Source organism: Anoplopoma fimbria, chromosome 24 (genome assembly GCF_027596085.1).
Source record: "Anoplopoma fimbria isolate UVic2021 breed Golden Eagle Sablefish chromosome 24, Afim_UVic_2022, whole genome shotgun sequence".
NCBI lineage: Eukaryota > Metazoa > Chordata > Actinopteri > Perciformes > Anoplopomatidae > Anoplopoma > Anoplopoma fimbria.
Genome location: NC_072472.1, coordinates 499,917 through 612,416, shown reverse-complemented (window position 1 = coordinate 612,416; position 112,500 = coordinate 499,917). Strand labels below are relative to the sequence as shown.

General features: G+C 38.3%; 17 protein-coding genes across 17 annotated transcripts in view; 10 read left to right on the top strand and 7 right to left on the bottom strand.

The window, feature by feature from the left end:
- The window catches only part of LOC129113274 (homeobox protein CDX-1-like), a 10,218-nt gene extending 5,471 nt beyond the window's left edge, over positions 1-4,747 (top strand). The window contains 2 exon segments of the mRNA XM_054625488.1: positions 3,236-3,384; positions 4,502-4,747. Of these exon segments, the coding sequence (XP_054481463.1) occupies positions 3,236-3,384; positions 4,502-4,747 (395 nt within the window).
- An 18,292-nt stretch (positions 4,748-23,039) lies between these two features.
- Positions 23,040-24,279, bottom strand: LOC129113241 (piggyBac transposable element-derived protein 2-like). Its single transcript, XM_054625457.1, has 2 exons — positions 24,164-24,279; positions 23,040-24,070 (listed from the first exon to the last, which is right to left on the bottom strand). Exons 1-2 carry the CDS (start codon positions 24,234-24,236, stop codon positions 23,256-23,258), a joined length of 888 nt encoding a protein of 295 aa, XP_054481432.1. The 5' UTR covers positions 24,237-24,279; the 3' UTR covers positions 23,040-23,255.
- Positions 24,280-26,202: 1,923 nt separating this feature from the next.
- Positions 26,203-26,591, top strand: LOC129113263 (histone H4). The gene has a single exon (XM_054625479.1). The coding sequence runs from the start codon at positions 26,219-26,221 to the stop codon at positions 26,528-26,530; it is 312 nt and encodes a 103-aa protein (XP_054481454.1). The 5' UTR covers positions 26,203-26,218; the 3' UTR covers positions 26,531-26,591.
- Positions 26,592-28,216: 1,625 nt separating this feature from the next.
- On the top strand, positions 28,217-28,692 carry LOC129113258 (histone H2B 5-like). The gene has a single exon (XM_054625473.1). It carries the CDS (start codon positions 28,234-28,236, stop codon positions 28,603-28,605), a length of 372 nt encoding a protein of 123 aa, XP_054481448.1. The 5' UTR covers positions 28,217-28,233; the 3' UTR covers positions 28,606-28,692.
- Positions 28,693-30,155: 1,463 nt separating this feature from the next.
- On the top strand, positions 30,156-30,684 carry LOC129113250 (histone H3). The gene has a single exon (XM_054625466.1). The coding sequence runs from the start codon at positions 30,205-30,207 to the stop codon at positions 30,613-30,615; it is 411 nt and encodes a 136-aa protein (XP_054481441.1). The 5' UTR covers positions 30,156-30,204; the 3' UTR covers positions 30,616-30,684.
- Positions 30,685-33,556: 2,872 nt separating this feature from the next.
- LOC129113271 (uncharacterized) lies at positions 33,557-36,923 on the top strand. Its single transcript, XM_054625486.1, has 2 exons — positions 33,557-33,940; positions 36,443-36,923. The coding sequence occupies exons 1-2, from the start codon at positions 33,561-33,563 to the stop codon at positions 36,870-36,872; spliced, it is 810 nt and encodes a 269-aa protein (XP_054481461.1). The 5' UTR covers positions 33,557-33,560; the 3' UTR covers positions 36,873-36,923.
- Positions 36,924-38,741: 1,818 nt separating this feature from the next.
- Positions 38,742-47,365, bottom strand: LOC129113272 (histone H3). Its single transcript, XM_054625487.1, is given in 3 exon segments — positions 38,742-39,176; positions 40,249-40,270; positions 47,058-47,365. Coding segments are annotated over 3 exon segments (750 nt in total). The 5' UTR covers positions 47,351-47,365.
- Positions 40,264-40,898, bottom strand: LOC129113246 (histone H1-like). Its single transcript, XM_054625461.1, has one exon. It carries the CDS (start codon positions 40,886-40,888, stop codon positions 40,268-40,270), a length of 621 nt encoding a protein of 206 aa, XP_054481436.1. The 5' UTR covers positions 40,889-40,898; the 3' UTR covers positions 40,264-40,267.
- Positions 42,820-43,234, bottom strand: LOC129113261 (histone H2B 5-like). The gene has a single exon (XM_054625477.1). The coding sequence runs from the start codon at positions 43,215-43,217 to the stop codon at positions 42,846-42,848; it is 372 nt and encodes a 123-aa protein (XP_054481452.1). The 5' UTR covers positions 43,218-43,234; the 3' UTR covers positions 42,820-42,845.
- A 5,293-nt stretch (positions 47,366-52,658) lies between the features above and the next one.
- LOC129113260 (histone H2B 5-like) lies at positions 52,659-53,104 on the bottom strand. Its single transcript, XM_054625476.1, has one exon. It carries the CDS (start codon positions 53,085-53,087, stop codon positions 52,716-52,718), a length of 372 nt encoding a protein of 123 aa, XP_054481451.1. The 5' UTR covers positions 53,088-53,104; the 3' UTR covers positions 52,659-52,715.
- Positions 53,105-56,090: 2,986 nt separating this feature from the next.
- Positions 56,091-56,532, top strand: LOC129113254 (late histone H2A.L3). Its single transcript, XM_054625470.1, has one exon. The coding sequence runs from the start codon at positions 56,091-56,093 to the stop codon at positions 56,472-56,474; it is 384 nt and encodes a 127-aa protein (XP_054481445.1). The 3' UTR covers positions 56,475-56,532.
- Positions 56,533-58,363: 1,831 nt separating this feature from the next.
- LOC129113268 (histone H4) lies at positions 58,364-58,808 on the bottom strand. The gene has a single exon (XM_054625483.1). It carries the CDS (start codon positions 58,803-58,805, stop codon positions 58,494-58,496), a length of 312 nt encoding a protein of 103 aa, XP_054481458.1. The 5' UTR covers positions 58,806-58,808; the 3' UTR covers positions 58,364-58,493.
- A 9,872-nt stretch (positions 58,809-68,680) lies between these two features.
- LOC129113234 (alpha-1A adrenergic receptor-like) lies at positions 68,681-74,529 on the bottom strand. The gene is made up of 5 exons (XM_054625449.1): positions 74,017-74,529; positions 71,853-72,104; positions 71,293-71,674; positions 69,892-70,013; positions 68,681-69,213 (listed from the first exon to the last, which is right to left on the bottom strand). Exons 1-5 carry the CDS (start codon positions 74,335-74,337, stop codon positions 68,917-68,919), a joined length of 1,374 nt encoding a protein of 457 aa, XP_054481424.1. The 5' UTR covers positions 74,338-74,529; the 3' UTR covers positions 68,681-68,916.
- Positions 74,530-87,528: 12,999 nt separating this feature from the next.
- On the top strand, positions 87,529-90,269 carry LOC129113797 (uncharacterized). Its single transcript, XM_054626275.1, has 7 exons — positions 87,529-87,644; positions 87,968-88,162; positions 88,618-88,754; positions 88,839-88,907; positions 89,007-89,074; positions 89,742-89,850; positions 90,133-90,269. The coding sequence occupies exons 1-7, from the start codon at positions 87,529-87,531 to the stop codon at positions 90,195-90,197; spliced, it is 759 nt and encodes a 252-aa protein (XP_054482250.1). The 3' UTR covers positions 90,198-90,269.
- Positions 90,270-92,794: 2,525 nt separating this feature from the next.
- LOC129113244 (hepatitis A virus cellular receptor 1 homolog) lies at positions 92,795-99,787 on the top strand. The gene is made up of 7 exons (XM_054625460.1): positions 92,795-92,886; positions 93,347-93,694; positions 94,818-94,892; positions 95,854-95,912; positions 96,169-96,250; positions 97,476-97,503; positions 99,120-99,787. The coding sequence occupies exons 1-7, from the start codon at positions 92,850-92,852 to the stop codon at positions 99,163-99,165; spliced, it is 675 nt and encodes a 224-aa protein (XP_054481435.1). The 5' UTR covers positions 92,795-92,849; the 3' UTR covers positions 99,166-99,787.
- Positions 99,788-103,791: 4,004 nt separating this feature from the next.
- Positions 103,792-110,835, top strand: LOC129113242 (hepatitis A virus cellular receptor 1 homolog). Its single transcript, XM_054625458.1, has 7 exons — positions 103,792-103,880; positions 104,327-104,674; positions 105,809-105,883; positions 106,845-106,903; positions 107,164-107,245; positions 108,460-108,487; positions 110,158-110,835. The coding sequence occupies exons 1-7, from the start codon at positions 103,844-103,846 to the stop codon at positions 110,306-110,308; spliced, it is 780 nt and encodes a 259-aa protein (XP_054481433.1). The 5' UTR covers positions 103,792-103,843; the 3' UTR covers positions 110,309-110,835.
- A 208-nt stretch (positions 110,836-111,043) lies between these two features.
- Positions 111,044-112,500, top strand: part of LOC129113252 (cornifelin homolog B-like) — a 1,687-nt gene continuing 230 nt past the window's right edge. The window contains exons 1-3 of the mRNA XM_054625468.1: positions 111,044-111,243; positions 111,598-111,752; positions 111,844-112,500. The exon at positions 111,844-112,500 is cut by the window's right edge and continues 230 nt beyond it. Coding sequence (XP_054481443.1) covers positions 111,120-111,243; positions 111,598-111,752; positions 111,844-111,966 — 402 coding nt within the window. The 5' untranslated portion in view covers positions 111,044-111,119 and the 3' untranslated portion in view covers positions 111,967-112,500. The remainder of the gene's footprint in view (positions 111,244-111,597; positions 111,753-111,843) is intronic.

Below are 112,500 nucleotides of genomic sequence, written 5' to 3'. Positions count from 1 at the left end.
AAGATTTTAAACGAGACATGTTTTGATGAAAGATCACAATTTTAAGCTTAGTTTCGGCGGCTTCAGTTCAAAATCTAATGATTATGACAGTTTTCGCAGCTTCTGGCTGTGATAAATGTTGTATTTTTATTGACTGTTTAAATAAATCATACTTGCCCATCCTGCTGGTGGGTTTTGGGGTTCAGAGGGTTAACATGCAAGTTACTTTAACATTTTTAATTCTGAATAATTTCTGTAAAACATTAAACACGACTTGAGTCTGAACTAGATGCTGTCAGGTTAAAGTAAAGACAGCAGGTCTGTTCAATTTTAATTAAACAAATATTAAACACTGCGAGGGATCATATTTTATGTTGTCATAAATTAAAATCAAACAAAACACTTTACATTAGAGAGCAAACATTAAGTCTCATTAATGTTTGTGCACAGATGGATTCTCTATAAAATGACATAACATGGTGTGAAAATGTTTTATTCACAATGTGCATTAATAAAAGCTTCAACAGCAAAATAAGTTAATAAGAAAATACTTCAATAATAAATAAACAAGTTAACTTTAGATAAGAAACGTGTTGAGCTTAGCTTAGCTTAGCATAAAGATTGGAAGCAGGGGGAAACTGCTAGCCTGGCTCCGTCCAACAGTTTGAGGTATTTGTTTAAAAAAAGGCCTCTGAATGATCGACCGTCGCTCCGACAGAGTGAAGAGCTTTTTGATTTACGCTCCTTCATTAGCGGCTCGTCTCTTTCGGCTCTTTATCAAACTGTTGGTTTTTACTTTCCCACCAATGAAGCAGAAAGTGAACGCATCGGACAGATGTTCCCCTAAACTAAAATGTTTGAGTTTTAAATTAGAGGACAGAAGGTGTGTGTGTGTTTAAAGACGCATCACTTATTGAAACTGTTGTGTGTTCAGTGTTAATGTTGAATCAGAGCGTGTTAAAGAGAGCTGACGGCCGTTTAATTCACTTTAACACAACGGTTCTGCTGGTTTAGGGTTCAGCAGCTTCTCTTCATCCACAGTGAACAAATCTGCAGCAGATATTGTAGAAGGTCATTAGCTAAATATGTTAGCAGCTTTTTAACACATTGATTCTGATGCTCTTGTTTCTTCCATTTCATTAAGTTTTTTAGAAATGCATTGTCTCTTTATTCAACGTTTTTTATGATATATTACAAAAAAATACTGCAATAAAGTCCAGCAACACGTGTAGATTTCAGCTCGTTACATGAATACGTAGTTGGAGCATTTTCAGATGAAGGCATGTGTCATATATTAGTTATTCAGGTTTGAGGAGCGTTCTTTGGACATACAGCTCATTAAATATGAGGCGTTGAGTTTTTTTGGCTTGTTTACGGCGTCGGAGTCTGTTCTTGTTTGTATCGACCCTTTAAGAAGATCACTGGACTTTGAGTACAATCTTCATAGTGACCAAATAGTGGAATTACAACTTTCTTTATTTCTTTATTACTCAGCGATTCTGCAGAGTGAAGTCAGAGCTTCCTGTGTTAAAGCTGCATTCTCTCTCCTGTCCATCAGGGGGCGACTCCTCTGGTTGTATAGAAGTCTATGAGAAAATGACTCTACTTCTCTCTTGATTTATTCCCTCAGTAAACATTGTAAACATGAGTTTATGGTCTCAATCTCTAGTTTCAAGTCTTCTTCAATACAGCATGATGTTCATTTAGTAAATGATGCTCCATTTAGAGCCAGAGGCTTCATAACGTCCACAAACCAATGGGTGACGTCACCATGACTACGTCCACTTCTTATATACAGTCTATGATTACTTTATGAAGACTTTCCCATAGAAACACATTAGAAAAGTGACGTTTTCTTTCTTCTTTTAAATAAATGAGGAACAAGGCCTCTACATTAATCAAAAGTAGGAATAGCTGTATGTAAACAAGGAATATAAGTGGAACATTCATCTTAATTTGCCTTGAAAACATGTAACCCCTAATAAAATGATACAAACTGGACATTCAGTTTAATTATCAGGGTGCATTTATTATCCTCACAAAGCACAAACTTTTCCTAAAATAACGTGTTTTCTGGAGCTTTCTTTATTCAAGTGAAGGGTTTTAGGTTTTAAAGCCCTTTGAGACATCTGGAAATATGCTCTGACAGAGTTAACACATGAACACTGAGTCCATAAATGAATAAAAGCAGATATGGGTCAGTTTATGTAAATCCATCTGAGGCAGGTTGTGTATTTGAATAAAGGACTCACGGTGAGAACACAGATCCATCAGTCTGTCTGACTCTGTGAGTGGTTTTATAACTCATAATATAAAATACTACGCTTTAACACTTACAGTTGGTGTGATTTTGTTTTTGTGTCTTTATTCGTTCTTCAGATTTCATGTGTTCATAAGCTTTAAGTCGTAATGTGGAAACAACACCAACATTTCAAAGAACATCAGTTGTATTTTGTTGCTCAGAACAAAAGAACACGTTGATAGTTGTTCATAATGGGTCTGTATATTTGTTATTTAGTCCCAGACTGAGGAGGAGTCGCCAGTGTGTAGCCCCGCCCTAAAGCATCCCCTGCTTTATGGTCTGTTTGACTCTAAATGGAGCATCATTTACTAAATGAACATCATGCTGTATTGAAGAAGACTTGAAACTAGAGATTGAGACCATAAACTCATGTTTACAATGTTTACTGAGGGAATAAATCAAGAGAGAAGTAGAGTCATTTTCTCATAGACTTCTATACAACCAGAGGAGTCGCCCCCTGGTGGACAGCAGAGAGAATGCAGCTTTAACACAGGAAGCTTTGACTTCAAGAACCAGAGTTTGCGGCCTGCTCTTGTTTAACGTTTCTCCACCAAATTCATGTTTATATCTAGAAAGTCTCTTTGTTTCGTCTGCATTCTCCATCTTTGGTTGTTAATGTTCTTACAAAGCTTGACGAGCTGCGTGTTCGGACTCACGTACGTCCTCGTTGTTGAAAAACTATATATCATTGGTTAATGTAAAGCAAAGTTTACCAAAGATCACTTGGTTCGTCCTCAAACTTGAACAATATATAACATGTTAAACAAATTGTACAACATTTTGGGAGATACTCTTTTTTCCTTTCTTGATGTCTTCGATGAGAAGATCGATCTGCTCTCATGTTTATGTTTAAAATCAGCGGTTTTCCTCTTTAATTTAACAGTGAACATGCAGCAACCTGGGAACAAATTCAGATTTAAGTGTTAACAGTTATTTTGTTTCTGTGTTTTGCAGACGGAAAGACTCGGACTAAAGACAAGTACCGGGTGGTTTACACCGACCACCAGCGTCTGGAGCTGGAGAAAGAGTTCCACTACAGCAAATACATCACCATCAGGAGGAAGGCGGAGCTCGCCACGACGCTCGGCTTGTCGGAGAGACAGGTACGCCAACACGCCGACAGAAAATCATGTTATTGATCAGGAGGCTGAGATGATTAAACTGCAGTTTTAAAGGGTTTGAGTTTCAAGGTGGTGACGTGAAACTAGATGTGATTAATAATAGAATTCAACCTTTGACAGTGATAATAGAAAATGAAACCATTAAGGACTTTACAGACTGGGGACGTGACAAATACTCACCCTTGAATATTATGTGTCCAGGGCTTTTATTTTGAAAGGTAGCACGGATGTTTATAGAGATGTTCATTCCAATGAAAGTTGCTCGATGGCGCCTGAAGTAAAAAAAAGTTCCTAGTATACAATCCTGATAGAAATACTTCCTCATCACTGGTTCCATAGAGCATGCCCACTAGCGTCTCCTTTAGCTCCGCCTCCCAGCCCCTCGGTCCGACCTCGTTCTGGTTTCCATGAACGGAGGAACGAATATAACTCTGGATTTCGCTGTTGGTGCTTTTTACAACTTTTAGGACCTAAAGATATAAATAAAGGGGTATATGAGTGTTTTCTACTGGGAGGTTGATTCACATTAAAATAAAAAATAAAACGTCTAGTTCCCGATGTGAGTCTATGGGAACAAATATTGTTCATTGAATCACGTGACAGAGCAGGAAGTTGTAATTCCACCGTTTGGCCACTAGGTCAGATTTGTGCTGCCTTTGTCAAAGTTGAAAGGAGTAATAAAGTTTGTCGTTAAGGTTTGGAATACGGAGCCTATATTTTTATTATAGTCAACAAATCTCAGGAAAAATTCCCTAACCAACATGTTGATTCATCTTTCAATACTGTCTGGCTTCCTGTCTGTGGCCCGTTGGTTCCTACTGAGAAGGTAAATCTTTAAAACAATTTTTCGTCAGCAATCTCATAAAACAGCCTCTGTAGTAAGAGGAGGAGATGGTGACTTTGTTAGGGACTAGTTTCAGCGGAGGATTAATCCACATTTGGTGCTCTGGTGAGTATTTGTGGCAGCAGGATGGTTTTCAGCCACGCTAGCAGTCTGTCAGTCCACCTCTGTCACATATTCCCTGTATCATCTTTAACTCGACGTCGGTATCCACATTACTTCGTATAAATAAAAGCAGCTTTTTCTTTTTGGCTCCAGGTGAAGATCTGGTTCCAGAACCGTCGAGCCAAGGAGCGCAAGATCAACAAGAAGAAGCTCCAGCAGCCGGCCTCCTCCACCACCACGCCCACGCCTCCCAACGGCAGTAATGGCGGTGGCAACGGCGGCGGCGTCCTCCTCCACGGAAACGGCGGGAGCAGCGTCGCCATGGTGACGAGCAGCAGCGGCAGCAACGGGCTGGTGTCGCCGTCCTCCCTGCCTCTGAACATCAAGGAGGAGTACTGAGAGACGTTTTATTTGGACGCTGATCTCGGGGATCTGGACTTAAAAGTTCCGGCAAAAAAAAAAAAATGAACTGGAAACTTTCTGCATCACATCCCGCCAACGTTTCTGTTCTCTGAAAGCCAAACGCTGGTTTAAAATTTGAGAGATGGGCGACGCAAAAGTACTTCTTCTCCCATCAGACTGATAATCCATCACTGTGATCAGATGTGTGCTTGCTGCTCACTCATGTTGTTTGTCCACTCGTTTTTTAGATCCCAAAGATACCAAAGTGACATGTTTGAATGTTTCCATAAGATGGAATAATGCAGCCATAAATAAAAAAAACATAATTTAGCTTCAATGAAGAGCTGCAGCAAGCAGATACAGAATATATAAGATACTGTCAGACAGTGTGGAAAATATGTTTGTTCTTTTAACCCTAAAGCTACTTAAAAAAAGAGGATTTTCAGGGTGAATCAGGTTTCCAGATGTTTGTGTTTTGCTTGATGATGATGTGTTTTTAAAAACAAAACCTATTGTGCTTCTTTAAGAAATATTTTCAACCATAAATGATCAGAAAATCCAGACGCTAGCAGAATCACTGTTTGGATGCAGGTCATGTGATCAGGAACAAACTGGTTCTGGAAATGGTCCAACAGTCCCTCCGCCTCAGCTAGCTAACTAGCCAGCCGTACACTAGTTAGCTAGCTTACTTACCCCCCCATGCTTTTATGCTACACTTACTGTAAAACATCAGCTGGTCACTCACTTCCTGTCGCTTCAGACAACTAACAACAATCTCCATTTTCTTTTGTAACAAACAAAAGACAGCGGAAAAGTGTTGAATGTCCGTTCTACTCTTATTCTATTTCTACGGTCAGAGCGGTTTGTGGTGGATCTCATGAACACGTTGCCGTAGTAACTGAATTCATCCAAAATCAACCCACAACCTGAAAGTGAAGGTGCAGATTGATCATAAAATCAGTTTGTGCCATCTGTAGGTTTTTCACTCTGTGATTGGTTGTTTCCTGCTGAAATGCATCTTGGGAGTTGGAGTTAATTTCTTCAGGAGAGTTTTATGTCCACTGGCTTCTTGCATCTTTTACTTTTTTTCATCGAAACAGCAAATATTTTCAAAGTGTTTCACATCCATCCAAGTCGTAGGAGAACCCCAATTATGAGTCAGGTGATGTTGTCTTTAATAAATTATACTTCCAGAACCAGTGGTGCCCAAAATAACAACAATTAAAAGAGGACTTCTGGAGTCTTTCTTTTTTTTTATCTGACTGGAAACTCGTCTAACTGATCTGGTTTTGACCCAGTTCACACCTGTGATCTAACTTCTATATGCAAATAAACAAGAACATCATTTCTGTTTGAAAAGACCAAATGTTGTTTTTATGCACTTCCTGTCTCTATTCTGCCAGAAATTAACAGAAGAGGAAGAAGTGTGAACAATGCTAATGTGCTGTTTAATGCTCTTAAACCGTAGGTGAGATGTGTTTGTGTGTCCACGACTTAGTATGAAACCAATGTGACTTTTATACTATTTCTTGTTGGTAGAACAAATACTCGCACCCTTTACTGAAGTGAAATGATCACTTCCACCCTGAAAAAAAGAAGCACAAAGGAATGAACAGGACAGCGACGCTACAAACATGAGGGTCTTTTAGAATATGATGCATTGCCGTAGATTAAAACAGGATTTGGGAGTTTTGAATGAAGACTTTTACTTGTAGTGGAGTATTTTCATTGTTATACTTTTACTGCAGTAAAGTATCTGAATACTTCTTCCATCACAGCAAATCACCCTGAGTGACCTTTTTGTTTCTGCTTCACAAACACTAAATGTCTTGTAAATGATAATGATTTCAGCCATCTGATTTGATCATGTTTGTATTAATAAATGTAATTTGTAAAAAAAAAAAAAAAAAAAACTTTAACTGACCACGACTTAATTTAAATTTAACATGTATTAAAGAAAAACAACAAGTTTAAATCATCTGTGTTTTCTTTGAAATACAAGACAGAAAAGTCTCTGGAGAGGTTGAACTCTAAAACAATGCATGCTGGGAAGTCATGTTTTTCTTTTTAAAACAACTTAAATGTTGAAAATGAGATTTAGAAATGTAATAAGTTTAGTGAACTCACCTCAAATCAGCTCAACTCATTTTTATACATTCTGGAAATGAAATTTAAACATTTTAATTTTAATTAACTTTATAGTCAAAAATGAAACTTATATTTGCATTTATTTAATTATAAAAGATGATTTAATTCCACTAAATCCCTGCATGATTTCCAGTGTATTAAAACCAAATGGGCTTTATTTTAAAGATGTCTGCTAATCTTTTTTACACCCATCTCACATTACAGTTAAATCACAATATGTTTGTAAAAGCTTTATTTGTCAACACAAACAGGAAGTAACAGAGAAACAAAAGCCCTTTTTAGACATTAAATATATTACATTGCTGACTTCATTCCTCTGATGAAGTGAAAGAGGAGAAGACATGATGATTGTTATTATATTTATTCAATATAATCAGATTATTACTGTGGTTTCAGAAGGAAAAGCATCATTTTAATTGACAGATCTGGTTACGATGTTTAACCGGCTCATTCAAAGCTTTCAAGGTTCATTAAACAGTATTTATTTTCTTTGTGCACAAGAGATGATAGTTTATACTCTAATAAAGAGGCTTTCATCAGAGTGTTAGTTTCTCTCTGTGCATGTTTAACCTTTTGTTACAGACATTTTATGTATAAAGAGACTTTGACTCTTATTCAGAGACAAGAACAACACAAACGTAACACACGTTGAAAAATAAAGGAAGAAGAAGTTACCTAAAGACAAACAGGAAGATGGAATAAAAGAAATAAAGGACAAAAGACAAGACACACACACACACACACACACACACACACACACACACACACACACACACACACACACACACACACACACACACACACACACACACACACACACTCGTCTGCTGGTTGATGCAGCAGTTGAGGTGTGGTGTCCAAAGGGCGAAGAGGAACACTGGGCAAACAGAGCTCAGGATCCTGCTATCTGCTGTGTGTGTGTGTGTGTGTGTGTGTGTGTGTGTGTGTGTGTGTGTGTGTGTGTGTGTGTGTGTGTGTGTGTGTGTGTGTGTGTGTGTGTGTCCTCACTCAGACCTTTGTCCTTCTGGGATCATTTTGCCTCGAACAACAGTCGTATCTCCACGCTGATAGAGGCTATCAGCGGTGTGCCGGTTTATCACGGAGACGTTCCACACTGACGTCTTGAACTTGAGGCCTTAAGTCGTTTTTAAACTTTAAACTTAAAGCCAAAAAAAAACACTGTTAAAAATAAAGAGTAACGCGATGTTTGTTTCAGTTGGTACATTTGGGCATTGATGTTAAGGTTTAGCATAAGTTTCTGGGGAAGGCAAAACTCTGTAACGGGTACGAGACAGAAACACCCTGGAGGGATTATATATGTAGTCTGGCCTTGGAAAGCCATGGTTTCTTCCAGGAAAAGTTGGAAAACATTGCGGAGTTGTGGAGGGACATCATCCGAGACCTGGTCCGGCATGAACAGATGAAAAAGGATGTCTGGATGGCCTAATTGAAGCATATTCTGTAAAAGTTGAACGAAAGAGGACCAAGGATTGAGCCTCCACACGCCATGTTGCTTTGGATGCATCGTCCAGGACCAAATCAAAAATGTTTGTAGTTTTAGATTGATTTCCTCAGTAAAATCTCTTGGAACATCATCGTTTTTACTGTCTAGTCCCCTTAATCCAGTTATAAACTCAATAAAAATGTCATCAGTAGAGCAGAGGATGTCAACAAAGAGTCACCCGCCAAGAAAGTTGAACCAAGGTCAGCTTTTATGGCAACACAACTTGCTGCGTTGACCAATTAAGTATTAAAGTGTGAAGTGTTTTATTGCCTTAATGGCACCTAAAACAATGCACTGAATTTATAATTTATTTATTGATAACTATTTATCATAAAGGAGAGTGAACCTGATTTTAAGAAATTCGTTTGTTTTTTTAAGAAAGAACAGACGTATGCGCTCTCACAATTTAGCCAAATGTAAACTACTTTGTGGTTTCAGGAATTTTAAACCTCTGAGTTCAGCTGAGTATAAAGACAGATAAAGTTAAGTACCAGTTATAGAGGAGAAGTCAACTGCACGGCCTCACTTCTATAGTTCAATAGAGATAGTAGACACTCCCAACTCCACTGGATTCACTGGTGATAAGCTTCATTATGTTGGATAAAGTGGAATAATGGCAGTGTGCCCGAACCATAAAAAAATCAAACACATTAGAAAACTAGGACACAAACTGAAACCAACTCAGGTTCATATAAATGTTTTATGTCAAGTCAGGTTAATCATATAATATCACACACCGATAAAATACCGTCTGTCCAAAGACCCTCGTCTTTCTCAATGCTGACGTTACTTCTCGTTATGCTAATATGTCTTTCTTAATGCTAACAATACTCTTATTCAATGCCTACGTTGCTGTCTCTTTTATCACTGAGTCTTTGCTCTGAGATAAATGTACATTACTGACAGAAATCTTAACATCTGCTTTAAAATTCATCCTTTTATATCCGTTTATTGCTATTAAATCAGAGCAAAATCTCTTTATTTTGGCTTTGTGTTTGGTGTGAACACAACATTGCTCTCAGTCACTGCATCTTCTGACTGAACATGGTTGAATTTCAGCCTTTCCAACAAGCGAGCGGGCTGCTGAAGTGTAACTTATGAAAGCTTGATCCTCTTTGAAACACAGAGATCAGGGGAGATAATCAAACGTGACAGTAAAGGACAGAAAAACACAGTAAAGTCTCAAACTGAGCTTAAAAGAAACCAAACTTCTGATTATGATCCGTCTCTGCATCAGTGCATCAATGCGACTTCTAATCTGAATAAATGATTATAATAAATGCACAATAAGTTTGCTAAGCAATGCAAAACAATCTGAATGTAAGATTCCTTTTAGCTGCATGTTTAGCTGCAACTTCAAATAAATTAAATGATCTTCTGTAGCCAAACTTGAAAGTCGTTCCTCGTGCAGCCTGCTTCAGTTAAATCTATAAAAATGTAGAGCTAAGATTAAAAACGTGTTCTTTTAAAGAGGAGATCATTAATTCACACATCTTTATAAATGTGAACAAAGAGAGTGGATATACGTTGTGAGTAGCAACGGCTGTGTTCGTGTCTCATTTTTGGGTAAACAGAGAGTAATGAGAGCGGAGCTGCTCGGCCTCTTCGCCACCATAAAGTTTATTATGGGGGGGGGGGCAGTAAAAGAGGTTTCACCACAGAGACGAAGAAATGTTTGTTGAGGAGGCGTGATGATCTCTGATAGCAGCGATGGATGACAGCCAGAGGATCCACCAGCAGAGAGTCATGAGAGGAGATGTTTATGAGGTTTGGAAGGAGGAGAAACTGATCTGAAATCTGTAAATTTAGTTTAAAGGTTAAAAACTAAAAGTTTTAAATCATGTGAAGCAAAATGAAGTGGATGAATGATCTGTGTGTGTTTACTTTGATTATTTTCTCTTATAAAGTCACTATAATTACTTAAATCTAGTTTCCCTCTTCGTCAGATAAATCCTCAAATTGAGGTTGTAGTTTTACTATTAAACTAAAATGTAAATCTGAATTTTGTTTTGTTAAACTGATGACACATATTGTAGAGTGAGTCCATACAGCCCAGGATCAGTTGTTAAGTCAGTTCAGACATTTATAATCCGTCTCATCTGGCTATTTCATATACTAGCCAGATTTACTTCTTGTTGCAAGAAATAAAGCTGACCAAGTCAACAAATTAAGGGGCGTATATATATTTTATTGTGTGCGTTTGATTCCCACCTTAATAACATTTTACAAACTGTTGTTTTTGTCATGAAAACTTCCAAATGTGTATAAGAAGTGGACTTAGTCATTGCGACGTCATCTATTTGTTTGTGGACTTTTTGAAGCCTCGAGTTCATCATTTTGGCAGTCGCCATCTTGTTTTTTTGCAACCAGTGAACAGGAAGTGACCATATATGGACTGAGGAGGAGTGACGTAGAGACGCCGTATACGTCTCTGGTGTCGACCTGTCAATCAGTGTGTAGCCCCGCCCTAAAGAGTTGGCAACACATTTTTAGCTCATACCTTACTGTTGTTTACTATTTGTTAAAACCGCGACATAAGAATGAGCTCACTGAGCATGCTCAGAATCTTCTTCTATGGTATTTGACGTATCGTTGACGCATTCTTTTATCTCCAATTACTGTTTTGTTTTATGTGTTCTAGTGTGGACGGAGATATTTTTGTAAAACGAAGGTGGTGTGGAAATAATTTTATATTAAAAAGTAGAGAAAGATATCTGTTTTAAACTATACATGTATAGTTTGAAACAGAAACTATACTTCAGACCGCCTGAAGTATAGTTTCACTTTCACAGACTTCTGCTGTAACATGAAGCTTCATTTTCGTGATATTTAATTTAATTACATTAAAGCTCATGCATAATATTAAACCTGATATTTACAATAATTCCTCAGTAAATGAGTCAGTGTTTCTGACGCTGTGAAGTAAAAAGAGTGTTTTTATGGCCGAGGTCTGGAGGCTCCATGTTAATGAGGAACAACATCCTCTGTTATCAACGAGGTCAAATGTTCAGCCGGCCGTAAAGCTCAGCACGGAGAGAAAAGATCAACTTCTGTTACCTATAAAGTCATAACGTCTGATGTGAGGAGAGGGTCAGTGTTTCACATCTCATTATTATGAGAATAATCTGAAATAATCCTTTATTTTAACGCTTCAAGCAGTTATCAATATGAACATTATCAATATCTGTATATCGGTCTGTTCCTTCCTGGAAACTACACACACACACACACACACACACACACACACACACACACACACACACACACACACACACGCACAGTCGAACAACAGCGTGACGGGCGGCGGCCATTTCAGGGCTCATTTTCATGTCTCCTAAACAAAATGGTGGACACCCCGACGCCACAGCGTGCGACCTTGACCTACGACCTCAAACCAAACGCAGAGTTACATTAAAACAAAATACAAATATTCATATTGATGATATTGATTTTCTAGGCTGATCAGTAACAGCTTTAGTTGCCTCCTCCTCCGTTGTGTTGGAATCTGTTTGTGTCCGATTTGAGGTTGTTTACTTCGTCGTCTCTGTCAACAACAATTAGAGCAAATAAAAAAGCAAAAGACAACAAAGCGAGCAAACAGACGTCGCCTCTCGCCGGCGTCCATAAACCTTCGGGGGAATCATCCAGACTTATACAGCCAAGCGTTTATGGGCCATTTTACCATAAACTTTCATTTACAATATACTTACGGCCCTAATACCCCCTGTATTGGCCACATTGATTGTGGATAAACAGTGGAGTTGTAAAGGAGCAGTGCTGGAACGGTAGGACGCTGTAAAGGGAAGATAGTAGTGAAGACACGACGGGAGACTACTGGTATTCCCCCCCGACACCTCGAGAAACCATGAAGATAGAGACGAGGTTTGGTCTGTTCACACTGGGACGGATCATCAGAGGAGGTCAGTGAATGAGGACACAAGACATGAAGTAGGAATATATTTATATTTATATTTAAATAAAAGACAAAAATACAGGAAATCTGTTATAAAAAAGAATGAATAAATACAAAAATTCAGCAGTTTTTAAAGATATATTTATATTTAAATAAAAGATTAAAAAAAATACATCAAATGTGATATAAAAATAATTAAGAATAAATAAAACTGCAGATTTTAAGAATATATTTATATTTATATATATATAGAATAATAATATATGAATAAATAAATACGATTCTGCAGATTCTTAATGAGGTTTGGTCTGTGTCACTGTGCTGCACTCTTTTTGTCAATTTAGACGATAAAATAATGATTACACACAGTTGTGAAAAAAAAATTCTATACTAATCTATACTAGAGGAAATTTTTAAAAAACAAATACACAACAAGATATATTAGATTTTTTAAATTTGAATGTAATATTTTTTATACAATTAACACATGTTTTTCTATCTATTTTAAATTGTAACTCTTTACGTTTCCTGTTGTGTTTCTCAGTAAAATAAAAGCCTCTAGTTTCACAGCAGCGGTGAAACAAGGAGTTTTATGAACGCAGTGATTACAGTCTATCAGTCAGACAGATCGTTGTCTCCAATTACAGCTCATCGTACAGTAAACTACAGCAGCCCCATTAACCTACATCACACACACACACACACACACACACACACACACACACACACACACACACACACACACACACACACACACACACACACACACACACACACACACACACACACACACACACACACATTAAGTGTCTCCCCTTATCAGCTGAACAATTTCTAATTAAGTGAAGTTCATATTATTGTTATTGTAGTGACGTTATGTATTGTGAATGTATTAACTGCCTTTAATGGGACAGTAGTTCAACTTCAAGGTATACATATATATATATATATATATATATATATATATATATATATATATATATATATATATATATACCGTATATATATATGTGTGTGTGTGTGTTGTAAGTATTGTTTCCCAAAGATTACAATCTAATATATCACATGGATATTAAATATAAAACATCACTACTCATAAAACACAATAAAAAAGATTTTCTTCTCAAAGAAATGATGATTCCCACAATGCATTGCTTCTTTATTTACTCAGTATTCAGCGGCTGTTGGAACAAGGAAGTAGAAGTTTCTGTCAGATTTACCAGAAACATCCATGACCATGAATACGTCATAAATGCTGTTTGCATGTAAAGTGGCGAATTCATAACAATCATAAAAGGTTTTAGTTAGTTTGGGAGACAACAAAAACACTACAACACCCATGAGCCTCGGCTGTCGTTGATGTGGAGAAGCAGCAGAATGCTTCATTGATAAATCAACGTTGTTACTGAATTTTAAAAAAATACCCAAATTGCCTCAGAAACAAATCATTAAAAATATATAAACGGTTTTAAACAGGCGAGATAAATAAAGTTTTGATCTGGTTTGAATTGTGCAAGAAATTACCTGTGTGATGTTTGTTTATTTAAAAGATAACTTTGAAGTTTAAAGATCTTTTTTCACCGGCGGTGTGACGAATAAACGACACAACTGCAAATATTTTTCATATGAACTATTGATGCCGGAAGAGAAGATTTAAACATTTAAGAAATAAAGTTCCCATTGATTCAGTTCTAACTTTCAGTAGCTTTGACCTGCAGTTTATAAAAGCTGGTTTAACTGCAGGTGTGTGTGTGTGTGTGTGTGTGTGTGTGTGTGTGTGTGTGTGTGTGTGTGTGTGTGTGTGTGTGTGTGTGTGTGTGTGTGTGTGTGTGTGTGTGTCTCTCCCGCCTTACCTTTCCCCCTCATTAACCTTCGTCCTGGTGATAATGCGAGAGGTTTCGACACGACATTGCAGAACTCTGATTCCTTTTTCAAGTTCATGTTTGGCAACAGCAGAAGAAACACTGATATGACTCTTCTTCTTCTTCTTCTTCTTCTTCTTCTTCTTCTTCTTCTTCTTCTTCTTCTTCTTCTTCTTCTTCTTCTTCTTCTTTATAATTTGGCTTTATGGAAGCATAAACTGTGAATGTAAAATAGAAGAGGCCCTAGGATTGAACCTTGGGGAACTCCACGTCATGTTGCTTTCTTTGAATGCATTCAGTTAAGGCTGCACTTTTAAAAAATCATATTTTTATCCCCTCACTTTGATTGTTTAGTTTGATTTTTTTACTAAACCATCTCAGATTATCGTCCTCTGACTGTCCAGCCTCCCCAGTTCAGATGACAGAAGCGAAGAGTTAATAAAGACGTTGTTAAGCTGACTAATCTTTATTTTTAGTTGCGGATGAAAAAAGAAATTACATTTAAAGAATAATGAATAAAGACAGTTTAGCACGGAGCAACTATCATAAATCTATCATATATGAAGAGTTAATGCATTAAAAAGACAGCAGAAATTCATATTTTTGTCACTTCCATCATCATGGAAAACACAGTTTCGCCATGTTTCTATTTGTTAGATTCATCCAAATGTCACAGTGAGTAGTTTAGTTATATATTTGTATTTTTATGATGAGGTTTCTGTGATTTAAACGTATTTAAATGCAGAATTTATGTTTTTTTATTTCCCATTTATTTTACTTTATTATTATTTAAAGCAGAAGCTCTTCTAGGTGTCTCAGCTCTGTGTGACTTCAGGCCTGTTGGGCTGTTAAACGCCGTCAATAGTTAACCAATGAAAAAGTAAAAGGAAGTCTCGGAGAGCTGTCACCTCAGTTATAGTTTTATGTCGCTCGTGTCCTCGTTATGACCCCAATGAACTCACAGATTTATAGCTGAGAGCCACAAACACAGAAACCAGAGAATAAAAATCTGTTTGAAATGCAGAAATGAAGAGATTTAGTTTTTGTGGAAGCTTCAGTTCCCTCTGAAGCGTTTATGTTGGTTTTGTGTGAACTTTGATTCATAGTTTAAAGGATTGAGGGTTTGTGGCGGAACATAAAGCTTCTTTAGGTTAAAGTTCAGTTTAATGTTCTTTAAATAAAATGTATTATTATTATTTATTAATAATGTGACGTTAAAGAAGAGAGTCAAAGGAGACAAAGTGGCTTTACTACACTAAAAGTACTCATACCTCAGTGTAAAAATACTCTGTTACAATAAAAGTATTTATACCACACTGTACACATACTAGGATACAGGAAAATACTTATAACTCAGTATAAAAGTATTCTGTTACAGTAAAAGTACTAAGACCACACTTTAAACATATTCTGTTACGGTTAAAGTGCTAATAACTCAGTATATGTTATTAAAGGATAAGCCCCCACTGTCACTAACTGCATTTCTTGAAAAAACAATATCTAATTCTTAGAAAAACTAGAAAGCGATTTGAGAGATAAGATGAAAGAAGATTCTACATTATGTGTTTGAAGGATGTTTCAAGACGAAAACAGGTTAGTAAATATAAAGACAAAAGCTAAATTGTTAAGTTAGCTAGCAAGCTAATCTAATGACCACATTGGTGTTGGAGACGTAGTTCACTGAGCGTTTTCACGCAAAACCAAATTTCACAACGACAAACTGAGACTTTCTTGACGTGCACATCTTCTCTTGACAAACATCATATCTATAATTCAAAAAATATGTTAACTCTCATACGCTTGTTTTCTATGTAGGAAAATATCATTATGTAAGTAACAAATGAGAATCTAAGGTTTATAATTTGTGCAGAAATTCTGTTAAGAAAATGTACATGTTTAAAATTTAATAATATGAAATTATGTCATTTATATTTGTGATATACTTCAAATGTACACGCTGCAAGTTTTCTTCATAAAACAGGCAAAAGATACGACAAATGAAAAATGACAAAAAAATGTTAACTCAAGATGACAAACAAGAATTATTCCAATATCATCGGATCTCCGTTATCTATCAAAAGAATGTGTGATTAATTTAATGTTGCTGCATGTTTATCTAATCACACACACACACACACACACACACACACACACACACACACACACACACACACACACACACACATTACAAGCACATTAGCTCCATTGAAGCGGCCCATCCCTTTGTGAGATGTCGCCAATTTGTCTGATTTGTGTATGTTTTCTATATATGATGCCCATCCCTTTGTGAGATCAATTTGTCTGATTTGTGTATGTTTTCTATATATGATTAGCTCACACACACACACACACACACACACACACACACACACACACACACACACACACACACACACACACACACACACACACACACACACACACACACACACACATACACACAAACTCATATGAAAGCAGCCGCTAAATTGTAGTCATCCTGCTGTAATCTGACCTTGCGTGTGTGTGTGTGTGTGTGTGTGTGTGTGTGTGTGTGTGTGTGTGTGTGTATATGTGTGTGTGTGTGTGTGTGTGTGTGTGTGTGTCTCTGTTTGCCTTGTAATAATCTCATCATTTGACCTCTCTCATGAGTGCCGGTGACATTTTAACGGCCCTATTAACCTCTGTCTTACTTCACTCCTGTCAAAGGTCACGACCCGGAGCCGCCGCATGCTAACAATGCTAAGTCTCCTAAAGCATGCTAACAATGCTAAGTCTCCTAAAGCATGCTAACAATGCTAAGTCTCCTAAAGCATGCTAACAGATGCAGTCTGTTTACCCAGACTGCATCTGTGAAGTGTGACCGTGCGCCTCAGAGATGCAGCGTGAGTTTTAACACCAGATCAGAAACTTTTACACTCGGCTGCTACTTTATTAAAGTACAAACATAGAAGTATGCCTCATATTTTATTATTATTAGGAACACTTATTTTATATGGCAGTTAAGCTGAGAGTTACATTTATCTTTTGTTCACAAATGTAAAAAATAAAAAACAACTAAAGAGGCAATTATTGAAACCAAAACTGTTCAGTGTAAAACAATATGCCATAAATATATAAACTGAAATGTTTCAATTGAAGCTACAGATTATTGTGATAATCTAACAAACCGGAAGAGGAAATCAGGATCGACAATCTGACATTACAAAGAATAATCTATTTAATTATTCGAACATAACCTTCTTAATACAAACCTAAAAGCACCATTTTCCAAGTTATAATAATACAACTAAAATAATAATAATAAATAAAATAATATTAATAAAATAATAATAAATAATAATAATAATAAAATAATAAAATAATAAAATAATAAAATGGTAAAATGGTAAAATAATAAAATAATAAAATAATAAAATAATAATACTAATACAATAATAAAAAAATGAACACTATATTTTAAGTATAAACATATAAGTATGTCAAATTTAATTATCGTGTTTGATTAAATATACTTTTAACAAACACAATGAGCTATCAAAAATATAAATGAATTCTTCACTTTGCGTCCAGAATAACTGTTTTATTTGATATATTTATTTGACATCTGGGTCGCTTCCTGAGCCGTCAGTGTTTTTATTTTATTGTTTACGACCCCGAGAGACGAGCAGAGCTGGAGGAGGTTAATGATTTTAAGAAGCGTTGTACAGTACAGCGTTCAGAGGTGTCTCGTTCTCAGATTTATGGCGTCGATGTGAGTGAACGCGTCCATAAACTCTGGAAGTAAACACGAAACACGAAACATGAGACGAGTTCAGGATTCATGTTCAAAACAGCGGTGGGAAAAACATCACATGTCTCTCTACTGACCCGAAACACACGGGTACTGTCGGCTAACAGGCCAGAGGTCAGAGGTCATGTGACCCAGACGTCAACATGGAGACCACATACACGAAACACAACAAAAATACTACCTACGAGAGGTGGAGGAAGTATTCAAATCCTTAAAAGTACCAATACTTTATTACAATAAGTACTGAAGTTTTGTCAGCTTCATGTACTAAAAGTACGAAAGTATTATTAGCTTTGTGTACTTAAAGTAAAAGTATGCGTTCTGCAGTAAAATTGCCACTCTGACTGATGTATTACTATGAATAATATTATTATTATCACAGCAGATACTTTGACTACTTCATATGAAAACATAAGTATTGTATAAGTACCTATAATTGTACTTAAGCACTTCAGTAACAACACTGGAATTCACAAAATATTATTGTCTGTAAATCAAAATTAACCCCAAAACAAAAGCAAATCAAAAATGTTTTGTTTTTGATTTCTATCAATGTTATTATTCAGATATTCTTTAAAGTGATTTCATCTTTGTTTCATTTCTTAAATAATAAAAATCAAACACAAACTTCAGACTTGAGTGAAATGCTTCTACAGGCAAAAACTCTAGAAAAACATAGTAAAAGTTCAGTACTTGTATGTATTAAATGTACTTTACAGAATATTACTGCGCTCCGTTCAAAAAGTACAATAAAGTACAATATTACCATAAATACAGAGTTTAAAATGACAATCAACCTTTCATCATATTCAATAACATATACACTTTAAAAAAATAAAAATAAAAATGTATTTGCAAATATACATAAATATCAAGAGACAATAAATGCAAATAAAAAAAAGACAACAAATATATAGAAGTAAAAATGCCATACAATAAGTTAAATACAAAATAAAAACTTATTTCATGTTTTAATGAAACTAAATAAATCCTGTTAATGGAGAACAAAACAAACGAAGAAGATTAATACTATTTGTTGTGATAAATGAGGTTTTAATAAATATAACATGAATATAAATAAACAGCCGGGATTCAAACCAACGACGTTTCCAGAGGAGCCGTCCTCCGCTGCCCTCCTGAAGAGGAATTATCTGCTTCTTTATGGATTTATGGGAGATTTATTGTTTTACACTGATGAGTATTTAGTTTAGTCTGCTGCAGTAAAAATCACATAAAAGCCACAATAATTCTCGTCACACACGAGTTTTTTTGTTTTCAAGTGTTTGATGATCAATAAATTGATGCTGAGCGGCTTCTGGTTCAACACCTTTAATGAACACCAGAAGATTTATATTCTTATATTTACATTTCATTATTTTTCGCCATTTATATTACATTTATTGACCCCAAAACCAGGAAGGTGAAAATAAAGATATTTAACTTTAAATAAAAGGTATTTTTTCAAATCTATAAAGTGAAATAACAAAACCAACTTTAAATAAAAACAAATAGCTTTTATATAATACATCAGCCCGACACAAATCCAGAAACATTAAACATTTTTTACGTTTTAATTCACAAATATATATGTTTTGGTGAACATTTAATTACTAAACTCAGATTTATTTCACATTTATTTTTCCGAAAGCTCAGAAATGAAATAAACATTCAACATGAAGTGAAACATATTTAAACAACTGGATAATCTAAAGTCATAAAAATGTAATTTAACATTTATTAATAAATCTAATGACCTTTGACCTTCTTATTGCTGAAATAAAAATATCTTCATTAACTCTGAAAAACAGCGAGTTTAAAACTGAAAGGACGTCAAAAAAAAAAATACTGAAAACTATTCTGAAGACAAGTATTTGTTAGTTTTTAGTTCTGCAGGAATTTTATTAAAAGTGACTTAAAAGGACGGTGGAATAAATGAAAATAGCAAATGACAAATTAGGAAACTTAAGAACAGAAAGATGTGTTAATGAATTAAAACTTTTGTAAATAATAATTCACTGATGTCGAGTCTAAATAATTCAGCAGAAAACACAATTTCCAAATATATATATATTTTAAAATAAAAGTGCATATTTATTAATTTAAATTTGATTTTGATTTAAATTTATTGCAAAATTAGATTTTAATATTTTAATTTCCTTTATATAAATATTTTATAGAATACATACCAACTTAAAAATTGACCAAAGTGATTTTAAAATACATGTTTTGAAACCAATAATAATAATAATAATAATAATAATAATAATAATAATAATAATACAATTTATAATAAAACAACCAGAGAAAATAAAACAATTTGAATTAAAAAAATGATTTTAATGTAGATAAAGTAAATTTTTATCTTAATATGGATTTTATTTTTCTAATAACTCTTAAATATTCATTATTAGTTTCTAGTGAAGTAATTCACTGCTGTCTGAAGCTCAGTGACGTAAAAGAGATAAATGCAAAAGACTATTTGAATTCCTGTCGAAACAACATCACAGGCTCCATAAAAAACAGTTCATGTCCCAACATGAAAATATCCAGTTAAAGGGCACACACTGTTAATAAAAACACATGAAGGAAAAACACCACAACATTAACTAGAACAATTTAAAGATTTTCAACACTTAAACACAAAATTAATTTATAATCTCAAATGCATTTCACTAAGAATCTAAAATGTCTAAATGAGATTTATTGTGCCGGAGCTTTGTTTTTTTTCATTTTGTTTAGTTCTAAAGAAGAAGAAGAAGAAGAAGAAGAAGAAGAAGAAGAAGAAGAAGAAGAAGAAGAAGAAGAAGAAGAATGGAACAGAGCATTAGAAACAAAGAGATAAGGAGGATGGTGTGTGTGTGTGTGTGTGTGTGAACTGGGCGTCCATCTTGTTTCTGTTCCCCCTGTCACCTGTCCTCAGGTAAACCATTAACCAGCTAACGACCATAAAACTCCACTTTATGGAAAGTTTGATGATGGCGGCGGCTTGTAAACGCTGGAGCCTTTTATGGCCTCGCTGGCTGTTGCTGCTCAAAGAGACTCTGATGCAAGAAAAATAAAAAAACACTCAAAACCTTCAAGCTGCTCTTCTGTTCACTGAACATCCGACTAAACCATGTGACTGGATTATCTACAGCTGAATGACACATGGAACACTGACCAAGCTTCCACCCTCATTCTGAAAAGGACAATATTCCTAATGCAATCTGTAAAAACCATCATTAACTTCAGATCTTTCATTTTACACTCCCTGAACTCATCATGTGCTACTGCTTCAGTTAGAATAAGCAGCAAAATCAAAGGTTCAAATTGTGATATTTCTTAAAAAACATTTTATTCTACAAAAGTCTCATTTAAAATCTCACCCCATGTTTGTTTTAACCAGATTCTGTAAAAAAAAACATTAAATTCTGAGCTCCTCAGTGAAACTATGAAGACATGATTGATTCATCAGAGAGGAGAGGCTGTAAAAATGTTAATAATTTAATATAAACAGCACATAGACTATTTTTTTCCAACCTGGTAACACTGCTGGACACTTAGAAACAAGTTGTATATATATATTCAATTTTTTTCCAATTTTTGAAAATTAATTATCAAAGAAATTCAACTTGTTTTTTGTCTTTTTAACGATTTATGTCATTAAAACTGTGTTATTCTGCACTAAAGACATGTTTGAGTTCTCTCTACTTATATGTCATGATTGTTCTGTTTCCAGAGAGGAGCAGGACTTTTATTGTGAAATGAAAATAAAAGCCACAGAGAGAAAAATGTGACAAGGGACTAAATAAATGTCCCAAAATTGACATCTGACGTCTACGTGCTTTAAATCACGTAAAAATACAATAAAATCAAAGTTTTACCCTGCAAAGCAAATGTAAGAATCATCTAAACATAAATTGTACTTTTTGCTCGACCTAAAACTATCCCTCATGTTTTTTGGAATTTGCCTGAACTCTCAACACATTATGGGAAGGTGTTTAAAACGTATTATTGATGTTTTGTACAAGAATTTTGAATTATTTTGTCATATGTCATATTTAGTTTTTTAACCTATGACATAACGTTTTAGAAAAGGGCTTACATCATAAATATATTCATTATTCTTGCCAAATTCTATAAACACAAATGTAAGTTTACAAGCCAGATAACTTTTTTTGTCGTTTTTCCGAAGAGTTTGAACTCTATATAAAAACTATTAAGTGATATACCAACAAAAAAGTTAGTATTTATGCCACATTAAACATCAGTTACAACCGTTTTATCTGTCACTTTACGATAGCAAAGATACATAAAGGCCTATGAATCAGTGTTATTACTACACTTACTGCTAATAAAGTTCCTTGTGGGTCATTATGGTCTCAATGGTAGCAAAATAAAACTATAAAACTAAATCAGTGTCTCCGTCTGATCAGAAAAAGGGAAAATATACATTTATAGTCAAACATTTGTTTTTGTAAAATGTATTTCTATCTTTAACTTGAATAAGTTAAGTCCTCTCAAAGTTTGATTTCAATCATTGATTCATTAAATGAAATGTCCCTTAAACTTTACGCTAATATGTTTGTTACATTTTTACTATTTAAAGTACTAAATTAAGAAGTTTAGTATCAAACATCATTCTTATTTTACAATTAAATAAGCATAATAATAATTCACAAGTATCTTTCTTCACAGTAATTAAACCCCTCTGCTTTGTCCTCACAGGTCACCATGATGTTATCTACTGCTGCCATCTTGTGTTCCACAATATCACTGAAGTCACTGAATAAAAAAACAAATATGAACCTCTGTATGAATAAAATATCAATAAATGACACATTTTAAAAAAGTATTTGTTAATGATAAGTAATTTACTAACGTGTTAGTTACTAAATATTAATATAATACATGTTAACCCTGTAAGACCCAAATATAGAAAAACCTAAAAAAAAAAATATTTGACCATTCAGATCATGTTGTATGAGGCCTTTGATGCAGAAATGAAAGATTTTTAAAAAAAAAAACGTTTATGTACGTTTTTAGAGAAATGTTGTAATATTGCAACATTGGGCTTAGTTGGGAGCAGGATTTCTGTATTTGTACTCACGTTGTGTGAACAATTCAGAACAACTAAGGGTTCATTTGCAGGGTTGATTGCTTACTTAGCCCCATAACGGTATATAACATTAATAATAATCACACATTAGTCATATTTTTATGAAGTCATTTATTAAAATTATTAAAAATATTAAACAAGATAAAACTCTTAAAAAGCGCGCTTTTTCCCTCTTTTTTTCTTTTTATGACATTGGTCATGAAGACTTTCATTGGTGGTGAAAGTCCCAAAAACAGTCCCTGTTGTCTAAAAAGCAAAGGCGAACATCACACTTTCTGCATTGCGTGTTGGTGTATCCTTTATTGCACTGTCTGCAGCGTCCTCTCCCTGTCTTCCTTGGGAAATGACCAACTAGGTCCTTGCGTACATCCAATGGGAGGTTTGCACATCTCTTGGATGGCCTCTTCTGAGCATTCAGAGGGCTTCCTGATGTCACTGACTGTGTTGCTGGGCTCCCTTTGCCTGAAGATGGCCGTTCTCTCTTTGGAGTTTGAAGTGTTGCGTTTACCAGGATAAGAGAGGATGCTAGCTGTGCCTGAAACTGTCTCCTGTTCATTGTCTCTTTGCTAGACACCTTGAGCGCTTTACAGTCCCGCTTGTAGAGCAGCCAGGCATTGATCACAGCGAGGATGATGGTGTGCCAGAAGATGTACATGTACCAGCGACGGGATTTGATGGGGAACTTATATTTGGCTGTAAATGAGTCCAACAAATCCACACCTCCCATGTACTTGTTGTAGGCACCAACAATGTAAGGCCTCTCAACTTCAATGAAGGTTTTGTTGGCTTTGTCCCAGCGTTGAATCTTCTGCACAGGTTCAGGTCCAGCAAAGGATGACACAAGTGTGACGGCCCTGCTGTCATACCATTTGACAGCACAGATGTTGTGATTCCCCTCCACTCTGACGTCATAGCTTCCTCTCCCCTTTTTCTTCAAGCTCTTCTCGTCTTCAAGGTTACAGTTGGGTAGGCGCACCTGCCTGGCTGTTCCCACGTAATGAATTCCCCGATCAAGGAGCTTCACTAATAATGGAACACAGGTGAAGTAGTTGTCTGCATACAGTTTGTAGTTCTGACCTTCTGGAAGTGTGGAAGCAAGTTTCATCACAACCTCACCTGACAATCCAAGTTCAGATTTGGCTCGTATTCCGTTGACACTGCCTTGGTAGACATCGAAGTCACACATCATGCCAGAGATTCCAGTTCTCACCCACACTTTGAATCCCCATGGGTTTGGCTTGATGCTGCTGAATTTCCCCTTGAAAGGAATCATCATCTCATCCACAGAGTTGTGCTCTTCTGGTACCACCTGAAGGCATTTCTCTCTGAATGAATCAAGCCACAGTCTGAGTTTCCATAGTTTGTCTTTCTTTTCCGTCTCAGATACTGTCATGTTGTTTACAAAATGTAATGACGTCAACAGGGATTGGAATCTGTTGCGTGGCATCACATCAGCAACAGGGGAGTACCGCGTCTCTGTCTCCCAATACATACGGGTTCCAGCCATTTGTACCAGGCCCATCTTCAGGTACATGCCAAGCATTTTTTCAATTTCCTTTGCAGTGGTGTTTACAGATGTTCCATGCACCTGAAAGCTGTACTCATTCGTGTTTTGTGTCAGAGCCTCAATCATGTCTTCGGACACAAACTTCTGGAAGTATTCCAATGGTGTGTGGAGGGAAATGTCATCTGCTGTGATATCCAGACCAGAAAAATCAGTGTTGGGACTGATGAAATCTTTTTTCAGCCAGCGATACCTGTCACGGGGCATGGTGTGTTTCCTTGTTTTTGGCTCGATGTCCACGTAATTATCAGCTGGACAGACCATGGGTGGTTGGTTTTCTTTGTCCACTTCTTTACAGACATCTTCATCGGAGTCTTCATCACTCTCATCTGTGTCACTGATTTCAACCTCACTCTCTCCATTTTGGACCAGGTCAATAACATCCTGCACCGTGTATCGCGGCTCTCTCTTGCTGGTGGCATTCTGAAAATAAAATATCAATTAATTAACATGAATATATGTTTTATATATTGTAGTAAATAACCTGAAGGAATAGATAGGGTGGTGGACCAAGTGCTCAGGGTAGAAATGTTTTCCATGCAGACAATACTGTCTGCCTGGTAAGTCGCTTTGGACAAAAGCGTCTGCTAAATTCCCTAAATGTAAATGTAAATGTAAATGGTTTAATGGCTCTAATTATCATACTAAAAGGAAAACATGCATCCCCCCACTTACATCCACACCCCACATTCAGGAACATTCCTGTCCCCAGAACTGAATTGTTCCATGGACAAAGTCATGGAATTTTAGGTCAGGCTGATCAAATTAACTAAATTTTTTAAATCAGTCAAATTTGACCAGAACACAACACAAGGGTAGAATGTATACTATCCATGTATAAAGAAAGTACTCTGTTTCAGGCAGTGGTGTAGTGGAGGGAACACAACCTGTTGGAGCCCACTGCAACAAGCCAGCTGTTTTGACTACCACATTCACCCAGTGTTGTATAATTGCAACAATTATATAATAAGCTCTAAAATAAATTTGATGCATCTATTCCACAATAACTACATATGTACATGCTCTAGACATTATAATAACAACCAAAAAAAATATAAAAGACATTTTACTTACATGCATCTGATGAATCCAGTCCAATGAAACCAATAGATGTTGTTCGAAGGAAACCTTGAGAGGTTGTGTGAGTTCATGGCCAGAAGGCGTGACTTATAAACAAATGTACGATCCAATAACATTGTGAGACTGAACAATAGGACCCAATGACTATGTAAATGTGGTAAAAAAACAAGGAAAAAAAAGCCTGATTGTTTTTTAGGATGGTTAAAGGTAACGTTGTAATTTTACAACAAGGGGTGCTAGAGGTTGGTTAATGAGACTCTGAAGGTTAATTATGAACCTCAGAAGTACAAAAATAAACCATAAATGCATGTAGACTAATTATCATTAAGATATATGAATAATAAGAGTGAAAAATAAAAGAAAATACGTCGATTTTGAATAATTTGGGCGGGACAGATGAGTGAGACGCTTCTCACTGGAGCAGCGCCGTCAGTCCTCTATTACGTCCGCAGAGGAGCTTTAAATACAGAGGCTCGTTCTTCTCTCCCCTCATTCGTTCTTAACGATCCAAACCTAACAGTCTGATAATGAGCGGCAGAGGAAAGGGCGGGAAAGGACTCGGTAAAGGAGGCGCTAAGCGTCACCGTAAAGTTCTCCGTGATAACATCCAGGGAATCACCAAACCCGCCATCCGTCGTCTGGCTCGCCGCGGCGGAGTGAAGCGTATCTCCGGTCTGATCTACGAGGAGACCCGCGGTGTGCTGAAGGTGTTCCTGGAGAACGTGATCCGTGACGCCGTCACCTACACCGAGCACGCCAAGAGGAAGACGGTGACCGCCATGGATGTGGTGTACGCCCTGAAGAGACAGGGCCGCACCCTGTACGGGTTCGGAGGCTGAACACCGGGACTCCACCTCACAAACAACGGCTCTTTTAAGAGCCACTCACTCCGTCTAAGAACCAGAGATCCTGATATTGTAGTTTTAATGAATGAAATCTTGGGTTGTTTATAGAAGATAAAGTAAACACGATCACCAATGCTTGTATTATGACAATGTTTGCTATATTTTTTATAATAAAACTTCAATCCACATTAATCCTCCATAGTATTAATGTTACTTATTAATTAAAACTCTATAGATTAGTGATAACTGGACAAATGCCTTATTAAAGCCCACTGTGTATTGATAATTACTGTAGTCCTCCATTAAGAGTACATATATAAAATGTTACTGTACCTTAATTTCCTTATTTTGCCTTTTTGTCAACCTGTTTGATTTAACATTAGTTAGTTTTCAGACGTTCATCTCACTTCTATTGTTTACATTGCAACAAATTGGGTTCTTAATTAAGAAGAAAGACTTCTCAAATGTCAAGAGTCCAAAAAACCCTTCAGTATACTATGCTTTACTGTATTTTTTTCCTCTACCCCCACGAATTTAGTCACTATTATGTGTTAGTAGTTGATATCTTTGCAACATTTCCTGTGTCATAATGCAATATATATATATATATATATATAATAATAAATACTTATGATCATGTCTTTCTCTGTGTACATCAGTTTATTCGATTGATTCTTATTAGTTATTTCCAACCTATAATAACACCAATAATATTTGAGTGCATTGTACGGATACATTATATAAACACATGTATATAGAGGATGAACTAATAAACTGATTCCTGTTTTGTTTACACAACTGAAATAATAATAATAATAAACCATTTACAGGACAAGACCAGTCATAACAAACTGATAATTCTATGATTCATGTGTGATTAAGGAAAAATCATTTAGCTGATGAGAGAAAAGACAACAATGGAACTAGTGAGAGATGTGTGTTTAACACATTTATTGACCCATAATCTAGTGAGTGAGTTTGAAAAATGTGTCTGTTTTTGTTCATAGAGGAAGATCTTAACTGTCAAGCTCGACCTTTTATTATTAAAGATTACTTTAATACTCTGTCGTATTTTCTGTAAGTAAGCAAGTCGAAACAAACACATTAGTTTCCTCAGAGACATATTGTGGTTTGTAAAAACTTACAGCAACTGAATCAGTGCAACACTGATTACAATATAGTCTGGTGTGTTTAAACAAAAACAAAGTTGTTTTTCAATTATGTAATAGTTTTGTTAAGGAGACCAAAATATATCACAATGAAACACCCTCTGTTTATTACTTATATAAAGACAATAACGTTTGTATTAAGAGTTATTAAATTCTGTGTTTGTTTTATAACTTTGTATTAGTTAGTTATTCTCACACAATAAAAATCTATACAGGATCGCATGCTCAGTCTTGCTCAGAAGATATATATCATGTTTATCTCTATAAAAAAGTAACTCTCTGATCAACAATCAATTCTATTAACCTACCAAAACATGATTACTGCATGATCAATACTTATCATCCAGTTCACCTCTGTGACATAAATAATCAACTGTACAACGATTACTTTGTCTAGTCGCGAAAACAAAGCTCAGCCAATCGTGTGCGAGCAACAGCACAGCCTCATTTGCATAAGGCGCGTTTAAATAGAGCGGCCAGCACGGAGGTAAGTTATCAGTTTTGATTGAAACCTAAACAGAGAGAATCATGCCTGCTGAAGTCGTGAAAGCGCCCAAGAAGGGCTCAAAGAAAGCCGCGTCTAAGGCCACCAAGACCGGCAAGAAGAGGAGAAAGTCCAGGAAAGAGAGCTACGCCATCTACGTGTACAAGGTGCTGAAGCAGGTCCACCCCGACACCGGCATCTCCTCCAAGGCCATGGGCATCATGAACTGCTTCGTGAGCGACATCTTTGAGCGCATCGCCGGTGAGGCCTCCCGTCTGGCTCACTACAACAAGCGCTCCACCATCACCTCCAGGGAGATCCAGACCGCCGTCCGTCTCCTCCTGCCCGGCGAGCTGGCCAAGCACGCCGTGTCTGAGGGCACCAAGGCCGTGACCAAGTACACCAGCTCCAAGTGAAGCTGCTGCTGGAAGACCTCCACCTCAAAGGCTCTTTTCAGAGCCGCCCACCTCCTCTAAGACACGAGTTCCTCATTGTTACTATTAACAGACCCAATTTACTCATGATTAACTTATACATAACATTATGGGAAACATTTAACCAGTAACTGCTTATTGACTGAGCTTGTGCTCTGCTGTAAAGCATTTCAATTTGGACTAAATTCAAACTCTTCACCTATTGCTAGACTGCTTGTTAAATATACCCCTATATGTGATGTCATGTAAACCTATCAAACTATCTTTATGCTTTACATTGTTAACTTATTTTTTTGTATGTACATTTTTAGAATTCATGATTTGGAAAGGTTGTATTGACACAAGTTATTTGATTAAACCATTTACTGAAACAAAAAACACATTAACTGGTGAATGTGTCAATGACGAAAACCTCATATCAACAAATGTCAATTCTGCAACATTGTTTTATGTTGACTGCGGCTTATAGAAAATCATGATATCCTGCATTCCAATGAATATAATATATATAAATGAATGTTAGCGTAATGTTGCTGTATTCGTAAGAACCACTGATGAAAACTAATTACACATGTTATTATGTATAACAGACTTAAGATTTACAGATGTTGATTTCTTTTTTATCTGAGTCAATACTGACCGTCGTATTAGTCTGTTGCAATTATTGTATATGTAGTAATTTGCCTCTGCACTATACTTTTGCTCTGGTTTATGCTTTAAGATGCTTGTTTAAGAAAGGAGATGCACTGATGACTTCTGGTGACTAGTAGTTCTCTTGAATACCTATGTTGAATACACTTCCTGTAAGTCGCTTTGGATAAAAGCGTCTGCTAAATGACTGTAATGTGATGTAATGTAATGTACTGTAATGTGTTGTGATGTAATGTAATGGTATAAATGTACTACTATATGGCAGATATCGTCTTTTTAAGCTTTGATTTAAATTATGCTCATTTCAAAATGTATTCTTGTATTTTGAGTTTCTACTAGAACATGTTTACATGCTTTAATGTTCTGAACCCTATTTTTCTCATACTTTCTCTGAATAAACATCTATTCACCGTCTTAAATGCATTGTTTTAATTCTAATGGAATTGAAGTCAATTGAAAATTTAAATATTTAGATTGAGTGTAATGAAAATAAGTGCTTTTTATTACCTAAAGATATAATAACTAAAGCTCTGCAGCAATTTGAAACAAATGACCATCACATAAATGAAAATCCTAAAATGATGTAGGAATCAATACATAATTATATGAAAGATTGATGAATAAAGCATAAAAAACAGCTGATTAAATTAGTAAAGAAATATTAACATGATCTAAACTTCAGTATTTCACACAATTTATTAACTTCATGTGCTGTTGATCAGATTAGTCAGAGGCGGTTACCAGCCGCTGTGTGAGTGGTTCACTTTGAATTCCTTTTGTCCAATAGTAGCTCACCCACAGAGCACGTGTCTCTCCGTGTGGACCAATCAGCGCTGCCCTGACTCCGGCAGCTCCTTCATAAAGCCGCTGTTCCCGCTCTCACAGCATTCGTTCTTGATCTGTGAGCACAGAGCAGACTGATAAATCACGATGGCCAGAACCAAGCAGACCGCCCGTAAGTCCACCGGAGGAAAAGCTCCCAGGAAGCAGCTGGCGACCAAAGCCGCCCGTAAGAGCGCCCCGGCCACCGGCGGAGTGAAGAAGCCCCATCGCTACAGGCCCGGTACCGTGGCTCTGAGGGAGATCCGTCGCTACCAGAAGTCCACCGAGCTGCTGATCCGCAAGCTGCCCTTCCAGCGCCTCGTCAGGGAGATCGCTCAGGACTTCAAGACCGACCTGCGCTTCCAGAGCTCCGCCGTCATGGCTCTGCAGGAGTCCAGCGAGGCTTACCTGGTCGGTCTGTTCGAGGACACCAACCTGTGCGCCATCCACGCCAAGAGGGTCACCATCATGCCCAAAGACATCCAGCTGGCCCGCCGCATCCGCGGAGAGAGGGCTTAACCTGACCGAGACCCGCACACACACACAACGGCTCTTTTAAGAGCCACACACACGCACCTGAGAGAGCGGCAGGGCCTGATTATGTACAATAACATCAATAAGTCTACAATTAGTATGGATACATTATTTATTTATTTTATATTATATATATCTACCATAAGCAGGTCTCTGAAAGCAGTTTCCTTCTTGAAATAGTGTTGAGTTATTCTTTAAGTGTTCTGTTAATAATGGAATGAGCTGCTATCAGATAAATGTATATAACTCATATTTATCATTTAATATAAGTTTTTTTTCAATATACATATACACAAGTTGTCTCCACTGGTTAGTGGATGGGAATCCCTTTTTTGGCTTTTAGTCTCATGTTGTGTAACAAAGGTTTAATCCTAAAACATCGTGTAGTTAATAATAATAGTTTATTTATACATCAAATTGAGCATCTTATTAAAGGACAAAAGACAGGAATACATTACATTACAGTCATTTAGCAGAGGCTTTTCTCCAAAGCGACTTACAGTCAGTAGTATGTTACATATCATTCACCCATTCACACACTGATGACAGGCTACCATCAAGGTGCCACCATCAGACTCTAACTAACATTCATCATCAGTCCACACCGATGGCCTTCAGGAGCAACTTGGGGTTAAGTGTCTTGCCCAAGGACACATCGACTGCCGAAGCCGGGTATTGAACCACCGACCCTCTGATTGGAGAACTACCTTACTCTCCACTACGCCACAGCCGCATACAATGCAGTTAACACATAAATATGTATTTACAAACAATATCTGCCTGAATGCCCCGGTGAGGTGCATTTAGTCTGAAAAGACACCATAAACCCCCTGACATTGATATTCCCACTATTGTTTTAAATATAAATATATGTATTTTGCACCACGGATCAGTGTGACATTAAATCACATTACTGTACTGACAGTGGTGAAAAGTGACTAAGTTACTATGATAGTGATATTATTGTACAGGAACTATGATGCCTGTAAACATCCACAATGTACGATTATTCCAATCCACATAACAGTTCTAATACAAAGCTGTTCTTTAATTAACCTTAAAGAGGGAAGACGGTTGTTGTGCTGATAGAAAAGTGGCAATCTTTATTTACTGGATAAACAAGGATTGTGGGTGTTGAAATAAAAAAATATAAAATGCAGGAAATCTTTATTGTTGAATGTTAAATACATATATCCCTCCTTAATGTTATGATTAAATCTAAGTTTTTTTATTGTGAAATAAAGGATCACTCTCGTCTATCTTCATTAATACAAGACGGGCTTTACAGGATGAACTTATAACTCATTTAATACGATCTAGGGACATCTCACTGTTTTGGACATAAGGAACCTCGTAAACACATGTTTAAAACACAGAAATATAAATATATGACTAATAAATGAACCCTCAAAGAGTAGATTAACTTTCATTGAATGTGTTGAATGTATACCATTATAGTATTGAGTTGAGAAGTTCTTTTTTAATAATCCTTTCATCTCAAATTATATGAATAAGTGAGAATAAATAATGAATTTAAGTCCACTTTTGAAACCACAATAGTATAACAGTCATGTTGAAGTTAGCAGTTGTGGAAATGACTTTAATCAATTTAATAATTCAGTTAATCAAAAAGAATCCTGGTTATCAGACTGTTTCTCAGAAAAATATAAAGTTACTGCTTTTATTTGTTTTTGAATATTTAGTAACACTTCTTACATATTATATAATATATATATATATATATATATATATATATATAAATATATATATATATATATATATATATATATATATATATATATATATATATATATATATATACATCCTCTACATGTCCTCTAATGTATAAATACATTACTCTGACTCACAGATGTAATTAATTCCTTTAATAATGAGATTGTTTTATTAATATTTCTGAGTGAGAAGGATGAAGTTGCAGAACGTAGTGGAATGTGTTTTTTATAAACCTCTGCGTTTAGTCTGATTGTGTTTTAACATAATTTCAGTGACTCCTCTGTTTAACTTTAGTACGTTTGTTAAAGTAGCCGAAATAAAGCCAAAGAAAGCTGCAGAGCAAAGATCCTAATAGATGAATAACATTTAAAATCCCCCTATTTAAACCCGTCTGATTAAAGCTGAAAACATTTGAAATATAAACAACAGACTAAGACACAGTTTCCAAACTATCAATGTCTTGTAAATAATCAATCAAAGGAGAATATTGAATAAAACTTAATAGTTGTAACTTATTGATACTTTTCTTCTCTAAGACTGTTTTTAAAATAAATGTTCACAGTCCATAAATAGTTTATATGCATAAATATATTTATGTCCACTAGATTAAAATGAAGGATCTGCCTTTGATTGACCTTTTGTTTACCTGATGTGTATCTGTTGTTTATCTGTTGTTTATTGTTGCCATGGTGAATCATGGAATCAGAGCTCAATTGATGATGACTTTATTTTAAAAACTCTTTTTTAAAAAAAAAAAAATGATGATAACATTTATTAATTCATTATAAACTAGTTTAACTCAGTGAATCAGATTTATCTGATATGTTATAGTTGATTTATGGTTTTATATATTATATATAATAGGATGCTACGTTTCCCTTCCTCTCCTGTTTTATTTATTAGTTTATTGTTTCTGTTGTATAAACTCTCAGAATGGATCAATAACACGACGAGCAATCTGTAATCGATTTCACTGCCTTCCGGTTTAATTCGTCAGGTTTTATTTTGAAGGAACAGTATAAAGCGGAAGCCTTGTTTTAAAAAGAGGAATTTGACCTACTCTGCTCTGATTGGACGATCATAGATACGCTCTCTTTGGCCAATCAGAGAGCAGCTCAGTTCTTATAAATAGCCGGTCTTGTCGTCAGGACGATACATTTTTCTCGTAACTACCGAAGAAATAAACTGACTAGAAAATGTCTGGACGTGGAAAGGGAGCAGGAAAGGTCAGAGCGAAGGCGAAGACCCGCTCTTCTCGGGCCGGCCTGCAGTTCCCCGTCGGCCGTGTCCACAGACACTTGAGGAAGGGTAACTACGCCCAGCGTGTCGGTGCCGGAGCTCCGGTGTACCTGGCGGCGGTGCTGGAGTACCTGACCGCTGAGATCCTGGAGCTGGCTGGAAACGCTGCCCGCGACAACAAGAAGACCAGGATCATCCCCCGTCACCTGCAGCTGGCCGTCCGCAACGACGAGGAGCTCAACAAGCTGCTGGGCGGAGTGACCATCGCTCAGGGCGGCGTGCTGCCCAACATCCAGGCGGTGCTGCTGCCCAAGAAGACCGAGAAGGCCGCCAAGAAGTAGAGACGACCCGGCTACACACACCCACACAACGGCTCTTTTAAGAGCCCCCACATCCACTAAAGAGATAAATCCTTATTTAATAATGTATTAAGGAAAAAAACATATATTACACTAACAGTTGTTTACAGGAAGGAGTCATAAGTTGATGTATTTTTATGTAATAAGAACAGAACAAGTTAAGATGAAAAACATGGGCCTCAAAATAAGCAACAATCACAGTAATAAAGATGTGAGGGTCTATTTACTAGGTTTTATTTGACAAACAGAATATGTAATTACATACTATATTATGACTTTTTTATGACTTATTTTGACATTTGGTGAAGTTACAAATAAGGTAATCATTTGAAATACTGAGAAGGTACCACATTAAACACAAAACCTAAAATAAATAATTATAATTCTAGTTAATTGAGTAGAATAAATCATTAAAAACAGCATGGATAAAACAAAAGTAAAAATAAAATAAGAGATTGTTGCTCTGTTAGTTATAGGTTCAGATCATTTATATATATATCATAAATATATATTAACATATTATATATTGGTTATATTTGTGTATTTGGCTAAATTAGATTTCAATAATTTCATGGACAAATTTATTATATATAAATATATTTATATTATTTATAGAAGCAGAAGAGTGGATTCTTAAGAGAATGTTAACATATAGAAATTTGGTTTTCCACCTTTAAATAAAAAATACAGCAAAATGCAATATTCCTGCCACATCATGAGTTACCTCTTCACACATTAGAAGGACTTATTTAACAAATGCCTTTGAAAATAATAAGCATTAATGACCAGTATGAGCCCTCAAATTTAGCTTTATCCTAAAAATGACCATCATTTTGAATTAGTAGTATTTGGTTATTTAGAGACACGCACACACAATTTAAACAGAATTATTAAATAAAGTAACTAAAGTTTCTTGCTTCTTTCTTCTTGCAAAAAGCAATTTGCAGCAACGCATTACTTCTACCTGGAATAATAATTTATCATTATCATTATTATATTCCTTTATTGATCCCCATGGGGGAAATTTGAGTGTATCATGTGTATTATTACTTTTACAACAAGTGATATAACATGTCAGGGGCAATATGTTTCTCCTTTTCTTTTATTAGGGCACTCATGGCATTCTTATACACACGTATATATACATACATACATACATACATACATATACATATATATATATAATCAAATTGAGCATCTTATAAAAGGACAAATGACAATGGCATTATTCCTACGCAGTGGCATAAGTCTGTTATTAAACCTATTCTTAAATCTTCAAAAAATGACCCAAAGCTTCCTCTCAGCTATAGGGGTATAAGCCATATTAGCTGTGTATGTAAATTATATTCCTCACTTGACAGGACAGGTTTTCTTGAAGACGAGCAAAATGGATTTAGAAAAGCCAGAGCATGTGTTGATCATATGTATGTAGTCACTTCCATTATACATGCAAGGATTAAGGAGAATAGGTCTACATTTGTTTGCTTTATTGATTTCCAGAAGGCATTTGACTGGATTAATAGGGAACTTCTTGATTATAAATTATTAGATTCTGGTGTAAACGTGAAGTTTCATTTTGCCTTAAAGTCCCTTTATCAAGCACCTGTTGACCATGTTCAAGTGAAGGAATACACAACTGGATGGTTTTCCCAACAATTTGGTGTGAAGCAAGGAGATGTTTGGTCTCCAACATTGTTTTCCATTACAAATTAAAGATTCTAATTTGGGGGTCAAAGCAGATGATCAGACAGTGGGGATATTATTATATTATATGCTGATGATGTAGTTTTACTTGAATAGGAAAAAGATCTGCAGATTATGCTGAACACTGTCGCGGAAATGGAGGCTAGTGATAAACCAAGACAAAACACGAACAGTACATTTTAGACACAAATCATTACAGAGAAGTTCAGTTCATTTTAACTTTGGTTCAACAGTACTGTCTTACTCTGAACCTTGGCATTACTCTCAACGAGCACATGACAGAGAGAGAGAATGTATTATTATATATAATAATCATTATATCTAGAGTTATATTTAGATTTTCAATGAATTAAGTATTAGTGGTACTGTTGTGGATGACGCTCATTCTCAGATATATTCCTAATATCCTTGGCCTCCTGTTGGAATACAGAAATACTGCTCTTTTCTGAATTTAGAAAGAAAATATGTGTTAAAGGGTCTACATATAGACATAGTTCACATAAAGTCAACACTGTAACCGCTTCAGATCTGTTGACAATGTCAGTTCATTTGTTTAATGTTTTGAATGGCTGATAATTGAACTTTTTTACATACAAGTGGTAAACTAGCGGCGAATTAAGTTTTATTCTGAAACTCCCGTACGGTGCAAAGCGGAAGCGTCAGAGACATAACATGAAGCCGAAACGAGCTGTTCTGTGATTGGTCGATGACAGTTACGCTCAACAAGACCAATGAGCGACCAGCTGTGTTCTAATATAAACCCCGTGTGGACGCAGTCAAGTACAGTTTTCGTGTAAACCTCGAAAATACTCAATCAATAACATGTCTGGACGTGGAAAGGGAGCAGGAAAGGCCAGAGCGAAGGCGAAGAGCAGGTCCTCCAGGGCCGGCCTGCAGTTCCCCGTCGGCCGTGTCCACAGACACTTGAGGAAGGGTAACTACGCCCAGCGTGTCGGTGCCGGAGCTCCGGTGTACCTGGCGGCGGTGCTGGAGTACCTGACCGCTGAGATCCTGGAGCTGGCTGGAAACGCTGCCCGCGACAACAAGAAGACCAGGATCATCCCCCGTCACCTGCAGCTGGCCGTCCGCAACGACGAGGAGCTCAACAAGCTGCTGGGCGGAGTGACCATCGCTCAGGGCGGCGTGCTGCCCAACATCCAGGCGGTGCTGCTGCCCAAGAAGACCGAGAAGGCCGCCAAGAAGTAGAGACGACCCGGCTACACACACCCACACAACGGCTCTTTTAAGAGCCACCCACATCCAACTAAAGAGATCAATCCTTATTTAATAATGTATTAAGGAAAAAAACATACATTACATTAACAGTTACTTGTTCACAAAATATAGATGTAAATGTCTAACTATAATTAACTAGCATTAACATTTACACACTTGACAAACATACATTATAAGTAAAATGGTTAATATGTACTTCATGTTTAAAATAAATATGTAACTATAGACGTTTTGCTGCCAACAGGACATCTTAACAGTTTACAGCCATAAGTTGATGTATTTATGTTTTAAGAACAGAACGAGTTAAGATGGAAAACATGGGCCTCCAATAAGCAACAATCACAGTAATAAAGATGCCCCCACATCCACTAAAGAGATGAATCCTTTATTATTAATGCTGCTGCTAAATGGGAACTTTCACTCAAATTAACTGGTTCTGATTAATTTAGCAACCACAGCAGATAGTTAACTAGATTCTAGTTGATTTGTAAGTTTTTAAAGTTATTTATAAATAACTTGCTTACTTTGCTGTTGGTTTAATTGTTACTAAAAGGTTGCAAACAAATGGAACAAGTTTGTTTTGAGTCAAAATAGAGTAAAAGATTAACAAATGTAAAGCTGATTTATACAGTTTAAACCACAAAAACAAGAAATTCAACATTAAGGTAATATGAAATATATATGAGTTGGCACATGAGGTAGAGCGCTTGTCCCGTAACTACAAGGTTGGTGGTTTTTGAGCGAGACACCTAACCCCAAGTTGCTCCCCGGGCGCTTCATTAGCCCACTGCTCCTCCGGGATGGGTTAAATGCAGAGAAATATTTCCCCATGGGACTAATGGTGATTATTATTATTATTATTGTTATTTATTTTAGTAAGTAATGGTTTTATCTACTAGTTGTTTATTCAGATATACATGGTGGTGAACAGCAACATTATCTTTATTTATTGGTTTGGTGCAGTGACGTCACACAAACAGCAAACACATGATTCATATTACTGCAGAGAACCACAATAAACATAAGTGCATCTCCTTTCATTTATATTCATGTTTTAAATATTACGATAGTAGGTTCCTTATGTCTAAAACAGTGAGATGTTCCACTTTTCTAACAGTGTTTTTTAATAATCGTACTTTGTGGACGTTTGCAGACTAGTTCCTGTACAATAATATCACTAACTTAGTCACTTTTCACCACTGTCAGTACAGTAATGTGATTTAATGTCACACTGATCCGTGGTGCAAAATACATATATTTATATTTAAAACAATAGTGGGAATATCAATGTCAGGGTGTTTATGGTGTCTTTCAGACTAAATGCACCTCACCGGGGCTTTCAGGCAGATATATTGTTTGTAAATACATATTTATGTGTTAACTGCATGTATTCCTGTCTTTTGTCCTTTTATAAGATGCTCAATTTGATGTATAAATAAACTATTATTACAAAGTACACAAGATGTTTTAGGATTAAACCTTTGTTACACAACATGAGACTAAAAGCCCAAAAAGGGATTCCCATCAAATGCTTGACTCGCTTAAACTAGAGTCACTAACCAGTGGAGACAACTTATATTAAGTGATAAATATGATTTGTGTACATTTATCTGAAAGCTCATTCCATTATTAACAGGACGCTTAAAGAATAACTCAACACTATTTCTGATATTAACAAGGAAACTGCTTTCAGAGACCTGCTTATGATAGAGAATGATATATAATATATCATACTAATTGTAGACCTAGTTATGTTATTGTACATAAATCAGGCTCTCTTAGGTGCGTGTGTGTGGCTCTTAAAAGAGCCGTTGGGGGGTGACTATATCAGGGTTTAGTTTAAGCCCTCTCTCCGCGGATGCGGCGGGCCAGCTGGATGTCTTTGGGCATGATGGTGACCCTCTTGGCGTGGATGGCGCACAGGTTGGTGTCCTCGAACAGACCGACCAGGTAAGCCTCGCTGGACTCCTGCAGAGCCATGACGGCGGAGCTCTGGAAGCGCAGGTCGGTCTTGAAGTCCTGAGCGATCTCCCTGACGAGGCGCTGGAAGGGCAGCTTGCGGATCAGCAGCTCGGTGGACTTCTGGTAGCGACGGATCTCCCTCAGAGCCACGGTACCGGGCCTGTAGCGATGGGGCTTCTTCACTCCGCCGGTGGCCGGGGCGCTCTTACGGGCGGCTTTGGTCGCCAGCTGCTTCCTGGGAGCTTTTCCTCCGGTGGACTTACGGGCGGTCTGCTTGGTTCTGGCCATCGTGATTTATCAGTCTGCTCTGTGCTCACAGATCAAGAACGAATGCTGTGAGAGCGGGAACAGCGGCTTTATGAAGGAGCTGCCGGAGTCAGGGCAGCGCTGATTGGTCCACACGGAGAGACACGTGCTCTGTGGGTGAGCTACTATTGGACACAAAATTCAAAATAAACCACTCACACAGCAGCTGGATAACCGCCTTTAACAGAAAGAATGAATGAAACGTTTTTGATAATTCAAACGATTTATATTCTTAATGTTTTACAAAAGCAAACATTACTTAACTTTGAGCACTCTACCAACACACACATTACTATAATTATTATATAATTATATTATGATGATAGGAGCCAACAACCAACACAATAACTGAAATACACTTTTCCAAATTATATCTAGAAAATAATCTGTATACACAGAAATAATATATAATTAATACTTAATAACTTGATTTCATTTTAATTTTGAAACAAAATCCTGCACTAAACTTGTGTTTTTACTTCATCTTTACTCCCTTCACTCATTTAAAGTGTTTGGTTATGAAACGTATAAACATATAAACGTTTATTCTAACTAATAGTTAAGTAAACTTACTTATTTATAAAGCAACAATAGGGACACAATTACATTAAATCAGTTTCTATGTTATGAGTTTACTGTGTAAATTATTATATATATATATATATATATATATATCTATAATTATTAAATTATAATCATATATATATATATATATATATCTATAATTATTAAATTATAATCATAATGAATAAACAGTGCAAGAGTTAAGTAGATAAAGTGTTGAGTTTATTATATATATATATTATAATACTGGACATAAAATTGTTTTCATTATTGAGTAAACTCATAATATAGAACTAGATTCCTTTAATCTAATAATGTAATAAAGTATTTAATTTATTAATTATTTATCCAGATAGATGTAGTTTGAAGATAAATATATATTTTCAAATAAAACTGTGTTTATGTTATATATAATATTATATATAAATATGAATATAAATGTATATATGTAATTAAATCAGGATGCGGCTCTCCAGAGGGACGTGGTGGCTCTTAAAAGAGCCGTTTGGTGCACTAGTGCTGTCGGAGCCGCTTCACTTCTTCTTCGGTGCAGCTTTCTTTGCGGGAGTCTTCTTCTTCGTGGGTGTCTTCTTGGCGACGGGCTTGGCGACCTTTTTGGGGGCAGCCTTCTTAGGAGTCGCCTTCTTAGGAGTCGCTTTCTTGGCGGCGGGCTTCTTGGCGGCTTTCTTCGGGGACTTCTTCACCACTTTCTTGGGGGACTTCTTCACGGGGGTCCTGGCGGCGGGCTTGGCTGCTTTCACCGCCTTCTTCACCACTTTCTTGGCGGGTTTGGCAACTTTGGGCGCGGCCTTGGTGAGCTTGAAGGACCCGGAGGCTCCAGAGCCTGAAGCCTGGGTCAGAGTCCCGCTGGTCACCAGCTTGTTCACCGCGATGATGATGCGGCCTCTGGAGCGAACCACATCGATGCCCTTAGTGGCCAGAACCTTCTTAATGGCCGGCAGAGAGATGCCCTTCCGCCCCTGGGACTCTGTCACGGCGGCGATGATGAGCGTCTGGAGGGAAGGTCCCACTTTAGCGGGATGGGCCGCCTTCTTCTTCGGGGATTTCGGGGCTTTGGGTGGCTTCACGGCTTTGGCCTTCGGGGCTTTGGTCTCTTTGGCCACGGGGGCGGCTGCTGGAGCGTCGTCTGTCATGTCTGCTGTGAGTGCGGAGTCCTCTGTGTCCCGACTGCCGGCGGGAGGCGGCTCTTATAAAGCACATGAGAACCGTGGAGACTCAACCCGCACGGCCGCGCCGCCGACCTGCTGAAAACATGGCGACACTTGTGTTTTCTCTTCACGCGTTTGGGGATAAAACCCACACAAGAGAACCGTTTCTAAACAAAACCTGTATTGTAGCAGCGAGGGGAGACTCTTCCCTTCAGGCTGAGAGCGTGTCTGGTCCCGGGGACTCGCTCATTTAGTCCCGGGAGGCTTCAAACCTCTCGGATACACGCTGACTCTGAAGGGCTCTCCGCGGGTTTCCTCCACATTTCGGCTCTAAAAGCGTCTAAACTCGTTTTGTATTAAATGTGTCGGCGGTGCTCCGGTTAGCAGACACATGTGAGGAAACAACCACACGGACGTTTCTGCAGGAATGCGGTTTATTTGGCCGGAATCAGAGCAGTTCTGGGTGGTAGTAAACACACGCAGGTGTCTGCGGGTGAGTCTGGGCGGTGACGCGTCGCAGGTAGACCCGCGGGCCTCGACCCAGAACATCAGCTGCGTTCAGGCCTCTGATGGCAGCGCTGACTCTCTGCTGGGCTGACTTTACTTTATTTATCAGTTTGTGTTTTTTACAAACATGAAGGAAATGACACATCTCATATTTTATATTAAGTCATTTTGTTCTTTGGTTGGATTGTTTGTGACACATTCTGACATTTTTCTTTTATAAACTGACTAAATGAATCCAAAAGCAACAATCACAGATGTATATATGTTAATTATCTACTCATTAACTGTTTCTTTAGGTTATTTTTACTCAAACAAACATATTGGACTCAGTGTAATTTAATCAAACATGATTATTGAGGGTTAGTTTCAGGAATAGAATCCAGTTTATTGCCAAGTTGTTTTACACATAAAGGGAGCAAAACACTAACAATGTGTATTTATATTTAATTACTTTGTTATATCTGCAAATCCCCATTTGTAACACGAAACCTTTGTAAGATTATAAACCAAACGTCAGACTTTCCATCATGGAACTAGAATAAAATCATACCAGATAAAACTAAATAAAGTCCCTGTAGTTTTTAACTCAACAAGTTATTTGAGAATCAAAATAAAGATGGTGTTTGACTTAACACCATCTTTATTTAATACACCAATACATGTATTACACTTAAAATTCTATAAAAATGTTTTGTTTAACAGATTATTTTATATTCCTTCTTTACGCTGAACACGTTATAACTGTATTAATGTGACAAAGCATAACGTGACAATAATATAAATATAACTGATGAGTCTGTTTCAACATATGATCAGAAGAGATAAACATTTTATACTATAATATTGAGAGAAAAGTCATCAGGTAGGTGAGTAACTGAACCAATGAATAAGAATAACTTTACTGAGGGAAGTTGTTGTACAGTACAGTTGAAACAAGTGTAATTAATAAGCAAAATAATACCAAATATCAGAAACATAAACAGGTGTCATATATTTATGTGATATAAATGGTCCCAGAGATAAGTGTGTGATTATTGTTCAATCTGAGCACTAATCATACTGCAGCCATAGTTGATATAATAATGTAATATCTTCTCCCATAGATTAATAACTGAACGCAGTTTAACAGCTTTTTATTTCATGTTTCTTATTCAAAAATAATGTATTTCTTTATCAAATGTTGTGTATATGAGAACCCAGTTTTACTAAATGTAACCAGTTGTGGAGTTTTGTCCATTTACTCAACCAGCACACACATTTTATGGTTCTACTACAATTTATGTCTATAAAAAAATGTGTTGGCAAAACCTTAAGATTGAATATAATATCACTAATATAATAATGTAAAGTAGATAAATCATGAGGAATTGTCTCAGTAGAGGAGGTGGGTGGCTCTGAAAAGAGCCTTTGAGGTGGAGGTCTTCCAGCAGCAGCTTCACTTGGAGCTGGTGTACTTGGTCACGGCCTTGGTGCCCTCAGACACGGCGTGCTTGGCCAGCTCGCCGGGCAGGAGGAGACGGACGGCGGTCTGGATCTCCCTGGAGGTGATGGTGGAGCGCTTGTTGTAGTGAGCCAGACGGGAGGCCTCACCGGCGATGCGCTCAAAGATGTCGCTCACGAAGCAGTTCATGATGCCCATGGCCTTGGAGGAGATGCCGGTGTCGGGGTGGACCTGCTTCAGCACCTTGTACACGTAGATGGCGTAGCTCTCTTTCCTGGACTTTCTCCTCTTCTTGCCGGTCTTGGTGGCCTTAGACGCGGCTTTCTTTGAGCCCTTCTTGGGCGCTTTCACGACTTCAGCAGGCATGATTCTCTCTGTTTAGGTTTCAATCAAAACTGATAACTTACCTCCGTGCTGGCCGCTCTATTTATTCGCGCCTTATGCAAATGCAGCTGTGCTGTTGCTCGCACACGATTGGCTAGTTGGTTAGGAGAGTGAAAATGAGTCAGCGTCTAGAAAAGACAGTAGGTTCGTTTGTCATTCTCTCGTTATAGAATTCAAAGAAAAATATTGTACCTTTTGTGTCACTACATCTGACAGCTAAAAGTTATTTTCATACATTGATTTAAAATTGTAAAACTATAGAATTTAGCGTTTATATTTCAAAAATAATCGATGAATAGTATAATGAAATAAACCTTGCTCTTTATTTGTAATTATTATGTCTGAAATTGATGTATGTGTATTTATCTTTTCAAATATATAATAAATTAATAGAGTTTTAAAGTCTTGTGTTCTGGACGTTATGTTTTTTCATTAAGACTTTTTTTAAGACACATAAAAGTTCTATTTTTTAAACCTCATCTTCATTTAGGAAGGTCAGAACAGTGACTTTTTGGGGAGATCATTTATTATAATACAAACAAATGTGACGATAATATTATAAATAGATCTATAACTATAATAAACACAGTGTATATTTGCTGATATGCATTCATTACCATAACCATTTGGTACTGATGTGGTATTACTTTCTTTCAATCATTTAATTTTTATTTTACACATGTTACATGCTAAATGTTACCCTAAAAAACAATAGTATATAACATAAAATAACATAACGGCTAACTACACAAACAATCAGACTTACAGACAGAAAACAAAAAAAGGCCCACACAAGAAAACAACACAAACATAGATCATCATCCTCCATATTATACCTGTCTTAACAATTAAATAATAATGAATATTGTGGACTTAACCCTTCACTGGGTCACTTGGATCCCAAAGTCGCAAAACCTCTTAGTATGATTTTGGAAATGTCCTCTCCAATAGGATCCATAATCGTGTTCCAGACAAAGAAAAAACAGTTTATGTCTCCTTGGAGAACATCCTTTACAATGGAAGTAGTTGAAGAAAATTATAAAGCCAACTTGAAACAGAAGTTGCACAAATTCTATAAGATTGCTGTTGCACAGAACCATAGAAGACTAATGGTTCTGTTATATTTGTTTAATTCAGATGAGGCCGCCTGTAGGAACAGAATGCGTTGTAGAGGATTGAGCTCAATAAGACATTGTATTATGGAAGATATTTGGTTTTTCAATTTCAACCCAAAATGTATTAATTTCCAGACAGAGCCACATGAAATGCACAAAGGTGTGTGCCATATTAACAACCATTCTGCCCTTTTATATAATATTTTAGTTATTGTTGCTTTATTTTGAAAGTTTTTTAACCTATTTATTATACTTTATTGTGTGATTACTTATTGTACTTGTTTTTTATCTTGTTTTTTAGTTATGTTTCTTATTTGTCTGTTTGCACGATCCACTATGCTGGTGTAATCCTGCAAAGATTATTTTGTCTTATTTTATCTAAATTACATGCTGTTTACACCTCATACATACACCATAACAGTCGTTGTCATATTTGCTCCTCCAATATGGGGTGGTTTGTCATATTTGTATAATCTTAAATCGAGTTTATTGGTGATCATTGTTTGTATTCTTAAGGTTCCGTTCCCATGATTGCCTGCTGCTACAAGAACTTATATTATTTCATGTGCTTTGAATGTTACTCACAATAAAGTTGTTGCCTGGTATTTGTTTAACATTGTTAAAATGGTACACTTGATAATGAGAATGAGTTTCATCCTTCCAATACAAAGTCCAACCATATTGATTTAGGGTCTTGTGCCACCCATTCTGATGGCTTATTCAGAGCCTGTCATAGGTTTAAACGCTCCAAGTAGCTGTTTATTTAAGAGTCACTTTTATGTATTTCTGATGTTTATAGTAATTTCTAAATATGGGATTTAATCTCAGATTTAAAAAAACCTTTTCCATCCCAGTCTTTCAGACATGACACAGAGTTATGGCTGTTGTGGTTGCTTAGACGTTTTGAAAGTAAATTACTCGGTTTGTTCCAATATTCATACAACCTTTGCTTTTTAGCTTGTTGGGAAACTAAAGTATTAAGAGCAGCCCTTTAGAGCTGTTGTCAATAATTTCCCAAAACATGGAAAGCTCTTTCCTGGTGTAGTCGCATAATTCTGGGTCTGATAAAATAGTGTGAACCGGGCTTTCCTAAATAAAATGAATGCTAATTGGGGCGTAGTCTGATATGTGGATTGAGTCAATACTACAATTTAGAACGGAAGATGCTAATGTACTTGGAATACAAAAGTAATCTATCCTCGAAAGAGTAATGGGGATTTGAGGGGAATGTGAAGTCTTTAATGGGGAGGGGTTAATCGCCAAATACCTACCCATCCCATTTCATTAATTATCTCAACAATAGTTTTAGAACTCTTACTGAGACATTTGGCCTTGGGAAATCTATCTGAATTACGATTGAAGATATAGTTCCAATGTCAATCAATGATAATATTTGAAGCTGTATAAGAAGAGGTGGATTCAGAAAGAGTTTGGTGGGGCATCCACATTCAAAATAACAATATTTTCTCCATATTGATGACATTGGATCAATACATAGAACCTGTTGAGGTCAGACTGTAATGTCTCATTGATAAAAGGTAGAATACACCCAACCTACCCAGTCCTTAATTTATCATGCTCCACTTCACTTTAATGGGTCTCATGTAGTAAAGAAATATCTGCTCTCTTTAGAAAGGTAGTTCAGTATTTGTGTTTTTATTGTCATCTTGGATGTTCCAGTTGTGGACTCAATTCTTGAAATCTTGGCACTATCCAGTATTATACGCTTTTTTCACTTGGGTTTCACACTGACAAGACAACAAAATGTATAGAACTCAAAACATTCATTTTCTTCTACATGAAGCTCCAATTTGTAGAATTTCCACCCCTTTTTATTAAGCAAATCCCTAAAATATGCAGCTATCGTCAGTTTCCAATTTACCTTTAATAGTAGAAGATGAATTGTACTGACTAAATTGGTTGTAAGGCTCAGACAGAATAAACAAAACATTGCATACTCAATAATTCCTCTTATAGTCAGAATATTCAGCGGCCAATTAACACGCCTTCTTTTTCACATTAACACCAGTTTTTAAATCGACAATTGAACAAATCAATTCAATTCAGTTTATTTTGTATAACCCAGAATCACAAATTTGCCTCGGAGGGCTTTACAATTTACACATGCGACATCCTCTGTCCTTCCGGCACAGGAAAAACTCCCCTAAAAACCCCTTTAACAGGGAGAAAAAAGGAAGAAACCTCTGGGAAAACGACAGAGGAGGGATCCTTCTCCCAGGATGGACAGAATGCAATAGATGTCATGTGTACAGAATGAACAGCATAACAGAGATACAACACATTCAATGTATATGACATAAATGATTCATATAATAAGACTACTTATAATAACAGCAGCAATTATTACAGTAGAATTATAGCCATGAAAATAGGGATAGTAATGTGATTAATAATAATAATGGTAGTAGCAGTCGGTGTCAGCAGGGCCGTAGCAGGATGCACGACCACGATTTATAGAAGCCTGCGAAGCGAGAAAGCACAAAGACTCCAGGGTAGAAACAAGTCAATAAGCGTAACAGTACAGGCAATAATAATAGTAATGTGACTAATAATGATCGTGGTAGTAGTAGTAGTGGGTGTAACATAACAGGAAGAGTTGTTCTTAGATTGATGTGGGTGGCTCTTAAAAGAGCCGTTGTGTTGTTTGTCTTTATGTCAGTCAGTCGTTTAGCCTCCGAACCCGTACAGGGTGCGGCCCTGTCTCTTCAGGGCGTACACCACATCCATGGCGGTCACCGTCTTCCTCTTGGCGTGCTCGGTGTAGGTGACGGCGTCACGGATCACGTTCTCCAGGAACACCTTCAGCACACCGCGGGTCTCCTCGTAGATCAGACCGGAGATACGCTTCACTCCGCCGCGGCGAGCCAGACGACGGATGGCGGGTTTGGTGATTCCCTGGATGTTATCACGGAGAACTTTACGGTGACGCTTAGCGCCTCCTTTACCGAGTCCTTTCCCGCCCTTTCCTCTGCCGCTCATTATTAGACTGTTAGGTTTGGATCGTTAAGAACGAATGAGGGGAGAGAAGAACGAGCCTCTGTATTTAAAGCTCCTCTGCGGACGTAATAGAGGACCGATGGTGCTACTTTAGTGGGCGGGGCAAAAACACAGCAGCACTTCCCGTCCTTTTTTTCAAAACTTAACATGTTTTCTTTCCTTTTTAATAGAATTCCATCTTTATTATAATGAAGCTGAAATACTTAAACTTAACTCATTAGACCTTTTGGACATGAATCAATATATTTTGACTTTTAAAATTAGTTAACATTGACAAAAAAGTGGATGATATTATGTGAACATACTACCACTATTAATAAACATATTAATGTGTGATAAAACTATGTCAATGCAATCACAATAATAATCACATTAATTAGAGAAATGTTTCAGAGGCTTCATGGTAAACACAGATGACAAGAAAACAAATAAATAAAACAGTTCTCCTGCTCAGTCAATCATCTTTTATACATCACATATAGTTAGTCTTTAATGAGGTATGATAAATAATACTGTTACATTTAAACTAAGAAAAAAAACTTTTGCGGATGTGAATTATCTATAAGAAACATTTTTTTTGTTAGTTTTTAACTGCAGACATTAGAAAAACTAAAATATCACATCCATATACAACAAAATATCACGAATATGTTCAGAAATCTTCCAAATCAGTCAATTAACAACATAATGGAATGTTTTAAAAAACATTTAGCAGTTTCAACATAAACTATATTACCAGAGTGCGGAAACGACATTTATACGTGTTTGATTTTGAGAAAAATAATTAATCAATGTTTGTTTAATGTTTCTTGATAATCAGTTCATTAATCAGAGATAATTATTCTATACAGTAAGAATAATTAGTGTTGTGCTGTCGTCTCCAAAAACATTTTTTTTCATGAATAGAAGATGACCAACAGGATGATCTTATAACGCATGTGTTAAATACAATCCATAAACATTTCATTTTGTAAAGACATTAGTGAAAACTATCGTGAACACACTTTTGAAACACGGATACATTCAGCGGGTAAAATAAGTATTGAACACGTCACCATTTTTCTCAGTAAATATATAATATAATATAATTACTGATAGATTTCAGCTGGTGTCTTGGCTTTACGTGCCTTTTTGCACCTCCCTTTCTTCATGTGTTCAATACTTTTTCCGTGTCATTCCATTTTATTACACTTAATTTCTGACCTTATTTGTTTGGTTTTCTTTGTATGTATGGATTACTTTGGTTGTTCTTGACATCTGGTGAAAATGTCATGTCAATAGCACCTTTACAAATATATTTACTGAGAAAAATGGTGATGTGTTCAATACTTATTTTTCCCGCTGTATATACAACTTCATCTTCATCATCCTGGTAGATGGCAGCAGATTTTTATCAAGAATGTCTCAGAACATTTTTCCATTCATCCTTCCTTCAATTATATGAAGTTTGCCAGTGCCGTATGCTGAAAAACAGCCCCACACCATGATGTTCCACCTCCAAACTTCACTGTTGGTATGGTGTTTTTGGGGTGATGTGCAGTGCCATTTGACCTCCAAACATGGTGTGTATTATGGCATCCAAAGAGTTCAATGTTGGTCTCATCTGACCAGACTATATTCTCCCAGTATTTCACAGGCTTGTCTAAATGTTGTGCAGCAAACTTTAAACGAGCTTCAACATGCTTTTTCTTCAGCAATGGAGTCTTGCGTGGTGAGCGTGCATACAGGCCACGGCGGTTGAGTGCATTACTTATTGTTTTCTAATACTTTTTCCCTGTGTCATTCCATTTTATTACACATAACTTAATTTCTGACCTTATTTGTTTGGTTTTCTTTGTATGTATGGATTACTTTGGTTGTTCTTGACATCTGGTGAAAATGTCATGTCAATAGCACCTTTAGAAATATATTTACTGAGAAAAATGGTGACGTGTTCAATACTTATTTTTCCCGCTGTATATACAACAGAAAACCCTTAAGGAGTAGGATGTTTTTGTCTCATTTCATCTGTGATTTTTAGGTGAGGGTTCTGTGGTTGTATATTAAACATCTTCCTTGGCAGTGTAATTTTGTTTAAGAATGCTTAGAATTACTTTTCAGTATATATCCACAACTTATCCATATACTTTTATAAATTGCAGAAAATTACACTGAACATCTCTAAACATAGTAATGGATAACTTAGATGTATGAATAACTTATTTGGACCCACTTATGTTTGAAATGAACAAAGCATTTCGATTCATAAACATGAACATTAGAGGCCACCAGTAGGATGAAATCACTCTTAAATTGTCCTTTAATTAACCTTAAAGAGGGAAGACTGTTGTGCTGATAGATTAGATTTAATACAATCCAGGAACATCTCACTGTTTTAGACATAAGGAACCTCGTAAACACACAGAAATATAAATATGACTAATAAATGAACCCTCAAAGAGTAGATTGATTTTCATTTAATGATTTAAATGTATACCATTATAGTATTGAGTAGAGAAGTTTTAAAGAAATTCATCTCAAATTATATGAATTGAGATTTATGAAACAGTACAAGTTAAGTTGTTGAAATTACTTCAATACTATTGTGAAACACCCCTTTTGTTGAGATGGACAGGTGTATATGTTATGTTGTAGATGTTCACATGTGGGCTTTTACTATTAATAGATATAAACATGAGTCTCTCTCTTTAGTGGATGTGGGGGCTCTTAAAAGAGCCGTTGTGTGGGTGTGTGTAGCCGGGTCGTCTCTACTTCTTGGCGGCCTTCTCGGTCTTCTTGGGCAGCAGCACCGCCTGGATGTTGGGCAGCACGCCGCCCTGAGCGATGGTCACTCCGCCCAGCAGCTTGTTGAGCTCCTCGTCGTTGCGGACGGCCAGCTGCAGGTGACGGGGGATGATCCTGGTCTTCTTGTTGTCGCGGGCAGCGTTTCCAGCCAGCTCCAGGATCTCAGCGGTCAGGTACTCCAGCACCGCCGCCAGGTACACCGGAGCTCCGGCACCGACACGCTGGGCGTAGTTACCCTTCCTCAAGTGTCTGTGGACACGGCCGACGGGGAACTGCAGGCCGGCCCGAGAAGAGCGGGTCTTCGCCTTCGCTCTGACCTTTCCTGCTCCCTTTCCACGTCCAGACATCTTGTAGTCAGTTTATTTCTTCGGTAGTTACGAGAGAAATGTATCGTCCTGACCACAAGACCGGCTATTTATAAGAACTGAGCTGCTCTCTGATTGGTCAAAATGAACGTATCTTTGTTCGTCCAATCAGAGAAGAGCTCAAATCCTCGATCAAAGTTTCTGTATTCACCACCAAGGGTTTCGTTTATACCGATGACGGCTTAAAACCAGAAGTTAATTCAAGATATGCCATTTATTCTGTAATTAGCCTGCATTTTTTGTTTTGTTTGTAAAATGTTAGACAAAAACAAGTCTCTCAAATCAATAACTTCACATAAACCACTGCCTGAGGGTGAGACACAGTAATGTCAACATCAACCATATTTCAAAATAAGATGTAACAGATTAAATAAACATTTCTTGTGATTTTAAAACCATATTATATTATATATATTGAATTATGTTCTTTATACTGTATACAATTATCATCTATTTGCACACACATACAACAGCAGTAATCCAGATAACAGAAATAAAACTGATGTGCCAGGAGCACTTATAACAGTTTATTCAAACGAGATATAAATAAAATGAATTGCAAAAAAAAACACACAGCAACAATATGGATATTGGGAGGGAAATTATATTTGTATGTTTCAAGATTATTATTATATTCCTTTATTGATCCCCATGGGGGAAATTCGGGTGTAGATGTATTACAGTTATTGAAAATCAACTCATTATAAAATCATATGGGAAGAACTATACAAACAATTCATTAAAAATACACTATGGACTTCAAATTTAAATGTGGTTTGTTTGTTTGTTTGTTTATTTGGACAATTAAAACATCCAGATAATAAAGTAACATGTCTGTGTGCAACACTTAAACCTGTCTTTGATCACTTTTCGATCCTGAATATCACTGTTGTTTTATTTGTCACGTAACTTCCATACTTGACCCAATTAAGTTTTTTAGTGTCCTTAACCTAATTAAGTTGTTTTTTGTTAAGACATAAGTTTATTTTGAAAAGATTGTATTCACATCATAACCAAGAAGTGTCTAATGTTGCTGGATTTTTGAAGAAAAACTCACTAAAATAACTAAATAAAGACGTATGTACCATAGTATGAGGATACATGATATAATAATACTTTATATACCTGTTATATCAATTGAACAGAAACTCATCTATAGCTTCTATGGTACAATGTTACAGCTTTCTTTCTATGTTATTTAATGATATTGTATTTTTGAGTTACTTTATGGCCCTAGGAACAAAACTTCATAAAAACAATGCAGGATAAAGGCAGCTATTGGTTTAAAACTACAACATCTGTGGGCAACCAATATATCAAGAATATATTATAATCTTCAAATTGTATATTCTCCCATTGTGTATGTTATAATCTCATTAAAGTAATGAAGTTATATATATAAATAAATGAAAATATCTCAGTAGATTTGGTGGGTGGCTCATCTTTAGTTTGCAGCATTTTCTTTAAGACAAACTTATAAATTGGTTTCAATTGCATTCTGTGCGCTGACCTAGGCAGACTGAATACAGAAACCACTAGTGTACATGGGAGTAACTGGTTTTTGGAATATTGTGAAGTGTAAAGATGAAGACATTATTTTTTACAATGTCTTCATTTTAAAAGATGAACAGAATTGAGTTTGTTATAATGGGTTGTGTCCTGTAAATACTGAGTGCCAGAGTCAACTCAAAGCTTCATACACACACACACATATATATATGCATAAAGGACCTGTGAACCATGGTGACATTGGCTTTCTTTATGATTAATGCTTTAGTTGGTTGCATCGTTTAACTGAACATCTGTATGCGTCAAAAGGAACTCGTGTCTCAGTATTAATGTAATATCTTCTCCCATAGATTAATAACTGAACGCAGTTCAACAGCTTTTTATTTCATGTTTCTTATTCAAAAATAATGTATTCCTTTGCCAAATGTTGTGTATATGAGAACCCAGTTTTACCAAATTTAACCAGTTGTGGAGTTTTGACCATTTACTCAACCAGTACATGACACATTTTATGGTTCTACTCCAATTTATGTCTAAAAAAAAACATAGAGAAAGTTTTGGCAAAACCTTAATATTGAATATAATAATACTAATATAATAATGTAAATAATTCATGAGGAACTCGTGTCTTAGAGGAGGTGGGCGGCTCTGAAAAGAGCCTTTGAGGTGGAGGTCTTCCAGCAGCAGCTTCACTTGGAGCTGGTGTACTTGGTCACGGCCTTGGTGCCCTCAGACACGGCGTGCTTGGCCAGCTCGCCGGGCAGGAGGAGACGGACGGCGGTCTGGATCTCCCTGGAGGTGATGGTGGAGCGCTTGTTGTAGTGAGCCAGACGGGAGGCCTCACCGGCGATGCGCTCAAAGATGTCGCTCACGAAGCAGTTCATGATGCCCATGGCCTTGGAGGAGATGCCGGTGTCGGGGTGGACCTGCTTCAGCACCTTGTACACGTAGATGGCGTAGCTCTCTTTCCTGGACTTTCTCCTCTTCTTGCCGGTCTTGGTGGCCTTAGACGCGGCTTTCTTTGAGCCCTTCTTGGGCGCTTTCACGACTTCAGCAGGCATGATTCTCTCTGTTTAGGTTTCAATCAAAACTGATAACTTGCCTCCGTGCTGGCCGCTCTATTTATTCGCGCCTTATGCAAATGAGGCTGTGCTGTTGCTCGCACACGATTGGCTGAGCTTTGTTTTCGCGACTAGACAAAGTAATCGTTGTACAGTTGATTATTTATGTCACAGAGGTGAACTGGATGATAAGTATTGATCATGCAGTAATCATGTTTTGGTAGGTTAATAGAATTGATTGTTGATCAGAGTTTGTATAGAGATAAACATGATATATTGTTATAGAAACATGCAAAATTATTCAACCCAGAAGAAAACAGAGTTACAGAATGAAGTCTTGTCTCATTTTGTGCACATTTCACAACATTTACACATGTTGACATGCTGTATTTTCTTCACAACTCCTTCTAATAACCACTTGAATGACTTCATATGTCAATAGTCATTTAAGGAATTTTTAACTTTAAGTTTTACTAAAATCATCCAGTCATTGCTGTCTGTTATTTCATTTTCTGACAACAAGTAAACATTGGCAGGTTTCAGTTTTTAATATAAACCAACTTCTCAACAACGTTTAATAAACGAATGTTGAGTTTGAAACAAGAAGTTTTCTGCTTAACAATGAAGAACATTATATAAAAAGAGCTGAAGTCTTATTGTAGTCAGATTTATGTTGAGCACAGAAACCACACAGTAACATTACTATCACTGGTCACAGTAATATCAATAATATTCACAATGTGCTACATGAAATATCATTGCACATGAACAAATCACACATTACAATAATGCAGGAACAAACCAGTGACAATTAAATATGATTAAGTCAGTCTGCAGTTTTTCACAAGAAAAGAACAAAAACTAGATAAAAACTAATCTTGAACTTTCAACAGTTTGATTACAACTCAAAATCTGAGAGACACTTTATATTCAGTTTAAAAGACCAATAGAATTTGAAGTCGATGGAGATACATGCAGAAACTTGATCTATGATTCAGCAGACAAGCTACTAAATAAGTATTGATTCTGTTGAAGACCCTTTATAAATATAGATACAAAAATGGATTGTAAAATAATTTGTTATTAATGGCTGGTATAGACCATCAGTTTGCCTTTTAATATGTCTTTAAATTTGTATTAAAACTTATAAATCTTAGAAATGATTTGTAAATTTGTATTCTTGGTATTTTTCTCAGAGTTTGATATACCACAAAGATAATACTAATTCTAGACAATACAGTTATCTGATACCTTGTCTTGGCATATTTTAATCTAACTGCAAACAATTTATCGATTGATTGGCATGATTCTCATCCAAAATTAAGTTTATGTAAAGTGTTCGTATGTTTATTAATAAAGGAAGTCTTTATCAGGTCAAACCTCCGTAGACGCAAAGGGAAACAGAACAAAAACTACTATGCAGTCTGAAACCACATCTTTAATCCGAAGGGATTTTTCTTCACTACTTCACAAAAAAAGAAACGTTAAACTGGAGACTTAAAAGTAGTTTATTACAAATGTTTATAAAAGTTATTTGTCTGTAAACATGGTGCCTGTTTCTAACACAACTTTGTTATTTAAGATAATCATAATTGCCTCTAAATACTTTCTGTCGTGTAGGTTCCTCTTCATAGACACTATAGAAATGAATAATAAATTTGTGAAACTACAGAATTTTCCCACTTCTCATGAACACTGTCTTGTCTCCATGTAGGATATTTCTTACTTGAATTTGTCTGGTATGATACATTTTTAAATTGTTTATTAGCCACATGAACAAGGCTGGTTGAGTAAACAGACTCAGACAATTACAATAATTACTCTTCTTTAATGTAATATACATTGACAATACATTTTTCAGTGTAAGGGGCAAATACTAGTAAATACTAACTGTAGTAGAAGTACCATCACAATTATATTCAGCAAAAAACACCTAATGCTTTTATCACTAAACGAGGGTTCTTAAGAGTTTTAGTTGAGGAGAAATTAAAGCAAATTGCAGTTTATTAACTCCATATTATTCTATAATGTATTCCTTATAAAACTTCTTCAAATTCAATTAAAAAATTCAGCCTTGCAAATGTAAAATACACACTGGCATTACATTAAGTTCATGTTGTGTAATTAATACTCTGATCATTTCCCAGATATACAATCTACTTAATTCTACATCCTTCTTAAACAAAACAAGTAGCAACAATCCTAACAGACAAAACATACAACAAGACACATGAAGGATGTTATGATATGGTCTTATGAAACACTTCATACTGTATGTAGTACATTATTATATGGTGTTATAATGAACTATATACATGTAGTACAAGTAGTTCAATGTCATTGAATTTCGTTTGAATTTTGACTTGTTGAAGATTTAGTATGTTTGTTTTAAGAGTGATATTAATTTGTGGGTGTTAAATAAGTCCTTTTTTAGGATGTAGGATGGTACGATATGAGATTTCACCAGTTTTCTTTTATTGAATGAGAGATACAGGTCTTTTGTGTCTGCACTAACCCATTACATATGTAGAGAACTTTTTTCTAATGCTGTAACATTTATTTTGTTTACTGTTGTTTTTATTAACCTGGGATATCTGACATACATTCTGATTTAATCTGTTACATTTTATTTTGAAATGTTGTCTGCGTTTACATTACTGTATCTTACCCTCATCCCTTGGTTTCTGTAAAGTTAACGATAAGAGGGACTCATTTTTGTTCTCCACTTTCACCAATCAATACAAAAATACAAAAGCAACTTACAGAGAAACAGAGAACTAATACCATGGTGGGCAATGTGGAATATATTCCATCAACTCCTGACTTAATGCGTCAGGTTTTATTTTGAAACACCTCGCAAATACAAGAACTCGATCTGAGCTCTTCTCTGATTGGACGATCACTGTGACCAATCAAAGAACGCCTCGGTTTTTATAAATAGCCAGTGTCCAGACAGAGTCAGCATAGTTCTCTGTTGACTACGCAAAAATAAACTGTTAGAAAATGTCTGGACGTGGAAAGGGAGCAGGAAAGGTCAGAGCGAAGGCGAAGAGCAGGTCCTCCAGGGCCGGCCTGCAGTTCCCCGTCGGCCGTGTCCACAGACACTTGAGGAAGGGTAACTACGCCCAGCGTGTCGGTGCCGGAGCTCCGGTGTACCTGGCGGCGGTGCTGGAGTACCTGACCGCTGAGATCCTGGAGCTGGCTGGAAACGCTGCCCGCGACAACAAGAAGACCAGGATCATCCCCCGTCACCTGCAGCTGGCCGTCCGCAACGACGAGGAGCTCAACAAGCTGCTGGGCGGAGTGACCATCGCTCAGGGCGGCGTGCTGCCCAACATCCAGGCGGTGCTGCTGCCCAAGAAGACCGAGAAGGCCGCCAAGAAGTAGAGACGACCCGGCTACACACACCCACACAACGGCTCTTTTAAGAGCCCCCACATCCACTAAAGAGATCAATCCTTTATTATTATAACGCATAATGAAGATAAATCAATAGAACTACCGCAATAAATAGATTTACTGCACTTTATAGTCTGTTTCAATGAACACTATTCCAGAGTTTAAGACTTACTCAGTTTATTAATACAAATGGAACATTACCAGATGATTGCGAACTAATCCAAAACCACATGTAGGAACTTTATATACAACACAAATAAGGGTAATACAGAGTGAATTGACAACAAAAGGCCCTATTTAAAATTTAGTCAAGTTGAGATATATATATAAACCCCAAATTGTCTGTCATATCATTTTACTTTTATACCTTAAATTCAGAATCACCTCAGTCCTTAATGTTATTTACTTTTCAGGAGAAGTTTAACAAGAATAAGGAGGATTTTATTTGACATAAACAACAGAATATGTAACTCATCTGAAATGTTGTTTGTGAATCACTTCCATCATGTTACAGAACACAAAAAAGGAGAATTATTTAGTCAAATCTGTAAAATGTTATTGATTATTATTATAAACTATTTTAAGTTAAAAAAATAATAAGGTAATCATTTAAAATACAAAGTTATTGTCCTCTAAACTGTGACGGTACCACATTAAACAAAACTAAAATTACAATTAGTTGAGTGGAATAAATCATTAAAATAGCATAAATAAAAGACTGATTGTTGCTGTATGTTCATTATAGGTTAATATATATATATATATAAAAATATATATCAGTTATATATGTAAATTTGGCAAGATATATTCAAATTGATATTATTTATAGAAGCAGATGAAGATGAGTGGATTCTTAAATGTAGACTCATAGAAAACTAGTTGTTCACCTTAAATAAATTATTTTGGGTTTAACGTATGTAAAGCACTTTGTAAACATTGCTTTTAGAAAAGTGCTATATAAATTAAAATATTACTATTAGTATTAGTAGTAGCATTATTATAACCAAGAGAAATTATGGTCAAACCTACAGAAATGTGTTCCAAGTTTTTATTAACCATAATTATACTATGAAGGAATAGTTTTTGTGAAATACCCTTCTTCTTCTTGCTAAGAGTTGAGAAAAAAAATATTGTTATTCATAAGACTTCAGCCAGCAGACTGTTAGTTTAGATTAGCACAAAGACAGGAAACAGCTAGCTGGCTGCATCAAATGGTAACAAAATCCTTCTAAAAGCATCTCTAACCTCAGTTATTAACATCAGGTAAAATAAGTATTGAACACGTCACCATTTTTCTCAGTAAATATATTTCTAGAGGTGTTATTGACATGGAATTTTCACCAGATGTCGGTAACAACCCAAGTACTCCATACATACAAAGAAAACCAAACAAATAAGTTCAGAAATTAAGTTATGTGTAATAAAATGGAATGACAGGGAAAAAGTATTAGAAAACAATAAGTAATGCACTCAACCGCCGTGGCCTGTATGCACGCTCACCATGCAAGACTCCATTGCTGAAGAAAAAGCATGTTGAAGCTCGTTTAAAGTTTGCTGCACAACATTAAGCCTGTGAAATACTGGGAGAATATAGTCTGGTCAGATGAGACCAACATTGAACTCTTTGGATGCCATAATACACACCATGTTTGGAGGTCAAATGGCACTGCACATCACCCCAAAAACACCAGACCAACAGTGAAGTTTGGAGGTGGGAACATCATGGTGTGGGGCTGTTTTTCAGCATACGAGCACTGGCAAACTTCATATAATTGAAGGAAGGATGAATGGAAAAATGTACTGTACATACAAGTAGTTGGAATAATAGAAATGAATCACTTGCAAGTATTAATCTATATGTGTTCTGTTGTGGGCAACGCTCATTTTAAGACACATTCATAATATTCTTGCTTACACATAACTACAACATGAGGACCTCTGGTTCTTAGACGGAGTGAGTGGCTCTTAAAAGAGCCGTTGGTTTGTGTTGAGGTCGAGTCCCGGTGTTTAGCCTCCGAACCCGTACAGGGTGCGGCCCTGTCTCTTCAGGGCGTACACCACATCCATGGCGGTCACCGTCTTCCTCTTGGCGTGCTCGGTGTAGGTGACGGCGTCACGGATCACGTTCTCCAGGAACACCTTCAGCACACCGCGGGTCTCCTCGTAGATCAGACCGGAGATACGCTTCACTCCGCCGCGGCGAGCCAGACGGCGGATGGCGGGTTTGGTGATTCCCTGGATGTTATCACGGAGAACTTTACGGTGACGCTTAGCGCCTCCTTTACCGAGTCCTTTACCGCCCTTTCCTCTGCCGCTCATTGTTAGACTGTTAGGTTTGGATCGTTAAGAACGAATGAGAAGAAAGACGAACGACCCTCTCTATTTAAAGCTCCTCTGCGGACGTAATAGAGGACTGATGGCGCTGCTCCGGTGGGCGGGGCCTAGTGAGAGGCGCCAAACTCAGCGGTCGAGCTCACATTACTCCACTCATATCTTTCCTTTTTCTTGCTTATTATTTATAGATTTTAATGATAATTTGTGTCTTCCTGCTTTTATAGTTTAGTATTATTATTCAGAGTGAGCATTGACAGCCTCATATAACTGACCTTTGGTTAAATTAAACTGTTTTATATTAATATGTATTCATTATTAACACCTTAGTAAATGTGTTATCATTAAAGAGTTTTCTCTCAGAAATATTCGCTTTCTGCCATTTTATTGTTCTGTATAGTGTCAGGTATTTTCTAAATAAAGCTGAATTTTCCTTGATTATGGTGCAGCAACCTTTTTCTTTACATTACCATTAAAATACACTAGTATTAGAAATGTCTTATTAATTGATATGCAGTTCATCCAGAGATTCATGTGAATTTAATGAGGTTGTTGAACGCATAAATCTTTAAGAAAGCAGAAGTTGTAATTCATGTGACGCTCATCTGCGGACGTAATAGAGGACTATGGCGCTACTGCAGTGGGCGGGGCCAGAGCGCATCTCGCTCATTTACGTTCTTTACTTTTTGAATTACTAACGTATATTAATTTAATTTGATAGTTATTGTCTGTATAGTTCAGTTTCATCTTTATCATATAAAAAATACATATCTTTCATAATTAATATATATAATGGAAATTTGTTGACGTTCATATAATAATGTTGCACTTAATCATATATGATAAACTATCTAAACTAAAATGTTAATTTCTCTATGTCCCATTTGTATTAATGAATTGAGTTAGTTTTAAACTCTGGAATATTGTTCATTGAAACAGAATATAAAGTGCAGGACAATAACTTTGTATTTTAAATGATTACCTTATTATTGTTAACTTAAAATAGTTTATAATAACATTTTACAGATTTGACTAAATAATTCTCCTTTTTTGTGTTCTGTAACATGATGGAAGTGATTCACAAAAATGTTAGATCTGATATTATTAAAACAGATATTACAACATTTCAGATGAGTTGCAGTAGTTCTGCAGGTCGAAGATGTTGCATGGTCGGTGGCAGCACTGCTCCACGATGCCTCTCTTCACCATCATCTCCATCTGGTCCTTGAAGGCGAACTCGGCCACCTCGTTCTCGCCGCCCGCCGCTGAAGCTCCACCAACCTTAGGAGGGAGGAAACCTGACGGGACAAAGGGACAGACAGGTGTTCAGGTGTGCCGGTCTACGGGGGAGGAGCTCCTGACCCTCCGTTTATAAATAAATATCAATATTCTGATCCTCATGTTTATCAAGAGAATCTAAATCCTGTTAAACACCAACAAGGGTTCACAGAGAGACAGGTGAGAGGGGTGAGACAGGTGAGAGGGGTGAGACAGGTGAGAGGGGTGAGACAGGTGAGAGGGGTGAGAGAGGTGAGACAGGTCAGACAGGTGAGAGGGGTGAGAGAGGTCAGACAGGTGAGAGAGGTGAGACAGGTGAGACAGGTGAGACAGGTGAGAGAGGTCAGACAGGTGAGACAGGTGAGAGGGGTGAGAGAGGTCAGACAGGTGAGACAGGTGAGAGGGGTGAGAGGGGTGAGACAGGTGAGAGGGGTGAGAGAGGTCAGACAGGTGAGAGAGGTGAGACGGGTGAGACAGGTGAGACAGGTGAGAGAGGTGAGACAGGTGAGACAGGTGAGAGAGGTCAGACAGGTGAGAGAGGTGAGACAGGTGAGAGGGGTGAGAGAGGTCAGACAGGTGAGAGAGGTGAGAGAGGTCAGACAGGTGAGAGAGGTGAGAGAGGTCAGACAGGTGAGAGAGGGGTCAGACAGAGAGGTCAGACAGGTGAGGTGAGAGGTCAGACAGGTGAGAGAGGTCAGACAGGTGAGACAGGTGAGACAGGTGAGAGAGGTGAGAGAGGTGAGAGAGGTGAGAGAGGTCAGACAGGTGAGACAGGTGAGACAGGTGAGAGAGGTGAGACAGGTGAGAGAGGTGAGACAGGTCAGACAGGTGAGAGGGGTGAGAGAGGTGAGAGGGGTCAGACAGGTGAGACAGGTGAGACAGGTGAGAGGGGTTTAGGGTATTAGTACTTCTACTGTAACAGAGTAGTATCACAGAGTGGTATAAGTACTTCCCTTTGAACAGAGCACTGGTACTGTATGTACTAATGTAATGTACTGTATGTTTTAATAGTTGTACTGTGACGGAGACATTTGACTTTGTTGTATTAGTACTTTTACTCTTTCACAGTAGTATCACAGAGTGGTATTAATACTTTTACTGCAGTACTCTCTACACATCAAAGATGGCGACAGCTGAAGCTTCAGGTATAAAAACTAGTTTGTCTTTAGTATTACAGTATTTATTAGTATTACAGTATTTATTAGTATTACAGTATTTATTAGTATTACAGTATTTATTAGTATTACAGTATTTATTAGTATTAGTATTTATTAGTGTATTTATTAGTATTTATTAGTATTTATTAGTATTACAGTATTTATTAGTATTAGAGTGTTTATTAGTATTACAGTATTTATTAGTATTACAGTATTTATTAGTATTACAGTATTTATTAGTATTACAGTATTTATTAGAGTATTTATTTATTAGTTTATTAGTATTACAGTATTTATTAGTATTACAGTATTTATTAGTATTACAGTATTTATTAGTATTACAGTATTTATTAGTATTACAGTGTTTATTAGTATTACAGTGTTTATTAGTATTACAGTATTTATTAGTATTACAGTGTTTATTAGTATTAGTATTTATTAGTATTAGTATTTATTAGTATTACAGTGTTTATTAGTATTACAGTATTTATTAGTATTACAGTGTATTAGTGTTTATTAGTATTACAGTATTTATTAGTATTACAGTATTTATTAGTATTACAGTGTTTATTAGTATTAGTTTATTAGTATTACAGTATTTATTAGTATTACAGTATTTATTAGTATTACAGTGTTTATTAGTATTAGTGTTTATTAGTATTACAGTGTTTATTAGTATTAGAGTGTTTATTAGTATTACAGTAGTAGTAGTAATACTATAGTATTAGTACTATGTAAAGTACTACAGAGGTGCTGGTCTCACCCATCAGAGGGTCCACGTCTCTCTTGGGGTTGTAGAAGAACCCTCTGTCTCCACAGACCAGGAACAGGGCGTCCACCAGGTGAGACCCACACAGGTGCTGAGGACCAGCAGCCGCCTGAGAGCCGGGACTCGACAGAACCAGTAAGACCAGTAGAGACACGGACTGGATCCACAGAGACGCCATGCTGGAGGAGGAGAACACACATATAATATATATATATACATATAAATATATACAGTTAATATATATATATATATATATATATATATATATATATATATATATATACAGTTAAATATATATATATATATATATATATATATATATACATATAAATATACAGTTATATATATATATATATACACAACAAGACGCCATGATAGAGGAGTAGATAGAGGAGTAGATAGAGGAGTAGATGGAGGAGTAGATGGAGGAGATAGAGGAGTAGATAGAGGAGTAGATGGAGGGAGATAGATAGAGGAGGAGTAGATGGAGGAGTAGATGGAGGAGTAGATGGAGGAGTAGCATCTCACCTGTAGAGGAGGAGGAGGAGACGATGAAGAGGAGCAGTAGCAGGTCAGCGGAGATCTGGATGTGTGAGGAGGAACAGAAGGCCTCCTCCTTATTTATACACCTTCACCTCCACCTGGACGCGCCTCCTCTGTGTGTGTGTGTGTGTGTGTGTGTGTGTGTGTGTGTGTGTGTGTGTGTGTGTGTGTGTGTGTGTGTGTGTGTGTGTTTGTATTACTGATGTTGTGGGGACATGAATCTGTTTACACAGTCACAATGTGGGGACTCACCACCCATTCTAGTGTGTGTGTGTGTGTGTGTGTGTGTGTGTGTGTGTGTGTGTGTGTAGTGTGTGTGTGTGTGTGTGTGTGTGCGTGTGTGTGTGTGTGTGTGTGTGTGTGTGTGTGTGTGTGTGTGTGTGTGTGTGTGTGTGTGTGTGTGTGTGTGTGTGTGTGCGTGTTTACTTATGGTTACTGCTGATTGGCCGGTTACAGCACTCAGTAAAACAAACAGAGCTAATGATCCGACATGATCTGATCACTGTTATTGACGAACACTGATCACCAATCGGCCTCGTGCTCGTCCTGCTGAGCTCACCTGAACGCATCACACCAGTTTAACCACCTTGAATCTCCTCCTCTTCTTCTGTGGTGCTTTAATGGCAAAGACCAGCTGTCTATATTTATTATATTTATTATACGCAAAACAGCAGAGGATGGAAACTAAACTTCAGTCGGCTTTTATTTTCATTGTTTTGGAGGAAATTCTGTAAAAACTTGAGCTCCTTTTGGCAGAAAACTTGAGTCTTAATGTGTTTCGTCTATCAGCCTTTCCTAAAAACAAATTAAAACAAATTCCAGCGACTCTACTAAAGCAGAAATTAAAAATGTTTGTGATTTTATACAAAGTTAAACAATGATAACTCTGAGAGCATGCATAAACAAACACTACAGCTTCTATGACAGAGGTTTGAATTAATATTCACTGAGGTCCAGTCAGAAAGGATTCACTAATGCTTTTAATCAATCCCACCTTTTTATTTTGTATATCTCTCACTTGTTTTTTACATCTTAAAATGTTTCTTAACCACTATCAACTTGTTTTGTTACTAGTGATCATATTTTTTATCTCCGTTTTGGGGGATTTTATTATTTTATTTATTGTTTTAGCTTCTTGTCCCCCGTATGTTATGGATTAGTTTCTCTTGAGAATAACTTTCATGTTGTGAGAGGTGCTTTACAGATAAAATTCCATGTCAATAACACCTCTAGAAATATATTTACTGAGAAAAATGGTGACGTGTTCAATACTTATTTTACCCGATGTTAATAACTGAGGTTAGAGATGCTTTTAGAAGGATTTTGTTACCATTTGATGCAGCCAGCTAGCTGTTTCCTGTCTTTGTGCTAATCTAAACTAACAGTCTGCTGGCTGAAGTCTTATGAATAACAATATTTTTTTTCTCAACTCTTAGCAAGAAGAAGAAGGGTATTTCACAAAAACTATTCCTTCATAGTATAATTATGGTTAATAAAAACTTGGAACACATTTCTGTAGGTTTGACCATAATTTCTCTTGGTTATAATAATGCTACTACTAATACTAATAGTAATATTTTAATTTATATAGCACTTTTCTAAAAGCAATGTTTACAAAGTGCTTTACATACGTTAAACCCAAAATAATTTATTTAAGGTGAACAACTAGTTTTCTATGAGTCTACATTTAAGAATCCACTCATCTGCTTCTATAAATAATATCAATTTGAATATATCTTGCCAAATTTACATATATAACCGATATATATTTTTAAATATATATATATTTAACCTATAATGAACATACAGCAACAATCAGTCTTTTATTTATGTAAAACTTTCTGTTTTATTCATGCTATTTTAATGATTTATTCCACTCAACTAATTGTAATTTTAGTTTTGTTTAATGTGGTACCTTCACAGTTTAGAGGACAATAACTTTGTATTTTAAATGATTACCTTATTATTTTCAACTTAAAATAGTTTATAATAATAATCAATAACATTTTACAGGTTTGACTAAATAATTCTTTTTTGTGTTCTGTAACATGATGGAAGTGATTCACAAAAATGTTAGATCTGATATTATTAAAACAGATATTACAACATTTCAGATAAGTTACATATTCTGTTGTTTATGTCAAATAAAATCCTCCTTATTCTTGTTAAACTTCTCCTGATAAGTAAATAACATTAAGGAGTGAGGTGATTCTGAATGTCAGGTATAAAAGTAAAATGATATGACAGACAATTTGGGGTTTATATATATATATATATATATATATATATCAACTTGACTAAATTTTAAATAGGGCCTTTTGTTGTCAATTCACTCTGTATTACCCTTATTTGTGTTGTATATAAAGTTCCTACATGTGGTTTTGTTGTCAATTACACACACACACACATTTGTCCATTCAATAAATGTTTGATTCTTTATCTACAACTCTTCACTTTGGATTAGTTTGCAATCATTGTAATGTTCCATTTGTATTAATAAACTGTAAATCTTATGGAATAGTGTTGAAACAGACTATAAAGTGCAGTAAATCTATTTATTGCGGTAGTTCTATTGATTTATCTTCATTATGAGTTATTATAATAAAGGATTGATCTCTTTAGTGGATGTGGGGGCTCTTAAAAGAGCCGTTGTGTGGGTGTGTGTAGCCGGGTCGTCTCTACTTCTTGGCGGCCTTCTCGGTCTTCTTGGGCAGCAGCACCGCCTGGATGTTGGGCAGCACGCCGCCCTGAGCGATGGTCACTCCGCCCAGCAGCTTGTTGAGCTCCTCGTCGTTGCGGACGGCCAGCTGCAGGTGACGGGGGATGATCCTGGTCTTCTTGTTGTCGCGGGCAGCGTTTCCAGCCAGCTCCAGGATCTCAGCGGTCAGGTACTCCAGCACCGCCGCCAGGTACACCGGAGCTCCGGCACCGACACGCTGGGCGTAGTTACCCTTCCTCAAGTGTCTGTGGACACGGCCGACGGGGAACTGGAGGCCGGCCCTGGAGGACCTGCTCTTCGCCTTCGCTCTGGCCTTTCCTGCTCCCTTTCCACGTCCAGACATCTTGTATTATATTCGTTGAGTTGAACGATATAAAATACTTCCCACCGGCAAGCCTGCTTTATATAAGAACATAGCTGCTCTTTCATTGGTCAAAGTAAGCGTAACTCCGATCGCCCAATCAGAAACGAGAAGCCCAAGTTCCGGTATTAGCGACAAGATTTATCGCTCTATGCCGTGTAAGATTTTCAGAATAAAACGTGAGAAATAAATCATCCAGTTATTATGGCTAAAATAAATAGTTTTCTGGTAACTGTAAATAATAATGACATTTAATAATAATTAATAATAATAATAATAATAATAATAATAATAGTAATAAGAATAATCACATTACATTACAGTCATTTAGCAGACGCTTTTATCCAAAGCGACTTACAGGAAGTGTATTCAACATAGGTATTCAAGAGAACTACTAGTCACCAGAAGTCATAAGTGCATCTCCTTTCTTAAACAAGCATCTTAAAGCATAAACCAGAGCAAAAGTATAGTGCAGAGGCAAATTACTACGAAAAACAATAATTGCAACAGACGTTTTGTGTTTGTTTGTATATTGTGGTTTGTCTGAAATAGCCATAATACACATGTGGTGCTCTAATGAGTATTTGTTGGAGTGACTAGAGTCAGAATAAACTGCAGTTATGGGTCTGGATGTGTTTGTGGTGATTTCTGAGTGGATTCATGGAGGTTTGATCTTGAAGCTTTCACTCACTCACCTCCTTCAGCTCTCCGTCGCTGCCTGTGGAAGTTTATTACTCACTATAATGCTGTTTTATAAAGGTAGTACTTTTGTCTTTGCAGTAAAACTTGATTGTTAGATTTAAAACGTTCCTCTGTCTCTGTTTTTCCAAAATAATTGAGTGTTGCCATGGCTACAGAGGAGGAGCACAGTGCACCTCCTGTGAAGAACGAGGCCGGGGAAACGGAAACATTTCACTTTATTCATTCACTTAAATTATCAGCTTCATGACAACACTTCACACTCGTTTATGGTTTTAATTAAAGGAACAGTGTCACAGGATGGGGTTAGCCTAGCTTAGCATAGTCAGCTGGCTTCAGTTTTCAATAAAACAATAACAACAGGACGCCAAAGGAAGTAGCACACAGACACACTGTGATTCTGTGAAAACACGCTGGAGCTCCTCTGACGTCCACCAGGTGCTGCTGTGATCACACTGTGTTCAAGTGAGTTCAGCTTTCAGCAGATTCAATGAGCTTCTTCACATCAGTCAGAGGGAAGATTTTGAGAATAAACGTCCTGTCGGTAACATATTACGGCTTTAATCAGGTGGAGGTCTTCACTGGTCCACTTGGTTCCTACTATAGACGAAGGACAGAGGATGTGACATGTGTACAGATTGTAAAGCCCTCTGAGGAATCACAAATTTGTAATTTGTGATTCTGGGCTATACAAAATAAACTGAATTGAACTATAGGCCACAAGCTAAGCTAACATTAGCCAGCAAGCTAATTTCAGCTAATGTTTAACTAGCCAGCTAACAGAAATTAACTAATGCTGCTGTTTGACGTCAGTTAGCTCACCCGCTCGTAACCAGAGCACCAAAACCAGGAAGTGAACTAGGAGGTAAATTAGGGCCGTTTCTCAATATGTGAACTCTCTGTACTTGTGTCCTCGTGAACTTGTGAAACGTCAGGAAGTGCCCAAGTACTGTTCCAATACACAAGTTCAGGAATTCAGCCAAGTAAACGGTCCAGATACCCGGAAGTGTCCTCGCTCCGCCCATTATACCGAGGATGCATCGGAGTAGACTTGTGTGGACTTTGGACAGCCAAGTATCCCAGAATGCATTTCACCAGAAATAAAACAAAGCCGACAGCTTCGGAGATTGAGCTCACAACTGTCAGTTATAACTGTCTAAATACTGCTGTTGTTGTGTAACGGAATTTAGTTTTAACATTTTTTTAAGCGAGAATGTAGTTGTTAAGACTTAAAATATGCGGTCGATTTATCAAGATTTAGAGCCTGTTTGTTTTATTTAAAAAAGCGCCGACGTTTTGTCGGAGATGAGAGGACCAGCATCAGGAGTTTGGGCGGTGGTGCTCATGCAGCCCGCTGACAGCAGCCTGATCTCGGCTAGGCCTCTCCAGATGTGCCGCTGGCTCCGGTGTCTCTGTGGTTGTGGTTGCAGATGTAACACAAAACATATACATATATATATATAGCATATATAGTTATACACATATACATAATATTTTTATATTTTCTAAATGAAAATGAAAAAAGGTTGTGTTTTATATCATATTTCGTTTTATTGTCAATATATATGACTGAAGATAACCGGAGTAGGCGGGACCGACTGAGCTGAGTTGGTGACGTCGTGCGTGGGTGACGTCATCAAGTTCGCTGCTGTTCCAATTGCAAAATGACCGTACTGCGTCCTCCCGTCCTCGGGAGTTTGTACTCCAGAGTCGAACTATCCAAGTATGAACTTGCAAGTTTGCAAGTCCATACTTGACCGTACAATGAACCAGTATTGAGAAACGGCCCGGGAAATGAATTAGGAGGTAAACCAGGAAGTGAACTAGGAGGTAAACCAGGAAGTGAGCAAGGAGGTAAACCAGGAAGTGAACTAGGAGGTAAACCAGGAAGTGAACTAGGAGGTAAACCAGGAAGTGAGCAAGGAGGTAAACCAGGAAGTGAGCAAGGAGGTAAACCAGGAAGTGAACTAGGAGGTAAACCAGTGAGAGAACTGACGAGCATCATTGGATTGAACAGGCGGCGTCTTGACGTCCAGCATCCAGTTCTATAAAACTATAACTAGCTGACTAGTTTAGGGATTTTAACTTTACCACAGAAATAAAACTCATGTCACATGATCTTCAGTTTAGTTTGAGTTCAACAGTTTGAACGACGAGTTTGAATTCATTTAATAGAGGAACCTGTTAGAAACAACATCGCAACAATACATCTAAAGAATAATCTTTGTTCCACATTTAAGAGATTTTTCACAACTCTCACTTGATTTTAAATGACTGATTTTGCTGATTTATTGATTATATATGTTTTATTTACAGTTTTTTTACAGTTTTGTGCGTGATGATTGAGTTTTGGTTGATGTTGTGATCAGAGGTAAAAGCATCAGGTGGTTTGAGGTCAGGTGATGTGTTCCTCCATGTTTCACAGGTGAGTCATTGAGGAAGAGTCCGAAACACCTGTGACGTCATCACACCTGAGTGACCCCTCCGGTGAGTGACAGAGCGTCTCGTGATGTCAGCAGTGACACCTGTGTGTGTTTCTTAAACCATTTCCTGTCAGCAGCATGGCGTGTCAGTTACTGTTCTGCTCGTTCACCCGTCCCGGTGTCCTCGGCGAGCGGCGACACAGGACTTGGCCGCTTCTGTCCCGTCAGCCCAGGGAGGAGGCCTCGGTTGGAGGAGGAGGAGGAGGAGGTGGCCCATGGTAGGGGGCGGAGCCTGGAGGCGACGCAGTGCGGACTGGGACTGATGGAGGACAACGTCTGCTGGCTGCCGTTCATGAAGGACGAGGAGTTGGAGCTCTGATGGCAGCGATGGTTATAATACGTCTGACGCTTCCTCTTCAGGCGACAGCGGAGGATCCGGATGAATGCCTGGACCCACAACACAGGAACCAGAACCTCGTTAGACCTGAGACCAGTACACTGAACCAGTATATAAAACAATGAACCAGTATATGAATCAATGAACCAGTATATGAATCAATGAACCAGTATATGAAACACTGAACCAGTATATAAAACACAATGAACCAGTATATAAATCAATGAACCAGTATATGAAACAGATACTACAGGTGGTATAATTAGGAGTAGTAGTAGTAGTAGTAGGAGTAGTAGTAATAGTGGTAGTAGTAGTAGTAGTAGTAGTAGTAGTAGTAGTAATAGTAGTGGTGGTAGTAGTAGTAGTAGTAGTAGTAGTAGTAGTAGTAGTAGTAGTAGTAGTAGTAGTAGTAGTAGTAGTAGTAGTAGTAGTGGTAGTAGTAGTAGTAGTAGTAGTAGTAGAAATAGTAGTAGTAGTAGTAGTAGTAGTAGTAGTAGTAGTAGTAGTAGTAGTAGTAGTAGTAGTAGTAGTAGTAGTAGTAGTAGTAGTAGTAGTAGTAGTAGTAGTAGTAGTAGTAGTAGTAGTAGTAGTAGTAGTAGTAGTAGTAGTAGTAGTAGTAGTAGTAGTAGTAGTAGTAGTAGTAGTAGTAGTAGTAGTAGTAGTGGTAGTAGTAGTAGTAGTAGTAGTAGTAGTAGTAGTAGTAGTAGTAGTAGTAGTAGTAGTAGTACCTGTTTGAACTCCCGGCTGTAACAGGGGTAGATGATGGGGTTCAGACAGCTGTTGAAATATCCGAGCCAGAAGATTACTTTGAAGAAAGTTTCAGGTGGACGAAGACTGCTGTTGAAGGAGCCTGAACACACAAACACACACACACACACACACACACACACACACACACACACACACACACACACATTAATATTTCCTGTATCTTAATATCAAAATACATGTCATATTTGATGTAACGTTGGTTCATGAAAGCTGTTCACATCTTCATCTCCTTGTCCCCTCTCCTATTTAATCGTCTCCTACTCTCATATCCTTGTCTCCTCTGATCTCTCCTGTCTCCACTCTAGTTGTCTCCTTGTCCCCTCTCCTCTCTCCTTGGCTCCTTTGATCTCTCCTGCTCTCCTCTCTCCTTATCTCCTATGATCTCTCCTGCTCTCCTCTCTCCTTGTCTCCTCTCCTCTGTCCTCAGATCACAGAGGAGGTGTCCTGTAGATGAGGCAGGTGATCTGCAGCATGTTGGAGGTTTTCAGAGGATTGTGGGGGATTATGGGGGATGAGGTTTTTGATGCTCCTCAGATAACAGACTCCTGAGGATTATCTCTCCCTGAACGTGGACTTGTAAGGCCATCCTGCGCCTCCTGCTGCGGTCTCTGACTATATATGAGGAGCCTGACGGCGGCCATGTTGGAGAGCATGTGACACCTTCCCATGATGCATCACTGCCCAGTAAAAACCTTGTACCTCCAAGTTTGGTGATTCTGCCGTTAAGTTATTTTGGTTTAAGGTTAACAGTGATCCGCTGATCCAGGATCTGTTTCTCATGGACTCAGAGTAACTGAGCAGAGTGCAGATCATGACTCAGCATTTAGTCCAAGCTGAAGCCTCACTGTGATGACGAGGAGAAGAAGAAGCTCTCTTCACCTCCTCATGGATCAGCTGTGAACCGTCTCGTCTCCTCAGACTGAAGACAACGAGTGGACCAAATCCTTGTGACCTCCGTTTGTGGACTGAAGCTCTGAATTCCACATTTTGGCCGTCGCCATCTTGTTTTCTTTGAAACCAGAAGTGACCCCAGAGGGCGGAGCTAAGTTCACCTGAGCGCTGACTCATGCTCAGGATCAACAGAGTACTATAAGAGTACTATAAGAGTACTATGAGACTAGAAAAGCATAAAGATGTCCTGATCTCATATTTTACTGAATATTGGAGGCTAACGATCGTCATTAAAACTTTATTTACACTGTGATGGTTAATGTTATACCGTGCCATTAATCTGAGGTTCACATGTAAAGAACCGTGACGGGGATCAGTACGGTCCGCTACACCACTGGTGTATAGTGACTTTGATGGACCAGAGATGCAATAAATCAATAATCAGTATTGATTAGAGGCAGACGTACCGATGGGCAGAACCAGGAAGAAGGGCAGCCAGCAGAGGATGAACATGCCCACCACCACGCCCAGCGTCTTGGCGGCCTTCTTCTCTCTGGAGAACTTCAGCAGCTTGAAGGTGAGCGCGCTGCGTGCCGAGGCCCCGCCCCCTCCGGCCATGGGAGCGGGGCCTGGCTCCTGGTTCCCGCGGTGGATCCTCAGGGTGAACTCGTTGGAGTCCTGCAGACGCTCCCTCATCACGCCGGCCTCCAGGTTCCTGGTGGTGCGTTTGGCCACGACGTAGACGCGACAGTACATGAAGAGGATGACGGCCAGCGGGATGTAGAAGGAACCCAGCGAGGAGAACAGAGCGTAGAACGGTTCCTCCGTGATGAGACACACCGTGTCGTCCTGAGGACAGAGGACGATCATAACTCATTCATGAATCATTAACCTTTAATAACAGGAACATTAAGAAAAGGCTGGTGGATCTGAGGAAAGCATCTGAGATCAATTAATTACATTCAACTTGATTGAGGCATCCTTCCTCTAAAGACTCTCAGTGGTGCATGCTGGGTAGTTTCTGTACCTGGGACGGCGGCTGCTTCCAGCCCAGCAGCGGGCCGATGGAGATGACGATGGCGAGGATCCAGACCCCCAGCATGGCGAGCAGCGCCCTGGTCTCCGTGACGATGGTCGGGTACTGCAGCGGGCAGCGGACGCCGATGTAGCGGTCGATGGAGATCACGCACAGAGACATGATGGACGCCGTGCAGCACAGCACGTCCACCGCCGCCCAGATGTCACAGAACACCCGCCCGAACACCCAGTGGTCCAGGACCTGTGGGGGCACGTAGAACTTGAACCACATGCTGATCCAGAACCCAAATACCCAGTGATCCAGGACCTGTGTGGCCACCAAGAAGCTGAACCACATACTGATCCAGAACCTGAACTACCTACTGATCGAGACCCTAAAACACCCAGTAATCCAGGATCTGAACCACCCATAGATTAAGAACCTAAACTAACCACTGATCCAGGACCTGAATGACCTAATGATCCAGAACCTGAACCAACCGCTGATCCAGAACTTGAAACACTCAGTGATCCAGAACCTGCAGGGCCAGGAAGAACCTGAACCATTCTGTGATCCAGAACCTGAACCAACCACTGATCCAGAACCTGAACCACATATAGAATAAAGTCCTGTCTCTGATGAAGAGAATGAACATCTTCATCCATGAACATTCCAACATCAGTCATCTCCTATAAAGACAACAGAAGCTGCTTTGAGGACCTCGATGAGTCCAGATGTTCACACGATGACGATGACAACGCTTAAATTAATCCAATTAAAGCTCCAGGAAGATCCAAAGGATTTAAAAACTATGTTTTGATTTGTTTTCTATTCATCTATTTTCCTTCCTCCTTACATCTCTATCATGATCATATTTTACATAATCAATACATAATCAATAGTATTGATTATGTATTGATTGTGTATTATTTATGTATTGATTCAATACATAATCAATACATGCAGTTAGTTCATTTTTTAATAGTTATATGTTTAAACATATTTAAACACATTTAAACATATTAAACACATTAAACACATTTAAACATATTAAACACATTTAAACACATTTAAACATATTTAAACACATTTAAACACATTTAAACACATTAAACACATTTAAACACATTTAAACACATTTAAACACATTTAAACATATTAAACACATTTAAACATATTAAACACATTTAAACATATTTAAACACATTTAAACATATTAAACACATTTAAACACATTTAAACACATTTAAACATATTAAACACATTTAAACATATTAAACATATTAAACACATTTAAACACATTTAAACACATTTAAATATATTTAAACACATTTAAACATATTAAACACATTTAAACATAATTAAACACATTTAAACACATTTAAACACATTTAAACACATTTAAACATATTAAACACATTTAAACATATTAAACACATTTAAACATATTTAAACACATTTAAACATATTTAAACATATTAAACACATTTAAACATATTTAAACACATTTAAACACATAATATTCAACATAATTAAACACATTTAAACATATTAAACACATTTAAACACATTTAAACATATTAAACACATTTAAACACATAATATTCAACATAATTAAACACATTTAAACATATTAAACATATTTAAACACATTCATTTAAACACATTTAAACACATTTAAACACATAATATTCAACATAATTAAACACATTTAAACATATTAAACACATTTAAACACATTAAACATATTTAAACACATTAAACACATTTAAACACATTTAAACATATTCAACACATTTAAACACATTTAAACACATTTAAACACATTTAAACATATTAAACACATTTAAACACATTAAACACATTTAAACACATTCATCACATTTAAACACATTTAAAGACATTTAATCACATTAAACATATTAAACACATTTAAACACATTAATCACATTTAATCACATTAATCACATTAATCACATTAATCACATTAAACATATTAAATCACATTAAACACATTAATCAATTTCACATTAAACATTAAACACATTAAATCACATTAACACATTAATCACATTAAACATTAACACATTAATCACATTAAACATTAAACATTAATCACATTAAACACATTTAATCACATTAAACATATGTAATCACATCCGGGCCTCTGACCTCCAGCGTGGCGGACACCGGCAGCACGGTGGAGGCCAGCAGCAGGTCAGCGATGGCCAGGTTGATGATGACGTAGTTGGTCGGGCTGCGCAGGTGTCGGTTGCAGACCACCGACAGGATGACCAGGATGTTCCCCGCGATGGCGAAGGCGATGAAGGAGGCGAGCAGCATGCCCACCGGCACCGCCCGGCGGAGGTCCAGCGGGGCGGGGTCATCGCCGTGGCGGGGCTGTCCGCGCAGCTGGGAGCCGTTGTTGCGGTCGGAGCTGCGGTCGGAGCCCGCATGGAGGTCCTCGGAGGAGCCGTTGGGCCACAGACTCATTGCGGGGCGCTGCGTGTCCTCTGGCCCCGCACGGCCGGCGCTCCGCTTCACGGAAACGAGCCTACGGGCGGTTCGGGTTTCTCCGCTGGACGAGCAGCGCTCGGTAAAGTCCGGAGAGCGCTCGGTTTGCGCGGGAGAAGGCTCTGTGACGGAGCAGCAGGAGGAGGCTCTGTGACGGAGCAGCAGGTGGAGGCTGTGTGACGGAGCAGCAGGTGGAGGCTCTGTGTGACTGTGTGACGGAGCAGCAGGTGGAGGCTCTGTGACGGAGCAGCAGGTGGAGGCTCTGTGTGTCTGCGGGACACGGAGCTCCTCCCCGGGACACACGCGGCCTCACGGGGGAGGAGAGCTCCGAGGCCATGTACGGACCAACGGCTCAGTGAAGACGGATCAGTGTGGGAGAGAAAGACACGGAGGAGACTGTCTGTCTGACTGTCTGTCTCTCTGATACACTGTCTGTCTCTCTCTCTCTCTGACTGTCTGTCTGACTGATATACTGTCTGTCTCTCTCTCACTGATATACTGTCTCTCTCTCTCTCACTGATACTGTCTGTCTCTCTCACTGAGATACTGTCTGTCTCTCTCTCTCTGAGATACTGTCTCTCTCACTGAGATACTGTCTCTCTCTCTCTGAGATACTGTCTCTCTCTCTCTGAGATACTGTCTCTCTCTCTCACTGAGATACTGTCTCTCTCTCTCTGAGATACTGTCTCTCTCTCTCACTGAGATACTGTCTCTCTCTCTGAGATACTGTCTCTCTCTCTCACTGAGATACTGTCTCTCTCTCTCTCTGAGATACTGTCTCTCTCTCTCTCTCTGAGATACTGTCTCTCTCTCTCTGAGATACTGTCTCTCTCTCTCTCTGAGATACTGTCTCTCTCTCTCTCTGAGATACTGTCTCTCTCTCTCTGAGATACTGTCTCTCTCTCTCACTGAGATACTGTCTCTCTCTCTCTGAGATACTGTCTCTCTCTCTGAGATACTGTCTCTCTCTCACTGAGATACTGTCTCTCTCTCTCACTGAGATACTCTCTCTCTGAGATACTGTCTCTCTCTCTCTCTGAGATACTGTCTCTCTCTCTCTCACTGAGATACTGTCTCTCTCTCTCTCTCTCTCTCTCACTGAGATACTCTCTCTCTGAGATACTGTCTCTCTCTCACTGAGATACTGTCTCTCTCTCTCTCTCTCTGAGATACTGTCTCTCTCTCTACTGAGATACTGTCTCTCTCTCTCTCTCTGTCTCTCTAACAGACCAGAACCTGTGTTTAGAATAAAGAAGTGTCTTTATTGTAGAGATGAAGGCTGTTTAATGGATAAAACATGATCTAAAAACACATCAGATTAATAAAGTGAAATAAATATGGAGGTCAGCTCTGTTCGTTCCTTCCTCGTGTTCTAACAAGGAGAACCCGTCTGGATCCAGAGGAACGAATGTGGATTGTTCATCTGATCTATTTTCAGACGGTCAGAAATGAGAAACCACGCCGTCTCCTGTTGTGGGAAGAGAGACGACCAATCAGAGCGCAGATCCGGAGCAAGTTCCTCTGATGTTTGTCAACATACTCTAAATACTATTAAGTATATATATATCATTATCTCCTCCACGGCTATTGTTGTTCTCCAGTTTCATTCTATTTGGAGTTCTGTTGTTCTACTGTGTTTCTTTTACGTCTCAAAGGTGCTGAACAAATAAACAGTTTAAATTTCATCTTGTATTTTCTATCATTTTCTATTTTTGTTTGTAGATCAGAATCAACTCACATGGTCTGAACACAGAAATATGAATACATAGATGTCCACAGGCTTTAACTGTTGTTCTAAATGTTTCTCTGGAGTTATGAGATTAATAAAAGTTTGTGTTGTGTGTTTATTAGTGAGGAACTGCTGTGATTGGTGGACAGACGTCCATGTTTGTTTACCCCTCAGAGAGTCAGCTGTTTATTCTTCATCAAAGGGCTGGAGGTGTTAACACTCACAGTGTGTGTGTGTGTGTGTGTGTGTGTGTGTGTGTGTGTGTGTGTGTGTGTGTGTGTGTGTGTGTGTGTGTGTGTCACAATAGAAGGTTTTTCTGCAGGTAGAGTTACAGTGGCGTCTCTGTGAAGCTTCATGATATCAGGTCACATGACCAGCAGTGAAACGGAGTGAAGGAGCTCCAGACTGAGGATGTGGAGGAGGATCCTCATCATCCTCATCATCCCTCTAATCCACAACACAAACACAGCAGATAATCTGTGTTTCAGAGGAGGCCAGCATCGAGCGTCAGCTTCCCATGACCTGAAGCAGCCGATGAGAACGTCTCCCCTCACGACAACAAAGAAGATGTGAAACACACAAGTATGACACCATTCAGCAGAGAGAAGGCCTGAGAGCCTCGGACAGGATGTGATCCACTAAAGGTCCAATATCAACTTCACTGTATTAACTTAACGTGCTCATTATTAACAGTTCATAATAACGACAGGTATTCTCTTTACATTACACATCATGCAGAGCTCCACCTGTCTTAACGGGCTCCATGGCGTCTTAACGAGCTTAACGAGCTGCAGGCGTCAGTCTTAACGAGCTGCATCAGATCACTTCCTGTCTAACCTTCCTTAAAAGTGGTTTCACTTGAACATTTACCTTTATATGTTTTATTACCAGTCACTTCAAACACAGTTGTTCACGCCCCTCGTATGTTTAACTACAGAGGTTTTACAGAACCACGCCCATCACTGACGGAGGGAACGCGTGGCTGAGCGGCCTGAAGGTCGTTACGTTGAGGCGTCTCTCGGTGTAGATGGCTCCACTATGACGAACTACAACAGAGCCAGATTACATCAGACGGGCCACAATAACGCTCAAACCTTAAGCATCATGTCTTCTACTATTACTATTACTAGCTAGATAGCAGCTAACTAGCTAAACAACAGCTTACTATTACTAATACTACTGGTTAGATAGCAGCTGAAAAGTTAGATAGCAGCTTACTATTTATATTACTACTAGCTAGATAGCAACATAGTAGCTGACGAGCTTCATAGCAGCTTACTAGCTAGATAGCAGCTAACTATTACTATTACTACTAGCTGAATACCAGCTAACTATTTCTATTTCTACAAGCTAGATAGCAGCTAACTAGCTAGCTGGCTAGAAGCTGGCAGGCTGAGCATCAGCGACTGAATCTGACGGACTCGTTGGTCTCTCCGTTTAGGGAACTCAACTCATGTTGGACTATAAATAAAACTCTTGTGATTCAGTTTTCTGTCTAAATTATTACCAATAGATTACATTAAGAGACCTTTTCCTCCATTCCTCTCCATCCTACAGGTTTCCTAATGAATCGAAATGTGGAGCACATGATTTGACTGCCAGACATGTTTTTTTCATTATATAATGTTATTGACTCTCATCATCTCCTTGACTAGATTTGTTGTTAGATGTTTCTTTTATGATTTCTTGGATAATTGATGTCTGGTGGAGTTCCACTTCTGCGAGGAAAGAAAGAAACTGGATGAAAAGTTACAAAAGTTCTCAGAATTCTGAAATAGTAAAAAACAAATATTAATATGTACCGGTACTCGCTCAATATAACTAATTATCATTATATTGGTTGTTGTCAGATGTTGCAGCTCAAATTGGAGCTGGAACGAGCCAGAAATATGAAACTTTGCTAATTTGCAGAATGTGAAAAACAAAACTGTGAAATCAACTTTTGGGGGATTTTTACTCAGCAAACATCAAATGTGGTTTACAGCCATCTAGGACTCTAAGAACCATGAATAGAATGAGCAAGTAAAACAAAAAAACATGACGATCGTAAAACATGACATTGAAAAGTACAAAAATTAGCAGGAAATTATTTGTCAAGATATTTTCAAGCTGTGGTCAACCTTAACCACAGCTTGAAAATATCGTTTGTCAACCATCACACATTTTGGTAGAAAGCTTTTTGGGATGTAGAACATCCAAAACATTTTAAGCCACAACTACCACAAAGAGTAAAACCCTTTTCGTTTACCACAAAACGTCAGCTCTTAGATAAGATAAGATCATTTTATAATTTTATTAGTACGCAGGGACATTTGTAGGATTACAGCAGCAGAGTTGGTTCTGTACAAACACGATACATGAGTAGAAAAACAAGATTAAACAAGTATAATCAATAAGTAACCACACAGTAAATGTAAGAAATAATAGAAAAAAAACGTACACAGCAGACTCAATTGACAAAAATAATAATATTAACATTTTGTTAAATTTAAGAGTCACCATGATGGATTTCTTGCTAAGTTTTACTTTTGTTCACAGCATTCCCTGACTGAGATACATATTTATATTATTAACATGAATCTCCAAACATTCAGTTAATTGATTATTTAATTCAAATCAATTTAGTTTTTTTTTCCCCTCAATATTCTGATGAAAAATAAAACATCACGTTGTGTCTCATGTGACCTTCTACGGAGTTTGTTTTTCTTGTTTTTCTGATACAACATAAACAGCTGCAGAGCACCAGCAGCTACCCACAATGCACCGGGGCAGCGTTGTCACAGATTGAGTCAGAAGCCAGAATAGTCGCCTCATTGTGTCACTGAGATGCAGAATAATGTGAGCTGAGTGATGTTTCCTCTGAATAAAGTTCAACTCTGACGATACAATGAAACACAGAAACGGCCCAGAAGGTTCAGGAAATATAAAATACAATGAATAATAAATGTTTACCCAGCAGTTTCATGTCTGGAAGGCAGAAGAAGAAGAAGTTTGAGTCAAACACAAACTTTATTCAGAGGAAACGGGAGAGAATCATTCCTGGAGTTCTGTTTATTAATAATAAAGTATTACAGCGTTTGTTTTGAGTCTTTTCATGACAACGAATATAATCATTTAACAAACTAAACTAATTATATTTCATGACAACATTTAAGATACTAAGTCAACTGTATTTTTGTCAGAATTATGACTTAGTCAAACTTAGTCAAACTTACTAAAATAGAACAGAAACGTCAAAAGTCAAAATATATTATTCTAAGAGAATTAATTGAAGGAGACGTTTTAGGTCTCTATGCTAAGCTAAGCTGTTCCTACTAGTCTCTATGCTAAGCTAAGCTGTTCCTTCTAAGCTATGCTAAGCTAAGATGTTCCTACCAGTCTCTATGCTAAGCTAAGCTGTTCCTACCAGTCTCTATGCTAAGCTAGGCTGTTCCTACCAGTCTCTATGCTAAGCTAAGCTGTTCCTACCAGTCTCTATGCTAAACTAAGCTGTTCCTACCAGTCTCTATGCTAAGCTAAGCTGTTCCTACCAGTCTCTATGCTAAGCTAAACTGTTCCTACCAGTCTCTATGCTAAGCTAGGCTGTTCCTACCAGTCTCTATGCTAAGCTAAGCTGTTCCTACCAGTCTCTATGCTAAGCTAAACTGTTCCTACCAGTCTCTATGCTAAGCTAAACTGTTCCTACCAGTCTATATGCTAAACTAAGCTGTTCCTACCAGTCTCTATGCTAAGCTAAACTGTTCCTACCAGTCTCTATGCTAAGCTAAGCTGTTCCTACCAGTCTCTATGCTAAGCTAGGCTGTTCCTACCAGTCTCTATGCTAAGCTAGGCTGTTCCTACCAGTCTCTATGCTAAGCTAAGCTGTTCCTACCAGTCTCTATGCTAAGCTAAACTGTTCCTACCAGACTCTATGCTAAGCTAAGCTGTTCCTACCAGTCTATATGCTAAGCTAAACTGTTTCTAACAGTCTCTATGCTAAGCTAAGCTGTTCCTACCAGTCTCTATGCTAAGCTAGGCTGTTCCTACCACTCTCTATGCTAAGCTAGGCTGTTCCTACCAGTCTCTCTCTGCTAAACTAAGCTGTTCCTACTAGTCTCTATGCTAAGCTAAGCTGTTCCTTCTAAGCTATGCTAAGCTAGGCTGTTCCTACCAGTCTCTATGCTAAGCTAGGCTGTTCCTACCAGTCTCTTAGCTAAATTAAGCTGTTGCTGCCATCCTCTATGCTAAGCTAAGCTAACCAGACATGGGAGTGGTCGTAGAGGATTTACCTGCGTGTTGAGCGGTTCCTTCAGCTCTCCGTCTGTGAATCCTCAGGTGTGTGTGTTCTCACAGAGGTCAGTCTTCTGATGGGATTTCCTGCTGTGACCTTTGACCTCCTGCAGCACAAACCAGTCTCCATAGAAGGAGCAGAAGCCGTATTGAAACGGAATGATTTATTTCTGTGAGAAGTCAAGGAATGAACGTTAAAATGTCAGCAGACGTCTCTCCTCCACGCTGCGACCCTGAATTATTAACTGCCAGGCTAAAAATGGCAACCCGCCCCTTTAAGTATCAGCAGTACATTCCTGAGGTTACAACTTTCACAGATTCTCTACTTTCTGCTGTCGACACAAACAAACGGCCTCTTCACATGGATTTCATATAGCACAACTCATTTAGCATCTAAACTTTAACTCTTCTTCTGGTCAAGATAGTTGAGTTTCAGCTCATTTTAAAGTAAAAACACATATATCGGATTATATCAGGATACTTTAATTATCCCCGGGAGGAATGCACTGAAACACAAATATCTGGACCAGAAGAAAAAATATGGAAGATTTTTTTTTTTCTCTTATCTTCATTTTCTTTCTTCATTCTTGTTTTTGTAATGTTTGTTTGAAATTTTGTTTAGTTTAGTTTAGTTTAGTTTAGTTTAGTTTGGTTTTTTATTTTATTTTCTCTCAGTTAATTTTTAAAAATTATATTATAAGACGTTGGAACCTTCCATTACAGAATACTTCACATTCTTCTGAAATATAAAAAATCACTAAAAATGAGGCGACCTCTGGTTTTCAGTGGACGATCGTTATCATACACAATAAATATCACAGAGTGTATTTTGATCCTCCTGCAGCGGCTCTCACAGAACTCGGAGCACTCGGTCCTCCTCCGCTCCAGATGGAGATGAGTTATGGAGGAGAGCAGCAGACGCTCCTACAGCTGGTGGATGAGAGGAGGAGGAAGAGGAGGAGGAGGTGAGGAGGAGGAGGAGGAGGAGGAGGAGGAGGAGGGAGCTCTCCACCAAGAGAAGTGGCATGTTATTATGTAACCCTTTAAATTCCTGCTGAACATTCTCCAAATCACCCATCAGGTTTCAGATGGATTTACTTTTACTTCTAATCAAAACAGGCTGCAGAGGAATTAAAGATCTCTTCTTATGAAAGAATAAATATTTGTAAGAAGCTGCAGAGGAACATTCTGGTCTCTAACTTCATTCACTCTGAAACACTAAACTTGGTGAAATTTACATGATCTACACGTTACATAACGGGATGATTCAGAGGAGAAAGAGAGCAGGTTTAGTGATGAAGATGAGGATGAGGAGGATGAGTAGGTGATGCTGAGCATGAGGAGGAGAATGATGAAGATGATGAAGATGAGGTCCAGCTGGAGTCTGAAGTAGATGGTGAATCACATGTTTTTTTCCTTAAAAAGATCTCGAACGGGCAAAGACACACAAACTGAAACACACACACACACACACACACACACACACACACACACACACACACACACACACACACACACACACACACACACACACACACACACACACACACACACAACACACACACACACACAAACACACACACACACACACAGTGTCTATGACTTCTTCAGACTATTTTTAATCTTCGATGAGACATTTCAGAACTTTATGACAGCGTCCATTTTTCATTTTTTTTCCTCTATTTCTTCTTCTTCTTCTTCTTCTTCTTCTTCTTCTTCTTCTTCTTCTTCTTCTTCTTCTGCTTCTTCACATGAAAAGAATCATAAAAAAACACAAAAAGGCTTCTTCATCAGTAAAGATGTTTAGCTTTGTTTGTATATATATTATTATATAATATGAAGCATTGAAACAGCAGATCCCAGTGATGGTGGACAAACAGACTGGTTGTGCTCCGTCACAAAGTCATTGACTTCACTCTGATCCGTTTAAAGGCTCATCTCACACCAATAACAGACTCTGTAGACGTCTTCATCGTCTACAGAGTCATGATCATAAAGTCACACATCAATAAACTGTGAGGAGGAATAACATGAACGGCTCAGCTACGACCTCTGACCTTCAGAATAAAAGCTGCTGTGGATTGAGAGAGTTCAAACCTCGATTCCATAAAAATCAAAAGAGATTAAAAGAAAACAAACAGCCAGGACAGCCTTCCTCATTCCTCATCCTCGTCTCCTTGTCTCCTCCTCCCCTCTCACTGGGCCAAACTGGACGAAACTAGGCCGCTGTTAGCTGATATGTGTGTAACATGTTCTTATCTGGGCGCTGTTAGCTGATATGTGTCTAACATGTTCTTATCTGGGCGCTGTTAGCTGATATGTGTGTAACATGTTCTTATCTGGGCGCTGTTAGCTGATATGTGTGTAACATGTTCTTATCTGGGCGCTGTTAGCTGATATGTGTGTAACATGTTCTTATCTGGGCGCTGTTAGCTGATATGTGTGGAACATGTTCTTATCTGGGCGCTGTTAGCTGATATGTGTGGAACATGTTCTTATCTGGGCGCTGTTAGATGATGATATGTGTGTTAACATGTTCTTATCTGGGCGCTGTTAGCTGATATGTGTGGAACATGTTCTTATCTGGGCGCTGTTAGCTGATATGTGTGGAACATGTTCTTATCTGGGCGCTGTTAGCTGATATGTGTGGAACATGTTCTTATCTGGGCGCTGTTAGCTGATATGTGTGTAACATGTTCTTATCTGGGCGCTGTTAGCTGATATGTGTGGAACATGTTCTTATCTGGGCGCTGTTAGCTGATATGTGTGGAACATGTTCTTATCTGGGCGCTGTTAGATGATATGTGTGTAACATGTTCTTATATGGGCGCTGTTAGATGCTGTTATGATATGTGTAACATGTTCTTATCTGGGCGCTGTTAGATGATATGTGTCTAACGTTCTTATCTGGGCGCTGTTAGATGATATGTGTGGAACATGTTCTTATATGGGCGCTGTTAGATGATATGTGTGTAACATGTTCTTATATGGGCGCTGTTAGCACTCCATACATGATCACAGGAACAAAAACCTGAAGGACTGTTTAAGTTGGGAATGTATGTCCCCCACAGGAAGACTTCAGCTCTAATTTTAAGAAAACACTCGTGTGATATTTTCTCCAGATCAAAAAATGAAAATCAAAATATATTCAGATTGTTGTTGTAAAACCATAAAACAATCTCATGTTTGATTTAAAGATGTGTAAACCTTCATTTTATTTATACATAAACACATCCTCCACCTATCTTCACCGAGAAAACTGTATCGCTCTACTTTAACTACTGTCATCTACACATTTAATGCAACAAGATGTCTGGTTCTCCACCATACTCTCCATGAACCACTGGACATGATCCACGACGGCTTCCTCTGGAGATGAATGTGGGTTTATAAAGGGTTGAATCTATTTGTGTCAAAGTCACTCTTCGATGTTTAGACGTCTGGTTTTAACAGGTCCTGGATCAGCTGAGCTTTGATGTGAAGTGGTTGAAAAAGGCAGCTGTAAAAAGTTACAAGTGCTCTCAGGAATCTGTGCTTTAAAGTGCTTCTTCATATATAAATATATATATATGAATATATATTTAACACACAGCTGCATATAAACACTTAAACACTATATGATAGATACCATCCAGCAACAAAAAATATATATACATATAATAACTATTTAATAATAATAATACCAATTATATAAATTATTATTATTAAATATATTAATAATAATGTTAATAATCATGATTATAGATACATTAAAGTGTTACAAATTTTACAATTTAGTTAAATAAATAAAGTGTGTAGCCCCGCCCTAAAGCATCCCCTGCTTTATGGTCTGTTTGACTCTAAATGGAGCATCATTTACTAAATGAACATCATGCTGTATTGAAGAAGACTGCTGTATTGAAGAAGACTTGAAACTAGAGATTGAGACCATAAACTCATGTTTACAATGTTTACTGAGGGAATAAATCAAGAGAGAAGTAGAGTCATTTTCTCATAGACTTCTATACAACCAGAGGAGTCGCCCCCTGGTGGACAGCAGAGAGAATGCAGCTTTAACACATGAAGCTCTGGCTTCACTTTAAAGAGCTGGAGGTCGTCTCCTGGGTGAAACAATTTATTTGATAAGAATTATAAGAAAAGCTCCTCAGAGCGTGTGTGTGTGTGTGTGTGTGTGTGTGTGTGTGTGTGTGTGTGTGTGTGTGTGTGTGTGTGTGTGTGTGTGTGTGTGTGTGTGTGTCCTCTGTTAGTGTTTCGGTTCCTTCCAGCTCTCTGATTGATCTCCTGCATCACTCCTCTCTTTTTCTTTCAGTGTGTGTCGTTGTGTTTCTCTCTGAAGGTGATTTCATCCAAACCGTCGTCATTGAAGCACAGAAGAGAAGCTGGTGTTTACACACTTCACAGTGGGGTCTTTGAACGTCACCTCCTCTGGATCAGATCCAACAGCTCTCAGGTCCTTCAGAGACACTCCAGCGTTTCCATCTCAGCACCTGAAGAAGACGCCTGGAGGCCTCCAGACCAAACACCTGGACCAGCTGCTGGAGTCTGTTCCAGGGTTTAAAGGATCACGTGATCCTCTGAGAGCAGCTCAACATGTGATCAACATCCAATCACAGTCACTCACTGGAGGGCAGCGTTCTGACACATCTCATGGTCTTCATCAGCACATGGTTGTGATGGTCATGTGAGGCAGACTGTGAGAAGTGTTGAAAGCTGCTGAATAAAGCTGGTAAGTGGATCTTGATCTTATATATTTTAATTACGATGACACATTATAAATATAATTATATAAATATATATTTACTCTCTCTACTTGTTCAGGAGTCAACCGGTGCTGAAGGGAGCTAACAGGAGCTAATGTGGGCGGCTGTGGCGTAGTGGAGAGCAGGGTAGCTCTCCAATCAGAGGGTCGGTGGTTCGATACCCGGCTTCGGCAGTCGATGTGTCCTTGGGCAAGACACTTAACCCCAAGTTGCTCCTGAAGGCCATCGGTGTGGACTGATGATGAATGTTAGTTAGAGTCTGATGGTGGCACCTTGATGGTAGCCTGTCATCAGTGTGTGAATGGGTGAATGATATGTAACATACTACTGACTGTAAGTCGCTTTGGAGAAAAGCCTCTGCTACATGACTGTAATGTAATGTAATGGAGGAGCTCATGTGGGCTCCTCCATTAGTACCATTTAGTTTTGTGTAAAACCCTACAGTGAACTACATCTCTCGCACTAGCTAGCTAGCTAACGTAGCTCTGTTCCAGATGTTACGTTATCTTACCAGATGTGTTTTATCAGAGACTCTTTTCATCAGCCGGGAAGAGAAAGAACATAAACACATATGGATATATATTCTGAAATGAGGTCAACATGGTCAACAGGAAGGGGCGGGGCTTCACCTCTCCATACATTATTAACGAATCTGTGCAAACATCTGATATAAAGGCCTCTTCCTCCTCTTCCTCCTCTTCCTCCTCTTCACCTGTCCGTTCATCAAACCTCATGTCAGATCCACTCGAGCGCAAATTAGCATCCAGGCTAACTACAGATGCTAATGCCATTATGCTAATGAGGCCATCAGTCATTAACGAGCTTCCTGCTAACGAGTCTGAGGCTTTTTAGCATGAAACTAATTAGCAAAATGCTAATGTGTCGCTGAAAGGCTCAACAGCACTCGATTCATATAAAAGACTGTGTGTGTGTGTGTGTGTGTGTGTGTGTGTTAGTGTGTGTGTGTGTGTTGTGTGTGTGTGTGTGTTGTGTGTGTGTGTGTGTGTGTGTGTGTGTGTGTGTGTGTGTGTGTGTGTGTGTGTGTGTGTGTTGTGTGTGTGTGTGTGTGTGTGTGTGTGTGTGTGTGTGTGTGTGTTGTGTGTGTGTGTGTGTGTGTGTGTGTGTGTGTGTTAGTGTGTGTGTGTGTGTGTGTGTGTGTGTGTGTGTGTGTGTGTGTGTGAGTGTTGTTTTTAAAGCAGAGACACAGACGGTCACTTAGAGGAGGAACGATCAATGTATTAACAGCGGCGGTCCACAGACAGGAAGCTGAAGTCATCCGGTCAGAGGTCGGAGCGTGGAGACAGAGCCAGCTGTCGTCATGGCAACGGCCATTAAGATGACATCAGCATGTGTCAACGTGTCAGTTTGAAACTTCTTCGTCTCTGTGAGGTTAAGTATCTCCTCTCCTCAGAAGGGGTCGGAGGTCAGTTGTTCTCCTCACTCCTCGTCTCCTCTCTCCTCGTCTAATCTCCTCATCTCCTCGTCTCCTCTCTACTCTCTCCTTGTCTCCTCTCTACTTGTCTCCTCGTCTCTTTCTCCTCACTCCTCATCTCCTCTCTCCTCGTCTCCTCTCTCCTCGTCTCTTTCTCCTCACTCCTCGTCTCCTCTCTCCTCGTCTCTTTCTCCTCACTCCTCGTCTCCTCTCTCCTCGTCTCTTTCTCCTCTCCTCTCTCCTCGTCTCCTCTCTACTCTCTCCTCGTCTCCTGTCTCCTCTCCACTCGTCTCCTCTCTCCTTGTCTGCACAGTGAAAACCTCAGTAATGAAGTTGTTCTCTTCTCTCCTCGTCTCCTCTCTACTTGTCTCCTCGTCTCCTCTCTCCTCATCTCCTCTCTCCTCGTCTCCTCTCTCCTCTCTCTCACCGTCTCCTCTCTCCTCGTCTAATCTCCTCATCTCCACCTCCCCTCTCCACTCGTCTCCTCTCTCCTTGTCTGCACAGTGAAAACCTCAGTAATAAAGTCTAAGTGTGTTCAAACATTCAGAGGTCAGAGGTCAGTTGTTCTCGTCTTTTCTCCTTTCTCCTCTCTCCCCAACTACTCTCCCCTCGCCTCCTCGTCTCTTTCTCCTCATCTCATCTCCTCATCTCCTCATCTCCTCCTCTCCTCCTCGTCTCCTCTCTCCTTGTCTGCACAGTGAGAACCTCAGTAATAAAGTCTAAGTGTGTTCAAACATTCAGAGGTCAGAGGTCAGTTGTTCTTGGACGCTCTTCTGCTCTGAGATGATTTTGTTTCTCATTCCTCTCTAATCACATTCCTGCTGCTGGAAATATAAATACTTCATGATATATTTGTACAACGTATTGAAGTGGAGTTCTGATCATCTGTTTCATATTTTGGTTCTGAACAACAGACTCATGAAGTATTTTACTGAAGTGAGACTAAGTGACTCTTTTCTGTCCAGTCTATTAATATCAGGATGGAAAAAGGAAGTTGCATCACAGAGTCGTCTCCGGCCGTCCGTCCATCAGTCTGTCTGCAGGACGCTCAACAACATGCTGCTTCTCCTCACCTTCAGCGGAGTCCTCCTCACAGGTGAGTGTGGACAGAATGATAGAAACACTGGGAAGTTACACTGGACGTTCTAGAGACGTGTTCCTCATAAAGGAACGCCGTTTAGAGTTTGAGAAATATTCAAGGAGTCTGAAGAACATGTGAGGAGGAGGAGGGGAGGAGGAGGAGGAGGAGGGGGATTAGTAGAGTTCTGATGTGAGTCCAGTTTCATGTCTCTCAGTTGGACACGGGGGTTTTCTCCTTCACTTCCTCACAGTCTGATCACAGCGTCACCTGGTGGACGTCAGAGGAGCTGCAGCTCAAAGCACCAGAGTCTGACGGGGGTGTTTGTGTTTGAGCCACAGTCGGCGTGTCGGCCGTCACCACGGAGACGGTGGTGGGCGTGGCCGGGAGCACGGTGACGCTGCCATGTCACGCCGAGGCCGTGAGTCAGGGAGGAGTGGAGGTGTGCTGGGGCGGGGCCAACCATCACTGTTCACCTGCCAAGACATGGTGATCCACGCCGCCGGAGACCGGCCCACATACAGGAAGTCACTCAGGTACCACGAGTAAAAAGTACAATATGTACCTCTGAGGTGTAGTACAGTAAAGAGAACAATATGTACCTCTGAGGTGTAGTACAGTAAAGAGAACAATATGTACCTCTGAGGTGTAGTACAGCCTTTACGTCATACTGGCGTTATGTTGATTATAAACTGTTCACGTCAACATTCAGTTCTTAACTTCAAACGCTCCGATGTGTCTGAAAACCAAACAGCAGCCAGAGGGTTCTAGAAGGACTGAACATCTGTAACATGTGAGGTGTTCTGAGAACCAGAACCAGGACTGAGCGGGTCAGACTTTCAGAACCTGCTGCAGTAAAATGAGAGGTTTACAGATGCAGTACCACTTCTGTCCACAGGGACCGCCAGAATCAACGCTAAATGAAAGTTCCTTTATTGGCTTTAATGAAAACATCATACAAATGAAAATGCGAAGGTTCTGTGTTCTGCAGGTTCTCCGTGTCCTCGTCCTCGTCTCTGACCATCTTCGGCTCTCGACCGTCGGACGCTGGTTTCTATCACTGCAGAGTTCTGCTGGCCGGTCTGTTCAACGACCAGACGACCAGCGTTCACCTCATCCTCATCCAGCGTACGTTAGACCTCTGCTCTCATGCGTCACTGCTTTTAGCTTCACGCTGACCGGAGACGCTTCTGTCCGTCTGTCCTCCTGCAGCTCGCTCTGATGTCTCTGACTCATCAGACGGAGACGATGACGGGAACCTGAACGCACCACACACGCCAGGTGAGCACAGGACGGACCTCCAGGTGGAGAAACACCCGCAGAGAAACTCTGTTCATATGCTCAGCATTTTATTTTGAAAATCCCTCATCTGAATGACAGGTTACATCACATGGGGAAGTGATGTCACGGGGGAGAACTCCACGGGGCCAATGGAGCCGCTGGTTCAGGTGACAAAGACGCTTTACAGTGATAACCTGAATGATACACATTATTACCTTTATTATACTTATATTAAGGATTATAAATAATGTATATATTTATAAGAGACCTCTGCCTTCGGTCTCTAAAAATACATTTGAAGAACTCAACAGTGACGTCTCTTTGTAGACTTATTTTCTACTGAACTAAACCCGCCGACCGTATCACCACACAGAAGGAAGTGTGCTTCTACACCAGATGTTGATGTTCTGAAAGTGAAGTCAGAGCTTCATGTGTTAGAGCTGCATTCTCTCTCCTGTCCACCAGGGGGCGACTCTTCTGGTTGTATAGAAGTCTATGAGAAAATGACTCTACTTCTCTCTTGATTTATTCCCTCAGTAAACATTGTAAACATGAGTTTATGGTCTCAATCTCTAGTTTCAAGTCTTCTTCAATACAGCATGATGTTCATTTAGTAAATGATGCTCCATTTAGAGTCAAACAGACCATAAAGCAGGGGATGCTTTAGGGCGGGGCTACACACTGATTGACAGGTCGCTAACGTTATGTTGCTCTCCACTGAGCTAGCTTATGTTAAGAACTGTCCCTTTAATACCTTAATGAACCTAGATGTTCGTCGCCGTTGGTCCGTGGTTACCGTGGCAACAGAGGAGTAAACTGTTTGTTTGTTGACAGTCGTCGGTGAATCAGCAGCAGGTCAACAGTCTGCAGAGCTTCCTCGGAAACACACTGAGAGTCTCCTTCATCATCTTCATTCCTGCACTGCTGCTGACTGCTGCTTACGGTCAGCACACACACACACACACACACACACACACACACACACACACACACACACACACACACAGCCGCTCTCTGATTGGCTGTCAGTGAAATCCCTTGCTTCCTTTCCTGTCTCCTCTCCTGCCTTTATGAAAGGAAAGTCCATGAAACCGAACGATGAGCCGATCTTAAACATATTTAAAAGTACTTTCACACAGTCATCTACTAATAAGTGTGTGTGTGTGTGTGTGTGTGTGTGTGTGTGTGTGTGTGTGTGTGTGTGTGTGTGTGTGTGTGTGTGCAGGTGTTTGGAGGTCAGAGAGCAACAGGAGGAGCCAATCAGAGGAGGAGGAGAACAGCTCTGTGTAAACAGGAAGTCACTGTAATGTGTTTTTATTTCTCCTGAATCAACGAGTCATCACGTGACTCACCTTTTATTAAAACAACATCAGCTTTGAACAAGAAACCTAAACTGGATCCTTGTGATTATTCTGATGATATTCATACATTAATATCTCAGTGTGAGTTTTAATTAAGAACACACTCGTTTACTTTTGTCTCTCTTTCTGTCTTCAGGTTCTAAACTCTTTATGAAACGTTAACGGATGAATGAGAGCTTCAGGTTCAACAGGAGAACTGGTTTATATCAGGATGTAGAGTCAAAAAGATGTTTCTGTAAATATTCTACCCTTTGATTTAAAGTCTACTTTAAACCTCACATCAGCTATATTGTTTCTACAGCTTTGATTTTTACTTCATAACTATTTAACCAATTTTATTTAAAAAGAATTCTCAGTGTAGTGGATGAAAAGCTCTTTTTAACTTTCGAATGGAGTCATGAAAGTGAACAGAAGCAACAACATGAAGTAAATTATTAATAATTAACTAGACACAAGTAACGTTGTGAAGTAATTGACCGTTGATGTGATCTATAGCGCCCTCTAGAGAGTGCAGTGATCATTACAGCGACTAATTCATCAGTTAATAAACAAACAAATAGCTTCATGAAGAAATGTTACAATAAGTACCCACACATAATGAATATTTGGATTGATGATTAAAGAATAAACAAAAAATAACATCTTAAACAGATATATGAGAGACATTACACAATAATTAATGATTTAAACAGAGACTGTAAATTCATTAGTGATAGACAAGGATTGATTTTTAAGTTAAGATATGACAAAAGTTAAGATATAACAAAAGTTAAGATATAACAAAAGTTAATTTTACTTCATCTTAATGTTCTGTTACATTTCTGTTTGGCTGTTTATTATCCTCTGTGGACCACAGAGTCTAAATGTCCTCGTTTTCTGTCATTTGACAAAACGTGGAAACAGCGCCAAGAGCTCATAGAGTTACACGATGTGGCCACAGACGGTACTGCAGTCGGCAGTGATTCTTTAAAATGTTAAAATCAACTCATCTTTTATCATTAATGTGTAACAAAAAATTTACATCTGTCATCATGAATAATCAGTTGATTTCACATTATATTTTTCTTTATTTTTATTTCAAAAATGAATTTTAACATCGTAAGAAGTCATAAGAACTAATTATCTGAGTTTAGTTCAGTTATTATAGATATAGTTGACATTTCTACAGGTGTTTTACAAAGAACCAGCTCACCTGGTTTACTGTGTTTACCTTCATCAGTGTGTTTGTCCTTCTCTTTCTTATTCAGGCTGTAATGAAGACTGCAGCCTGCAGGGGGCGCAATAGCATTAAAAATAACATTGTTGGCATTCGTATTATTATTTACATTAATTAAATCATTATTATTATGTTTAATTTAATAATTTTAGGGGAATAAATATGTGACCTAATTTTTTATTTTGCTTTCATTATGGCAGAGACATTACATGTGAAAAATCAAGTAACTGAATTATTACACATTCGTCACATATTCATCATTAATGTAAATACATCTACAATTACATAGAGATATGGGATGAAATACTAAAATGAATTCTTGGCCCCGGACAAAACTTTAACTTTCTTTTAAATTGTTAAAAATTCAGTTTGAGCTTCAGATATTTCATACAGTGTGGAGCTCAGCTGTCCTTCTTTCAGCTTCTGATGAACTGAAAGTCAGAGTCCAAGGATTAAATAACAGGAAGCTAGCACCAGCTAATGCTGCCAACAGGAAGACATCTCTGACCACATGTTCACAGATTAGACTGACAGTTATACGCCTCATGAAACGTGTGAAGCTCATGAAAATCACTCAAAAGAGCAAGTCAAGTTGTTTTGTTATGTGACGTTATTTTTTTTATGTTATGTTATGTTATTTTATGTTATGTTGTGTTATGTTATGTTATATTATGTTATGTTATTTTATGTTATTTTATGTTATGTTATGTTATTTTATGTTGTGTTATGTTATGTTATTTTATGTTATGTTGTGTTATGTTATGTTATGTTCTGTTATATTATGTTATTTTTGTTATGTTATGTTATGTTATGTTATATTGTGTTATGTTATGTTATTTTATGTTATGTTATATTTTGTTATGTTATATTATGTTATGTTATGTTATGTTATGTTATGTTATGTTATATTATGTTATTTTTGTTATGTTATGTTATTTTATGTTATGTTATTTTATGTTATGTTATATTATGTTATTTTATGTTATTTATGTTATATTATGTTTATTTTATGTTATGTTATGTTATGTTATATTTTGTTATGTTATATTTTGTTATGTTATTTTATGTTATGTTATGTTGTCTTATTTTATTTTATGTTGTGTTACTTTACGCTATGTTTTGTTACTTTATGTCATGTTATATTTAAGAATGTTATGTGACCACCAGAGTTGTCCCTTGTCCTCAATCCCATATTTCTTTGTTTCTCTCTTAAATCGTCTCTTTTGCATCTTCTCTCAAACCAGATTGTTTTCTTCTTCTCTTTGAAGTAGCAGCAGATCATTTTTTACAGTGTGCAGTGGTGACTGAGTGTGTCTGCAGCTGTGTTTAAACGTGAGAGTTTGAGGAAACGCTGTCAGAGTGCTCATGATGAAGGTCGTTCTGCTCCTCGCTCTCCTCACAGGTGACGTATATTCACTTTATCACTGTTTCTCCATTTACAAGTGATCAAACATATTAATAGAAGAAACTTTGCTTTACAGCATCAGGTGTTTCTTCTTGTGTGTTTTGTTTCTCTTCATATTACTGACATTTACACTGTTTCTTTTTCACTGTGTTTATTTGTAGATTTGTAGAAAACAATGTTTTTTGTACTTTTTCTTTTTACAGAGACTCAGTTTAAATATTAGTCATATTTCATATTGTTTTAGGTAATTTATCAACTTCTGAAGAGCTGCACTTTCACACACCAGCTGTCTGATGAAGATAAGATAACTGACTGGTTGTGGGTTTCATCTTTATTTCTGTCTCTTGTGGGAAATTTGACTTTCAGAAAAACCTGCAGGGTTTTGTAAAAAAATAAAACCGGATAAAGCAGCAGATAAGAACAAGATGAGATGTGATTGTTTGTTTGTGTCCCACAGTCAGTGAAGGTGACGGCACCACAGTTGTTGGTAGAACCGGAGGACGTGTCACTCTGTCCTGTAAATACGACATCAAATCTCACGGGGCGCTGCACGTTTGTTGGGGTCGAGGAGAAATACCAACCTCCAAATGCAGCAACCAGCTGATCGCCACCGACGGACACAAGGTGACCGAAGGAACCAGAGTTTCCAGCAGGTATCAGCTACTGGGACGACTGGAGGACGGAGACGTTTCTCTGACGATAGAGGACGTCTCAAAGTCTGATGCTGGTCGGTACGGATGCAGAGTGGAAATACCCGGCTGGTCAAACGACAAAAAATATCACTTTGATCTGGTTGTTGAGAAAGGTGAGAAATTATTTATTTAAATAATGAAGTGTCGGCCCTCCGGAGAGAAACTGGAACCTGGTTCCACAGAAGAGGAGCCTGATAACTGAAGGTTCTGGCTCTCATCCTACTTTTTGATAATCTAGGAAGTACAAGTAACCCTGCATTGAGGGAGTGCAGTTAAAGGACAGAACCTGATCATTGATAATTGCAATGTTCTTTACTTTAGTGCTGGATGCCAGAGCAATGCCATCTAGAGAAACTATATCATTAGATAATTGATCCCTAGTAGATTAACTTCAGTTTGTCTGAGTTTAACATGAAGAAGTGGTTGGTTTCGTCTGGCTTAATCGATAGATATAATTAGGTATCATCTGCATACAATGTAAGTTTATTGAGTGTTTTCTAGTGTAGTTATGTGTACAATATATAAAGGTTGGTGATTTTCATGTCATGCACACAACGGGCCCAACCCTCATTGGTTTATAAGATACAGCTGCCATGGTTGTACATTTCATTCAATTAAAATTGACATGTTATTTCACCAGCTCGGTTTTCAACAAAAGAATTTTGCCTTCTCTCCCAGAAAGGAAATAAAATCTGAAAAAAAAATAGATTTTTCATATTCATCCAGCCAAAATAAATCGACATGGATGAAGGACATTTTACTAAATAGGACATGTCTCATGTCCTCGTAGATAGGACAGTAAATGTCATCGAGATCACATAACAAACAGACTCTGTCCTCTGGAGAGGATTCAACCCACCGGTCTCTGGAGCTAACAGTGATGTTCCTGAGTGTAACTGTGCACGACGGGGTTTTTGTCTTTTGTTTTAGTTATACTTCACATAAGGTACTGGACTATAGTTGTTCTCTTTGAGAGAATAAGTTTGAAATTATTGTTTTAACCATATATCAACAGACCATTTTTCTCTTTGTTCAGTTTGTTCCTAAACTTCTGAATATCAAGTAAGTTGTTCTGGAAAGTGAAAGATGAATCGTTCATATTAAACAGAGTTTTTAAACCCTTAGCCCAACATGTCCCAGTGAAATATTTATCTCTTTTCCAGAGTCAAATCATTTGTCACTGATGTCTGATGTTTAAAGGTTTCCATCAGTCACAGCTGGTGTTTTGTGTTTCAGCTCCTCAGACGACGACATCAACGACGTCAACCAGAGAGACGGCTACGGAGCAGACGGCTGCTTCTTATACAGCAGGTACAACACAGAGTCACTGCTCACAGTGATGGATGGTTTATATCTTCATTCTCTGAACTTAAAGAGGAACTAAACCACAGAGTGTCTCCACACTGGAAAATATAATATTAAATCATCAAACATCTGGTGAATCAGTGTTACTGATTATCTGCTGATGGTAAAGATCTTTACTACGCTGAGACAACAGAGTGTGGATGAAGCATTAAGTTCACTCATTTAGCGGGTAGCTAGTTAGCTAGCTAGCTTGCTAATTCCACCATGGTTTCATGCTACAGTGACAGAACATGAAAAGCTACACATGGAATGTTGGACTTCATCTATGTTACATTATCATGTAGCCAGACCTTATTGTTTTTAGCTTACTGTTCAGGATCGCCGTTTACACCTTTCAAATAGCTTATACAAATTGCTAATACTAATGCTAATCACTAATGCTACTGACTTTTGTTATGGTTTTGTTTAGTAAGTGATGTAAAGTGTCTGTTATGATGACAAAATAATACACATAAACTCTTATAAACAATTGTGGATTAGAGTTTACATGCAAGGCTGGGATATGTGTATGCTAACCATTAGCATTAGCGGTAGCTATGCGTATACTAGCGATAAGCATTAACGATTTACAGGCTAATTGAAATAATATTTTATTTCTGAACAGAGATTTCTGTTTTACTTAATGCCTGTTTGTCCATCCAGCATTTAGAAGAAAGTTTGGTTCACTTTTTAGCTCTATTCTAAATATTTTACATTGTTTTCCTGGAATTATACATTTTGATGTTATATTTTAGTTTTATTTGGTCAAACAGATTCTGCTTTTAAGTCAATACTTAAGTAAAGATCAGACTTTATCTATTTTAAAGGGAAGTTGTTGTACAGAGTATAAAGAGTTAACCTTCATCATGACATCATTCTGCTGACCCAGCTGCACTCAAACATCTACTTTCGTTTCCTCATCCTGCAGGTCATGTGACCTCGACCGATCACCTCCTGACTTCCTCCTCCAGCAGCATCACGGCTGAGGTGAGACAAGAAGACTAACTACAGAGAAACTCGGTTAACATGCTGAAAAGTGAAAAAACACAACTTAACTTTAAAATGGGGGTCTATGCTGGGTGAATTCAGTAACCATGGTGACGGGTTGAGGTCACAAATACAACAAAGAAGAGCTTTTGAAATAGATTAAGTGTGTGTGTGTGTGTGTGTGTGTGTGTGTGTGTGTGTGTGTGTGTGTGTGTGTGTGTGTGTGTGTGTGTGTGTGTGTGTGTGTGTGTCACAGGGCAGCAGCGGTGTGAGTGTCGCTCTGGTGTGTGTTCTGGTCGGGTTGGTGTTTCTGGTCACGGCGGCCGTCATCTTCATCGGTAAGAGTCTCAGACGTCACATGACCTCCATCTGTGTTCAGACAGGAATGAAGTTAATCTGAAGATGTTTTCGTTTAAAAATTATTTCTGTTCGTACTACCACGACTGAAAACTAAGATAACATGACTTTTCCTGTTTACACTGGACATGCGGCTGCCGGTGTAAACAGGAAGTAGAATGGTTGCCTAGTTACAGAAAATACGACAGACTATTATAGTACTCTTTAATAATAAAAGGTTGTGTTTGATACTAAAGATCGTCCTCTAAAATCTTCCTCTTTATACTCTGACGGTTAAGTTTAGTTTTACATTTAAAACGTAGTCACAAGGCTGCATATCTTTAAATTTACTTTAAAATAAACGCTTACAAATCAAAGTTTAATAGATTATGGATCAATAAATGTGATCAACACACGTCTGTCACTCGTTTCCTCTCGTTTCCTTGTTAACTGTTCTCACTCGTAGCTCGTACTGGAGAGCATTTATGTTTTTGTTCTTTTACAGTTTATTTGTGAACGTCACAATAGTTGTGCAGAACAAAATAAACATTAATAATAAAAGTAAAGTCCTCCATTTTGTGTCCATCATCCTCCTCAAAGCTTCAAACCGTGACTTCAGACGTCCGGTCCGTAGGTATGATAACGCCGCTGGACACACCGCTCGCTAATCGCTCCAACAACAGCTGCTTCCTCCTCATGTCGTTAGTAGAATTATAAAATGCAGAATTGAACTGGACAACAGCTGCTAGTAAAGACAACAAGGTCAACAACGCCTGTTATCTGTTATCAATGTTGGATGAACCTGGTCGTCGATCGGTAATCAATCAGATGTCTGTTTTAATCCGGCGATGTGACGAATCAGAGGACACGTGATGACAGATGAGACCCAAACAGGAAGTGAACGTTTATGTCTACGTCATCGTTTTTAAATGCCGTCTGCAGAGTTTTCAAACCTCTCTGTTTGTGTTGCTTTAAAACTGTGAAGTAGTGAGGACGATGGACGTTAACGTTGTTAAAGATATGTGTTTTAAAATGAAGCGTCAGACATCATGACTCATCAAAACTATTGAAACCAGCAGAGATGAGGATTGATGACATGGATAGAGGACCAGCTGGACCTCATGGACCCGTCTGTATTCAGAGGCCTCATGTTTCTGATGATGATGATGTTACTCCTCCATGTTTGTATCAGATCTCTAGTGACCTGATGTCTTTGTGTCTCTGCAGCGCACAGAAGGAGACGACTCGGCAAAATGTAAGTTCTGTCATGCGACTCAGATTAGGAAAAAATAAAGTTCAAGTTAAAACAAATAACTGCATCTCTGATGGTAAATCATGAATCGGCAGTTAAGCCACCCACACTCTGCATTATCTCGTTCTGATGAAGATCTTCATCTTCATCAGGGCATCGAAACCTAAAAACCACAAACCAGTTCGTTCTAACAGCCGAGTTCAGAACGGACCCCCGCCCTCCACTCAGCGCTGCCTTCAGGCTCTGATGAATAACACGAGATTACATAACCTCAGCTTTCAAAACTCTAGTCAAGGTTTCCCTTCACCGTTTATTTTGTGTCACAAGCTTTTTTTCTCTGAACCACAAGCAGTTTCAGGTGGGGTTTTTCTCCCATTCTTCTCTCCGTATTCTTCATTTTTCACTTCAATATTAAAGTCCTGCTCCTCTATAGAAACAGAACAATCATACTAGAAGTAGAGAGAACTCAAACGTGTCTTTAGTGCAGAATAACACAGTTATAATGACATAAATCATGAAAAAGAAAACAAAGCAAGTTGACTTTCTTTGATAATTTATTTTACAAAAATGTAAAACAATTGGATCTATATATCCAACTTTTATCCAAGTGTCTACAAGAGTTACCAGTGATGGAAATAAATAGAGACTCTACGTGATATATACATATATATATCTATATATATATACATTTCTCAAGTCTCTCCTCTCTGTGTTCAGACATCAGGTCTGAAGGTTTTTGTTTCACCACAAACAGAAACTCAGAAACACATGAAACCTCTGAGGTTTGACATTAACACATTCACAGATGATGATGACGTAAATGTCACAATGTGAAATGGAGGTTCTCGTGACCAAAGGAAGGAAAGAGATGCACCCCCCCCCCACCCCCTTTAAATCCTTAAAGGGACAGTTCACCCCAAAATCAAACGTACATATTGTCCCTCTCACCTGTGATGATATTGATCGGTCCGATAGTTCACAGTTGTAGAGAGTTAGATATCAGCCTTCTCTACGATATAACGGAACTATTAGACACAAGAAACTTACCAGACAGAAATCAGGACCCGGTTACTCTCTACACTACGGGGGAAAGGAAGAACAAGTATCTCTAATTTAGGATGAAATGCCCCTTTAAACCCTGAACCCTTTACTGGTAGATGGTTGAGAGGCTTCCAGGGCTCAAATGAGACGTCACGTTACCTTGACGACGACAAATGTGAGGTTTTATTTGGAGTTTTTAACTGTTTCTTTCGAGAGGTAAAATAATCTATTAACTTTTTTTGGTCCAAACATCTTTAATAATGGTCGGTGAACAAAGCAGGTGTACCTCTGGGCTTCTAACTGGTGACCCTGTGTTTTATGCCACAACGCTATGAATTGTGGGTAATTCCCTGCAGACATCCAGACTAACAGAGTGTTTCTGAAGGGCTCAACATGTGACAGACAGTCCAGAGTCCTCTGAATCCTAAATAACTAAATGAATGAAGCTTTTAATCAAACTGTTCTGTCATTCATGGCGACTAGAACCGTCTCACTGAAGACAGGAATGAAAAGCAAATGTTCATTTTAAATATGAAGAGTTTTCATTCAGAATAAAACCTATGAACTCTGTCTTCCAGCCCTCAGCAGCAGGTCCACAGTACGGTCCAGTTCAGGTCCACTTAGTCCGGTCTGCAGCTCCAGGGTCGAGGGTCAGCGGTGGAGAACATCTACCAGATAGACGAAGGCAGCGATGGAGGCAATGGAGGCGAGTACGAGTACTGCCCCTGAGCCATGAAGCTCCGCCCCCCTGACCTGCTGACCCCGGAGGACGGGACGCCGAGTTCTGGACGGAAGACGAGAACTCGACCCCTCGAATCAGGAGGCCTTCAGGGTCCTTCAGGGTCCTTCAGACCAGCCAAAGGGACATGAGTCTCATGAGGCAGAAAGCCAACACTGTGGACTACGACTCCCAGAGAGCATTGCTGTCAGAAGCCTGCAGCCGGACAGCAGCGTGGGGAATGTAGCGTTTAAGACACTTGTGATAATTGTATTTATGAGAGTCATGATGTGTTCACACCAGAAGAGAAGCAAACTTTTATGACGCGAGAATCCTGAGAGTTTGATCCAAGACCATCTCCAGACCTGTTGACCGTCAGCTGACTTTGATCTGAGCTCTTTGGAACCACACTAGGACTCTGACGTCACAGTTTCCTCTAAGCCTCATGGGTAATGTAGTGTTTTAGTACTGCTGTCTTTACAGTCGGTTGTGTACTTTAATAAAGCTCTGATGTAACTTGTGAATAATAAAGAGAGACTGTTTCTACTTGTTGAGCGATCACATGAGTGAGACCTTCACACTGAGACATTATTATGCTACACGTATTATTAATATTATATATTAATATTAATCTTAATATTAAATTGCTTTCAGGGCTAAAGGTATTGAAAAAATAATTAATATTATATATTAATAATATTATTATTAATGTTATTATTATGCATCTTGTGTGTGATTGTATTACTATTATTATTATTATTATTATGTATGTGTATGTTTATCTGGTGTTTGCTGGTCAGGACGCGATTTGTTTAAATGAAAATCGGTTTCTGTGACTGCTGCCCAACGCTTCCTCAGCTCCCGTACATGAAAGTCTTCACTAACTAGATTTAAACTAGAGTTCAGCAGGACTGTCTCTTTCAGGGCTAAAGGTGAAAAAATAATGAGCCTTAATTATGTATATGAAAAGAATTGTGCCATAACTGATGTGTGTGTGGTAATGTATGTGTGTGTTTCATAAATATGTTGTGTGTGTGTGTGTGTGTGTGTGTGTGTGTATGTCATGTTTGAAATATTTGTATGTGTGTGTGTGTGTGTGTGTTGTGTGTGTGTGTGTGTGTGTGTGTGTGTGTGTATGTATGTGAACAATGTATTTGTGCATATGTGTGTGTGTGTGTGTGTGTGTGTGTGTGTGTGTGTGTGTGTGTGTGTGTGTGTGTGTGTGTGTGCAGGCTGTCTGGCGTTCTGGTGCTGTCCCTGCTTTGCCTGTAGGACCAGTAGACGGTTGGGTCAGTGTCTCTGTCTCCCTCTGCTGGACGTCTGCGGCTGCGTCCGTCCAATCACCATGTCCATGAGAGTCTCCGTCCGCCAACGCTACGGCATCAGAGTGAGGACAAAACTCTACGTTCACCTTCACCTTCTTCTTCTTCTTCTTCTTCTTCTTCTTCTTCTTCTTCTTCTTCTTCTTCTTGGGCCCCTCCGTCCCCTGGTGATCTCATCTTTGGACCCTCTTCAGTTCGCCTACCAATCTGTCATCGGGGTGGATGACGCTGTCGTCTACCTGCTACACAGACGCCTCTCTCACCTGGAAAAGGCTGGAAGCACTGTGAGAGTCATGTTCTTCGACTTCTCCAGTGCCTTCAACACCATCCAGCCTTTGCTTCTGAGGGACAAGCTGGAGCAGACCGGGTGGACCACCACCTCACTGCATGGATCCTGGACTACCTCACCAACCGTCCACAGTATGTGAGGATAGGGGAGTGTGAGTCAGATCGGGTGTCCTGCAGCACGGGGCCCCACAAGGAACCGTTCTGGCTCCATTCCTCTTCTCCATCTACACATCAGACTTCACATACAACTCTGCTACCTGCCACCTGCAAAGTTCTCTGATGACTCTGCATCGTCGGCCTCATCTCCGCCGGCGATGAGAGGGAATACAGAGAACTGAACCAGGACTTCATAGGATGGAGCCAGCAGAACCGCCTCCAGATCAACTCTGGTAAAACCAAAGAGCTGGTGGTGGACTTCCACCGGGGTAAACACTGTCCTCCGGAACCAGTGAACATCCAGGGACAGGACATTGAGATTGTGCAATCTTATAAGTACCTGGGTGTTCACCTGAACAACAAACTTCAGGTTCAACAGGAGAACTGGTTTATATCAGGATGTAGAGTCAAAAAGATGTTTCTGTAAATATTCTACCCTTTGATTTAAAGTCTACTTTAAACCTCACATCAGCTATATTGTTTCTACAGCTTTGATTTTTACTTCATAACTATTTAACCAATTTTATTTAAAAATAATTCTCAGTGTAGTGGATGAAAAGCTCTTTTTAACTTTCGAATGGAGTCATGAAAGTGAACAGAAGCAACAACATGAAGTAAATTATTAATAATTAACTAGACACAAGTAACGTTGTGAAGTAATTGACCGTTGATGTGATCTATAGCGCCCTCTAGAGAGTGCAGTGATCATTACAGCGACTAATTCATCAGTTAATAAACAAACAAATAGCTTCATGAAGAAATGTTACAATAAGTACCCACACATAATGTTTGGATTGATAATTAAAGAATAAACAAAAAATAACATCTTAAACAGATATATGAGAGACATTACACAATAATTAATGATTTAAACAGAGACTGTAAATTCATTAGTGATAGACAAGGATTGATTTTTAAGTTAAGATATGACAAAAGTTAATATATGACAAAAGTTAATATATAACAAAAGTTAATATATGACAAAAGTTAATATATAACAAAAGTTAATTTTACTTCATCTTAATGTTCTGTTACATTTCTGTTTGGCTGTTTATTATCCTCTGTGGACCACAGAGTCTAAATGTCCTCGTTTTCTGTCATTTGACAAAACGTGGAAACAGCGCCAAGAGCTCATAGAGTTACACGATGTGGCCACAGACGGTACTGCAGTCGGCGGTGATTCTTTAAAATGTTAAATCAACTCATCTTTTATCATTAATGTGTAACAAAAAATCTACATCTGTCATCATGAATAATCAGTTGATTTCACATTATATTTTTCTTTATTTTTATTTCAAAAATGAATTTTAACATCGTAAGAAGTCATAAGAACTAATTATCTGAGTTTAGTTCAGTTATTATAGATATAGTTCACATTTCTTCAGGTGTTTTAAAAAGAACCAGCTCACCTGGTTTACTGTGTTTACCTTCATCAGTGTGTTTGTCCTTCTCTTTCTTATTCAGGCTGTAATGAAGACTGCAGCCTGCAGGGGGCGCCATAGCATTAAAAATAACATTGTTGGCATTCGTATTATTATTTACATTAATTAAATCATTATTATTATGTTTAATTTAATAATTTTAGGGGAATAAATATGTGACCTAATTTTTTATTTTGCTTTCATTATGGCAGAGACATTACATGTGAAAAATCAAGTAACTGAATTATTACACATTCGTCACATATTCATCATAAATGTAAATACATCTACAATTACATAGAGATATGGGATGAAATACTAAAATGAATTCTTGGCCCCGGACAAAACTTTAACTTTCTTTTAAATTGTTAAAAATTCAGTTTGAGCTTCAGATATTTCATACAGTGTGGAGCTCAGCTGTCCTTCTTTCAGCTTCTGATGAACTGAAAGTCAGAGTCCAAGGATTAAATAACAGGAAGCTAGCACCAGCTAATGCTGCCAACAGGAAGACATCTCTGACCACATGTTCACAGATTAGACTGACAGTTATACGCCTCATGAAACGTGTGAAGCTCATGAAAATCACTCAAAAGAGCAAGTCAAGTTGTTTTGTTATGTGACGTTATTTTATGTTATGTTGTGTTATGTTATGTTATATTATGTTATGTTATGTTATTTTATGTTATATTGTGTTATGTTATGTTATGTTATGTTATGTTATTTTATGTTATGTTATGTTATGTTATGTTATGTTATGTTATGTTATGTTATGTTATGTTATGTTATTTTATGTTATGTTATGTTATGTTATTTTATGTTATGTTATGTTATTTTATGTTATGTTATGTTATTTATGTTATGTTATGTTATATTTGTTATGTTATGTTATGTTATATTTTGTTATGTTATATTTTGTTATGTTATTTTATGTTATGTTATTTTATGTTTGTTATGTTATGTTATGTTTATATTTTTGTTATGTTATGTTATGTTATATGTTATGTTATGTTTTATGTTATGTTATGTTATATTGTTTATGTTATTTTATGTTATTTTATGTTATGTTATGTTATGTTATTTTATGTTATGTTATATTGTGTTATATTATGTTGTCTTATTTTATTTTATGTTGTGTTACTTTACGCTATGTTCTGTTACTTTATGTCATGTTATAGTTAAGAATGTTATGTGACCACCAGAGTTGTCCCTTGTCCTCAATCCCATATTTCTTTGTTTCTCTCTTAAATCGTCTCTTTTGCATCTTCTCTCAAACCAGATTGTTTTCTTCTTCTCTTTGAAGTAGCAGCAGATCATTTTTTACAGTGTGCAGTGGTGACTGAGTGTGTCTGCAGCTGTGTTTAAACGTGAGAGTTTGAGGAAACGCTGTCAGAGTGCTCATGATGAAGGTCGTTCTGCTCCTCGCTCTCCTCACAGGTGACGTATATTCACTTTATCACTGTTTCTCCATTTACAAGTGATCAAACACATTAATAGAAGAAACTTTGCTTTACAGCATCAGGTGTTTCTTCTTGTGTGTTTTGTTTCTCTTCATATTACTGACATTTACACTGTTTCTTTTTCACTGTGTTTATTTGTAGATTTGTAGAAAACAATGTTTTTTGTACTTTTTCTTTTTACAGAGACTCAGTTTAAATATTAGTCATATTTCATATTGTTTTAGGTAATTTATCAACTTCTGAAGAGCTGCACTTCCACACACCAGCTGTCTGATGAAGATAAGATAACTGACTGGTTGTGGGTTTAATCTCTTGTGGGAAATTTGACTTTCAGAAAAAACGCGGGTTTTAAAAAAAAATAAAACCGGATAAAGCAGCAGATAAGAACAAGATGAGATGTGATTGTTTGTTTGTGGCCCACAGTCAGTGAAGGTGACGGCACCACAGTTGTTGGTAGAACCGGAGGACGTGTCACTCTGTCCTGTAAATACGACATCAAATCTCACGGGGCGCTGCACATTTGTTGGGGTCGAGGACAAATACCAAACTCCAAATGCAGCAACCAGCTGATCGCCACCGACGGACACAAGGTGACCGAAGGAACCAGAGTTTCCAGCAGGTATCAGCTACTGGGACGACTGGAGGACGGAGACGTTTCTCTGACGATAGAGGACGTCTCAAAGTCTGATGCTGGTCGGTACGGATGCAGAGTGGAAATACCCGGCTGGTCAAACGACAAAAAATATCACTTTGATCTGGTTGTTGAGGAAGGTGAGAAATTATTTATTTAAATAATGAAGTGTCGGCCCTCCGGAGAGAAACTGGAACCTGGTTCCACAGAAGAGGAGCCTGATAACTGAAGGTTCTGGCTCTCATCCTACTTTTTGATAATCTAGGAAGTACAAGTAACCCTGCATTGAGGGAGTGCAGTTAAAGGACAGAACCTGATCAAAGATAACTGCAATGTTCTTTACTTTAGTGCTGGATGCCAGAGCAATGCCATCTAGAGAAACTATATCATTAGATAATTGATCCCTAGTACATTAACTTCAGTTTGTCTGAGTTTAACATGAAGAAGTGGTTGGTTTCGTCTGGCTTAATCGATAGATATAATTAGGTATCATCTGCATACAATGTAAGTTTATTGAGTGTTTTCTAGTGTAGTTATGTGTACAATATATAAAGGTTGGTGATTTTCATGTCATGCACACAACGGGCCCAACCCTCATTGGTTTATAGGATACAGCTGCAATGGTTGTACATTTCATTCAATTAAAATTGTCATGTTATTTCACCAGCTCGGTTTTCAACAAAATAATTTTGCCTTCCCTCCCAGAAAGGAAATAAAATCTGAAAAAAAAATAGATTTTTCATATTCATCCAGCCAAAATAAATCGACATGGATGAAGGACATTTTACTAAATAGGACATGTCTCATGTCCTCGTAGATAGGACAGTAAATGTCATCGAGATCACATAACAAACAGACTCTGTCCTCTGGAGAGGATTCAACCCACCGGTCTCTGGAGCTAACGGTGATGTTCCTGAGTGTAACTGTGCACGGCGGGGTTTTTGTCTTTTGTTTTAGTTATACTTCACATAAGGTACTGGACTATAGTTGTTCTCTTTGAGAGAATAAGTTTGAAATTATTGTTTTAACCATATATCAACAGACCATTTTTCTCTTTGCGTGAGTATCAGTTTGTTCCTAAACTTCTGAATATCAAGTAAGTTGTTCTGGAAAGTGAAAGATGAATCGTTCATATTAAACAGAGTTTTTAAATCCTTAGCCCAACATGTCCCAGTGAAATATTTTATCTATATTTCCAGTTAGTCAAATCATTTGTCACTGATGTCTGATGTTTAAAGGTTTCCATCAGTCACAGCTGGTGTTTTGTGTTTCAGCTCCTCAGACGACGACATCAACGACGTCAACCAGAGAGACGGCTACGGAGCAGACGGCTGCTTCTTATACAGCAGGTACAACACAGAGTCACTGCTCACAGTGATGGATGGTTTATATCTTCATTCTCTGAACTTAAAGAGGAACTAAACCACAGAGTGTCTCCACACTGGAAAATATAATATTAAATCATCAAACATCTGGTGAATCAGTGTTACTGATTATCTGCTGATGGTAAAGATCTTTACTACGCTGAGACAACAGAGTGTGGATGAAGCATTAAGTTCACTCATTTAGCGGGTAGCTAGTTAGCTAGCTAGCTTGCTAATTCCACCATGGTTTCATGCTACAGTGACAGAACATGAAAAGCTACACATGGAATGTTGGACTTCATCTATGTTACATTATCATGTAGCCAGACCTTACTGTTTTTAGCTTACTGTTCAGGATCGCCGTTTACACCTTTCAAATAGCTTATACAAATTGCTAATACTAATGCTAATCACTAATGCTACTGACTTTTGTTATGGTTTTGTTTAGTAAGTGATGTAAAGTGTCTGTTATGATGACAAAATAATACACATAAACTCTTATAAACAATTGTGGATTAGAGTTTACATGCAAGGCTGGGATATGTGTATGCTAACCATTAGCATTAGCGGTAGCTATGCGTATACTAGCGATAAGCATTAACGATTTACAGGCTAATTGAAATAATATTTTATTTCTGAACAGAGATTTCTGTTTTACTTAATGCCTGTTTGTCCATCCAGCATTTAGAAGAAAGTTTGGTTCACTTTTTAGCTCTATTCTAAATATTTTACATTGTTTTCCTGGAATTATACATTTTGATGTTATATTTTAGTTTTATTTGGTCAAACAGATTCTGATTTTAAGTCAACACTTAAGTAAAGATCAGACTTTATCTATTTTAAAGGGAAGCTGTTGTACAGAGTATAAAGGGTTAACCTTCATCATGACATCATTCTGCTGACCCAGCTGCACTCAAACATCTACTTTCGTTTCCTCATCCTGCAGATCATGTGACCTCGACCGATCACCTCCTGACTTCCTCCTCCAGCAGCATCACGGCTGAGGTGAGACAAGAAACTCAGACGGTTAACCTGCTGAAAAGTGAAAAAACACAACTTAACTTTAAAATGGGGGTCTATGCTGGGTGAATTCAGTAACCATGGTGACGGGTTGAGGTCACAAATATAACAAAGAAGAGCTTTTGAAATAGATTAAATGTGTGTGTGTGTGTGTGTGTGTGTGTGTGTGTGTGTGTGTGTGTGTGTGTGTGTGTGTGTGTGTGTGTGTGTGTGTGTGTGTGTGTGTGTGTGTGTGTGTCTCACAGGGCAGCAGCGGTGTGAGCGTCGCTCTGGTGTGTGTTCTGGTCGGGTTGGTGTTTCTGGTCACGGCGGCCGTCATCTTCATCGGTAAGAGTCTCAGACGTCACATGACCGCCATATGTGTTCAGACAGGAATGAAGTTAATCTGAAGATGTTTTCGTTTAAAAATGATTTCTAACACGACTGAAAACTAAGATAACATGACTTTTCCTGTTTACACTGGACATGCGGCTGCCGGTGTAAACAGGAAGTAGAATGGTTGCCTAGTTACAGAAAATACGACAGACTATTATGGTACTCTTTAATAATAAAAGGTTGTGTTTGATACTAAAGATCGTCCTCTAAAATCTTCCTCTTTATACTCTGACGGTTAAAAATAGTTTTACATTTAAAACGTAGTCACAAGGCTGCATATCTTTAAATTTACTTTAAAATAAACGCTTACAAATCAAAGTTTAATAGATTATGGATCAATAAATGTGATCAACACACGTCTGTCACTCGTTTCCTCTCGTTTCCTTGTTAACTGTTCTCACTCGTAGCTCGTACTGGAGAGCATTTATGTTTTTGTTCTTTTACAGTTTATTTGTGAACGTCACAATAGTTGTGCAGAACAAAATAAACATTAATAATAAAAGTCCTCCATTTCATCTCCATCATCCTCCTCAAAGCTTCAACCCGTGACTTCAGACGTCCGGTCCGTAGGTTTGATAACGCCGCTGGACACGCCGCTCGCTAATCGCTCCAACAACAGCTGCTTCCTCCTCATGTCGTTAGTAGTAGAATTATAAAATGCAGAATTGAACTGGACAACAGCTGCTAGTAAAGACAACAAGGTCAACAACGCCTGTTATCTGTTATCAATGTTGAATGAACCTGGTCGTCGATCGGTAATCAATCAGATGTCTGTTTTAATCCGGCGATGTGACGAATCAGAGGACACGTGATGACAGATGAGACCCAAACAGGAAGTGAACGTTTATGTCTACGTCATCGTTTTTAAATGCCGTCTGTAGCGTTTTCAAACCTCTCTGTTTGTGTTGCTCTAAAACTGTGAAGTAGTGAGGACGATGGACGTTAACGTTGTTAAAGATATGTGTTTTAAAATGAAGCGTCAGACATCATGACTCATCAAAACTATTGAAACCAGCAGAGATGAGGATTGATGACATGGATAGAGGACCAGCTGGACCTCATGGACCCGTCTGTATTCAGAGGCCTCATGTTTCTGATGATGATGATGTTACTCCTCCATGTTTGTATCAGATCTCTAGTGACCTGATGTCTTTGTGTCTCTGCAGCGCACAGAAGGAGACGACTCGGCAAAATGTAAGTTCTGTCATGCGACTCAGATTAGGAAACTTCCTCTTTTGTTTCTTCCCGTAGAAGTTAAAGTTCAGAGTTTGTGGTTAAAACAAATAACTGCATCTCTGATGGTAAATCATGAATCGGCAGTTAAGCCACCCACACTCTGCATTATCTCAGCGTCTCCGTTATCTTCATCTTCATCAGGGCATCGAAACCTAAAAACCACAAACCAGTTCGTTCTAACAGAAGAGCCCGAGTCAGAACGGACCCCCGCCCTCCACTCAGCGCTGCCTTCAGGCTCTGATGAATAACACGAGATTACATAACCTCAGCTTTCAAAACTCTAGTCAAGGTTTCCCTTCACCATTTATTTTGTGTCACAAGCTTTTTTTCTCTGAACCACAAGCAGTTTCAGGTGGGGTTTTTCTCCCATTCTTCTCTCCGTATTCTTCATTTTTCACTTCAATATTAAAGTCCTGCTCCTCTATAGAAACAGAACAATCATACTAGAAGTAGAGAGAACTCAAACGTGTCTTTAGTGCAGAATAACACAGTTATAATGACATAAATCATGAAAAAGAAAACAAAGCAAGTTGACTTTCTTTGATAATTTATTTTACAAAAATGTAAAACAATTGGATCTATATATCCAACTTTTATCCAAGTGTCTACAAGAGTTACCAGTGATGGAAATAAATAGAGACTCTACGTGATATATACATATATATATCTATATATATATACATTTCTCAAGTCTCTCCTCTCTGTGTTCAGACATCAGGTCTGAAGAAGGTTTTTGTTTCACCACAAACAGAAACTCAGAAACACATGAAACCTCTGAGGTTTGACATTAACACATTCACAGATGATGATGACGTAAATGTCACAATGTGAAATGGAGGTTCTCGTGACCAAAGGAAGGAAGAGAGATGCACCCCCCCACCCCCTAAATCCTTAAAGGGACAGTTCACCCCAAAATCAAACGTACATATTGTCCCTCTCACCTGTGATGATATTGATCGGTCCGATAGTTCAGGTGTAAGTTGTAGAGAGTTAGATATCAGCCTTCTCTACGATATAACGGAACTATTAGACACCAAGAAACTTACCAGACAGAAATCAGGACCCGGTTACTCTCTACACTACGGGGAAAAGGAAGAACAAGTACCTCTAATTTAGGATGAAATGCCCCTTTAAACCCTGAACCCTTTACTGGTAGATGGTTGAGAGGCTTCCAGGGCTCAAATGAGACGTCACGTTACCTTGACGACGACAAATGTGAGGTTTTATTTGGAGTTTTTAACTTCCTGTTTAAAGTCTTACAGGTTCTTGAATAATGTATGCACTTTTTTTGGTCCAAACATCTTTAATAACGGTCGGTGAACAAAGCAGGTGTACCTCTGGGCTTCTAACTGGTGACCCTAATGTTTTATGCCACAACGCTATGAATTGTGGGTAATTCCCTGCAGACATCCAGACTAACAGAGTGTTTCTGAAGGGCTCAACATGTGACAGACAGTCCAGAGTCCTCTGAATCCTAAATAACTAAATGAATGAAGCTTTTAATCAAACTGTTCTGTCATTCATGGCGACTAGAACCGTCTCACTGAAGACAGGAATGAAAAGCAAATGTTCATTTTAAATATGAAGAGTTTTCATTCAGAATAAAACCTATGAACTCTGTCTTCCAGCCCTCAGCAGCAGGTCCACAGTACGGTCCAGTTCAGGTCCACTTCGTCCGGTCTGCAGCTCCAGGGTCGAGGGTCAGCGGTGGAGAACATCTACCAGATAGACGAAGGCGGCGATGGAGGCAATGGAGGCGAGTACGAGTACTGCCCCTGAGCCATGAAGCTCCGCCCCCCTGACCTGCTGACCCCGGAGGACGGGACGCCGAGTTCTGGACGGAAGACGAGAACTCGACCCCTCGAATCAGGAGGCCTTCAGGGTCCTTCAGGGTCCTTCAGACCAGCCAAAGGGACATGAGTCTCATGAGGCAGAAAGCCAACACTGTGGACTACGACTCCCAGAGAGCATTGCTGTCAGAAGCCTGCAGCCGGACAGCAGCGTGGGGAATGTAGCGTTTAAGACACTTGTGATAATTGTATTTATGAGAGTCATGATGTGTTCACACCAGAAGAGAAGCAAACTTTTATGACGCGAGAATCCTGAGAGTTTGATCCAAGACCATCTCCAGACCTGTTGACCGTCAGCTGACTTTGATCTGAACTCTTTGGAACCACACTAGGACTCTGACGTCACAGTTTCCTCTAAGCCTCATGGGTAATGTAGTGTTTTAGTACTGCTGTCTTTACAGTCGGTTGTGTACTTTAATAAAGCTCTGATGTAACTTGTGAATAATAAAGAGAGACTGTTTCTACTTGTTGAGCGATCACATGAGTGAGACCTTCACACTGAGACATAGTTTAAAGGTGACAACACATAGAAACAGAAACCACCCGGTCAGACGGGTCGGTCCGGTCCGTCTGGATCCTTCGTCTTCGTCCAATCAGAGCGGCTGAATCGTTCTCTCAGTCAGTCACACACACACACAGGTAAGAGAGGGATGTTTGTCTGTCTTCTTCTGTGGTGTTATCTCTTCAGCTGAAGTCAGTGATCCGTACTGATTGTGAATGATGAAGATGAAGATGTGTTGATGTGTTTCAGAGGACTGAGGATGAGTCTGGTGGTCTGGGATCAGCCTCAGGCTCTGGGTGTTTACTGTGAGGAGGACGAGTGGACGTCTGGGATCTGTGACTGCTGCCTCGACATGAAAGACTGTAACTATGAGTATTATTATTGTTGTTAGTATTATTATGATTATTGCGATTATTATTATTGTTATTATTATTGTGATTATTATTATTGTGATTATTGTTATTATTGTTATTATTGCTTATATTGTTATTGTTATTAATACGAATTTGAATATGAATATTAATGTTAATATTGGTAATTATGATAATTATAATTATGATGTGTGTGTCTATACGTGTGTGTGTGTGTGTGTGTATGTGTGTGTGTGTGTGTGTGTGTGTGTGTGTATGTGTGTGTGTGTGTGTGTGTGTGTGTGTGTGTGTGTGTGTGTGTGTGTGTGTGTGTGTGTGTGTGTGTGTGTGTGTGTGTGTGTGCAGGCTGTCTGGCGTTCTGGTGCTGTCCCTGCTTTGCCTGTAGGACCAGTAGACGGTTGGGTCAGTGTCTCTGTCTCCCTTTGCTGGACGTCTGCGGCTGCGTCCGTCCAATCACCATGTCCATGAGAGTCTCCATCCGCCAACGCTACGGCATCAGAGTGAGGACAAAACTCTACCTTCACCTTCACCTTCTTCTTCTTCTTCTTCTTCTTCTTCTTCTTATTTGTGAGTACTTCTCTGTGTTTTCAGGGCAGTCTGTGCAGAGACTGTTTGTGCTCGTCCTTCTGTCCTTCCTGTGTTTGGTGTCAGATCACCAGAGAGATAAAGGACAGGCAACTTCCCACCACACTGGGTGACATCATCCACCGCTGATGACATCATCCACCGCTGATGACATCATCCACCGCTGATGACATCATCGCTGTGACTGAGGTCTCATTGGTTGTGACTGACACCAGCAATCAATGATGTCATGTGTTATGAGTATGAAGTTGAATATTGTTCACATGTTTACTGAACGTCTAAATTTTATTAATTTTCTGATTTAAACTAACTGTATTTTTATTTGTTTATCACATTCTTGTTTGTTTTTATACTTTTTCATTTATTTAAATTGATGTAAATGATTTGTACTTCTTGTCCCATCACATTGTACTAATGTTATATTTCTGTACTAACTAAATACTTAATGTCACTTTTTACTGAATAGAATATTATATTATAATTCTAGAAATCACTTTATTTACTGAGACACTTTTCTTTTACTAAAAAACAACAGAAACCAAAAATAATAATAAAGGAAGAAGGAATATAGATAATATATGTTAAGATGAGGCAGACTGTGAATCTGAATTTTATATTTTACGACTTTTATAACAGAAACAACAGAAACAAAAGAACACATTA

Excerpts from the sequence above, each read along its gene's own strand:
- LOC129113246 (XM_054625461.1), bottom strand. The coding sequence starts at position 40,888 with ATGACAGACGACGCTCCAGCAGCCGCCCCCGTGGCCAAAGAGACCAAA.
- LOC129113254 (XM_054625470.1), top strand. The coding sequence starts at position 56,091 with ATGTCTGGACGTGGAAAGGGAGCAGGAAAGGTCAGAGCGAAGGCGAAG.
- LOC129113268 (XM_054625483.1), bottom strand. The coding sequence starts at position 58,805 with ATGAGCGGCAGAGGAAAGGGCGGTAAAGGACTCGGTAAAGGAGGCGCT.
- LOC129113271 (XM_054625486.1), top strand. The coding sequence starts at position 33,561 with ATGTCTGGACGTGGAAAGGGAGCAGGAAAGGTCAGAGCGAAGGCGAAG. Across the intron at positions 33,941-36,442 it reads ACCGAGAAGGCCGCCAAGAA|TCAAGTACAGTTTTCGTGTA; the intron begins GTAGAGACGACC and ends GTGTGGACGCAG.
- LOC129113258 (XM_054625473.1), top strand. The coding sequence starts at position 28,234 with ATGCCTGCTGAAGTCGTGAAAGCGCCCAAGAAGGGCTCAAAGAAAGCC.
- LOC129113244 (XM_054625460.1), top strand. The coding sequence starts at position 92,850 with ATGATGAAGGTCGTTCTGCTCCTCGCTCTCCTCACAG. Across the intron at positions 95,913-96,168 it reads CCAGCAGCATCACGGCTGAG|GGCAGCAGCGGTGTGAGTGT; the intron begins GTGAGACAAGAA and ends TGTGTGTCACAG. Across the intron at positions 96,251-97,475 it reads GGCGGCCGTCATCTTCATCG|CGCACAGAAGGAGACGACTC; the intron begins GTAAGAGTCTCA and ends GTGTCTCTGCAG.
- LOC129113241 (XM_054625457.1), bottom strand. The coding sequence starts at position 24,236 with ATGATGTGTGACTTCGATGTCTACCAAGGCAGTGTCAACGGAATACGA. Across the intron at positions 24,071-24,163 it reads ATCTGAACTTGGATTGTCAG|TGAAGCTCCTTGATCGGGGA; the intron begins GTGAGGTTGTGA and ends TTCCATTATTAG.
- LOC129113263 (XM_054625479.1), top strand. The coding sequence starts at position 26,219 with ATGAGCGGCAGAGGAAAGGGCGGGAAAGGACTCGGTAAAGGAGGCGCT.
- LOC129113250 (XM_054625466.1), top strand. The coding sequence starts at position 30,205 with ATGGCCAGAACCAAGCAGACCGCCCGTAAGTCCACCGGAGGAAAAGCT.
- LOC129113242 (XM_054625458.1), top strand. The coding sequence starts at position 103,844 with ATGATGAAGGTCGTTCTGCTCCTCGCTCTCCTCACAG. Across the intron at positions 103,881-104,326 it reads GCTCCTCGCTCTCCTCACAG|TCAGTGAAGGTGACGGCACC; the intron begins GTGACGTATATT and ends TGTGGCCCACAG. Across the intron at positions 105,884-106,844 it reads GGCTGCTTCTTATACAGCAG|ATCATGTGACCTCGACCGAT; the intron begins GTACAACACAGA and ends CTCATCCTGCAG.
- LOC129113234 (XM_054625449.1), bottom strand. The coding sequence starts at position 74,337 with ATGAGTCTGTGGCCCAACGGCTCCTCCGAGGACCTCCATGCGGGCTCC. Across the intron at positions 72,105-74,016 it reads CGGTGTCCGCCACGCTGGAG|GTCCTGGACCACTGGGTGTT; the intron begins GTCAGAGGCCCG and ends GTGCCCCCACAG. Across the intron at positions 71,675-71,852 it reads GGAAGCAGCCGCCGTCCCAG|GACGACACGGTGTGTCTCAT; the intron begins GTACAGAAACTA and ends CTCTGTCCTCAG.
- LOC129113797 (XM_054626275.1), top strand. The coding sequence starts at position 87,529 with ATGGAAAAAGGAAGTTGCATCACAGAGTCGTCTCCGGCCGTCCGTCCA. Across the intron at positions 88,163-88,617 it reads ACATACAGGAAGTCACTCAG|GTTCTCCGTGTCCTCGTCCT; the intron begins GTACCACGAGTA and ends TGTGTTCTGCAG. Across the intron at positions 89,075-89,741 it reads CAATGGAGCCGCTGGTTCAG|TCGTCGGTGAATCAGCAGCA; the intron begins GTGACAAAGACG and ends GTTTGTTGACAG.
- LOC129113261 (XM_054625477.1), bottom strand. The coding sequence starts at position 43,217 with ATGCCTGCTGAAGTCGTGAAAGCGCCCAAGAAGGGCTCAAAGAAAGCC.
- LOC129113260 (XM_054625476.1), bottom strand. The coding sequence starts at position 53,087 with ATGCCTGCTGAAGTCGTGAAAGCGCCCAAGAAGGGCTCAAAGAAAGCC.